The 144,179-nt window shown below is 32.8% G+C and overlaps 8 protein-coding genes and 3 long non-coding RNA genes across 17 annotated transcripts; 5 read left to right on the top strand and 6 right to left on the bottom strand.

Moving 5' to 3' along the window:
* Positions 1 to 1,240: 1,240 nt before the first annotated feature.
* On the bottom strand, positions 1,241 to 7,513 carry LOC146912400 (long chain base biosynthesis protein 1-like). Of its 5 annotated transcripts, none has more exons than XM_085720476.1 (11): positions 7,167 to 7,501; positions 5,630 to 5,757; positions 5,380 to 5,534; positions 5,097 to 5,195; positions 4,492 to 4,687; positions 3,883 to 4,024; positions 3,747 to 3,802; positions 3,531 to 3,656; positions 2,245 to 2,429; positions 1,824 to 2,163; positions 1,241 to 1,489 (listed from the first exon to the last, which is right to left on the bottom strand). In XM_085720476.1, exons 2-5 carry the CDS (start codon positions 5,637 to 5,639, stop codon positions 4,631 to 4,633), a joined length of 321 nt encoding a protein of 106 aa, XP_085576602.1. In that variant the 5' UTR covers positions 5,640 to 5,757; positions 7,167 to 7,501; the 3' UTR covers positions 1,241 to 1,489; positions 1,824 to 2,163; positions 2,245 to 2,429; positions 3,531 to 3,656; positions 3,747 to 3,802; positions 3,883 to 4,024; positions 4,492 to 4,630. The 5 variants fall into 5 exon arrangements, with proteins under 5 accessions (XP_085576602.1, XP_085576599.1, XP_085576598.1 ...); XM_085720473.1 differs by having other exon boundaries at positions 1,824 to 2,106; positions 5,621 to 5,757; positions 7,167 to 7,500; XM_085720472.1 differs by having other exon boundaries at positions 5,621 to 5,757; positions 7,167 to 7,500.
* Positions 7,514 to 9,457: 1,944 nt separating this feature from the next.
* LOC146912401 (plant cysteine oxidase 2-like) lies at positions 9,458 to 14,213 on the top strand. Of its 2 annotated transcripts, none has more exons than XM_085720484.1 (6): positions 9,458 to 9,577; positions 9,817 to 10,229; positions 11,840 to 11,958; positions 12,316 to 12,478; positions 12,934 to 13,146; positions 13,785 to 14,213. In XM_085720484.1, exons 2-6 carry the CDS (start codon positions 10,010 to 10,012, stop codon positions 13,907 to 13,909), a joined length of 840 nt encoding a protein of 279 aa, XP_085576610.1. In that variant the 5' UTR covers positions 9,458 to 9,577; positions 9,817 to 10,009; the 3' UTR covers positions 13,910 to 14,213. The 2 variants fall into 2 exon arrangements, with proteins under 2 accessions (XP_085576610.1, XP_085576609.1); XM_085720483.1 differs by having other exon boundaries at positions 9,971 to 10,229.
* A 9,156-nt stretch (positions 14,214 to 23,369) lies between these two features.
* Positions 23,370 to 24,807, bottom strand: LOC146912402 (uncharacterized). Its single transcript, XR_015014710.1, has 2 exons — positions 24,697 to 24,807; positions 23,370 to 23,992 (listed from the first exon to the last, which is right to left on the bottom strand). It is a non-coding gene; the product is annotated as an uncharacterized LOC146912402 (long non-coding RNA).
* A 4,571-nt stretch (positions 24,808 to 29,378) lies between these two features.
* On the top strand, positions 29,379 to 36,438 carry LOC146912403 (uncharacterized). The gene is made up of 2 exons (XR_015016455.1): positions 29,379 to 29,645; positions 35,930 to 36,438. It is a non-coding gene; the product is annotated as an uncharacterized LOC146912403 (long non-coding RNA).
* Positions 36,439 to 45,513: 9,075 nt separating this feature from the next.
* On the bottom strand, positions 45,514 to 46,587 carry LOC146912404 (uncharacterized). Its single transcript, XM_085720726.1, has one exon. It carries the CDS (start codon positions 46,585 to 46,587, stop codon positions 45,514 to 45,516), a length of 1,074 nt encoding a protein of 357 aa, XP_085576852.1.
* Positions 46,588 to 49,152: 2,565 nt separating this feature from the next.
* Positions 49,153 to 50,713, top strand: LOC146912405 (uncharacterized). The gene is made up of 2 exons (XR_015015539.1): positions 49,153 to 49,324; positions 50,491 to 50,713. It is a non-coding gene; the product is annotated as an uncharacterized LOC146912405 (long non-coding RNA).
* A 7,418-nt stretch (positions 50,714 to 58,131) lies between these two features.
* LOC146912406 (uncharacterized) lies at positions 58,132 to 63,780 on the top strand. Its single transcript, XM_085720478.1, has 5 exons — positions 58,132 to 58,590; positions 58,740 to 58,789; positions 61,194 to 61,317; positions 62,007 to 62,114; positions 62,992 to 63,780. The coding sequence occupies exons 1-5, from the start codon at positions 58,401 to 58,403 to the stop codon at positions 63,645 to 63,647; spliced, it is 1,128 nt and encodes a 375-aa protein (XP_085576604.1). The 5' UTR covers positions 58,132 to 58,400; the 3' UTR covers positions 63,648 to 63,780.
* A 4,456-nt stretch (positions 63,781 to 68,236) lies between these two features.
* On the top strand, positions 68,237 to 74,665 carry LOC146912407 (uncharacterized). Of its 2 annotated transcripts, XM_085720480.1 has the most exons (6): positions 68,237 to 68,377; positions 68,480 to 68,670; positions 70,188 to 70,237; positions 72,052 to 72,175; positions 72,367 to 72,474; positions 73,843 to 74,665. In XM_085720480.1, exons 2-6 carry the CDS (start codon positions 68,484 to 68,486, stop codon positions 74,496 to 74,498), a joined length of 1,125 nt encoding a protein of 374 aa, XP_085576606.1. In that variant the 5' UTR covers positions 68,237 to 68,377; positions 68,480 to 68,483; the 3' UTR covers positions 74,499 to 74,665. The 2 variants fall into 2 exon arrangements, with proteins under 2 accessions (XP_085576606.1, XP_085576605.1); XM_085720479.1 differs by having other exon boundaries at positions 68,261 to 68,670.
* Positions 74,666 to 77,249: 2,584 nt separating this feature from the next.
* On the bottom strand, positions 77,250 to 81,730 carry LOC146912408 (receptor-like cytoplasmic kinase 176). Its single transcript, XM_085720481.1, has 6 exons — positions 81,664 to 81,730; positions 79,883 to 80,175; positions 79,296 to 79,431; positions 78,773 to 78,912; positions 78,569 to 78,692; positions 77,250 to 77,803 (listed from the first exon to the last, which is right to left on the bottom strand). The coding sequence occupies exons 1-6, from the start codon at positions 81,728 to 81,730 to the stop codon at positions 77,250 to 77,252; spliced, it is 1,314 nt and encodes a 437-aa protein (XP_085576607.1).
* Positions 81,731 to 101,271: 19,541 nt separating this feature from the next.
* On the bottom strand, positions 101,272 to 104,751 carry LOC146912409 (homeobox-leucine zipper protein HAT7-like). The gene is made up of 3 exons (XM_085720485.1): positions 104,226 to 104,751; positions 103,486 to 103,910; positions 101,272 to 102,036 (listed from the first exon to the last, which is right to left on the bottom strand). The coding sequence occupies exons 1-3, from the start codon at positions 104,353 to 104,355 to the stop codon at positions 101,755 to 101,757; spliced, it is 837 nt and encodes a 278-aa protein (XP_085576611.1). The 5' UTR covers positions 104,356 to 104,751; the 3' UTR covers positions 101,272 to 101,754.
* A 27,099-nt stretch (positions 104,752 to 131,850) lies between these two features.
* On the bottom strand, positions 131,851 to 133,422 carry LOC146912410 (uncharacterized). The gene has a single exon (XM_085720727.1). The coding sequence runs from the start codon at positions 133,420 to 133,422 to the stop codon at positions 131,851 to 131,853; it is 1,572 nt and encodes a 523-aa protein (XP_085576853.1).
* Between the last annotated feature and the right edge of the window lie 10,757 nt (positions 133,423 to 144,179).

A 144,179-nucleotide genomic window follows, 5' to 3' on the forward strand; every position in this document is an offset into this window, starting at 1 on the left:
CTTTTTTTGTAGAGAGAGATACAAAGCAAGTTGCAGCGAAGACAACAATTGAGAAGACTAAACGTGCATTGGAAAAGTAGCATGGGTTGAATAACGTATCTTGTAAAAAAATTGTTCCAAAGGAAAAATGAGCAACTTAAGGAATAATGCACAAACATTAGAAATATTTACCAAAGCCTCACCAAGTCTTGATTCATGAAATAGTTAAAAACTTGTGCTTCATACCGGTTAAATATCACGTTTTTGAAAGATTTTGTTATACATGAAAATTGAGCAAATTAAGGGAAATAGCGCATTTTTTAAAGAAATAGCTGCCCTTTTTACATTTTAGCAAATTAAAGGAAAGAGCATAATAGAAGTATTGCACACGGATGATTGAATATCGCGTTTTTTAAATTCTTTGTTGTATGTTTGAATGAGTTATATTTAAAAAAAATTGTTTATTGCTAAAACTTATCAGTATCTTCTTTCCTCGGATAAAGTCAAGAACCTTATAAGAAGAGAGCCTCTTGACTTCAGAGAACTCGTTTCATTGAAGTTGTCATCAGGAGTCTCTACTACTAAGTGGATATAAATGAGGAAGCTTATACGTGAATTTTTACACGGTCAAATTTTTCCTTCTAAATTTTCTTCCACAATACAAAACAAATAAGAGTATTGTGAATATGTACTTTTTTACACGGTCAATACATATCCATTAAAACAGTGAATAAATTTACAAAAAAAAAAAAGTTTGGAACGAAACAGTGACAAAGACCAACCCTTCAATGGTTCAAAACATATCTTTGTTTTTTTAAAGGTTTATCATAGTAAAGCCATACCAACAATTGCAAGCCATAGGCAAAACTTAGTTTACCAATCTAAAATAGCACAAGTACACAGCTGAATCTCATTACCATTCATATCATTCAGTTCCAATAGCCATTATTCATTCATATCATATAAATATTAGAAGTGCATCAAACCCTTATGAAGATTAGCAAACTTGTTATATAACTTAGACAATCTCCCTAGGGATAAACATTAGAAGTGCACCAAATGAAATGATCAATTCATACAAAAAAAATTGAACACTTACAATTTAAAACTAATTGACCTTAGAAATTTGATTGTTTCAGCATCGTCAGATGTGAATGTTTTATGCGTTGATATATGCTGGTAAAATGTGAATGTGTTCATATGCTCAACATCTTGGGATGAAATTTCTCCAAAAGAAAGATAATTGAAAAAAATGAAGCAATTATGTTGCTATAACACATCATTTCATTTCCAGAATATTGTTTCAAGCTTTGTTGATATTGGCAGCTTCAACCATTACACTTATGGTTTTACTGTCTAGTCTATATAATGATGTGACAACTATAAAAATGAGGAAGCTTATACATGAATTTTTGATTTCACTACAACAATTGCTAGGAAAAAATATCTAACCAATCAAATGTAAAGAATACAATAACAAATGGTTATTGCTGAGAGCCCCACATAAAACCTACAATTCATACAAATTTGGTCAAAGGCATTTCCCTTTCCGAGTTATATAATAACAACTGTTGTAAATCTTCAATGTGACTTTCACCAAGGAAATGTTAAGTATAAATGGAAAATCGGTCATGCGCATGTTTGTTCAGTACAGGATAAAGAATTTCTTAAGAGCATTGTTGTGATCAGAAAGTTATAATCAGAAATTTGGACAATTGAGAACAAAAATATTGAGCATTTTAGCTGTAGAAGAGGGTTGGCTTTAAAAAATTCAGCAAAATTAAAATACAACAATTTAGTCAGATTCTACACACCAAAAAGGTAAGACGTGTAAGAAATATTACCTGTAGAAGATGAGGACATTAACCAAGAATTTTAGTTGGATTAGTATTGAGTCTAAATTTTGAGAACAGCCGGAACCGGAATTTCTTATTAGATAAAGCTCTTGTCTTTCTTGATAGCGTTATGCCAAAGATGGAAAACCTTAACCTGGTTGACCCAATCTTTTGTTTCTTTGTTATTCACTTTTGTCTGACTTGAAATTTCTTTGGAGTTCCTATTGAATGAACTCAGACCAAATGATTTTTCTATATGCAAGAATCCATGGCAACCTTGAATTTCCTCACTCTGAAAATATGTCCCAGTGAAGGTTTGTTTGTTGCTTCCAAGCCAAGAAACCAAAATCTTCGCAATTAGATTTGAATTATTAAAAAGGCGGGGGGTAGATAAATTTTATTCAATATTCAGTAATAAACTTTAGCTAACCTCTTGCAGTGCTGTTTCCATTGGTGCAATTTCATTAAAACACTAAGTAGCTTCTGCTTGTTTATCTGCTGACAGGAAGGACACAAAACTTCCTCCAGCAACATTATAGGAACACTACATATGAATTGCCACACAAGTGAGGCTTGCTCTTTAGTAGACAATTTTTGGATCAGAAGAGGAAAAACCTGCGGCAGTGGATAAATTTGATAGTAAGTATGATAATCAAAACTCAAGTATCTACAAATACATGCTTATGCAAAAATTTACATTATTGAAGAATTTCAAAATTAAAGATGCAGGTCAAGTCATTTCTAAATATTTCTTGTTTTACCCCCTTCATACATTTCATTGTCGCGGAATCAACTTCATGGTTCAGACCACTTTGACGTATATAGCTGGCCTTAGCAACGTGGACGCCAGAGCAATTAATTGCATGAAAACTGAACTTTAAGCCCACACGTAAGAGAAAGGTATGCCAAGCCTGACCGTTAGCCATGACTCATAATTGACACCGGCATGGTCATTCTCACAAGTCAAATTAATGTCTGTTGGACATGGTTTTTACTTGCATTCAGAGAACAAAGAATGGATTTTTTTTTTGTCCCTTTCAAAAATTGAGGTACATCTTATATAATTCAATCACTCTAAGTTTAAGAGGTATATTGCATTTTATCCATTAGTCAAAATGCCCAATGAGTGTGCCCTGAGAGAAGGATTTCTTTTTTTGTACACCTAGGAAAAGATTGAGGGGTTTGACCTCCTCAGGGCAAATAGTAAATGAGCCAAAGTTGAAAAGGGGAAGGGGGGGATGGGTTTACATTTTACCCTATACTTCTAGGTTGTTTTATTTAAGCTACAGTTATAAAGGTAGTTATTATCTGTTAATTAGTTAATCCCTTACATGCTAAACTAACAGGACATCAACATTATTAAATTTCAAGCCTTTGCATTAATGCAGCTAAGTGTTGAGTTGGGAATTTATTTTTGAACGATGTAAAAGAGCTTGACACGCACATTCCGTACAGGAAAATCAGTGCCTAACTTCCTATTACAATTGCATTCAGTACCATGATCTATATCCTTTAAGAAAAAGTAGCCATCAAAATCGAATAAACTAAATTATATGAAACACAACACAAAATTCTCATCTGCAATGTTCAAGTGAACATAAAGATTAATGAGTTTAAGTTGCGTTTAGTGAAACATGTATTTATCTCTACAGGTTCAAATAAATGGGAACTAATCCAACAAAAGCATAGTCACAAAGACAAAATAACCACATCTACCTTTCATGAACGTAATAATAGGAAATATTTACATGCTCTTCTTCTTTCAGCATATGTTGGTAGACTGAGGTTTGCAAGATATCAATGCAGTACACAAGTTCTCAGAACAGCTTGGAAATATTCTCGCTACAGCTCAATGAATCAAACAAACCACCTATCATATAAAGAGAATGAATCAAAAAAACCTAAAGTTAGGGACTTTTCATGAGAATATACCTCCTGGCAGGAATTTGGTCTTGTGGCCCATCAACTCAAAATGGCAAAGAGTAAGTCTGTACAAAATATTTCAGCTAACAATTAGCACATGCAATACAGTTCCATTCATGACAGTAGCAGTGAGATCAAACCCTACCTTTCCATAACATATCAATGTTGTTCTTCAACATTGTTAATAGATTGGGATTTTCCTCAAGGACATCAATAGTTGTAATGGCAGCACTTGCAAGATATGGAGACAAAGAAGCAGAGAAGACATAGCCAGAGCTACTCAATCCCTGCCAAGGTTGAAAACATAGAGATATCAGGCACCATCAACCAATCACTTAGTTATGCACATCGCTCTATCATGCAAATTTTATAGTTCAGACCTGCAAATTCAGGGATTAATGAAGAAAAAGTGGGGAAAAAAGAAAGAAATTCTGTGTAAAACACCATCCGGACTCAAATATAAGTAAAATTAACTAAATACATACTAATTAAAAATATTAGTTAACCTTGCTTATTTTTCTTGGTGCAATAAGAAAATTGCATTCTCCGAACTATCATTCTCTTCACTAAATATCCTTTGAAACTTGTTTCATGAGAACATTGATGAGTGGTGTTTGTTTCATGAGAACACTAATTGAAATATAACAGTAATCCAGTAAAATTAATTAGAATTTGCTTATATATTATGGACCACCAAACATCACTATTTTTTTTTTACTTAAATTTAAGTGCGTAGGAAGTAAATTCTTAATACCTGATTCAACATAACCATCAACAGAGGATTGGAAATTTGAAGCATCCTTGAGGCGACTATCAGTTTCTTCAAGGGATGTTAGGACGGGCTGGTCCCACCTCTTCCTGGAACAACCTCGGATATTTTCTCGTGCAGCATTCTATACAAAGTGACCTTTCAGATTCTCAAGGCACTGCAACACAGGCACCATGGATCCCTGCAAAATTTTATAATTAGTACAGATTAACATAGTGCAGTAGAAAAAAGGAAATTACAGTGTCATGTTTGGACAGAGCCATTCAATTTATTTTATTATTCAACATTATGCACGGCCTATGCTCGTATAAAGCTGGGTACTATTTTCACAATCCACAAAAGAAATCCAACTGAAGCAAATATTAAGCTCACAACCATAAAATACTAAACATCTTAATCAAATTATACAGTGGTTCTCCTTCATTGTATGACAAAGGGTGAAACTAAGCATCCATTGCCAATGTACAGACAAATGGGGTATTTATCAAGCCAGCCCTTGAATCAAGGACATCCAATTGCCAAATATAGCAAACATCATGACTCAGCATTTTTTTTTTCAAATTGCATCGTGCATAAGGAACTTCTTATACCTGCTCCAGGTCTGACAATTCAAATCCCGATAATCCCAGTTCATCCAAGGCCACCAGAAACCTTTCGACACTCATCAGCTCATTCGAAGAACCACTTCCCTGAAGTAAAAAATGCATTCTTTAGAAGAAAGAGGACATAAACAATATAATGAAAACAACTCTAACTTGATTTCAGCTCAATTAATAAACAATGGATGTTAATGTATACATAATTGCTAGGGGAAAAGAAAAAGCATAGTGTGTGAACTTGAGCATATAACACAATAAAAGATATTCCTACTACCTCCAGCGAACCAGGAACCAGTTTGTCCAAAATGGTACATAATACGGATCCATCCCTCAAGCATGCCCTTAATTCTTCCTCAGAAATTTCTAAGGGCAGATTAAAGTTAGGAAGCACAACATTTATCCATGTTATCAGAGGTGCAAGCGGGATACCTAAAACCATATAAAAATCCAGTCAGTGTCGTAGATATGGAATGCAAAATTGTGAATAAACTATCCTCAGAGACAGAAGCTCCAACTTGACCGACGAGTTGTCATTTCCAAGCATAGGCAACAACGGCACTATCTGGACAAACCAACGGCATATGCAATCCCCAAAAATCCTTTCCCCAAAAATCTGATTCACTGAGAACTCCAGCTTCTTCAAGCTCCTTTCCTATCAAATCGAAAAAATATATATTCAGAAATTATGTAGATGTGATATAACCTTAAAAAAAATCACATATTCCATATTAGCTAGATGTGATATAACCTTAATCAAAAAATAAGTTTGCATCAACCCAAATTCTAAATTTCACTCGTTATCACAAAAACCCAATCAAACAAAACTCACCATACTGCTCACAAAGCTGCAGTCAAATGCATAATAATTCGCCTATAATTGAAGTTGTGGTCTCAAAGAGACATCAAAAACCTTGACACCATAAATCGCAACCATAATTACAATTGCAAATGAATATCGCACATTAAGGGAAACATGAAAAACCCAAAACCAAAATCCAATTGTCACAATACATTGTTTATATATTTTTTTCATCAACACACCACATCATATAAAACTCATGCACATATCAGAAATAACCAATATATAAGCCTCAATTTGCAATTAGTTTTCCTGATAATAAGACACCCAAGTTCTCTATCACAATAAGCCAAGCCAGGACAAAATATTCCCTATAATATTTTAGGTTGAATGCACAACTTTGAATGAGCAAATGAACAAACCTCATGGAATACTAAAACCTCAGTCACAATTATGCAACTCACCGTATTATATGAATCAAGTGAAACAATGTATTGTTTTCAAATTCATCACATTGGATTCTTTGAAATAATTTTTCTGATTCACTTCTCTGATAAAGAATCCCAAATTCATTCTCATCTTTCAATATTTGTTTTAGTAGTCTTTCATTTGAGTCACTGCAACCATAGTGGAAATGTATATTTCAAAACAGGACAGACAGTGAAGGAAATGGAACTGTTTGATTGAGGAAATACGGTTCTAAGGTGAAAATTTCTATTATGGAACATTGCTATGATCCAAAAAGCTTCTATATCATGAAAAACACTAAAATCTCACCAACAAACACATAAAATTTATCATCTGTTCAACCCACAAAGAAATTTTTTTCCCTATCATAAATTTTTTCTCTCTCACACCAAACCCATTATTTATTCTCTCTCAAATTTTTAAGGATAAAACTTGAGATCAAAACTAACAAAATCATCCATTTTCTTATTGAGACATTTTCTCAAACACTTTTTTTGTGAGTGCTCAATTTCACATAGAAAAATCAAATACAAAATCATGTCAAAATAAAACAAATTGAATAAAACATAAATACAACAAAAATAAGATAAATTAAAAACCAGAAACTTCAATGTTACAAACATGCAACAAATAAATTAAAAGGCACATAACAAACTTGACATATAAGCACACAACCTTAAAACTACCTAAAAAACCATCTAAATTCAATTTAACAATAAAACATTCTTCACTAATCATGCAATAATCAACAATTAAAACATCAAGAACATAAATTCAATAAAAAAAAAACTAACCTGAAAAGCATGACTTTAGATTGCAAACAGCTCTTAACCCTTGTTCCTCATTACCATATTGAACAAAAATCAACACCAGAAACCAACATGCATGAGATTCTAGATCCAATTTCTGAAATAAACCCCAAGAGCAGAATAGAGAAAAGCTGCGCCCTAGAGGGAAGAAATGAGGAAAATGGAGCTTGCTGGAAGTATGAGATAACAATTAAGTCATGACTGTAGCCTTGCATGTTGGTAATTTTGAGTGAAAAGGGAGAAAAATTTGGAGAAGATGGTGAATAGTGAGGGGGACGATGGGTTTTTAGAAAGAGAAGGGGAAAAAAATTCTGAAGTTTAGAGAGAGAATGGAAAAAATTTCTGTATATATAACATAACACCCTCCAATTACCAATTTACTAAAATACCCCTCCAAGGGCAAAATGGTAAAAAATACAGACATTGATTTTCCTATCTAGGTTAGTAGACTTTCTAGCAGAGTTTCTTGAAGAAAACTTTCTAGCAGCGTTAATTTTGTTCGAAACTTAATACATATATGCTAAAATCAATTTTGTTTTTACAACATACTCCCTCCCTCCGATCACATTTATAAACAAAAAACAACTTTTTAGATTTATTGAATAACTAATGTATCTAATCTATTAATTATTCAATGAACCTCAAAAGTTGTTTTTTGCTTATAAATGTGACCGGAGGCACTATATGCTAAAATATATTAGATTATAATAGTATCGTATTCAATATAAATAATTCAAAAGCTTTTTCTTAATTAACAAAAAAATTCCGAAACTTGTTACAAAGTTTTAAAGTTGCTGAAAATGATGAAATAAGAATAACAATTTTTTTTTTTACAAAAATATTGTTATTCTCACGATACTTTTGTAAAAAAATAACAATAATTCTTATTATCATTAAAGTACATTATTCAACATAACTAAAAACGTAAATGATGAATTTTTGAATAAACTCAACGTTCAAGTTAATAGCATACAACGACAAAATGCCTATAAATAATATGATAAAATGAAACTCATCGAAATACATATACCTTCATATTTACAACATTGACGTCCAAGTCATTGATTGAACGACTGATATTTCAATAATAACAAAATGAACATCGCAATAAGACAGGGAAGTCGACCAACACCATTGAAGACGACGAACATCACAACACCGCACTCTGGGTCGGGTTATAAGATTTTTGGTGCCATGTACGAAATAATAAAATTGTGTCATTTTAATTATTCCAATATTTTTCTTCTTGCATTTTTTGTTGCACAAGATTAATTTATAATCAAAGTTTTCTAAAAATATATCTTCAATATAATTAATCAAAACAAATTAAAGAGAAATATATCCATATAGTACTAACTATTAAGTAAAAATAATAATTTTGGTGCCCCTAAAAAAAATGATATCCTGGGCTGCCGCAGTCCCGCCCACCCTCAGGGCCACCCCAACTGAATTCAAACGACGAAATCACGAAGAAAAAAACTAAATCTATATAAAAATTATTTATTTAAATTAAAATAGATACAAAGTGATAAAGAGAAGTGATCTTGAGTCAAAAATTAACTCAAAACCACCTTCCCAGTAAAGTAAAGAAAATAGAAGAGAAAATCTATAAAGACAAAACTAGAATCGACTTTATACTATTGATGAATCCTTTATTTGGATTCTTGGATTTTACAATGCCTTTTGTGTTACTTCTTACCAAATAATTATTTACACAAACAATAGATTAGTGATTAAGATATTTGTAAGACTTAATTCAATTGGCAATATCGACATTGTTAAGCTGAATATTTTTTTAGGATTCGAACCTAGAACATCGCAGTTGTTTATGTAAAATTTAAATGGTGCTTGCAATTTCTTCTAGATATTCAGATAAAGTAATTAGTGATTAATATGTTCATAAAACATAGTTTAATTGACAATATCGATATTGTTAAACCGAGTAAGTTTATTAGGATTCGAATCCAAAACTTCCAAGTTGTTTATGCGAAATTTAATTGGTGCTTGCAACTTCTAGAGATCCAAATAAAGTAATTAGTGATTAAGATTAATTAACAATGACATAAAATGAGATCAATATGAAATATATTATATTATATAGTAAGCTATTTATTTATAAACCCGCTGTTGAAACAGCCCATTGGAATATCAAAACTTGGCCCCTGGTTTTCTGACTTCTCTTTGCATAATCCAACTGTTTTCTCTCTCTCAACTAACCCCTTCTTCTTTGCTACTTCTTCCTCTTTTATATCAAATGTCAATCCTCAATCTTCACCAACCTTCACTATTTCTCTTTCCAAATTTTACAACATTTTTCATCCTTAACCTCATCAAAAAACATCCTCAACAACAACTTGTGCAACCAAAAAAAACATCCTAGTGACCAAAAAAACAATGTAAACAAAAAAACACTTACCTCATTCTTATTATTTATATTTATATTTACATTTTTGATTATTATTTATATTTTTAACTTATTTTTTAATCCAATTCCCCTGTTTCCTCTGTTTTCCTCTGTTTTTATTACTACTCCTCTGTTTTTGAATTTTTTATGGGGTGTTTTGATTTTCAAATTTGAATTGTTTTTTGGATACCCTTTTAGCATAAATTAAGTTTATTGCATTGAATTTTTCAGTTGGTGAAAAAAGTTGAGAGATTTTATCATTTAATCCAATTCCCCTGTTTCCTCTGTTTTGATAATTTTTATGAGGTGTGTTAATTTTGAAATTTGTATTGTTTTTTGAATACCCTTTGAGCTGAAATTAAGTTTGATGCATTGAATTTTTCAGTTGGTGAACAAAGTTGAAAGATTTTTGGTTTTGGTTTGAATGGGGATAGAGAGAACCTTAGCTGATAGAAAAGGAAGAGATTTTTGTGAATTGCCAAAGGAAACAATTACTAACAGCAGGTCAAGGAGGAACCGGCGGCGTCAGAAGAAGATGCCGCCGGTTCAGAGACTTTTTGAGACTTGTAAGGAAGTCTTTGCTTCTAGTGGGACAGGAATTGTCCCACCAGCTCAGGACATTGATAAGTTGCGGTCTGTTTTAGGTACGAGGTTCTTGTTCCTTTTTTGCTTAATTTGTTTCTCATTGTTTTTATGTTGATAATTGGTTATGGGATGTGTGTTTTTATTTTTTTATCATGTATTAATGATATTTCATATTGAAGACGTGTCAGATATGATGTTTCTTAGCCACTGACACGACACCGTGACACATTGATTATATTCAATCACTTTTATTTTCTCAATTATTTTGGTATCCACATGTCGGTGTCGTGTTGATTTTCATGGTGTTATTGTTATTAATTGTTTTCAGGGTGCAATTTTTTACTAATCAGCACGATATTTCATATTGAAAGCGTGTTTGATATTTTATGTGTCAATGGATACCGACATGACAGGGACACATACTATTATATTCAATCATTTGTATTTTCTCAAATTATTGCGGGTGTATATGCGTCAGTATCCTTATTGGTGTCCCTGTTTGGTGTCCGTGTCTTGTGTTTGATGAGTGCTTCATAAGTTTTTGTGTCAACATATTTATGTGTAAATGAAGATTTTTTGTGACAACTCATAAGGCTTTGTTCATAGTATATCACATGTTTCATGTTTTGTTTTTAACTGTCTAACTTTTTTCAAAAAAAAATTGTTACTTTTTTCAAAATTGCACCAATTTTTGATGTTATCATTTTACCATGAATATTATTGGATGAGTTGTGTGGGGGGTTTTGTGCTCTTTTATATACACACTTGCTATTGTTTTCTCTCCTTAGTGTGAGATGTGATGTGTCTTAACATGATTTGCATGCATGTGTTTTATTTATGTATTTGTATATTTATATATTATATATTCCGAGGTTCTTTGATTTGCCTATCAAATAAAATAAAAATTTGCATGTTGTCATATGCTATTTAATCCCAATATATATTTTACATTGAAAAAAAAATTCAGTTTACAATGTGATGTCAAGTCCATGGTCTAATGTGAATGAGACATCAAGCATATTGATATTAAATCTCTCTCTCTCTCTCTCTCTCATGTCTCTCTTCTCTCCTTTTTTTTTTGTTTCATATCCATTCATTTATTTGACTTCTAATGTGGATTATTTGGATTTACTTTGTGGTTAATTAGGACTAATTAAGTGATAATGAGCTAGATTATAGGTTAGTAATGAAGGTTTAAATTCCTATTATTAGGTATAGAACTTTCAAATGTCAATAAATAACAATGGACTTTATAGCAAGCTAAAAATGTTCTTGACATTTTTGTTTTTTGTATGGTGATTATTAGTACATTATTCTCAATAAAGGGGAAGCATTGTTGGTGGCTTAAAGCCTATAAGTCTATGAATACAAAAACTCATTATCTAGCAAGAGTTGTTAATGATATAAAGTCTATGTCAATAAAACTCCAAAGGTTAATTACAATAGTTATATTCTATGAAACACTGACACATCAGATGGAAAGCGTGTCGGTGTCGATACATTTGATTGTATTTAATGACTTTTATTTTTTCCGATTTTTACCAGTGTTTGTGTCGCGTTTGTGTACGTGGTTCATAGGTTATAGGTTATATATGAGTAAATTGTTGAAAATTTTCATGAGTTTTAAGTGCCATGCAAAGTATACAACTCTAGCTTCTCTTTTGTGCAGATGGAATAAAACCAGAAGATGTTGACTTGGATCCTAATATGCCATATTTCAGGGCTAATGCATCTCACAGAAGGCCAAAAATTACATACTTGCACATTTATGAGTGTGAGAAATTCTCGGTAAGTAACTAAGCCAGTCTAATATGATGTTTATAAGAAAACGGATCCCATTCACTTGGGATATCTCTACATTACACAGTCAATATATTGGTGGCCATTGGTTTCAGATCGAACTGTTCACAAAATATTGATCCAACTGTTACCAATGTATTGACTGCGTGAATTCATAATATCTCGAATGCAGGGAATCTTGATCTGATCAAACAGTTTGCAAAATATGCGGATTTTTTATTTATTTTTAAATACAGTTAGATTCAGATCAGACAGTTTACAAAATGCAGTTTTATTTTCTCTTTTTTTTGAAGAGTTCTGTTTTATTGATGGTGACCTTATACACATTTTTAATGTGTTGTACAGATGGGAATATTTTGTTTGCCACCTTCTGGTGTTATTCCTCTACATAATCACCCTGGAATGACAGTTTTTAGTAAGCTACTTTTTGGAACTATGCACATCAAATCATATGATTGGGTGGTTGATTTGCCTCCTGAATCTCCTACCATTTTCAAACCCTCAGAAAGTGAGTAGTACTTATATTATTCACTGTTTCTTATTTATGATGATGCTTTTGTACTCTTATTCTTTTTTCAATTGTAGAACCTAAGTTAGACATATTAAATACAATAGAATAGTCCTAAAATAGAAAAAATTGCTATTTAATTAACATTTGATACCTTTGTATATTTTATGATTTTGTATGTAATCTAGAAGTAATATGTCCATATCCAAACCACCGCAGTTGTAGTTGCGGTTACCGTTACATTGCAACCGTTAACTTCAGGTGAAAGTGCAGACAAATGCGGCTGTAACTTAGTCACGGTCATAGTAACGCTGCAATATTTAATGTTAAGGGAAAGTACGGACAAATGTGGTTGCAATTGCAGTTTCAAGCCCTAATTTAAAACTATAGTTCATATTATTGTTTTTCTATTGTCCTAGCTGAAAATAATTAGCATTTATATTCTAATGTTGCAGGTCCTGAGTTGAGGTTAGCAAAAGTGAAGGTTGATGATGATTTCACTGCTCCTTGCAACCCTTCTATCTTATATCCTGAGGATGGTGGCAACTTGCATTGTTTCACAGCAGTGACAGCATGTGCAGTTCTTGATGTTCTTGGTCCTCCATATTCTGATCTTGATGGCAGACACTGCACATACTACACTAATTATCCGTTTTCCAACTTTCCAGGTAAAATTTTCTCTAAAATCTAAGTACTTTTCGACTTTATACCTTAAAATAGTTATGCCTTTCTTCACTAATACACTTCATTTTATGATCACATCACACTATTTCTATATCTCTTGACATATCCTCGGATTCTCCGCAGTAAAAGAAAACACACAATCATGTAGTTAAGTGATCTTTGTTGTTGGATAAAGATCGAATAGCCTGATTCAAACTTTAGAAAATTAGGTTTAAAATACAATTAATAATGTAAGTCATTTGATCTTATCCAATTGTCAAGATTCATGATTGCGTGACGAGATGGAATTCATTGCAACATAACGGATTTAGATTTCTTGTAGCCGTGAATTCCAAAGTCACGCAATGTATATTTTACGATCACGATCACATGGCTTAGAAGTAACACCTTAGATTTCGGATCGAGATTTGTTGTACTAAACAAAAGACGCAATTACGCGCAGTTTTTGTTCTTCGTTCCAAGTCATTTGATCTTGATTGAATGATTCCGATTTGTCTCATTGTGTGCTTTTGTGCCTGTACGCAATCTAGGTCCCACATGTCACTATCGATATTTCTATTTGTGCCGGACCCCACATAAACTTTAATCATATCTATTAAACTACATTCTCATGAAATTTCAGTTGAAGGACTATCCATACCAGAAGAGGAAAGGAATGTTTATGAATGGCTACAAGAAAAGGACCAACTTGAAGATTTAAAAGTTGAAGGAAGAATGTACAGTGGTCCAACTATTGTGGAGAGTTAGCAAATCATATTCTGTCTCAAACATACAACATCTTTCAGTTTCTTGTAATCATTTTCTATTTTCAAATATCCCTACAGAAAAAAAAAAGACAAAATCATTTTTTTTTTATCAATCTTGTAGATTTTATGCTGGTTTTCTTTAGTATTGTACTTTTTTTGGTGTTTTTTTTCTTCTCCTTTTCTTTATGGAACAACAGAAAAAAGGAGAAATGTTGCTAATAGAAGCACCATGTTTAATTTTAGCCATCAATATAGAAGTTTGTTATTGAAATTAAAAATGTGTTATATACATTTTGTTGTTGAAATTGTAGTTTATTTTTAGTTCATTATATTTGAGATGTAAGGAAATAGGTGATTTAATCAATAACTATTAGCAAAGTTAGAATAAAATTTTGTTGTCAACATATTATGTTTTATTACATTACTCTTAATTTTTCTTTAAGAGCACAGTAATAATCACCACTAGTATATTTTGAAATAGTTTTTAATTTTTCAAACAAAAAGAGTATGATTTATTTCTTTGTTTGAATGTCAAATTTATGCTAGCGTAGTTTTTCTAGTAATAATAGACCTCGTCGTTAGATTGTAAAATAGAGATTAGTCATTAACAAAGTTGGTGGATGCTTCAATTAGCTATATAACAATAAAAACTTTTATTATGTTTTGTCACACTAAGAGTCTCATTTAACTTGGTTGTTGAGCAAACTGGACGTGAAAACTTTACCATCTAGCCCCTTCGGGTTCGATCTTTGGGGGTTTGACTCATTTAAGACGTGTAATCGGTAAAGTGTCTGAATCAAGTGTATGTGTGTGTGTGACAGACAATATGTGTGTGCGCGTGCGAATGTGTGCATGATAAATGTTGTATGTTGTATAAGGTCAAACATTCCGATCGACCACATTGATATGATTTGAGTTTGAATTTAGAATGATTTATTTTCATTGAGGTCAGTTCTTCTTCTGGATCTGCATGAAATATACCATGCACTCATATAATTAAATTTTCCATTCTATTATAGAAACATAAAACGCTAGATTTTTCAGTTTTTACATATATTTTATTCATAGAATGATGTATATATGAAGTAAAACAAGTTTTGTGTTTAGATGACACTTTTTTTCATCTGTCTACAGTGAGAGCATAGTTGCATGCATGCACTATTATTATACATGATGGTGACTCCTTAATTTTCATGTGAGGTGAAATTAGTTACCACACAGATATTGCAATAGCCAACCGTACATATGCTGGAAAATGTTGGTCATGCTTTAGTTACTTTTCTAACTAGTTTATAGATTCTTGACCTTAGAGGGACATGAAAAGGTGGAAGAGAAGAATAGGTAAGTACATGTGATGGAAACATGTGATAGAGACTAGCTTGGAAAATTAAGCACATTGTATTGAAGCTAGCTGGAGCTGTCTAAAGTAAATTAATTAAGGTGACTCTTGCAACAACAATGACTCAATGAGGTTGATCTGGCTTTATTTACACAATACTTAAATAGTAAAATATTTTTGAGTTCTGCTCTTTACCCAAACGGTTCTGCTCATTCCTAAAGTAAAAGTCCAAAATGCCCCTACGCAACTTAACATGCGGTGCGTGAGTTAACATGCGCTAGTTAGAAAATAAACGCAACTTAAGTCACGTTGCGTGACTTAAGTCACGTTGCGTGCTGTTATTAGCCCAGGCAAAACCTCATTCTGCCTCATTTTCTAACACAACACACTCAAATCTCAATTCTCTCTCAAATTACCCAACTCCTAAATTCCTTCAACTTCAAATCAAACAACACTACAACAACAAGAACAAGTAAGCTTTCACTTAAATTATGTTGGTATGATAGATTTTTTTTGTTAATCTAGAATTTGTTAGGTTTATTGTTTTGTTAAAATTTTAATTTTTTTTGCAAGAAATGATAGAATGCTACATGTAAATGACTTATAGTGCTTAATTGTTATGATGTTTAGATGTTTGCATGATTATGTTAGATTTTTTTACGCTTAGATTAGATTTTTTTTAGATTTAGGGTTTGTTTAATTTTTTTTTTGTTGCAATATATGATACAATGTTACATGCAAATGAGTAATATTGCCTAATTATTTAGATATTTGCATGTTTATGTTGTAATTATCATTTGTAGGGTTTATGCATAATTTGCACTCCAAGTGTTTGATGAAATGTCTGAATGAGTTTTTCATTGATTGTGTTTAATTTCTAATTGTGTAGATTTGAAGCAATGGCCGGGTGGATCGACGTTCATGCAGAATTCAACGGCGGAGAACCTCAGAGGTTGAAGGTTCGGTGCCTTCATGTAACGTTAAGAGGTCTCAAGGATCAACTGAATGAATTCAACCAAGCACTCAACCCCAGAGACACAAGGAGGGTGCAAAATGTTCGGTATAAACGTCCAAAGCTCGACGAGGGGAGAGTATCATTCACTTGGGTGGAGTTAAAGAACGACGAAAACGTGATGAGCATGTTTTGGGAGCACACCAAGTTCCAGTGGATCGATATGCGGGTGACGTTGCTGAGATCAACTGAAGATATCATCAACAACTTGATTCCGCCAGAAGATCGTCATTAGTTAGGGTAAGGTGCATTCCAACTACAACATTTGTCTTACCTCTGAAATGGTGTAATTCAAATTTGTCAAACGGCGAGGACTCAAGCATTTCGCTCGGCATTCATGTTTTTCCTTTGAAAATATTAAATTCTTGTTAGGGTGGTTTAGATGAAGGTATTAGGTGTCAAGGAATGGACCTCATTTCGGTGGCACTTGAATACCTTAATCTAAATCAAGCCTAACAAAAATTTATTCTTTTCAAAGGAAAGCATGAATGTCGAGCGAAATGCTTGAGTCCTGTTGTTTGGCAATTTTGAATTTACCCCATTTCAGAGGTAAGACAATTGTTGTAGTTGGAATGCACATTCCAACTACAACAATTGTCTTCCTCTGGATGGGGTAATTCAAACTAGTTAAATGGCAGGACACCGGCATTCGCCCGGGAGTGTTTTTGTTCCATTCTAAATGTTAATTTCTTGTTGGCTTCGTTTAAATGATTGTATCGAAGTGTCAAGGTCTGGACCTCATTCCGTTGGCACTTAAATACTATCATTTAAAACCAAGACCAACAAGAATTTAACATTTGGAATGGAACAATAACACTTCTGGACGAATGTCGGAGTCCTGCTTTTTAGCTAGTTTGAATTGACCCCATTCAGAGGTAAGATAATTGTTGTAGCTGGAAGGTACATTTCCGAATGTAATGTAATGATAGTTGACGTACATGTCTTTTACGTAATGTAATGTAATGAACCACAATGTATTGTAACGTAGATGAAATTATATCTAAATAAAATTGTCTAAGAATCAATTTTGTGTACTTATCGAATTTATTTATTCAATACGCCATTTTTATTTGAATTAATGTTGTATACTTATTATAATTTACTTATTCGATACGCAATATTTATTCGAATTCACGCTATCGTAATATTTATTTGAATTCACGCTATCGCAATATTTATTTGAATTCACGCTATCATACTTTTTATTCGAATTCACGTTATCGTACTTTTTATTCGAATTCACGCTATCGCACTTTTTATTCGAATTCACGCTATCCCACTTTTTATTCAAATTCACGCTATCCTACTTTTTATTCGAATTCACGCTATCATACTTTTTATTCGAATTCACGCTGGAGTTATTCTAATTCATTTATTTAGTCTTATTTGAATTTATTATCTTATTAGAATTTATTAATTCAATACGCAATTGTAAAATAAATGCAACAATTAAAAAAAAATAAAGAAACAAAAATAATGGATATAAAATATCATTTTATTAATATAATTCTTATTACATTTACAATGGGGTAAAACTAAATCTGCGAAAAAATAAAAACCACCAGAAAACCTATCTTTCTGGGGTAAAACTAAAAATAAACCACAAGAAAACCAACCTTCCTGGGGTAAAACTAAAAGTAAACCACAAGAAAACCAACCTTCCTGGGGTAAAACTAAATCTGCACATTTAGTTTTACCCAATGTGTTTTTTTGCCCAAGAAAGCTGCTCACTACTTATATTTTCTCCAGCATTCCCACTACTTATCATTCTTTCTCTTTTTACACCAAAATAAAGAAGGAAAAAAAGAAGGAAAGGAAGAAGATTCATAGGGGGAGAGAGTGAGAATGGGAGATGGTGTGAGGAAATGGGGAAGTTTAGAGGTGTATTTATAGGGGGAGATTGTAACATAAGTTATATATACCATAAATAGGGTCAAAAAACGTGTAAAAACTTAACAAAAACGTGTAAAATCAAATAAAATGCATTGAACAAAGTCAAAAAAAGTGTTCTTGAGTCCAGGATTAACACTAGCGTGAGTTAACTCACGCCCAAGATTAACACTAGCGTGAGTTAACTCACGCACAAGTTAACACTAGAGTGAGTTAACTCACGCCCAGTAATAACACTAACATGAGTTAACTCATGCTAGTTAGGCCGGTGGTCACAACTCAAGAACATGTTTGTTGGACTTTGGTCGGTTATTCAACCATGATTTTATTGTGTTTTACACGTTTTTTTTACTGTTTTTTTTTACTTAATTTAGTGCATATAAAACCTATGTACTAAATAATTTTCAATTAGGCCTTTATTTTTTTTGTTACATTTAAGGCCTATATTCTAAATTATTTTGGTTACATTAATCTAAATTATTTTCTTAACTTTATTCTAAATTATTTTATTAACATTATTCTGAAATTATTTTGTTAACATTATTCTAAATTATTGATTCGATATTATTCTTTAAATAAATACAAATATAAATAAAAGTAAATGGACTAAATTAATAAAAGCAAATGGACTAAATATAAATAAAAGCAAATGAACTAAATATAAATAAAGGTAAATATAACAATATCTCATTTCATTGATAATTCATACATTACAATTATTCATACAATAATTTTGAACTAATTCACTAAATCTACTTATTTTATCCTTTTTGGGGTAAAAAGTAATCAATCTTCGTGGGGTAAAATAGTGAGCAGCCTTCTTGGGGAAAATACATCATCAACCCTTGGGCTAAATTTAAATCTGGTTTTTTTTTACCACAAGAAGTTCTTTTTACCCACTGTAAAAAGTTTCTGCGGTTAAAAAAGCAGATTTAAAATTATCCCAAGGGTCGATCACTTCCCCAAGTCGACTACTCACTATTTTACCGCGACGAATTTTGATCACTTTTTACCCCCAAAGAGAATATTGAAAAAAAAAACAAAGAAAGAAGAGAATTAGAGGGAGAGAGTGGGAGGAGATAATGTGAGGAATATAAGAAGTATGTGAGGGTATTTATAGGTAGAAATGGGAACCTAGGTTGTATCTAACTTAAATGTGGTAAAAAAAACGTGTGAAAGTGGTAAAAAACGTGTTTCTTTAATGTTGAAAAGCTGACCAAAGTTGGAAAAACGTTTGTTCTTCACCGGCCAACTAACGTGAGTTGACTTGCGCTAGTGCTAAGTGGTGCGTGACTTAAGTCACGTTCATATTACACTAGCATATGTTAAGTCACGTAGCGTGACTTAACATACGCTCATAATACACTAACGCATGTTAAGTTGCGTAGGGGCATTTTAGACTTTTACTTTGAGAGTGAGCAAAACCATTTGGGTAAAGAGCAGAATTCAATCATTTTTACTATGAAACATGAATATCCAAATCTTTATTTACACAATGATTCTTGACCTTAGAACTAACTTCAAATTTTTTTGTCAATCTTTTTCCAAACAAAATTTTCTTGAGTCGTAAAATCTTTTTTTTTTTTTTTAAAAATTTTGAATTCAAAAAATGAAACATGAATATCAAAATCAGAATTTAGATAAGTTTAGATAACATAGATATTTTACGATTGAAATAAATAAATAAAATTAAATCGATTTAATAGAAAAATCAATTTTAGAGAGGGTAGAAATCCGTCACTAAACTACCATAATTCCCTCACAAACTAATTTAGTGATGGATTTAGTGACGACCGGTAATCCCTTAAGAATATTGGCCTTGCTAAATATTGGTGAGGGATTTTGGTTTCCGTCCCTAATTGACACGGATACAATCCCTCACTAATTATATAAATCCGTCACTAAATATGAACCAGAAATGTGCTAAAACTTGGACAAATCCGTCAGTAATGAGTGAGGATTCTTGTTACCTCTCTAATAGCGAGGGACTATTCCATCATTTTTTACCATTATTTCCGTCACTAATTAATGAGGGATTGGTTTTCCCTTTCAAATTTTGAAGTCATAAATTGTGATGAAATTTAATTCCCTCACTAATTCTGTTACGAATTCGATGAGAAAACACACCAATAACAAACTTGATGTGTGGAGCAAGGGATAATTAAGCAACCAATATCAAAGTGAATTGCAATTAAACACGCAAAAGTAGAAAAACAGCGAGAGAAAAGAAGAGAGAACACAAAAGAATCTGTCTACCCAGTTCGATCCAAATTGACCTAGTCTGGGGGAGAGAGCAGCCTTCCGTTTCACTATATGATGAGTAACGTTACAAAAGAGATATCAATGGGTTACAAGAATAAGTCTCCCGCCTAATTCTACCCAAATCCCAGCCTCTTCCCGTAACCAAGAGACTCAATCCTAATAGTGTTTCCCAAGGTTAATCAACCTTCAAACCCTAGTTTGTTGCCAAGAGACAAACTCTATACAAACCATAGTTTGATTTCTAAACCCTTGTTTCAGCCCCCTCTATGTCCAAGGTTTACACTGATACAATGTATATATTTATAGTAGAAGAATCCTCAATAAAACTGGAACAAATCTAGGCCCGAAAATACGTTTCTGTTTTATTTTCTGCTTTCAAAATCGGCCATCGTGCTCACCAAATCGGCCATCGATTTTTACAGAACCAACAGACAAAAAAACAGAGTCCAAAATCGGCCACCGTGCTCTGAAAATCGGACACCGATTTTCTGCTACCAGAATTCCAATTTCTTCAATTTTGAGGCACTTTCACAACAATCTCCACCTTGACTCTAAATTAGTGATGATCCCATATCATCAACCACCTTGCTGCTCTTTCCCTTGTTCCCACTACACCAAGTAGCTCCACAAGTTTACACCCTAACCTCTTCAACCATCGGAATGCCTTCCACCCCTTTGAAGATCCATGTGTCCAAACTACTCAAGGAATTTTAGGTAGTTCTACAAGTATACACCTTAACCTCTTCAGCCATCGGAATGTCTTCCGCTTTCTTGAAGATCCTTGTATCCAAACTACACTAGGAATTTCAGGTAGTTCTACAAGACTACACCATACCTCTTCAATACGAGACATCTCCCGCTTCCTTGAAGATCACCTTGCATCCAATCACCCTTGGACTTTTAGGGTAATTCCACAAGTCGTGCTATACATTCTTCAACCTCTGGAGTGCCTTCCGTCTTCATGAAGAAATCCCTTGCTCACCACTAGAGCATAGCACCCAAGGTCCTCCATAGTCGTACCACTCCTGGTGTGTTCAACTCCACTTAAAGCTGAGCTTTTAACCTCTCAACTAGCAAATGAGTACATCCCACTATGTCTTCCACCTTGAAACTCCACCTCAACAGGTAGGTCATGAGTATTCTTACCACCGCCTCTCCAGGCTGATCATGAGTATTCTTACCACCGCCTCTCCAGGCTGATGTTAAGTGTTTAACGTCTCTCCAGACGATCACCGCTCCACTAGGCATCACCCTCAAGGTGAGACACATCACCTTCTTCATCCTCCAAACAACAAACCATCAAAGCACCTGCATCCTCATAACCCTCAGAGACAGTTTGTGCGGAATTACCATTAATCTCCGGACAATCCTTCTTGAAGTGACCCATCTTGTTACACTTAAAGCACTTAAACTTTGGCTTGTTACTACTCTTTCCCCGGTTACCTCTACCTCCACCATTCCCTCTTAAAACACTTAGGCCTTCCCCGTTTTCATCAACTCTCAAGTCCTTTGACTTAGTCAACTCCTTGGTTCTCAAAGCCGCTTGAACTTCTTCCAAGGTAACAGTGCCTTCTTTTCCATAGAGCATGGTATCTTTAAACGATTCAAAAGATCTAGGTAGAGCACACAACAAGAGTATAGCTTTATCTTCATTATCAAGATTCACCTCAATATTCTCCAAGTCATCAAGGATTTTGTTGAACTCCGTAAGTTGCTCCATGATGGCCTTTGACTCCACCATCTTGAATGAGTAGATTTGTTGCTTTAGGAATTGCCGATGAGCCAAAGACTTTGTCATATACAAAGATTCCAACTTTGCCCACATCGATGCCGCGGTTGGTTCCTTTGCTACTTTTCTCAAAACTTTATCTCTGAGGCACAAGACAATGGCACTCCTGGCCTTGTCCACCATCTCGGTCTTCTCCGCTCGTGACATGGTGACCGGTAACGAACCTTCACCCTTCAAAGCTTTCTCTCACTTTTGTTGTATTAACACCGCTTCCATCTTTACCTTCCATAACCCAAAATTGTTATTGCCGGTAAACTTCTCAATATCCCACTTCGAACCCATGATACTTGATTATCCTTTTACCTTTGCCCCACGGTGGGCGCCAATTGTTGCGATTTCGATGAGAAAACACACCAATAACAAACTTGATGTGTGAAGCAAGGGATAATTAAGCAACCAATATCAAAGTGAATTGCAATTAAACACGCAAAAGTAGAAAAACATCGAGAGAAAAGAAGAGAGAACACAAAAGAATCTGTCTACCCAGTTCGATCCAAATTGACCTAGTCTGTGGGAGAGAGCAGCCCTCCGTTTCACTATATGATGAGTAACGTTACAAAAGAGATATCAATGGGTTACAAGAATAAGTCTTCAGCCTAATTCTACCCAAATCCCAGCCTCTTCCCGTAACCAAGAGACTCAATCCTAATAGTGTTTCCCAAGGTGAATCAACCTTCAAACCCTAGTTTGTTGCCAAGAGACAAACTCTATACAAACCCTAGTTTGATTTCTAAACCCTTGTTTCAGCCCCCTCTATGTCCAAGGTTTACACTGATACAATGTATATATTTATAGTAAAAGAATCCTCAATAAAACTGGAACAAATCTAGGCCCGAAAATACGTTTCTGTTTTATTTTCTGCTGTCAAAATCGGCCACCGTGCTCACCAAATCGGCCACCGATTTTTACAGAACCAACATACAAAAAAACAGAGTCCAAAATCGGCCATCGTGCTCTGAAAATCGGCCACCGATTTTCTGCTACCAGAATTCTAATTTCTTCAATTTTGAGGCACTTTCACAACAAATTCAAACAAAAATTTGCTTCAGAAGATTAATGTTCAATTTCAAACCAAATTTCATTAATTAATTATATTAATAATGTAAATGTACTTACTATATTAAACCATATTGAACTTGTTGGAAATTATAAATATTCAATAAAAAACACTTGATAAATTGTCTTCATACCCATCACATACATTCATCACCATAAAAGTCATAAGGAAACTCTCAATAAGTTTACAACCATTGTTCAACACTCAAAATACATAAAGAGTCATAAGGAAACTCTCAGAATAAGTTTCATAAGAAACGCTTAAACATTTTTAATGGTACTAGAAGTAGCACATTAACTAAGTATGAAACCAAGCTATCAAAATAACCATATATTATACATATTATATATCTATATATCAAGTAGATGGAGGTGGAGGTGGATGTAGATGACCTTGAGAAACCATTTACATCAATTTAGTGATTTTCTCCCTAAGAAAACGTGAATCTTCCTGTGATGCACGAATCAACTCCTCACGAGCCTTCAATTTCTCTTTAAGAGATGCATTTTCAGCCCTCATTTGTTCAAATTCAGATTGTAAGATGCCGTCAGATCTGGAAGATCTAGACGGCTTATATTTCCCTGCTTCCGAGCCCAAACCATATATACGACCCTTCTTACTTACTCTTCCAACAACATCTAAGAGGATAATGTTGTCACTTTCATGTCTAGAAACATCATCCCCTAGTGCCTCCTCATGTGAATCCCTCTCAATAATCCTTTTTTCAAACTCATCCTACAAAATAATTATATTTTACTAACAAGTAATAATTTCATCCTTCATTCAGTCAACAGAAACAACTTTTTTAAAAAAAAATTCAATACATGAATAATTCGAAATAAGTATATGAAATATTTTGATAACTATTCTCCCCTGGTCTTAAACAGAGTACTTTGTCACTTGATATCCATATGAAATGTTGGCCTAAAACCTTATCTAAAAACATTGTTGATTTTTACCCGGTATGCTGTCCTAAAAACTTATATTGCGTTCACTGCTTGCCTATATTAGTTTCCCAGAAGCATCAAACAAACTAACATTCTGATATATCTTCCTGTCAAGACAATTCATTATTTTTCTCAATCTGCTTCTAAAATATAGACATAGTTTCGTATGGAGTTCTTTATGTCAAAAAATCAAGTGGAGTTAGGATTGGTATGGAAGAAAAAAAGAGAATTGAAATGGTAGTGCTCAGTCTAAGTCATAGGTACATTTATTTTATTTCTTAATATGTGCTTAACAATTAGCATCAGTGCATAACCTCCATAAAAATAGCATCAGCGAACAATTATTTCAGTGCAGAACTATTAAAACAATTAAAAATAGCATCAGTTCTTAACAATTAGCATCAGTGCAGAACCTCCATATCATAGTTCAACTAATTTAAAAATAGACTAAATATTCATCAGGTTCAATAAGGTCATGAAGTAATAACTTACAACAATATCCTTTGATTTTGAGGAAACCCACTTGCTTGGATCACCTTTCAATTTATGTGTGTATTCAAATATTTCCCAACATGTTGGAGTCACTTCTGGAGATGTTTTCTAAAACCAAAACGGATCAATCAATGTTAATCGAAACATAGGTCATTTTACTTCAAATATACTAGTAACCAAATCAAATTTACAAGCCATATTTAAACCATATTCATAAAGGAAATCATAAGCAAAAATCAGTATGATAAATTAGAAAAATACATCTAAAATAGATCTAACCTGGTTGAGTGTGGCTCGGAAAGCGATATACAAAAGGAATGGTTCAAGAACTGCGAGTGAGACAACATCCATTCAATCAAAATCAAAATTAATAATCAAATATAACATAAAGTCGATATACAAATGGATAAAATAGCACAGCAACAGAGCATGTAAACAAGAGTAAGAAAAAACTAACATCCTAGTTCAGTGACCTATTCAAGTATCCAAAAAGATATGCCCCTGATGTGAGTGTGAGGCTCCCTGTCAATTATGCTAAACTATAATTGAAGAGTGAGTCATCTCAGGTGACACCATTATTTTTTGAAACTCTAAAGTGTAACTAGCAGCACCATTCATGAAATCAATTTTAAAGAAATCAAATTTGTTTCTAGATCTACTGTGAGAGGAAAGAAGGTTCAACTCTAAAGTGTGCTCTTTTGTAAAAACATTTCTTAGACAAATAGTGTGACTAGTTCAGTTCTTAAGTGTGTCTCAAGTTATCTTGTACTCATGTGACTTATCAATAAAATTACTCATGCGCTTATTTCTTAATATGTAAAATTTGAATGATAAATAACAGGTTTGAAACTGCTGCTATTCAAACACCTCAATGGCCTAATAACAGCACAAAAACACACAACACACACAGTCCAACACACAGTCCACTAGGCTTAAAAAACAGTCATGGAAAACAGGCCCCAAATGTTGTCAGCACCTCCCTGCACAGAGAAAACACTCACACCAGCAGCAGAAAAAACACAGCAGCCTCGTTTCATCGAAAGATGATTAAGAGGGGTCAATTCATTTTCTCAATATGGTAAAAAGCATTTATTCAAGTGTAATACATGCAATTTTCCCACTTCATAACAGCCCTATGAAATTTATCACTTCAAAACATTACCTTAATTGCAAAGTCATGCTAATATGTGACGTGAGGATAGATTTCAAGAGCATTATCTTCAAATGACTTAGGCATTAAAAGCAAAGTACATAACTCCAAATATTGGCCATGTAAAACAATAAAAACAAACATCACAAGTAAAACAATCATACAACATTATCCAAGAAAGGTCATAAAAAAATCCTATTGACCTCAAATGTTCTGAATTTATATAACACAATCTAAAACCTACAAACCCTATAACTCTAAATGTTTTCAACACCATATCACATAACAGAAAAATTCAAACCCAAAATCCAAATGTAAGATTCCATTCCCTTTGTTTCAACAAGCTTCACTTCCATATGGCCATGATGAAAATAACAGTTAATATGTAAATTAAAACAACATCAGAAAAATAAGTATCACAAACAATAACTTCACTGAAGAGAAAAAAATAAAAAAATAATAAATAAATAAATAAATTCTGAGATTGATAGAGGTTACCGTGATGATTTTGGGAGTCAGATTTAGTGAAGATCTACAAATTCAGCGTCAAATTCAGTATGAGGGGAATGTTTTAGTATGAGAGGAGGGAAACCAAAACGTGAAAATAAACGAGGGGAAAATAATTCAGTTTTGGCTAATGAATTTAGTGAGGCTTTTAGTGAGGGATACATTAGATAGAGATATGTAATTGATGTTAGTGAGGGTTTTAGTGAGGGATGCATTAGTGAGGGATAAAGTCCATGTCAAATTTCGTAACAAACATGCAACTAATGACTTTAGTGAGGGATTTAGTCACGGATTTTTTGTGACGGATATTTAGACAATTCTGTTACTAATGTTTGGCAACTCAACTTTTGTGGGAAATTCAAAAATCCGTCCCTAAATCCGTCACAATTAGTGAGTGATTATTTTCCCTCCCTAAAATCCGTCTCTAAATCGCGTTTTTTTTAGTAGTGAAACAGAAAATACAAATAAACAGACACAACAATGTTTGTTTTCCCTCTACTATATATAATAAAACAAAGAAACATTTTTATTTGGATGAGACATAATTTGTGAGGTCTAAAGCAAGGAATCGAGCAGTCTCACCATTGGGGTTGTGACTTGTAATTGGATATGATATGGGATTTAATGTCAGAAACACATTATCTTGGATTGCCCTACGCTCACCTCACTCCTAAAATTGTTCTTTTAACATTCTAAGATTATCTATTAGACTCTATGATAGTTAATTGCCGTTTGCCCCTCAATGGTAGTTAATTTTTGTTGTATCAGGGACAATTAATTATCAATGCGCTTTGGTAATAGAGACAGAACAACACCTTAATAGAATTGCTGTTTTTTCTTTTTTATCATGAACACTTTCATTGAATCATTCACACATTCATTCAATCATTCTTAAATGCATTCTAAAACTAATATTTCATTCTTTAACAAAAAAAACAATCCATTCAATTTAATGATAATGTCATTAATTTACATAGGAACGATAATGTCAGAAAAATATGCAAATAAAACCAAAATCTACTTTATATCTAATCCTAAGGTACATTTGTTAACCCTAATCCTAATTCACTTTGGCGCCTAATTATCTGGCTTAATGACCTAGGATGTTTAAAACTCATGGACACGGTTTGTTATGAGAATTAATTGCAAAGTTTCAAATTCAAATTTACCCTCAAAAACTATTTCACTAACCATGCTGATATGAGGCCTTTGAAGTTCCACCAGTAGCATTTAATGACATTAATTTAGTTGTTTCTTTTTCCCATAAGCATGCATATTCATTTAATGATTTCTTTTTCCCGTACGCATGCATATCTAAGTCTCCATGTACATATTGAAATGCCATATACAATGCAAGTTTACATATCTTATATACTACTACATGGTAGTAAAATTGTACCTTGAAGGTTGGAGTCACATTTCTTGCAAATCTCTTCATTTCAGAATCTCTTTGTACCATTAAATGAACCGTTTGATAGATAAGGCCAGGGCCGGCCCTAGGCATAGGACAGGAGTGCGACGGCCTAGGGCCCATGCCCGCATGGGGCCCTAAATTTTTTTATAGACGGGGTGTATATTGCAAAACTAAGTAAAAAGGTAGAGTGCAAATAGAAATTCGTATCAGTAGGGCCAAGTCAGAATCCTTTTCTCAGCCCAGCATGTAAAAAACAGGGAAAAAAACGTGGAAAGGCCCAAATAAAGAGAAAAAATGAAATTGCTCTTTAGGCCCCCCAATATACAAAAACAAAAACTTTTTTTGTGCAATTAGAAAGACAGATGAAAAAAGAAACCTAAAACAAACCAAAAACTTCTAAAACCAGTTATTCTTTCTTAAGGTAAATTGTTTTAGGTTTATGTTTTTTTTCTTTCTTTCTAATTTCAATTCTCTTTGATAATGATTGTTTCAATTGTCTAATTGTTTCAGCTTCAGATGTTTAATTCTAAATTTCTAATTGAATGATTTATGCTTTTTCCAATTAAATTCTTGATTTTTTCATATAACATGATTTATGATTCAACTTCAAGTAGTGTACATAGATATTCTTCAAGATTCCGTGAATATCAAATTATCAGTTCAATTCAATTTTTTTATTTTTGTTTTTCCAATTCAAGTACACGTGAATATCATTATATCAATCCAATTTAATTTTTTGATTTTTTTTCCAATTCAATTTTTTATTTTTGTTTGATTAAGTGTTTAGATTTTTTTTTTCTTGCGCTTTTATTTTTCAGGTGTTAAAACTCCGGTCTACTTTTAAGGTGCTATTGTTCTCTACTTCACTATTTTTATGGTTTTTTGTTTGTTTGTTTATATATTTCTATTGAGTATTTGATTTATTTTAAGATGTTGCCTAAAAAACATTTATCTGGTAGTGAAAAACGAAAAAGAAAAAAAAACGAAATGAAGAGCTAATAAAATCTTGGTGATGAGTGTGAACAAGAAATTCTTCATTTTGATATTTATGATACAAGAAATTGAGAGAATCTTGATAACGCCTCAAAGGATATTCTAGTTGAAAAGGGGCCTATTAGAGAAATGAATCTTAGTTTTCCCAATGACAAATATTTTAGGCATTTCTTATATGCGAATTATTCAAGAAAATTAAGTAATGGTGAGATTAGTTTATTGTAAACATGTCGACAAAGTATATTGTTTTTGTTGTAAATTGTTTAAATCTTATATAATGTGAATTATTCATTTATCAGAAGAATTTTTTTTTTATTACTCCCTCCGTCCCTTAATGTAACCACCCATTTGATTTTATTTTTGTCCCTAAATGTAACCCCCTTTTCAAATTACTAGATACATTTATTACTTTTTTCCTAAACATACCCCTAATTAATACTACTAACTTATCTTGAAATATGAAAAGTCAAATTCAATACACATACAAACAAAGGACAATTTGGTAATATTAATACACAAAACAGACACATTAATTACACTGACAACTTTTCTTAAGAAATATGAAAAATGCAAAGGGGGGTTACATTAAGGGACGGAGGGAGTATATAATACAAAGGGCCCTTTTTTCATACAATGCCTAAGACCCGTAAAACTCTAGGAACAGCCCTGGATAAGGCATGCGAGTTTGAAAATATCTTCTATTCATAGTTTTGTAACTACACACAACAAGCAAGAGGTTGCATGTTCTTTGCTAAGCTTGAAAGGTTGTTTAATTATTGTTTTCATTTTCCTTTCTTGATCTTCTTCACAGTTATTTGATCCGGCTACGAGACCAGATATGATGCGTATGCACTTTTTATTATAGAGTTCGATAATTTCAACAATGTAAGTGATATTGCTCTAATTTAAAACATGTTTTATTTTTTATGAACGTCTTTTGCTTAGAATTCGTCTATTTTTTATAATGTTTTTTTTGTTCATATATCTTTTTTGGTAGCATGTAATTTATTTTGTTGTAAGTTTAAGTATGACTAATTTCAAGCCATATCATTTTTTTTTTTGAACTGCTGCAAATTGTGTGACTGAGAATTGATAAAATTTATTTATGTTGGAACACTAGTTAATTCTAGTGAAGAAAATTGGAAAGAAAAACACTATGAAAAAAACTAGTGTGTGGGTGTGACTTAAAAATGTCCCACATTGAACGGTCACCCCAACTAGTAAGTGTTTATATACGGGAAAAGTGACCTCCAAGGGTGTGCCCTTGGGGTACCCAATTTTGTGAACGGGTGAACGCTTAAAAAAAAAAAAATTGATATAAATTTTTTTTGTCACTTAAAAATGTTAAATTAATTAATTAATTAATTTAATCATTATCCGTAAGCGCTACGCGTAACAAATAAATTTGTTACGATCCGACCCGATCCAAAAGCATATCCAGAAACTTCCGGATATATCCAATTAAGAAACAAAACGCGTTTGCTTAAGGATTAAGCAGACTTAATCCCCAAGTCACTCGTTTTTTGTTACAAACTCTCCCTATAAAAGGAGAGCTCGCCCCATTTGATTCTTTACACCAAAAAATTCACAGTCGATGCTTCCTGTGTTTTTTCCTCTCTTCTCCCTCCGACTTGTTTTTAACAAGTTTCTTCTGCTTCTACTCCTTTCTGTCCCTTCGGTATTAAGAGTGTTCTTAAGACCATAGTCCCTTGGTCTTAAGTTCATAGTCCCTTCGATAATATATGATTCTTCGGAATATAGAGTACTATTAAGATCATATTAAAGAATGATCTTAACAGTATATATATATTATTTTAAAGAGAAATGGTGGTATCACCATATTTGAGTGGTCGTAGTGCCATATTCATGTTTTGGAGAAGTTAGAATGGTGGTAACACCATATTTGAGTGGTCTCAGCACCATAATAGAATGGTAATAATACCATATTAATTTGAAGGTTTCGAATAGAGCGGTTACGTACCGTATCGAGTGGCTTCGATCAAACGATTGAGCCATATTTTGAGGGTGTAATTCTCGAACGATTTTTCTACTGTGCAGTAGTTAATCGAACAGTTGTAGCTGGGCTTGTTTTATCCTGGAGGCGGCGTGGTTGATAGTCTACCTTGCACAAATTTGGGTAGTGCCACGAAACGTCTTAAAGAGAGCGACCTGGTCGTGACTCAACCTAGTAACAACTTCGGTAGATGATAGAAATTTGGAAATTCAAATTTAACAGTTTGGAAATCCAAAAACCAACAATTTTAAGACGTTTCTATATGCTATGTCTACCGAAGAAGTTACATATTGAGGTTAAGTTGTCCCTAAATACATTAAGGATAAATCAAGCTATAGATTTACATCTTTCGAATGAAACGATGAAGTGATTGTTGTCTCAATCAACAACACTAAAAATTTATTTGATGAAAACAATAATTTGTTACAAAACAAATTATTTGTTACAGAACCAAACAAGTTTAGTTTGTTACAAAACATAAAAAATTGTTTGGAGCGGAAAATAAAATAATGCAAGGCTGTTATTTTGTTATGGTGAATTCTAAAAGTGTTTTGTTTTTTTTTTAAAACATTGATATCACGTACTGGTTTTCAAATCTTTAACAAGAATTGATAAACATATGCATCAATCGCTTTACATAATCCAAACTTGTAAATATGCAATAAGGAAAATAAATGGAATTGTGAAATTCTATTTATGTTTAAGAAAGAATCTGAATTTCAGATTTCTATTAAATAAGACTGAGTTGACTCAGACTTAAAGAGAGACTTGTGTACCATGCACTCTTGTGGAAAAAGATTGCACTTTGATGGTATGTTAAAAAATTAAATTCTCCTTCTATGTTATTAGTTGTGTGATTTTAATATTTGACATATCAAAATTGATCACGAACAAGTGTTTAATTTTAAACTTGAGTAACTTGGACTTAATTCCAAAGTTATATAATTAAACAATTTTATTTATTGCAGTCAAGATATATGAATCAAAAGTTCATATAAATTAGAATTTAGATGATATGAATCTCTAAACATAATGATATGTGTTAATGACACATAAATTAGAAATGATAAAATGATATTTTTATCATATTTATTGATGACTGTGAACTTTGGAAAAATAAAATTGATATGCTTGAATGTTCAATTTTTTATAACGAAAATTGAAATTTATAGAGTACCCAAGTCTAAGAACAAAAATTCTAATTAAGAAATTTTTGAAGAAAAGACAATCCAACTTGTCTTATTTTTGAACTTGGGATTGTCTGGACTATATTTAGATCCTGGACCCCAAGAGAGTTGAACTCACTAGTAGAGCCTATGAATATGTATTCATCGGGTATGCGATAAATAACGAAACATATAGGTTTTATGACCTAAATGTTAAAGTGATCATAGAATTTAAAAGATGTCGAATTCTATTTACCCCTTTAACTAAAGAATAGTGGGGGCACTAGTGGGGGCTCTAATGGGAGCACGACATTAGTGGGGGCAAATTAAATTCCCCTTTAAAAATTAAGAACTAGTGGGGGCACTATATCTAATCACATTCATGTAATTAGAAATAGTTATGAAAACATCATACAAGATGTTATAGAACCTCAAGGAGGTAAGAAAGCTAAAATTGCTAAAGAGTATGAACTTGGTTTATACATTGGAAGAAGATTCATTAAGCCTTAAAGAAGTTATATCCTCATTGGATGCTGAATTATGGCAAAAGCAATAAACGATGAAATGAATTTTCTAGAGTCTAACAAAACATGAAACTTGGTTGACTTGTCTCATAGTTGCAAAACCAATCGGTTGTACTTGGATTTTTGAAAAAAGAACTAAAACCTGATGGTACGGTTGATGAATACAAGGCTTTCCTTGTAGTCAAAGGTTTTAGACAAAGAGAAAAATATAGACTTCTTCGACATTCATTCACCAGTCACTAAAATCATATCCATAAGAGTACTAGTCCCTTTAGCCGCCGTTTATAACTCGATAGTACTCCAAAAGGATGTGAAAGTTGCCTTTTTATGGTGAACTAGAAGAACAAGTCTATATGAAACAACCTGAAATTTTTTGCAATTCATGGACAAGAAAACAAGGTCTGTAAGTTAGATAATTATTTGAATGGTCTAAAATAAACTCCTGAGGAATGACATGAAAAATTTGACATTCTAATGTTATCGAATGAGTATAAAGTGAATGAAAGTGACAAATAATATTTGCACGATCATATGTCTCTATGAAGACGACTTGCTCATATTTGATTTAAAGATTCATGTTATGAATTATGTGAAATCATTGTTTATCAACAACATTGATAAGAAAGACCTAAACAAAAATTGAAGTAATTCTTGGTTTCAAGATTACTAGATCAGAAAAGATAACTTTTTTGATAATTCTCACAAAGTTGAGAAGATCTTAAAGAAATGTACTTATTTCACCGTAAACTTGCAATCACATATTATGATCCAAGTGTAAGAACACTTGAGATGGAATTAGAAAAACATAATATACGAGCATCATTGGCAGCACTTAGGTATGCCACTGAATGTATTAGATCCGACATTGTTGATGTCGTAAAACTCTTGTGCAAGTTTACTAGTAGACGGATGAGAAGCATTGCCATGCTATAGAAAGAGTCATGAGGTGCCTTAAGAAGACTATGACTCTAAGATTACTTCATTAGGAGTAACATATTGTACTTAAATGGTACAAGATATAAAATAGAACATCTTTCAGATGAATATTTAGCGAATAGTGTTTGCACATTGAGCATCACTAGAGGAGTTGTTTGTTAAAACAAATGATATTGACTCAGTCCACTATGGAATGAATCTGAGATGAGAACACTAGAGAAAACTAGTGAAGAAGCAAGTTGGCTAAGATCCTTGCTAGCTGAAATCCCTTTATGGGAGAAACCGTTACCGGCTATGCTAATTCATTGCGATAGTACCGCGGCTATTGCAAAGATTAAGAATCGTTATTACAATGGTAAGAGACGACAGATAAGGCGAAAACATAGCACGATTAGAGAGTGTATCTCTAAATGGAGCGGTTAGAGTTGATTTTGTACGTACGAATGAAAACTTAGCTGATCCTTTGACGAAAGGACTTAATAGAGAGAAAGTCCAAGAAACATCCAGTAGGATGGGACTAATGCCTATAGCCCACAAGTGATGGTAACCCGACCTACATGACTGGAGATCCCAAGAAATAGGTTCAATGGGTAAAAACAAGTCATGAAGTGGTAGAACATGCTACGAGAGAAAGAATATAGAAAGCATGATCCTGCAGCGAAAGAAGGATGAGGTAATAGTAACTCTTAATGAGATCTATACTATATGTTGAGTGGGGTACACAGCTACAGGAGTACCCTTGATAGACTCACCTATACGAATGTGGAACTTAGGCCAGTCCTATGGAATTTCGAGGCAGAATTCCTAGAGCATTCGTTAAAACCGGGATACACGTGCAGGGCCTTAAAACGCACGGGCTTTTAGAATACACCTATGAAAAGGTTTGTGTGTGGATTCTATGTCTGAGATAGAGTTCAATGCTGTAAGCAACTCTTGTTAAATCAGAATATCTTCCACTATGCTAAGGTTCAAGTTGTTGGCGACACCTTTGTATATTAGCAAATCTTATGGAAACGTTTTACGTTATTTCTCGAAACCATTTTGAAGTCAAGTGGGGGATTGTTGGAACACTAGTTAATTCTAGTGAAGAAAATTGGAAAGAAAAACACTATGAAAAAAACTAGTGTGTGGGTGTGACTTAAAAATGTCCCACATTGAACGGTCACCCCAACTAGTAAGTGTTTATATACGGGAAAAGTGACCTCCAAGGGTGTGCCCTTGGGGTACCCAATTTTGTGAACGGGTGAACGCTTAAAAAAAAAAAAATTGATATAAATTTTTTTTGTCACTTAAAAATGTTAAATTAATTAATTAATTAATTTAATCATTATCCGTAAGCGCTACGCGTAACAAATAAATTTGTTACGATCCGACCCGATCCAAAAGCATATCCAGAAACTTCCGGATATATCCAATTAAGAAACAAAACGCGTTTGCTTAAGGATTAAGCAGACTTAATCCCCAAGTCACTCGTTTTTTGTTACAAACTCTCCCTATAAAAGGAGAGCTCGCCCCATTTGATTCTTTACACCAAAAAATTCACAGTCGATGCTTCCTGTGTTTTTTCCTCTCTTCTCCCTCCGACTTGTTTTTAACAAGTTTCTTCTGCTTCTACTCCTTTCTGTCCCTTCGGTATTAAGAGTGTTCTTAAGACCATAGTCCCTTGGTCTTAAGTTCATAGTCCCTTCGATAATATATGATTCTTCGGAATATAGAGTACTATTAAGATCATATTAAAGAATGATCTTAACAGTATATATATATTATTTTAAAGAGAAATGGTGGTATCACCATATTTGAGTGGTCGTAGTGCCATATTCATGTTTTGGAGAAGTTAGAATGGTGGTAACACCATATTTGAGTGGTCTCAGCACCATAATAGAATGGTAATAATACCATATTAATTTGAAGGTTTCGAATAGAGCGGTTACGTACCGTATCGAGTGGCTTCGATCAAACGATTGAGCCATATTTTGAGGGTGTAATTCTCGAACGATTTTTCTACTGTGCAGTAGTTAATCGAACAGTTGTAGCTGGGCTTGTTTTATCCTGGAGGCGGCGTGGTTGATAGTCTACCTTGCACAAATTTGGGTAGTGCCACGAAACGTCTTAAAGAGAGCGACCTGGTCGTGACTCAACCTAGTAACAACTTCGGTAGATGATAGAAATTTGGAAATTCAAATTTAACAGTTTGGAAATCCAAAAACCAACAATTTATGTTGCTTCTTTTCTAAAATCAATTATTGTTTGTAAACACCTATGCTACTGCATATGGTTTTTAGAATTTGATGTTTAACCTATAAACAAAAAAAAAAAAATTGTTTGCATGCTTTACAAAGAGAGTTTGAATTGCAATTTGATACATTTAAGATGATCCTTATGTTTTCTGGCCCTGTTATAATTTCCACATGCTTAAGTTAAGACCTTTAATACCTCTTATGTTACTTCTGGCATGTTGGTATGTAGTGTATTTCATTTTTTTATTGTAGTTTATATTATTGATACATATGTATTAATTTATTTTTCCAGTGTGAAAACAGATGTTGTCTCAGGCTGTATTTTGTCAAATTGCTTTGCCTACTACAAATTCTGAGATAAATAATGTTGATTTCTTGGGACTTGGTTGGAAATGTCTTAAATATATTTTGCTCAGGACAAGAACATTGTCATGAACAATTTTCTGGTGAATGGTGAAAGCTCTACAAACACACATGGTGTAACTATCAAACTCGGTGTTAGTATGGCGACCACTACAACCTAGCATTGAGCACACAAATATTGCATTGAGCCCATGGTTTAATTTAATGCAATGTTGTAGTTAATTTTGCCCATGCAATGGTCAAGGTTTAATTTTATGATACCTTTAATTAAGTTTCCTTCCACTAGCGATATATAAATACAGCTCCACTACTTGGTTGTGATTCCAATAATAGTATTACATATCCTACTTTTTTGTCTTGCAAAAATGGCTACCAAGCGTCATCCTTCTCACAATCATGTATTTTATAATTATAATTGCTTGATTCTCTATTTTTCAACATTGGGGTTCAAAAAATGTAATGGTCACGGGTCAAAAGTCTAGAAAAAAGGGAGGCATTTTTTTGTCAAAATAGAGTACGTAATTTTATTGTAATTTATATATATATATATATCCCCATTTAAATTGTTTGTTTTCTTTATGATCAACCTAATTAAATATCGTATAGTGTCTGTAATCGGCTGTAATCTTATAAAATTGTATATCAACAACTATTTCACGGAATGGTCTGAATATTTTGCTAATAGATGAAGATGATCTTTGCATTGATAGTACTTTGAATGTAGTGTTTAAAGAAATATTCCGTAATTTTTGTAGACATGAGAAACTTTGATTATATTTGTACTCAAAATTATGACATTAAAATTATAAGTTGTAATTGTGCTATTAAATTTGACTTTTGTCTACTACATTTACAATCTATATGACCCGTGCGACAGCATGGGTGGAAAGTCTAGTTATTTGATTAATTACAACCATAATACAAAAAATACATAAACCTAAAACTAATGCCTCATGAGCGGTTGCATATTCCTTTAAGCTATGTGAAACGTGGTGACCGGTCACATCTCATCTTGCATCCTCCTCAATAGATCTTGGAAGTATTCCACAGAGTCACCATCACGCATCCCCTCCTCCTCCATGCCGTTGACATTCTGTATGATTTGCAGTGTGTTAGGACGATCTCTGGGCGGCCGGGTCTAGGCGAGGGCGGGTTTTGTTGCCATGTCTAACCTCGATACATGCTGCCACTGATCCGTTACCATCGGACCCTGCTGAACCAGTGGTATGACATGAATCATGAAGTCTTGGAAGACCTGCAATGTCTGGGCTAAACCAAGAGGAGACACAAATGAAGGATGTCGAGGAATGTTTTGGATATGGCCATAGTGCCTCTTCACCAGCTTCAACAAGTGTCGTTACTTCATCAATTTGTCGGCCATAATCCAATCGAGATACCATAATATATCCTCAAGGGGCACCACCTGCTGTTGACCATCGTAAGGGCTGAATATGATGTCCTCAACCTCCAAACCATCAAGGATGTCTCGGTAGTGAGTCGGTGAAATGTGGACATTCAGAAGAAAACCCATAGCACATGGTAAGCATGCGGTATACCGTGGATTAAGGTCCCCGTGTAAGTAAAAATCTGAAATGCTCCATGCCCATGCCTAAAAATGCAAGCAAACACATTCATAAAAGATGCTTATGGGTTGATATCGAACTTTGAAATGGTAGTGGATTCACCTTTGTATCGAGTTACTAATTGATCTCTTTCCAACTAAAATTAATTTAATCTGCAAAGAGATGCAATATTTAGCATCACCTTTGTGTGTCGAAGGATGTAATTTAAATGAAACATCCAAACATTTGTATTTTGATTGTCCTAGTACTGGAAAATTGTGGTGTCAGATTTTCTTAGTTAGGAATCAATTGTGCTTTGACAAATGTCATCATCTGTCATATGTTGCAATTTATAATTATGGGTAGGAATGTCTTCATTCGATTTGGTTAGCATGTGTTTGGTTAAACTGAAAGCATCACATTATTGTGATTTTCGATAATCATGATTCTCTATCAAAATCACTTTTTAAAATAGTTAAACTATTAGTATGGTCACAAATTAAGTCAAAAATTAAGGGTTTTTCTTATGATAATTACTACCAATAGAGCATTCAACCTATCGAATGTTTACGAGGGGTTTTACCTGCTAGTTAATTACTCCCTCCGTCTCTAAATTATAGTCGTTTAAGGTTTGTGCACGGTTATTAAGAAAATGATTAGTTGGGTTGATTTTGATAGTAAAATTAGTGTCATTTACTAAAACACCCTTATTAATTGTAGTTAGTGGAGTAGTTAAGTTGGATGAAATTCAATAAATAAGGGTATATTAATGGAAGAAAATAATAAATGCTGCATTGGTATTCTAAAGTGACAATTATTTTGAGAAAAAGAAAATGTGGTAAAGTGACAATTATTATGAGACGGAGGGAGTATTGTTTTCTTTTTATTAGGTGGCACTAATTGTTTTGTTGCCTATTTTTTAATCCCTGATCATTGTATTTTAAATGTTAGCACTTTTTTTTTTTGAGAGGTTCAATGTTAGCACTTGATGTGTTGAAATTGATGTTTTTATAACCTGCTAGTTAATTAGGCTTATTACATGCGTTATCCTCCATGACCAATACTCCATTTCATCCTTATTATGAGGAATTTTTTGAATTTTTTTTCTTTTTATAAGAAATAAGAATTAGTGGGTGTATTTAACATTTCACAACTTTTCATGAGGGCATATCTATAAAAAAAAATTAAAAATCAACAACAATCAATAATTGTATTGATTTTGATGTTTTTTTTTCCCTCTCTCTCATAATAAGGACCGAAGAGAGTAAATTGTTTCGTTGGAAATACAAAAAGGTAAATTGGATGACCAATATTTTAGAGAAACTATCATCATATATGAGAGAACTAGCAAACTTTTTGTTTATAATTCAGCACATCGACTTGAAGCACATTGTATCGAAGCTGACTAAACAAAAGTAAATAATTGGCCTAAACTGTCCGACCCACTTGACCTGTTAAGCATGAGTCGGCTTAATTAGATGAAGGGCGAGTAAACAAATATGAATTTGGTTGGATAAATGAGGTCGGTTTTGGAAGGGCCGATCCATACCAATGAAAATCAAACACGGCTGGTATATGCATGCAGGCTACTACTATTACTACCAACCGCCAACCGTATGGGGTCGAATGTTATTGGTCCAAAATGAATGGACGAACCTGATAACCCAGATTCAATTCTTAACATTTGATAAAAGAGAGGAAAACCCTTGACGCAACGAATTTGTGTTTTGTTTCATTCTCTCTAATCACATGTCTCTTTAATTGAGATTCAGTGAAATTCATACTCGTCACCATCATTAAACCCTTAGCTTTGGTTCTGATTTCAAAAACTCTTCATCCATAAGCTTCAACGCTCTAACAAAAACTCATATATGGGAATATATGGGAAACCATATTCGAATAATTATTATGAGTTTTGTTCGAACTTTGGAGGTTAAGGATAAAAATTTATGGAAAATGGAACTAAGGTTAAGGATTCAACGATGGTGCAGAGTATGAATTTCACCAAGACCGAGAGAAATAGACAAATGACGAGAGAGATTGAAACAAACACAAATGAATGAAATTTAGATTTTTCATCTCTTTTCTTAACCGTTAAGAGTTGGAACTTAGTCATTTGGTTGGGTCTTTCGTTTTGGACCAATAACATACAACTTTTGATAGGGGATGGTAGTAATAGTAGTAGCCTACATGCATACACTAGCCATGTTCAATTTTGATGGGTTTTGTTGGACCATCCAAGATCGGCCACCTAAATTCAATCAAATTCTTTTTTGTCCATCCGCCCAAACCAGTTCATCGAGGTAACCCAACCGCTGCTTAAAAGGCCAAGTAAGTCAGATAGTTTGGTCCTATTTTTGAATTTGTCCAACCCTAATTCTAATAATAAGAAATAAAGTGAGCTCATGGCTCAAAATAAAGAATTTGGTTGGGTTCACAACACCATACTTATGCCATATAGAAACAATTAGATGCAAATCAAACAAATAAAAAATCTAGAATCTTTTGTTAAAAAAACCTAGAATTTTCTAATGGTTAACAACAAAAATTTAAAAAGGAAAAGAAGGTAGGGAGAGAGAGAGAGAAGACCACTGATGTTGGTAGAACAATAAAGCAGATGTGTACGTACGCACAGTGGCGCTCCAACCGAATCTTTTGCTACTAGCTCACAATGCGATGGAAAATTCAAAGCTATGCAATTTTTGGGTAGAAAATAATTATATGTTGATTTGTTTTAAAGAAAATATTTTTGTTGCGATGATTTTGATAGAAGATTAATTGACAAAAAAATAGTGTTGATATGATGAACCAAAAAGATACTACGTGTCTGATGAGAATTTGATTATATAAGTTTGTATGATCGTTGGTTGATTTGTTTTGAGTATTATTTATTTGTCATTAACGTGAGTCTTAGAACAATCAAGTTGTAGAACTTGTATCTTAACTAGAATTTTTTTATAAAAACGATCTATTAAAAAACCCTCTAAAATGATTTATTTTGATTAGTTTGTTTAAAAATGAGTTTTAGAATATCAAGTGGTCGCAACTTTTGTCCTAAAAACACAATGATTAAAAGGAGATCACATGCAATTATCTTTTTTGAAACATTCTTCACTTGATGGATTTTTTTTTCCTTCTTCTAAGAGATGAGTTTTAGAATTATGCTGTCAAAACGTGCATTCTAAGACTCAAAGATTATAGGGATGTCGCATCCAATTAACCTTTTCCAAACATTACTCATTTACTATAAAAAACGAGTTTTAGAACTAGCAAATTGTCACAACTCAAGGATTAAAAAGATGACATATCTCGTTAATCCATTTTCAAAAATGATTAAGTTACTTATAATAAATAAAACTACGAATTCGAAATGTGCATTTTTAACAAAAAGTAATAATGTAAAAATGTCCAGATATATCATACGCTTCTAGAAGAAGAAGAATCCTAATAATATGAAAGAAGTGGGTTCAATATATAAAGAAACTGGAACGGTGCACACCACTATACATACTTATGGCAAACAAAAAAAATTAGATATATCGAATCGAACAAACAAAAAGAACCTAGAATCTTTTGAAGAAAAAAAAAAGCTAGAATTTTCTAGGGAAAGAGAGAGCTCTTTCTTCATATTCGTTTTGTTTTTTTCTAGGGTATTTTGTTGAGATGAATTTCAGTAGATTTATAATAGGGTTTGGTTTACTATTTGAAGAAGGAGAGCTTGTATGAGATTAGATGATGGGGTTTATGGTGATGTGTAGAGGATGATGAAGATGGAGGTGAGAATGAGTTTTGTTTCTATGCTTCTCTACATTTCCTTTTCTCTTATTTCTCTCTAGTTTTTTTGTTACTATTTATATTGAAAATTAGGTTAAAGCATTAGGAAGATGCCAATTTAAAAGGTTGGAGGTGGTTGAAAAAACGTAGAGATTCAAAGCAGTGCCTTCCTTGAGAGAGCGCTCAAAATGGTAAAAATAAAAAAATAACGAGAAAGATAAAATGGGAGGATGTTAAAAATGTATAGTGAGGAGTTGTTACAAAACTGCAATTTGTAGTTCAGAAAATCAAGTCATGTGTGAGCTCAAAATAGATAGAAGTAAAACCAAATGGTAAATTGAATTTTGAATGATGTTGAAAATAGAATTGTTGGAGTGTGTTTACTGTGAGTGATGATGCTCTCAAGAGGCTACAACCACTTTGTAATTCTATTATGTTTTGTTTTTGTCATTTTTGTTATGAATATAAGTAAATAGAGACAGAAGTAGAGAGAAGGAGAAGAAGAGAGAATAAGGAGAAGTATTCTTATTCACTGATGTGTTTATGAATGTTACAATGAGCTCTATTTATAGGGAAATAGAGTAGCATATGAACTAAGCCCAATAACCTAGTGGAATGGCCCATTAACCAATTTGCTATTTGGACATCCACTATTAATATTTATAACACTCCCCCTTGGATGTCCATTGAGGATATGCCTCATTAAAACCTTACTAAAATAAAAACCCAGTGGGAAAAAATTTAGTGAAGGAAAAAGAGTACAATATCCTTTTGAGTGTGAGCTGCCTCATTAAAAACCTTACCAGGAAAACCCAATGGGATAAAGCCTAGGTGAAGGGAAAAAGAGTGCAGAACACATTTATTTCTCCCCCTCATGAAGACAAATATCTCTTAGACGACAAAGACCAATTTTTAGTACAAGTTTCTCAAAAACTTTACATGGGAGTGACTTTGTAAAAACATCTGCAAGATTATCACACGACCGAATTTGTTGAATGCTGATATCACCATTCTTCTGAAGATCATGAGTGAAAAAGAATTTTGGAGAAATATGTTTTGTTCGGTCTCCTTTAATGTATCCTTCTTTCAACTGAGCGATGCATGCCGTGTTATCTTCGTAAATAATTGTTGCATCCATTTTTCCGGAGGATAAACCACAATTCTTTTGTATGTGCTCAATCATGGATCGTAACCAAACACATTCTCTACTTGCCTCATGTAATGCTAAAAGGATCTTTCTCCACATCTAGTGATCTAACAACCATTGGAGTAGGCAATGGATGAGATTTGTCCATGTAGAAACGTTTTAACACTTTTGCTATGTAAGTTTCTTGATGCACAAAAATTCCATTATTTAAATGTTCGATTTGTAATCCGAGACAAAACTTTGTCTTTCCCAAGTCTTTCATTTCGAATTCTTTCTTCAGGCAATCTATGGCTTTTGGAAGCTCTTCGGGAGTCCCAATAATGTTTATGTCATCAACATAGACAGCAATTATGGCAAATTCATTTTCAGATCTTTTCATAAAAATACATGGACAAACAGAGTCATTTTTGTATCCCTCCTTTAGCAAATATTCACTGAGGCGATTATACCACATGCGTCCAGATTGTTTTAGCCCATAGAGAGACTTATTTAATTTTATGGAGTAGTCTTCCCTAGATCCTGAACTATTTGCATCAGGCAAGTTAAATCCTTCAGGGATCTTCATGTAGATGTCACTATCAAGTGAGCCATACAAGTAGGCAATGACCACATCCATCATGTGCAAATTTAGCCCTTCATGAGCTATAAGACTAATTAAATATCTAAAAGTAGTTGCATCAACTACAGGTGAATATGTCTCATTAAAGTCAATCCCAGATCTTTGCGAAAATCCTTGAGCAACGAGTCTTGCTTTATATCTTGCAATTTCACCATTCTCGTTACGTTTTCGCACAAACACCCATTTATACCCAACTGGTTTCACTCCTTTAGGTGTTCAGACGACAGGTCCAAAGACTTTTCTCTTGTTGAGCGAGTTTAATTCTGCTTCAATTGCATCTTTCCATTTTGGCCAATTCTCGCTTTGTCTACAATCTTTAATAAACCTAGGTTCATGATCCTCGTTATCATTTATCATATTTAGTGCTATATTATATGCAAAAATATCGTCAACGTTGACTTCATGTCGATTCCATTGTATTCCATTAGTGACATAATTTATTGAGATCTCTTGATTTTCATGTATTTCAGGTACCTGATCAGCTTCTTCTGGAACTGAAATATTGATTATGTCAGAAGGCTCTTTTAAAGTTTCTATATCCTCATTTGGACCATCTTTTCTTTTAGCTCCTTTTCTTGCTTGAGGATTTTTATCTTTGGAACCGACTGGTCTACCACGCTTCATGCGTCGTTGAGACTCGTTTGCAATATGAGATAGTCCAACAGGAACATCCATTTTTATTGGAGCATTAGCAGCTGGTATGTATGATTTAGTCACACCTTTTGGATCAGTGAATGCATTTGGCAATTGGTTTGCTAAGCTTTGCAAATGAATTATCTTTTGAACTTCTAGTTCACATTGTTTAGTTCGAGGATCAAGATGAGACAATGAAAGTTCATTCCAACTGATCTCCTTTTTCAGCTGCATTTTCTCTCCCCCTAATGTTGGGAAATTTGATTCATCAAAGTGACAATCAGCAAATCTAGCTGTAAATAAATCTCCTGTTGTGGGCTCGAGATACTTTATAATTGATGGAGATTCATATCCAACGTATATTCCCAACCTTCTTTGAGGACCCATCTTAGTGCGTTGTGGTGGAGAAATTGGAACATACACCGCACATCCAAAAATTCGTAGATGGGAAATATTAGGTTCTTGACCAAAAACCAATTTCAAAGGGGAAGAGTCATGATAACTGGTTGGCCTGATGCGAATCAATGTTGCAGCATGCAGAATTGCATGTCCCCAAGTGGAAATTGGGAGTTTACATCTCATCAGAAGTTGTCTTACAATTAACTTTAAGCGCTTAATAAATGATTCTGCAAGTCCATTTTGTGTATGAACATGTGCTACATGATGTTCAATGTCAATTCCAATGGACATGCAATACTCATTGAATGCTTGAGATGAAAACTCGGAAGCATTATCAAGACGTATTTTCTTTACAGGATAATCAGGGAAGTGAGCTCTTATTCGAATTAATTGAGCTAGCAATCTCGCAAACGCCTGGTTGCGTGTTGACAATAAACAAACATGTGACCATCTAGTTGATGCATCGATTAAAACCATAAAATATCTAAATGGTCCACACGGTGGGTGTATTGGCCCACAAATATCACCATGTATACGTTCTAAAAAATTTAGAGATTCATTTCCAATTTTTGTTGGTGATGGTCGAGTTATTAACTTCCCTTGTGAACAAGAAGTGCATGAAAATTTATTAGATTGAAGAATCTCCCGGCTCTTCAATTGGTGACCACATGAATTTTCAATTATTTTTCGCATCATTATAGATCCGGGATGGCCCAACCGTTCATGTCAAACCACAAAGTTATCATGATTTGTAAACTTCTGGTTTACAATTACATTTGCTTCAATTGTACTAATGTAAGTGTAGTACAATCCAGAGGAAAAAGCAGGTAGTTTTTCCAATACACATGTTTTATCTAAGTCATGTTTTGTAATGCAAAGATATTCAACACTTTCTTCGTTTCTTGTTTCGAGATGGTATCCATTTAGGCGAATATCTTTGAAACTTAATAAATTTCTATGGGACTTAGGTGAGTACAACGCATTCTTAATATATAATTTTGTCCCTCCACATAATGATATATTAGCTCTTCCGGAGCCTTCAATTATCTTAGTAGTACCAGATATGGTATTAACGTTCGATTCTCCTTTTAATAGGTAAGAAAAATATTTTTTATCTTTGAGAATTGTGTGGGTAGTTGCACTATCAGCGAGACACATTTCTCCATAGCTACTCATTCTATAAAAAATAGAAACAAAATAAAAAAAAATACATAAACAAGAAGAATAAGAATGATAAGTAATTATTTAAACGACGAGGAAATAACTTTTATTATCATAAAATGACATTGTCAATAACATTGAGAAATTCAAAAACACACTTAACATGGAGAAATTCAAAACACACTAAAACATAAGACTTTATTACTATCATAAAAAAACTACTTCTTCACGGTTCCATCTCCAATAAGGTGATCAATTTTTCCATTTGGATCTTCAAAGAAATCACCAATATCCAAAGGAGTAGTATCCATGTCACCATAAATATCATAATCAGCATCATCACCATCATTATAAGCATAATGAGTTTCAACCTTTTTTCCTTTGTTTTTCAGTGATTGCTGATAAAGGTCAACCAAATGCTTTGGAGTACGACATGTACGAGACCAATGACCTTTGCCCCCACATCGATAGCAGAGATTTTCATTTGTTTTGCTACTTTGTCCACCTTTTTCCTTTTCATTCTTTTCATTATTTTTCCACTTCTGGTGGAAAAATGGGTTTTTGAAATTTCCATTAGGATTGTGGGCATGACCACGACCGCGACCATGGACATTGCCACGACCTCGACCGCGACCACGAACACGACCGCGTCCACGACCACGAGCTTTTCCAAAGTGATTGTGTTGTGATGCATTCACTTCAGGGAATGGAGCTACACCAGCAGGGCGAGCTTCATGATTTTTCATTAATAGCTCATTATTCTGTTCAGCAACCAGAAGACAAGAAATTAATTCAGAGTATTTTTGAAACCCCTTTTCACGGTATTGCTGCTGCAGGAGCATATTGGATGCATGAAAGGTTGAAAATGTTTTCTCTAACAGATCCGCATATGTTACCTTTTCACCACACAATTCTAATTGAGAAGTAATTTTGTATACTTCAGAATTATAGGCAGTTACAGATTTAAAGTCCTGTAAGCGCAAGTGCATCCAATCATACCTAGCTTTTGGGAGGATAATGGCTTTCAAGTGCTCGTATCTTTCTTTTAGTTTATTCCAGAGCACAAGTGGATCTTTCACAGTGAGGTATTCATTCTTAAGTGCTTCATTAATATGATGACGAAGGAATATCAATGCTTTTGCTTTTTGTTGCTCGGATGCCATATTTTCTTCTTTTATGGCATCTCCATTTCCTTCAGCAGCTAAGAACATTTCAGCATCTACGGCCCAAGTCAAATAGTTGTCTCCAGAAATGTTAAGGGCCTCAAAGTGGAGTTTTGAGAGATTTGACATTCTTACTACTATCATCAAATTATAAGATTAATCAAGTTAGTTTAAATATAATGAGTACAACATTAACAGGAAAGAAAATTAAGTACATTTATCATGCTTATTTAAAATTAATATAGCAAATCGAACTATTTGTAGTTGAACTATTGGCAAGATTGTATCAAAGTAAATAAAAGGTTGGCAAGATCGACACGCCGTGAAATGAAAGAGAATGCTAATCTGTGTTATATAACCATGCAAAATTTTGTGTTAGATATACAGCCATCGGTTTGCAAAAAGGATGCTGATTTTTCCTAAATATGTGTTGTATTAGGTGTCTCTCCTGTATGCTAATTACGTGTAATAGTATGTTAATTTGTTCCATAAAAAAAAACTGTTTGTTGTTTTGTTCCTATCATTACTATTGAGAAACACTTCATGAGTTAATATTAATTAATTTATAATATAATTACTAAAAAAATAAGTGATGCAAGAATATGAGATAAACACTTCTTACGTGATAAATGCAGGAATGACTACGTGTCCTTTTTTTTTTTTAAAAAAATTGAGAAGTATAATTCTCATAATTAGTTGAGAAAATGATACACGCGTTAACTTTATTGTCTCATGCTTATCAAAGAAAAATTTCAATCTGTTACTCATACTATCATACGAGAATTCAATTACTCATGCAACCGGCATACTATAATAACCATTAGATTTTACAATGGCAGTTATCTATGCATATTCAAAATTCATCACAAAATAAATGATCAAATATAATATCAAGGACAATTGTACGATGATAATAATAATGAAAATGGTAGTACTTTTGCAATCCTTCAGGGATGTATATTTATTAAATATTTGAGTTCTATAAGAACTATATACTAAGTTTGATAAATCATTTGCCCAATCCTTCAGGGATTGATCAACGTTGAATTCATCGGGAATTCATTAATAAAAAATGATTTTTAAGTGATCCTTCAAGGATGCACTAGTATTGAATTCTTCATGAATTCATTAAAAATAAATTTGTATGTGCAATCCTTCAAGGATACAATAGTATAGTGTTGAATTCTCCAGGAATTCATTAAAAAAAATTGTATGTGCAATCCTTCAGGGATGTATTAGTATAGTGTTGAATTCTTCAGGAATTCATTAAGAAAATTTTGTATGTGCAATCCTTCATTAGTATAGTGTTGAATTCTTCAGGAATTCATTAAGAAAATTTTGTATGTGCAATCCTTCAGGGATGCATTCATACTACTGTTGAATTCTTCAGGAATTCATTAAGAAAATTTTGCATTAGTACTACTGTTGAATTCTTCATGAATTCATTAAGAAAATTATGCATATGCAATCCTTCCGGGATGCATTAGTATTGAATTCTTCAAGAATTCATTAGAGTTTCTTTATTTATTTTTAAGCGGTCCTTCAAGGATGCATGAATTTTGAATTAAAATAAATAAACACTATAATTTGCATAACAAAAATTGTGTGTATCTATAAGGTACTGATTCCATTTGATGGAATTATAATAGTCACCTATAATCATCGATACAAGAGTATAATTATCACAACAATTAAATAATCACATAGATATCATGGTTATACACTTGTCGACAACCAAAAGAAAAAAAATCAAATTCTAATGATCCTATTCACGTATATACACAACTACATGATATCCAAGAAGAAAAAAAACTATTAATTAGTGAAATATATTATATGAATACCTTTTCAGTGATTAGAGCATGCTGATAACGTGTTATGAATATAAGTAAATAGAGACAGAAGTAGAGAGAAGGAGAAGAAGAGAGAATAAGGAGAAGTATTCTTATTCACTGATGTGTTTATGAATGTTACAATGAGCTCTATTTATAGGAAAATAGAGTAGCATATGAACTAAACCCAATAACCTAGTGGAATGGCCCATTAACCAATTTGCTATTTGGACATCCACTATTAATATTTATAACAATTTTGTACTTTTTTTGTTTTTGAAAGACTCATTTTGTACTTTTTGTTAACTAAAGATTAATAACCGACTAAAAAAAATACTTTTGGATTTCAGATTTTAGGATTAAATAAGTTTTCAGTTCGTGTAAATATTATGAATTTTGTTTTTAGTCCTTGTAAATAAGTGATAGATTTTGATCTTTATAAAAAATTTCAGCATGTAGTTTTGGTTGTTGTTAAATTAAAATTTGTTTAATTATGTTTAAAATTTTAAATTTTTAAATAATTTTTTACGGACATGTTAAGAACATTATAAGAAACTCTTTTATCAAAAATTAGAATTTCTTAACACGTAATGAATTAAATATGAATATTTTTAAACGTCAAATGTAACATCCCCAAATTTAATGACCACATATTTATTATTATTATTATTATTATTATTATTATTATTATTATTATTATTATTATTATTATTATTATTATTATTATTATTATTATAGTTATTAATATTATTATTCCTACTTGTTATCATCCTTCAATGTATGACTAATAATATTGTCAATAAAATCATATATGATTTGATTATGAGTGAGTTTTGAAAAATTAGACCAAGTCAAATTTTAGAGTGAGAAGAAGAGGAAGAGGGAGGAGGCTGAGATAAAGAGAAAGACAGAGACAAAGAGGGCTGTGTAACGAGAGGAGAAGATTGGAGGTCTTGAAGATTAAAGAGATTAGGGTTCATCTTGTAAATCAATTTGGGATTTTCTCCATAACCTACTCTCAAGGGACCAATGAGGTAACATAGTCTTAAATCCAAACTCTAAAACCTCTCTAGGGTGTACATAGGTTGTTGAAAATGATTTATGAATGTTTTTTCTCTATCGTTGTTTGAATGCTAGAAAATTAGTGTTCTAATTATTGATTTTTTTGACAAATTGTGTTTTGGATAGATTTAGAAGTGACATTAAGATTATTATAACTATTATTATATATCTCATGATAAACAATTTATATTTGTTGTGTAAGAGGAGAATTATTTGTTATTAGATAAATCATATACGATTTAGCCGTTGCGAGCGAAATAAATACGATTATTTTATGCATAAAAACATTATGATGTAGCTGAGTAAAATTGGCTATAGATTGAGCGATTGGAATCAATTTTGAGTAAAACCGAATAGATTGGAAAGCTGACTTTACCTAAGTCTTATATTTTTATATTGGTTATGTGATTTATAGTGATTTTATGAATTGAGATGTTCGATTTTACAAATTATGTTGCGTCAGTCAGCTTAGAAAGTTAATATCTTAAGCTTGGACACTTCTTTTTGAGTGGGACCAGTTGCGTTTGAAAGAGGACATACAGTAGTTTCTTAATGTTTAATTTCATAATTTTACAATTTGCCTAAATGTCTCGGTTACTATTAAACACAGCTGTTCTGTCACAGAATTTTAAGGTACATGGTTGACTTTAGATAATCCAAAACTTGAGTTACATGAATCAGCTTGGTGTGAAACTAAATTATAACACTGCAGGGCAAACCTGGGTAAAAATGGATCCCCAGTAGAAAGGCAAATCCTGAGTGTTCAGTTAAAGTATAATACTACAGGGCAAAGCTGGGAAACGATGGAAATCCAGTAGAAAGGCAAATTCTGAGTATTCAGTTAAATTATAACACTGCAGGGCAAACCTGGGTAACAATGGATCCCCAGTACAGAAAGGAAAATCCTGAGTGTCCAGCCAAGTGATTAACAACTGCGTTTAATTTAATTATAAAGACACATATGTATAGATGTCATCACTTACTTTATATAAGTTTAGTAGGTATAAGAGGTTTATGATGAGAGGATTTTCTCCATGTCTAGTGCACCAGACATGGCTGAGAACATCAAAATACATTTTTTTTTTATAATCTATGTTACTGAGTCTTTGTGCTCACTGTGTTTGGGTGATGTTTTCAGGTTTATCTTAACATTGAAAGGTTGAATAGTATGTCCGGACTACTCGTCAGCAATTCAATGTAGAGCTTCTTTGTCACCGGATCACAATTAGAGTCATAGACTAGAATGTAGTTTTTTTTTTCATCTTATTATTTGATTATATTTTATGAAGTTGTTGTGTTAAAGGTCCGAAAAGGATTCAACTTTTATCAGATTCATTTTATTTCCATTTCATTTGCATTTATCTCAGTCTCTAGTATCAAACATCTTCTTAGATGTTACATCAAATTTTCGACCTAAAAATCAAATATTGAGGTTTTTTTTTTTGTTTTGTTGTATCATGTTACCAAGAAAAATCTAAGTATTAAAACCAGCTAGCAGACACACTTAGAAACACAAAAAATGAGACTCTAGCTAAATATTAACACCCAAACAAACAAGGGGATTAAGCCACCACTTGTGGCAATTAAAAGCAAAATTAGGATGATTCACCTTCTACCACCATAAGGATTAAAGCTTACTTTTATCTATACGCTGATTAATAGAATTTTCCTTTTGAAAAACTCTAGTATTTGCGTAATGCCAAATAGTCCAATCACAAGAAAGCCATATCAAGTAGAAAGCAGAAGAAATGGTTTTCGAGAAGCCATCCAACGATCAGAATTGAAGAATGTGATCATGTACATGAGTTGGCTTGGTTGAAACCAACCCGAGCCAATTATAAATATCGTACCAAAAGAACGTATTCTGTTGAAGCACCCTTCTTCTGATTAAGTTGTCGATTGTTGGAAGACGGTAATGTAATAGATACCAAACAAAAATGTTGACTTTTAATGGAACCCTGATTCAGCCAGGAGTTGGACACATTAACACCAACAAGCATGCTTTTATGAAAATTGACCTTAAGACATGAAGTCACCCCAAAGCCTTTAAAATCTAATATTTGTCCAGCTTTTATTTCCTACTAATAGTGTATCATCCACGAATTACAAGTGACAAATACAAAGAGTGTCAAATCAACCCACGTTGTAACCTGAGAAAATATCAGCACATACTAGATCATTTGCCATGGCATTAATGTCTTCATCTGCAATTAAGAAGAGAAAGGGGGTCACCTTAGCAAAGTCCTTGTTCAAATTTGAATTCATATATTGGGCATCCATTTACTAGTACATATGCGGATGTTGTAGTCACACATTTCATGATCCATTTACGCCATAAAGCAGGAATATTCATTTTGGTCATAACGGTAACGACGTTAAGGTATTTCCAGTCAACAAAATCAAAAGCTTTTTCAAATTTTACTTTAAAAAGTAACAACTCTTTTTTCAAACGTCGAGCTTCGTCAACCATCTCGTTAGCAATTAAAATACCATCTAAAATTTTTCTAGCATGACCAAAGGCAGGTTGGGACTCTGAGATGACGCTTCTAATGACGCAACATAATCTATTAGATAAAACCTTAGCCAACACTTTATAAAAACTACCAATCAAAGAGATATGCCTAAATTTTGACAATCGTTCAGGGATTTTGATAGACTTTTAGCAAGTGTACTAAAAATGCATCGAAGTAATAAAATTTATAAGTTCGTATCCACAGGGACTGTTTCAATTTCTACTCGGCAAAATCGTTAAAATAAAGGATTTAAAAAATAGCGAGTATGTAGAGCATATATTTGATTGAGTTCAATAGGAAATAAAAAATCAAAATAAATGGTTTTGGAAATTATAGAGATAAAAAGTGATCAGGTCTTTCGAATCAATTAATTATCGTTGTTTGGTAAATTGCACCTAGTCTCTACAATTATTCTCCTAGACTCACGACAAATTAACAAAATAGTTTTGATCAATCCCTTGACTCAGAACACACTTCTAAAGCTACAACACCCTAATCCCTTAGGTGAGTTTGTAACCGTTGAAGGCTTTATGAACGTTAATTTTTATGTCATAACCTAACAATCATCTATCCCTAGACTGACCCGTTAGATTAACCAGAATTATTAGATCCAATTCAATAGCTAGGGTCAGTAGTCAATTGATATTTGAATTCAGTTTATATATGATCAGTATACAAAAAGCATTAAGAGCAAACAATTCTGAATAAAACTAGGATTATAATTGTATTGAAAAGAGTTCATACAATCACATGGTTCAAACAGCTCCAATTAAAATCATCTCAGACCTAATCAAAGAAATTAGCTAGACATAGCAAATGAATAAAAAACACGAATAAAAGAAATTACAAACATAGATGTTTTGCTTTTCTTCGATCCCGGTGCCTTCTATTTCTTTGTGTATGCGCAGCTTCTGTCCTCCCACAATTATTCACTTCCGTTTCTTCCTTCTCCAGAACCGTGATGTGGGTTTCTATTCCATAACGTGAATGTGCTCCTTTTCTGTACTGTGCGCAGCCTTTATAACAATTGCCAATCCTTCTTTTTATTCTCGGGTCAACCAAGGCAGATTTGGGTCAAAGGCCCATTCCATTATTTTCTCCTTTCTCACTTATGCATCACGTTGCTTGAATATATATGTAAGGAGACATGCTAGTTTTTGTCTATTTCAAAGCCAATGAAACACATTTTCTTTTCTTCAATGGTCTGCCACGTTGTGGCTCTTTTTGTTGGTCATTTAGCCACCATTAGTGCTAATAGATGATAATAATATACTCTTTGATTCAATAAATTAAAAACAACTATTTATTTAAAATGACCTTAACTTAAATACTAAACTAATAATAATAGACTAAAAACTTAATTAAAAAGACTCTAAAAATAGTGAATGACTGACTGTCATCACAACCCCAAACTTGAACTGTTACTTGTCCTCAAGGAACAAACTTGTTAAATTGACAATCGACAGTAAAATAACAATTACCTGATCAAGCGATAGTACCCAAAAGTTCAACACCTTACTAGCTAAAAATGAGCCAGTTTGACTTGCACACATCCACCACTTCACAACTCCACGCAACAAATTGAAAAGGGTTCACACATAGTCGACATGCAATTTACATATTACCATACGCTTGAAAAGTTTCTAAACATCAATCAATATCTATGTCAATGCACACTTTGAGGTCTTTAAGGGTTATAACGGGGCTTAGGTGAAGGTGGGATAATATTTGGATAAGTAGGCTACACAAAATTTGAGTTAGGCATTCCTACGGAAGTTAAGCACAAAATTCAATCCAACATTCATTCACCTTATAGAACAACAATTACAAAGGTACTAGAGAATATATATATATATATATATATATATATATATATATAACAGTTGGGACAATCGAGTTTGAAGTTACTCGGATTTTCAATGTTTTGTCCCTTTTTCATCATTCATTTTCATTCTTTTTTTTTTTTGATACACCATTTTTTTTGTGTGTATTTTTCATGATAAAGTTCATTCTTTGTTCTCTTATTCTCTAGTACCCCCACCCCAAACTTAGTTGGTTGCAAATTCCAATAGCAACCCCAAACTTAATCTTTAGCAACATTCTACAATGTCTAACTCAGAAAAACAATAAGGGACAAGTCCTAAAAGTCTCTAAGCTTGTAATGTAGTTTGTCACCGAACAAAAAGTTCTAATCCTACCGGCTCCAAGTGGCTAAGAAAAGGATAAAATATAACAATTATAATCAGGGTAGGCTTCAAAAGGCTCACATGACCAAGCACTTTTGCCTCAGTGTGCTAATGACAAAGATTCAACAGTAGAGAAAAATCGCAAGTTCTAGAAATGTAAATGCATGGAACACTCTATATAAGTAAATTGGAAAAATAAAATTTGGCCATGAACCTTACAGTGTTAGATTTCTGGGAGTTGTGACTACCTATCTATAACTGCCGTACACTTCGCCTTTGAAATACCAAGTCACTCCTCCTTATGAACTTTTGGAATACCACTTGAACAAACAATTGTTACTAAACTGGAAAAAGTCAATAAACAAGAAAATTCATTAATAATAAACAAGCAAACAATTAAAGTTACTGAAAAAGGGAATCAAACTGACATCTGACAAGTTATTGAAAAAGAAATTGATGTGGACTTTGATTCTTTTTTCTCTTTTTTTTTCTTGTCCATCTTTTCACATTTTTTTTCTTCATTTTTTTTTTGTTTTTTTACTGAATAGAAATACCTTCAAAATAAAAAACATTAAAAAAAAAAAAGGATGGGTTGCCTCCCACCAAGCGCTTTCTTTTACGTCATTGAGCTTGACGCTTCAACCCTTGTTAGGGTGGCAAAAATGATATAAAAAATATATCATCCTTCTTCTTCCTCTTGTTTGGCAGGAATTCCATGAACTTGGCATAAAGAATCAGATACTCCCATGCACTCACTGTTAATCCTTTGGAATTTGAACTCTCCCACCTTAGAGAAGGACATGCACCCATCTGCACACGAGTGATTTCCTTAACCCCCGTTGGTCCAGACTTCGGGAAAATATCAACACTCCTTACTTTGGGATTTTCTTCCACCACAACCTCGTGACACTCAATCTCCATCTGAACCAACTTCCTCTGAGACTCATGTGATTTCTCAACAAGATCACCACACTGAAGATCAAACTTCTCAAATGAAACTTGATTTGACACCAAGAAATCATCTAAAATATTTTGAAGTTTAGTATTGTAATCGATGTTGATCACCTCTTTCTTCCCGTCACAATTACTACCTGGTTGATTTGCCTCATAACGACCACATCTCTCATTTAATAGCGAGATTATACTGTCCAAATATTTTATCTTCAAAGATAGCATATATTTTTCATACTGCAACGTAACAATCTCTTCAGTGTCATAGAGGCGTAATCTGTCTGCTAACCTGTCTATCATAGCTGCACAACTTGGATAAACTTTTTAGTAGCACAGTAAAATGAGAAGAAAACGAAGAGCATAAATCACAATTAATTTTTTTTTCCAGTTTTTTTTTATATACAAAAATATAAATGACAGAAATCCTAAATAATAAAGAAATTACCAAGTTGAAATGATTCAACAGTCCCCGGCAACGGCGTCAAAAACTTGATAGACTTTTAGCAAGTGTACTAAAAATGCATCGAAGTAATAAAATTTATAAGTTCGTATCCACAGGGACTGTTTCAATTTCTACTCGGCAAAATCGTTAAAATAAAGGATTTAAAAAATAGCGAGTATGTAGAGCATATATTTGATTGAGTTCAATAGGAAATAAAAAATCAAAATAAATGGTTTTGGAAATTATAGAGATAAAAAGTGATCAGGTCTTTCGAATCAATTAATTATCGTTGTTTGGTAAATTGCACCTAGTCTCTACAATTATTCTCCTAGACTCACGACAAATTAACAAAATAGTTTTGATCAATCCCTTGACTCAGAACACACTTCTAAAGCTACAACACCCTAATCCCTTAGGTGAGTTTGTAACCGTTGAAGGCTTTATGAACGTTAATTTTTATGTCATAACCTAACAATCATCTATCCCTAGACTGACCCGTTAGATTAACCAGAATTATTAGATCCAATTCAATAGCTAGGGTCAGTAGTCAATTGATATTTGAATTCAGTTTATATATGATCAGTATACAAAAAGCATTAAGAGCAAACAATTCTGAATAAAACTAGGATTATAATTGTATTGAAAAGAGTTCATACAATCACATGGTTCAAACAGCTCCAATTAAAATCATCTCAGACCTAATCAAAGAAATTAGCTAGACATAGCAAATGAATAAAAAACACGAATAAAAGAAATTACAAACATAGATGTTTTGCTTTTCTTCGATCCTGGTGCCTTCTATTTCTTTGTGTATGCGCAGCTTCTGTCCTCCCACAATTATTCACTTCCGTTTCTTCCTTCTCCAGAACCGTGATGTGGGTTTCTATTCCATAACGTGAATGTGCTCCTTTTCTGTACTGTGCGCAGCCTTTATAACAATTGCCAATCCTTCTTTTTATTCTCGGGTCAACCAAGGCAGATTTGGGTCAAAGGCCCATTCCATTATTTTCTCCTTTCTCACTTATGCATCACGTTGCTTGAATATATATGTAAGGAGACATGCTAGTTTTTGTCTATTTCAAAGCCAATGAAACACATTTTCTTTTCTTCAATGGTCTGCCACGTTGTGGCTCTTTTTGTTGGTCATTTAGCCACCATTAGTGCTAATAGATGATAATAATATACTCTTTGATTCAATAAATTAAAAACAACTATTTATTTAAAATGACCTTAACTTAAATACTAAACTAATAATAATAGACTAAAAACTTAATTAAAAAGACTCTAAAAATAGTGAATGACTGACTGTCATCAGATTTCTACCTTAGGAATAAGAGCGATGATAATATTGTTAATGCCTTTTGATTACTTCCCATTTCGATGAAATTCAAAGATAAAAAACATAAAACCATCTTTGAGCTCCCCCTAGTAATCCTTTATAAAACCACAATTATTACCATCAGGCCCCAAACTTTTGTAACTGTCACATCCCACACCACCTTCTTCACTTCTTCAAGGCAAAAAGGTTTTGTTAAACCTCCACCTTTCTCCCAAGTGAGTGTATTGAAAGAAAGGTTCTCCACACAAGGCCTCTCCAAATTAGAAGAAGACAAAACTATGCTCAGATTCTTTGAAGTGGACAACTATAGAAGACGACAAAGCTGACTTGGAGTCTGGGTCCCTCAGGTGCTTATGAAGTCTGAAGGTCTTCTAAGTCTGATGGGGTCCTACTAGAACTTTTGAGTCTGGTGATCTCAATAGAATCTGATGATCTATTCAGCTTCTGGAGAAGCGTCATTTTCTTCTGATCCAATGTGTTGACTTCCGGTTGATCTTTCTTCAGATCTTATACCAAAGTTTTTGAGCTTCTCTTGTGCTTCTGATGCTTTCATACTTGATCAATACTTGATGGATATATTAGTATGTCAAATTGTTCTTCAGTACTTTGTTATCATCAAAACCTTAGAGGAATTGTACAAGACCCTTCTTGTTCCAACACTCAATCTGTTTCACAATAGCATACATTATTGAGTTCTTTATAAACAACCACTATTAAAGTAAAAACTATTTAGATCAATTATGAATGATTAAATCCTACATGACAATTTAGCCCCACAAAAATAACTTAGTTCACCCACTTTAGTAATATATATGAAAAATTTGGATATAGTGCATGATGCGTCACATTTTTTTATACACAGGTTAAAATATCATATTGGATGAAAGAGTTGAGATTGAAGAAGATATAATTGAGATGACTGATAAAACCATTGCTTAAAGGTTTTAGGTGAAGATGTGGTATCCAATCTCGCTTGTTTTGTTGCTCTGAGCCCAATGTATTAAGCCAATGTAATGATCATCCCTGTCATAGTCCAGCTATGGTATAAGAATCCGATTCGTCTTGACGGGGAGAAGAAGAGAAATTCCTTGTGTTGAATCACAAACATATGTCAAAAATAAACAACATATAAAGTGAGAGACCTATGAATTCAATGTCTTAAAAGTTTTAGATAAAGATATCCAATATCATTACCCATCGGTTTTTAATCTCTACGGTCGGATTATTAATAATAATTTTGTCTTCTCAAGTAAAAAAATGTGACCCCTTCCATCAATATTGTTAGTAATAATAATTTTATCTTCTCCATTTATTTATTTTAAAGAAACGTAAGAGGATTCCATCCATGTATGTCTTTATCAAAGAAAATAAGTTTCAAATTCAATGATTGACTTGGAAGCACACGAGGGTGACAACTAAGAACTTCATTAGCACAACTTGACACTATGGAGTATTAGGACTAATCATTAAGAGATCCACATTCCCTAGTGATCAATATAGAAACCATAAGCAGCCACATTGACTTTCCTTTCTTTTTTCCCCTCGAAGTTGAAACTTCTCTTTCTATATCCTTCTATTTATAAAATCCATTAAGAACCACTCATAATTTGTAGGAAAATGATGACCAAGATATTTGTGCTACTATGTCTTCTCTTCTTAGCTGTTTCTGGATTTGTCAATGGCTCAATCCATAAGAAGGAGAAGAATGATGATATTAAATTGTTTGAGCTCAAGAAAGGTGATCTTACTTTGAAGGTCACTAACTGGGGTGCTACACTTGTATCATTAGTCCTACCTGACAAGAATGGTAAATACATAGATTCATTGTTTGATTAGTATTCTTGTTTAAAACCATCTTCCATTAATTGTTGCTTTATTGATTTGAATGTTATTAAAATTGAATCAAACTAGAATGTTCAACTGGTTAAATTTGTTGCTTCTATGAATTTGTTTCAGGAAAGTTGGGTGATATTGTTCTTGGATATGATACTCCCGAAGCATATACTGTAAGTCATGTTCTAAATAATTTCCTGAAATATGTATTACATTTTAATTCTATTTTATTTTCTTGACAATTCAGCATGTATATAAAGCATAATACTTCCAAGTCTTTCTTCAATTCTTTGATTAATATCCACACATCTTTTCTTCTATGAAGGCAATAATGTTTTGATTGTGACAAATATGTTAGCTTTGATTTGTATTTTACTATCAGAATATAAATTTTTGTCGTTATTTTATTATCACAAAATATAATAAAAAAATCTCATTGTACTTGCCTCTATTTCTTATCTCCTCCTTTGGAATGATCCGTGACGATATCTAGTCATCTTGTTATATTTGTTTTATTGATATAGATTTTTTTATTGATACTATGCACTTGTGAAGCCACCATACTTCAAAATGGATGACATATCGTATCCTCTGCGTATTCTGCACCGATACCTGCCTGATACTTTCCGATACGTATCAGATGAGTATCCGAAGATTAAATTTTATTTTTTTAAAAAATAATTATCCGATACTTCCCGATACGTATCAGGAGAGTATCCAATAATTATCCTGCACCGATACCTGCTCCGATATTTCCCAATTAATGTTAACTAAAATAACTTAACTCTTGAGTACTGATGTGTTCTGTTTTGGATATAGTACTTCTTTTTTGGATCGATATAGTATAGCACTAACAATGTTCCTTTTTGATATAGTATAGCACTGATGGTGCTCTTTTTGGGATATGTTGTGTATGTAATTGACTAATCAGCACTCTCTTAATCGTCAATATTATTTATATTTATGTTGATGTGCTACGAGCTTATGACTGGTTTCTTTTGTTTGTTAATATATTTGCATATTAAAAAAATGGTTATAATTATACTGTATATTTAATTATATAATTTTTTATTAACGTATCCCAGCCGTATCGTATCTTGATTTTTAAAATTTTTCCGTATCAGTGTATCAGCGCAGTATCGTATCTCGTATCCGGGCTTCACATATGCACCACAAAATATCCAACTTTGGGGTGCACATTTTATATTTTGTCATTTTGTTATATTTGTTGGAAGACCAAGCACGTTAGCATGACCCTACAACAAATATCTAAATTTGGTGTTCCCTAAAAAAAGGTTTATTCGTTTGTTAAATAATTTAGTAGCTCAGCTGTTGGTTTCGTAAATAATGTTTTTTTAGAGGGGATCCCTAAATAATTTAGTAACTTAATTTGAGATGATAAGTTGTAGGTTCCATAAATGTAGTATCAAAGACATAAGAAACTAATGTCATAAACTTAATTTTAAGAAAACAATGTGTGCTGAGAATGAACTTCTTCTTTATAGGATTTCAACTAGAATGAACTTCTTGAGATGCGATGTGCTGAGAGACTGAGAGACTTCTATGTGTGCTTTATGTAATGCAGATGCGGAGATTGTTAGTCACCTGGGGTTTCGTCGAGGTTTGGTACATGATTTTTGGATGGCTTGGTTGGGAGTTGGTCCTTGCTATTGATTTGTTGGGTCTTTCTGAGGGGTGTTGTGTGTTTCCTAGCAGAGAGTATTAGGTGTAGATTTGTGTTGATCTGACTCTCTGTGGTGTGGTCTATCTGGTCTGCTCGTAATGATCTGGTGTTCTCTGCTATGACGCTGGATGTAGAACAATTGGTCGATACAATTCAGTTTATCTCCTGGCACTAGTTTTTTAGGAATCACTCTGGCCATCCTTGTTTCCATTATGAGTGGGTGGTGGAACCATCAATCTGCTGGGACCAATAGATTACGGGGGAGGAGTTTTGCTTGGGTGCCTTTAAGCATGGATTCCAGTTTTTTTTTTTTTTTTTTTGTATATGCTCTTGAGGTAGTAGGCTTATTTCATCTCCCGAGAGGTGGGCTTTGTTTTTGGGTGGAGGGTCCCTTGCTTGCCTTTTAGCGGGTGTGGGGTGTTTCTATCTCGTCTTTGGATGGGGGTGTTTTCTCTTTTCATTGGTGTTAGTTGGGTGTTGTCTTATCTATTTTTGATTTTGATATGCGGTTATTCTGCGAATCTTATTCGTTTGTATTATTGACATGAGTTAGTTATTTATATATTTTCATTTTGCCATTATAAAAAAGAACAACAATATCAATGATATTTTCCTTAAAAAAAATGTCAATGATATTTGAACACCTTTAAATCTCCAACACTTATTCAACACATCTTTTTGTTTCCATCACATCTATCACACGACTCACTACTTCTTTATCTCTCTTAAGATGTTTGATTAGTGTATAGACATGCACAAAACATTTTCCTTTTTAGAATTGCCATTGAAGCTTGCTTACTCTCATATAAATTAATGCAATGAAAGTAATAATTATACTTTTTTGTTTGTTTTAGTAAAGTGGTAATTATACTTGCAATGCTAAAAATTTGCAGAATGATTCATCATACTTTGGAGCAACCGTTGGTAGGGTTGCTAACAGAATTGGAGGAGCTCAGTTTACTCTAAATGGAATCCATTACAAATTAATTGCTAATGAAGGAAACAACACTCTTCATGGTACACAAGTTTTATTTACTCCCTTCCTCTGTTTCTAAATACATATCGCAACCAGTCATTTCATTCATGTTAATACATGTTTGAATAATCATATAGATCAGTAAATGCATGATTGGTTTTTCCAAATTTTACTATGATTATAATGTGTGGTACACAAATAATAATTGGACTAGTGTCAACCTCAATACTCTGCATTAACCAACAATATTAATAATAATTCAAATAATTTAACCACAAAAAATATTGCTTTATATATATATATATATATATATATATATATATATATATATATATATATATATATATATGGGGTTTGCTAGAACACACCCACTAGTTTTCATGTGGGAGTGTTTTAGCAAAGCTACACCTTAGGGTGTAATTAACCACTTTTTAGTTATTTACTTGCTAAAACACTCCCACATAAAAACGAGTGGGTGTGTTCTAGCAAATGCCTATAGGATTTGCTAGAACACACCCACTTGTTTTTGTTAAAAGGTGTGTTATAGCAACATACACCTTAGGGTGTATTTAACCACTTTTTAGTTATTTGCTTGCTAAAACACTCCCACATGAAAACTAGTGGGTGTGTTCTAGCAAACCCCTATATATATATATATATATATATATTAAGTTAGTATACTACATTTCACCATATAGAAACATGGCTCTTAATATTTTACTTTACTTAGGTGGACCTAGAGGATTCAGTGATGTTCTTTGGAAAGTGGAAAAGTATGTAAGAGAAGGTGATCAACCCCTGATCAAATTCAGTTACCATAGTTTTGATGGTGAAGAAGGTATGCACTAATCAATATCATTAGATATGTGTTCATTAATCCTTCAATGTCTATTAGAAACAAAAGAATTAACAACAAACTTAGAGATAGAAAAATTGAAATTAGTCTCTAATTAGATTCAACTAAGTTGTTCAACAATACTACGATATAATTGGAATTAAACCAACTGAAGGAGTGGTCTCTTTCTAGTTCAACTAGTTGAATCGGCCAGTTCGGACCAATTTTCATAATACTGATGTATCAAGTATGCTTGTGTATATTTCTTCCTTTTATATAGAATGGGATACTTCTAAAACAAAGTGGAAAATATTATTAATTAAAGCGACCTTAATAATCATTTTACAACTTTTTGAGATTACAAAGTCAAACTCTTAGCAATGAGCGACACCTCTTTATAAATATGTTTGGATTGGCGGTTAGGTCGACAAAGTCAAAATGACACCATGATTTTTTGAAGATCCCAAACGTAACTTTTCCTAAAATCATGGTGGTTAGCTGTGACTCTGTCAATCTCACCGTCAAATCAAACATGTAGTGATGTAGTGCACACATGGAGATACTCCTTTACATCCCTTTCTATGTATCATTTCATATTAGAGATAGTAGTTGGTATATTGATCGAGTAACATGGCTGTCCTTGATGTCTATGTAGGATGTGATTACCTCATATAAGGGTACCTTTCATCATTATCTAAAAGTTTAAATTAATATAAACTACCCTTATATAAGGTGATTACATCTTATATACAGACATCAAAGACTAACAAGCTATTGCTTAATAAAAGCTACTAAGATTTTTAATATTTCAAACTTAAAAATAAAAAATGTGCATGCTTGTAATTTAAATTATAACATGTAGTATTTATTTGCATTACAGGATTTCCTGGTGACCTCAAAGTAACAGTGAGCTACATTCTAGGAAAAAATTCCCTAACCATAATTATGCAAGCAAAAGCCCTAAACAAACCTACACCAGTAAACTTAGTTAACCATGCTTATTGGAACCTAGGAAACCACAACAGTGGCAACATTTTAGATGAAGTTGTTCAAATTTTTGGATCAAAATTCACACCTTTTGACAATAACCTTATTCCAACCGGAAAAATTTTATCAGTCAAAGGAACACCAAATGATTTCCTAAAGCCACAAATTGTTGGTGCAAGAATTAATCAATTACCAAAAACTAATGGTTATAACGTTAATTATGTGCTTAATAAAGGAAAATTAGATAACAAAGAAGGATTAAAAGTTGCAGCTATAGTCATGGATAAGAAATCAGGGAGAGTTATGAAGCTTAGTACTAATGCTCCTGGATTGCAATTTTATAGTGCTAATTTTGTGAAGAATGATAAGGGAAAAGGAGGGTTTGTTTATCAACCACGTTCAGCACTTTGTTTGGAGAGTCAAGCTTTTCCTGATTCTGTTAATCATCCAAATTTTCCTTCTACTATTGTTACAAAAGAAAAGCCTTATAAGCATGTTATGTTGTTGAAGTTTTCCACCAAAGTTCCACATGCTTTTTCACAATTCTAATTACTCTTTGTTCTCTTTTATTAGTGTGTTGATTCTTGTGCTATTCTATTTTGTAATAATACGTTATACTACCTAAATTACTATTAGTATGTTTGGACACAGTATATAAGTAATATTTGTTGTGTTTGTGTTAGTTTTAGGTGAGACTTTGAAAGCTCGTTGAGTTCACATCCTACGAAGTATAAACATAGACGTGTATACCGGCCATGATATATACACAGACACCGACCATGATATAGACAATGACATAATTCAACGTATTCACATGATTGATTTAGGTTCCACTGGTGATTGATTTAGTGGACAATATTAAGATTTGTACTCTTGGTGGTTTATGAATCCTCTTTTTTGTCTTCTCTCCTTGGCATTTTTGGTTGTTTTGATGGATTTAGTACCCCTCGTACAAATAATAAAAACCTAGAATCTTATGTAACAAAAAAAAATTCTAGACAAACAACATAAATATAAAAAGGAAACTGCAGGTATGGGAGGGAGGGACGGGGAAGAGATAGAGAGAGAGAGAGGACCACGATGTTGGTATTTGGTTGAGATGACTTTGAGTTTATTTAGTAGGGTTTGGTTTACTATACGAAGAAGAGTTTTATAAAATGTGGGGGGTTTATGGTGATGTGTAGAGGATGGTGAAGATATATATATGTGGCAATGTGTTTGGTTTCTCTACTCTAAATATTTTCTCTTTTCTTATTTCCTCTCTCTTCTTTCGGACTCTCCTCCATTTTTACTTTTTTCTTACAACCGTGTCAAACATGATTTTCCACCTTCCTTTTCATAATATAAACCCAAATCCAAATTGATTTGAACAAAAAACAAACTACACCTACCCGTGTTTCTAAGATCACTCGAAAGGTTTGTTTTCTTTAATTTTGTTACGCATCTCATTGATAAGGTTTACGTCTCTATTTGTGTTTCTCTAATCATTTTATGTTTATGTAAGGTTTTTGGCTTTTGCTTTCTCCACGATCATATGTCTTCAATATGAAGGCATATGTTAGTGGTAAAAACAAAAATATAACACCTAAAATAAGAACAAAATGATTAAAGAAACGCAAGTAGAGAAACACAAACCCTTACAAGAGTTGAGAAACATGAGTAGATCAAGTCTACCTTTTTTGCGATCTAAGAAACACGGGTAAATGTAGCTTGATTTTATATTCAAATGCATTGGGATTTGGGTTTAGGTTCCGAAAAGGAAAGGAAGGTGTAAAATCATGTTTGCCATTGTTGTTATGAGTTTTATTTGAACTTTGAAGGTTAGGGATGACGATTTCTTGAATAGTGACTGGGGTTAAAGGTTTAACAATGGTAGAAAGTATGAAGTTCACAAAGACTAATAAAAAGACACAAACGATGAGGTAAGCGGAGAAAGAGAGGACCAATGGTGTTGGTATGACCGTGAAGCAGGTATGTACGCACAATGGTGCTTTGACCGGATCTTTTGCTCCTACATTTCTTTCGGTGCAATGGAAAACTCAAAGAGACATATATAGTTTTAAGGTAAAAAAATATTTTGTTCCATGATTTTGATAAAAGATTAATTTGCCAAAAAGATAGTATTAATTTGATGAACAAAAATGATATTAAATGTGATGAGAATTCAATTATGATAAGTTATGATTGTTTGGTGAATTGCAGTGAGTATTTATTTTTCAAGTGAAGTGAGTTTTATAACTTTTTTTTTTGGTAAAAAAAAAATATTTTTTTTTTTTTTGAAAGAGAGTGAGTTTTAGAAATGTGAAGTTGTACAATTTATGTCCCAACAAGTCAAAAAGTAAATAAATAAATCATATCTAATTAATCGTCTCAAAATGATCTATCTATTAAAAAAAATCCTCTTAAAATAATTTATTAATTCAATTCGTTTTGTATGTTTAAATTTTTTTTAGAACTATTAAGTTGTCTCAACTTTTATCCTAAAAACTCAATGATTAAAAGGATATCACATCCAATTAGTTTTTTTTTTTAAACATTCTCCACTTGATTGATTTTTTCCTTTCTAAGCAATGAGTTTTAAACTAAGAAAATGTCACAATATGTATCCTAAAACTCAAAAATTAAAGGGATGCCACATAAAATTAAACTTTTCGAAACATTTTTCATTTATTGTAAAAATTGAATTTTAGAACTAGTGATCTGTCGCACAACTTATATCCTAAAACTCAAAGATTAAAAAGGTGCAATTTTGATAAAAAAAAGTAGTAATAATGTAAAAATGTTGAGATATATCATACGCTAGAAGAAGAATAATCCTAATAATATGAAAGAAAGTGGGTTCATGGCTCCAAAATAAAGAAACTGGAACAGTCCACACCGTTATACATACTTATGGCAAACAAAAATATTTGATGCATCAAAGAAAACAAATAAAAAACCAACAATCTTTTGTAACAGAAAAAATAGAGCATATATTTGTTTTTCATCTTCATTTGTTTTTTTTTTATGTTTTTCTTTATGTTTTTTTATGGGTATTTTGTTGAGATGAATTTGAAAAGATAGAGTATATATTTTGTATCATGTTGGATTGGTCAGAACCACAGTGATCCAGCTTGATACAAATCATACACTTAATAGGGTTTGATTTACTATTTGAAGAAGAAGGAGATTTTGTAGATTAGTTATCGGAGTTTTATAAAATGTGGGGGGTTTATGGTGATGTGTAGAGGATGGTGAAGATATATGTGGCAATGTGTTTGGTTTCACTACTCTCTATATTTTCTCTTCTTTTATTTCCTCTTCTCCAATGTGTTTGGTTACTATTTATACTAGAAATTAGGTTAAAGCATTAGGAAGATGCCAATTTGAAAGGGTGGAGAGGTGGTTACAAAAAGTCAGAGATTTAGAGCAAAGCCTCTATTGAAAGCTCAAAATGGTAAAAGGAAAAAAGCAATGAGAAAGAAAAGAAATGGGAGGATGATCAAAATGTTTTGTGAGGAGATGCTTGCGACAAAATTGCATGTGAAAAATACGGCAAAAAAAATTTTGCATGTGAAAATCATAGCAGTGTGAAATAAAAATGGAGAAAAGGAAAAGTAAATGGTAAAGAGAATTTGGAATGATGCTAGAAATATAAGAATCCTTTGGAGTAATGCTCCAAAAAGGCTACACCACTTTGCTACTCTAATTTGTTTTGTTTTTATCATTTTGTACTTTTGTTTTATAATTACTAAATAAGGTCCTTAAATAAAATTTCCATTCAACTACTAACAAATGGAAACGGAAAAAGGAAAATAGAGAAAAAATCATGTTATGCAAATCAAAGAGAAAATTTCTAAGAAGATATGAATCTTGAGGTTGTGTCGCGCCTCCTCTTATATCTCAACCTCCTGATGGGGATCATATGTTGTCTCAAGTTTAGGCTTTGTCGTCCTTTGTTATAAGCTCTTTCCTAGACAAGGCTTTCACTGAAAGAAATCAAAATGCAAAAACACATCAATATATTGAATAAAATTTTGAGACAAGTCAAAATTCATCATAACTAAACTTGTCTCGGATTTTATAAACCAATGAATGTTTGAGCAAATGAGATCTAACATTTTGTTTAGTGGTGGGAAATGTGTCAAAAACAATAGTTTCGAGTAACTGGACTTTAAAAATGACATATTGTAGCAAGATTCATATATCGGGGGGTTTGAGAGTTTTTTAGGGCAAATATCGTAACTGTTGAAATAAGGGAAGGAAGTTGAGCATGACTTATATATTAACATGGTTCAAATACTATAAAATGAAGTGTGTTCTTTATTTTATTTCTGATTATAGAATCAAAACAAGAGTAATTAAATAAGAATATGGAGGGCGCGTGAGAGGTACGGGTAGTGAAAAAAGAAGCTTCCTTAAAAATATTATGGACTAAAATTACTATTACGGGATTTAACAGTGTCACGTCATTAAATTTGTCTAAAGCCTATCTAACACAATATGATAGTTAGATCACAAAAAGAACAACTAGATAGGATTTGCCAGAATTTCCTCATTCCATTCATTATTTTTTATTGGCCACAAATTCAAGGTGTGACAAATTTACGTAGATAAAAAGCTATACATATATGTAAAATACATCTTTACATGCGGATAACTATAAAACCATCTTTACATTCAAGTTGTGAACTTTGTGATGTGCGATTGATGACTTATTGATTTTACACCAAAAGATGAGACCTATAACGATACTCTCTTAGATCTTATAATAAAAAAGTCCGTAAACTTCTACTTCTAAAGATCCATGTTAGTTATCGTTATAATTTTAAATGGTTTTCAAGTATTGATCTATCGTACTCAATCATCGATGGCTAGAAACTATAAGACAAATCATAAGTTAAAGTGTGCTATAGTTTTTTCATATGGTTAACCAATTATAATATTTGTTAAACGAACACCGATCAAGTCATCCTTTCAACCATAAAGACGAGGAGAATCACGAGTTCATACATGCAAAGAGCCGTATCATAGAGTTTCAAATAAGTTTTAAATATTATTCCATCGTAGACCAATGTAACATTGGATAGAAATAGCTGTAAATAAAAGTTGCTATATTTTGTATTTATTCTTGGATTTGAGTGTCAAATTCATTAATTGACCTAGGAGAACATGAAGGTCACAACTAAGAACTTAATTAACACAACTTGACACTATATATTAGGACTAATCAGTAAGAGATCCACATCCCCCGGTGACCAATATAGAAACCATAAGCAGCCACATTGACTTTTCTCAAAGTTGAAACTTCTTTTCCTTTATCCTTCTATATATATAAACCCACTAAGCACCACTCTTAATATCTTTGCATGATTCTCATAATTTCTTATATTAATTTGTAGGAAAATGACCAAGATATTTGTGATACTATGTCTTCTCTTCTTAGCTGCTTCTGGATTTGTCAATGGCTCAATCAATAAGAAGGAGAAAAATCATGATATTAAGTTGTTTGAGCTCAAGAAAGGTGATCTTACTTTGAAGGTCACTAACTGGGGTGCTACACTTGTATCGTTAGTCCTACCTGACAAGAATGGTAAATACATGTTTATGCAATATTGATTAGTAGTGTTGAAAACTAATTTCCATTAATTGTTGCTTCATTTATTGTTGTTTTTTGGATTTCCAAACTGTTAAATTTGAATTTCCAAATTCTATCATCTACCGAAGTTGTTACTAGGTTGAGTCACGACCAGGTCGCTCTCTTTAAGACGTTTCGTGGCACTACCCAAAATTGTGCAAGGTAGACTATCAACCACGCCGCCTCCAGGATAAAACAAGCCCAGCTACAACTGTTCGATTAACTACTGCACTGTAGAAAAATCGTTCGAGAATTACACCCTCAAAATATGGCTCAATCGTTTGATCGAAGCCACTCGATACGGTACGTAACCGCTCTATTCGAAACCGTTCAAATTAATATGGTATTATTACCATTCTATTATGGTGCTGAGACCACTCAAATATGGTGTTACCACCATTCTAACTTCTCCAAAACATGAATATGGCACTACGACCACTCAAATATGGTGATACCACCATTTCTCTTTAAAATAATATATATATATACTGTTAAGATCATATATTATCGAAGGGAATATGAACCTAAGACCAAGGGACTATGGTCTTAAGAACACTCTTAATACCGAAGGGACAGAAAGGAGTAGAAGAAGAAGAACGATTTGTTAAAATCGAAAGGGAGAAGAGAGAAAACCGCACAGGAAGCATCAACTGTGAGATTTTGGTGTGAAGAATGAGTGGGGGGAGCTCTCCTTTTATAGGCAGAGTTCGCGAGAATTACTTGGGGATTAAGTTTGCTTAATCCTTAAGCAAACGCGTTTTACGCGTGACTTGGGGATTAAGTTTGCTTAATCCTTAAGCAAAGCAAACGCGTTTTCTTAATTGGAAATATCCGGAAGTTTCTGGATACTGGTTTGGATCGGGTCGAAATGTAACACATCAATTTGTTACGCGAACGCTTTCGTATAATGAAAAATTAATTAATTAATTTAACATTTTCAAGTGACAAAAAAATATATATCAATTTTCCGACCCACGACCCAAGCCCAAGCCCGGCCGGGCCGGTCGGACGGCGGCGTCGCACGTGTGATATATGTATTTTGTAAGCGTTCACCCGTTCACAAAAATGGGTACCCCAAGGGCACACCCTTGGAGGTCACCCCACCCTTATATAAACACTTACTAGTTGGGGTGACTCTCCAATGTGGGACATTTTTAAGTCGCATACCCACACACTAGTTTCTCATAGTGTTTTTCTTTCTTTCCAATTTTCTCACTAGACTTTAACTAGTGTTCCAACATTTATGTAAATGTTTTAAAAATTGAACTAGTTCTACAATCTTGGTTTGAACAATTTAAATCAGTTGAATCATGACTAAGAGGTCTCTTCGATATAATGATCGATTTGTTTTTTTTTTTTTTTTGCTAATAGTTGATTCGGTTTTTAAAACATTACTTTATATGTGTTATATATTTTCTTCAATACATTTTGTATTAAATCTTTAATTAACTATATGGTTTAATTTGTTTCAGGAAAGTTAGGTGATATTGTTCTTGGATATGATACTCCCAAGGCATATACTGTAAGTCTTGTTCTAAAACATTGCCTTTGAATATGTTTACATTTTGAATGTTGAGTTCTGTTTTATTTTCTTGACATTTAGTTAGATAAAAGGATAAAACTTCCAATTCTTTGATTAGTATTTTCTTCTTAGACGGCAAAATTTGTATGTGACACATTTTGATTTGGACTTTAAGTACCAAAATTGTCTTTTATTTTAGATTTTTATCTTCGCTCTATTCAAACTGGCCTACAAAACCAGCTTACATAATAAGAGATGTCTCGTCGCGTATGTACAACCGATGCAGGGATATTCAACATTTTGAGTTGTGAGTTCGAACTCATAATTCTTTACTCATCTTCATTTAAAGTATGTTTAGTATCATTGTAGATATGCTAGAATCACGGTAACCTACCATAATTTTCTAAAAATAACATTTGTATTTATGCAAAATCACGATGGATCGTCGCGATTCTGACATGGTCAGTTAGTCATGTCATGCCAAACATATGCTTAAATAATTTGTGATTCCTGCTATTAGGTTATTTATCGAACATAAACAAATAAGAGATGTTTCTCAATCAGTCAAAAAAAAAACAATAATAAAGTAAGACTCTCAATACTTTTTCTTACCTTCTCCTTTGGTGTGAACCTTGAGAATATCCATCCAGTCATGGTCACCACTTGTGTATGCTATTCTTATACATCGAATATTTTTTTGGGTTTGGTATTATGTATCGAATATTTTATGTTTGCTTTGGTCTGCACGTTTATTTCTTTGTCTGTCCTTTAGTTTTACTTGTTTGAAGACCAGGTAAACTGTGTAAGTTTTTAGATCAACTTAATTATTTTTTCCTCATTGGATCAACTTGAGATGACAAATTGAGTTCCACAAATTTTTTATAGGTACCTTGAACAATTGTTTGGCAACTGATTTTTCAAATTAATGTAACAAAAGTAGTTATAATATTTTACTTTGGTGAACATAATTATACTTGTTTAATAAGGTAATTGTTGTTTATGCCTTCAAATTTTGAAGTTGGAGAAACTTGCAATCGTGACACGATTTAGCAAGCGTGTCACGATTTTCCTGTGCCGTGAGCATGTTTTGCAGGGTGTCCAATCGTGACACGATTTTGGGAAAACGTGACACGATTTTCGGCTTGCTGGGCAAGTTTTGAGGATAAGGTTGGTCGTACCTTGGGTCGTACGCACCAAACGTGTCACGATTTGGGAAAACGTGACACGATTTTGACGGTTGCAGAGTACTATTTAAGTGTTCTTTGCAGATTTTGAAGGAGAGCTTGAAGAGAGAGAAACTTGGGACTGCAAAGGAGGGAACTTTAGGGTTGAGTGTCTTTGTAGTGAGGTTCTCTTGGGTTGGGAAACATTGTAAACACCTTGGGTGAGTGAAAATCATTGAGTGTCTTGTTCATTGGTGAGATTGGGAAAATGGGTAGAAATTAGGGTTGTTCTTTGTGAGCTTGTTGAAGCTAATTTCTTGTAACCCATTTGTATCTCTTTGTAAGAGCTCATTGATAGTGGATTGGAGAGATCAATCTCTCCCCCAGAGTAGGTCAAGTTGGACCGAACTGGGTGAACATTTCTTGGTGTGTTTTGTTTCTCTTCTCCCTTTATCTTTTGCTTGTGGTTTTGTGCTTTTCACTTTGATTCCTAGATTAGATCTAGGTGCTGTTATTGTTGTTATTGCTTGTGTTTACTTTGATATTGGTTACTACTTTCCTTTGCTCCACACATCATAGTTTGTATTGGTGTGATTTTGAGTCCGAATTCACAACAGTAATAATTATACTTGCAATACTCTAAATTTGCAGAATGATACATCATACTTTGGAGCAACCGTTGGTAGGGTTGCTAATAGAATTGGAGGAGCTAAGTTTACTCTAAATGGAATCCATTACAAATTAATTGCTAATGAAGGAAACAACACTCTCCATGGTACTCATGACATAAAATTATAATTGGAATTGTGTCAACTTCAATTACTATGCAAGAACCCACAATAACTACAATAATTCAGCTATATTGCAACCACACAAACAATTTAAAAATTGGTTCATAGATTAATTTGGTTTACCACATCTCATCATATATAGTAACATTATGTCTCTTAATTTTTTTATAATTAGGTGGAACTAGAGGATTCAGTGATGTTCTTTGGAAAGTGGAAAAGTATGTAAGAGAAGGTGACACACCCCTAATCAAATTCAGTTACCACAGTTTTGATGGTGAAGAAGGTAAGCAGTAATCAATGAAACTTATATATGTTCATTCCTTCAATATTGCAGTACTATAATTTGGAGAATGCGTTATTATAATTTGAAATAATTCTCCTTCACCCAGGACAGATGTTAGACACAATGTTTGGGACAACGTGTATAACGTATTGATAACAAAATAACAAAAAAAGTAAATAAACGTAAAGCAATAAAAGAGAACACAGAGAATTGGTAACCCGGTTCGGTGCAACGTCACCTACTCTGAAGGTCTTTCACTCAAGAAATGAAATCCACTCTCAATAGTATTGGTTCCTAGTCTTATATGAATCAACCTTGTTCAATGCCTCTTCACCTAATATGACCCGTGTATTTCTATCTAGGACTCCCCCTAAATATGAGAAACCTCTCTCATTTTCTCTCAATCACTCAACATAGTGATTGACTTAAACACAATTACAAATAGAGATGAATTACAACTCAAACAGTGGCGATTCTAAGGCCCGGCGAGCCCGGACACTTGCCCGGGCTCCGGCCCAATTTTTTTGCAATTTCTTATGTAAATCCCCCTGAATTTCTTAAATAAACCCCTATAAATTGGACAATTTCTTTAGATTTTGTATTATTTGCTTGCAATTTCTTATGTAAAATAAATGTGTTGCAATTTTTATTTTTTTTGCCCAGGCTTTATAATAATTTTGGCTCCACCACTGAACTCAACTAACACAAACCAACTCTAAGCCTCTTGATAATCAATGGTGGCGCTAGTGTGGTATACAACACAAAGACTCAAAAACACGAAACCCTAAAAACTCTGATCTTCAATATTGATTTTGATATCTTGTTATTAGCGCTGAGTCTCCTTATACAGCCATTCATCCACATGGGCTTTTTCTTCAATGGGCTAAAAACATAAGTTGTCCATAAAATATATTTGAAACAAATCTTCCTGGAAATACCTTGAAGCATACTATATACATAAATTGACAACAAACAATCTTCTAGAAGCCCACATCAACTTGTAGCACACGCGAACAAGACTTGTAGAAACACACGGAAAATGTCGCAACATCTTGAGTCTAGATGATGCACATATATTAGAGCATCTTGTCTCGCATCTTGCCAATACACATTGTTTTAACTAAATGCAGCCAACCAACATTCAAAAGAACAACATAATTAATTAAAGTGACAATAAAGTTCATTTGCAACTTTCTCAAAAGAAATTTGAATACGATCTTTTGAAGTTTCAGAGTCAAACTCTTACCGCTAACATAGATTAGGAGACTCCTTTACCTCTTTTTCTATATATTTTCTCCTTTGATATTGATAAAGTAGAAAATTAATATGTATACTTGTGATTTGAAATAGTATATGTTTCCATTACAGGATTTCCTGGTGACCTCAAACTAACAGTGAGCTACATTCTAGGAAAAAACTCCCTAACCATAATTATGCAAGCAAAAGCCCTAAACAAACCTACACCAGTAAATTTAGTTAACCATGCTTATTGGAACTTAGGAAACCATAACAGTGGCAACATTTTAGATGAAGTTGTTCAAATTTTTGGATCAAAATTCACACCTATTGACAATAACCTTATTCCAACTGGAAAATTTTCATCGGTCGAAGGAACGCCATATGATTTCCTAAAACCACAAATTGTTGGTACAAGAATTAACCAATTACCAAAAACAAATGGTTATGACATTAACTATGTGCTTAATAAAGGAAAATTAGAGAACAAAGAAGGATTAAAGGTTGCAGCTATAGTGATGGATAAGAAATCAGGAAGAGTTATGAAGCTTAGTACTAATGCTCCTGGATTGCAATTTTATAGTGCAAATTTTGTGAAGAATGATAAGGGAAAAGGAGGGTTTGTTTATCAACCACGTTCAGCACTTTGTTTGGAGAGTCAAGCTTTTCCTGATTCTGTTAATCATCCTAATTTTCCTTCAACTATTGTTACAAAAGAAAAGCCTTATAAGCATGTTATGTTGTTGAAGTTTTCCACCAAAGTTCCACATGCTTTTTCACAATTATAATTGCTCTTTCAGTTCAGGCACATTTGTGTTCATGCAAGTAAAATAAGTATTGCTACATTTACAATTTGACATGTATGCTTCATCAATTTTGTAATAATGCCTTATACTACCAACAATACTATTAGTATGTTTGGACGCAATAAGTAATATTTGTTGTGTTTGTGCTAGTTTTAGTTGAGACTTTTAAAGCTTGTTGAGTTCACACTTATAATGCATTGACACTTACATGTACCTGCCACTATACTGACACGGATCACAATCGAAACAATGACAAAATTCAATGTACTCACATGTGTTAGTATCAAACATGGCATGTGTCAGACATTAGATACATATTCGACCAGAAGTGTCAATGCTTCTGAGTTCACAAGAAATAATTACTCCCTCCGTCTCTTATTAAATGACCTAGTTGACTCTGACACACATATCAATGCATATTTTTTTAACTTTAATATATTTAATTATCTATTTAAAAAAATTATGAAAATTTAATATTTTGAAAATATTTATCGAGACGAATCCAACAACATCTTATATGATATTATTTATTTTTGTATATTAGTATAAAAATACGGTCAAAGTATGTCAAGTCAAAAGTGTAAATTGTCAAACAGGTCATTTAATAAGGGACGGAGGGAGTATAATGTTAGACAAAAGTAAATCAAGGACACACTAAAAATATAAAATAGGTGAGCATCCCGGCATTTAGAGTTTGACGGATCAACCTATATGAGATTTTTTTTTTACATATTTACATTCACTCCATCAATTCTCATAACAATTATCTTCTGGAAAAAATTAGATGAAAAACAAATGGATATGGTATCCAAATTTGGTGTCGCTAGCGTGAAAAAATCACCGACAACACGAAGTTACATAAGTTATCATAGTTAAACAAAAAAGGTAAATATAGAATTAATTTTTTGATTATTTTTAAATAACTAAAAGGCATAATTAAGACTTTGTGAGTGTGCCTAAGAAATCTATATTTGCTCTTATGATCATGTAAGATAAACCTATAATTACAAGGATCTCTAATCCTAACAAGTGGAGGGTTTTGACTAGAAAAGATGAGTGTAGTTTTGAAAAGTGAAAGTAGTTGAGGACACTGGTTCGAACGGTGGTAAACTGTTAGGATTTCGCCTCAGAGAGTCTCATCTAAAGAGTGAGACTCAAAAGTCAAAAACCATCTCCTAAATACATTTTGTCATATTTTTTCAATTCTATGCATTAATTTTGTGCGTTGATTCCAAAGACTTATCTCTTAAATATATTTATCTTTGACCAATGGAATGACTTAAAAGCAAGTGTATATTACCAAAAAGCATTAAAATATAATATTTTTTTAAATATTATGCATTAATTGTTTGCGCGGATTTACTAAACTTCTCTTTTAAATGTAGTTTTTCATTTACCAATGCAGTGACATTAATGTATATGTATATTACCAATGCAGTGACAATATGTTGAGTCTTTGGGAATGGGTGCACGCAATTAATGCAAATTGTCGAAAAAATATGTAGTCTTTAAGGTAACCTTGATAATATACGCATTCATTAATGTAATTGCATTGGAAATGAGAAACCACATATAAGAAAGAAGAATAGTTTTATCGATGCACTGTCATTATTTTATGTATCTTACCAAAGTTGATTTCAAATCGATATACTCCATCCATCTCAAATTATTTAAGAAAAAACTCATTTGATTTATCCTAAATTTTAAGAGGAAAAAAAAACCAATATTTATGAAATTAAATGCTAATGTCTATTTGAAATCTATTTTTCCTTTAAATTTTTAAATTTCATATAGTCGTGCATATGTTTTTTGTTTTTGATGGAGTCGTGCATATGTTCCTTCAATGACATTCTTAATTCTTAAACCAATTTGAATAACTGTTTGCTTGAAATTTCAATTTCTAATATCCTATTCTAATTTGATTGGTCAAAGAATAAAAATGCAATGTACTAATTAAAATAGGTAACAACATTCTTAACTTATCTATGAAAAAAAAAATCATAATAACAATATATCAATTAAATTTTGAAAGTAATATTATACTAAAAAATTATATAATTTTATCGCACACATAATTTACCCATGCCTAGACATTTGGTGTCACCTAATAGGCTACTCTTTTTTTAACACTCCAGCAATCATTCACATAACTTTTTTGTTTTCTAATCATCATTGAAGCCAACCAAACACAAGTATTATATGCAAGCCTCCAATTCCCTCTCTTAGCTCAAATGCTAGAGGAAAGTGTCTATGCAAATGAGCCTTCAAATTTGGAAATCAAACATGTTGCAGAATTTTTCATTATTTTCTATACAAATTTTGAAAAATAATAAAAACAATGTGGTATTTTGATAAAATATAGATAAAAACAAAAGATTCATACTTTCTGAAATCAAACAATCACTTGGGTTTTGAATATAATTATTGTAACCACTCAATAACAAGAATTAAGAGATATAACAAGAAAACCAATTAAGAATTTGTTACAATTCATAACATTGAGTCTTAAATTCAAATAGACCAATATGATGAAGCAATCAAACCTCCATCAACCTAAAAATTTGTCCCATGATTCATAATTTACAAAAATGATGACAAAGGCCTACAAAAGCCTATACATTTTGATCAACAAACCATGAAAGATAATAGAAGTTTTGGCTTAAAAAGCCACCCTTAAACTATATACAATCTCAATTGTTTAAGAGAAGATTGAAAAGCATCACATACCGCAGCTCATAGATTTCCACCACGAGGAGGAATCGGTGAAAGTAAAGGAGGAGTAAAGTTCAATGGTGAACCTTGAAATCGAGCTGGAGTTGATGGAGTTGAAGCTGAAGATGATGAACCAATTGTAGGACCGTATTTATTAGCACCGCTGCCGCCACCAACATGTCTAGAGGAATTTGAAGAGGAAGCGCCATCATGCAAGACCTTAAACGATAATGGCGATGGCATTGGTGAGCAAGGAATATCATTGTTGTAATCAATGATAGTTTTGAGCTCCTTGACAACTTCACTCATTAAAGGCCTTGCTCTTTTATCACGGTAAACACATTGCGCAACTATCTTCATTGCTTTGTAGGCTCCCCTTTTTGAATATTGTTCTTGAAATCTCGGATCCATCACTTCACAGAACCCTCCTCCAGGTTTTTTTAAGAAGGGTTTTACCCATTCAATCAAGGTTTGTTCATTCTGCGGCCTTTTCCGATCAATGGCTTTCCTTCCGGTTAACATCTCCAGAAGAACCACGCCAAAGCTATAGACATCACTCTTGGAACTAAGGTGCCCTATAAGAACATTTAACAATATTATGTTAGATAGTTCCATCTTGCATAAGATCTCAAATAATAGAGAATAAACTAGTATCATAAACATTACAACTATGGGTACGCGTGAAAATAGTTTAATGCTTATATGAAAATAATTTATGCAAAAAAAAATACATGTCATATGAAAATAATTTAACCAGGTTTTCTCTTTAATACTGAAATAACTTGTACACTAATAATGAATTGGTTCAAGTGGTAAGAGATTTAAACTCCTTAAACAGGTGGTCATAAGTTCGATCTTTGGCTTGTGTGTGAAGAGAAGGACGAGAAAACTCACTTTATAAAGGTTTTAGAGGTCTATGCAACCGTATCACAACCACAATTGCAGTTGCATCGACATATTTACCTATATTTTGTCGCAATATTAAATTTTGCATCATAACTACAACCGCAATTAGGATCATGGTTAATTTATTGATTAAGGTATTAGTATTTTAGATGTGTGAGAAACAAGTCAGATCAGGATCGGCCCAACGATAAGGCTACCTAAGTCCTTGTTCTAGGTCTACCAACAAAAAAATAATTTTTTGTTAGATTTTGTAAACTAAAAGGTCTCGTATATGCAGACAAAACAAGCCTCATGTATTAAAACTTATTTTAGGCCTCGCTTATTATTCAAAATTATCGAACCGGCCCTTAGTTAGACTCAAGAATCATACCATTAACCCTAGCAACGAATGAAATGGAAGAAATGATGATATATAATTATTTGAATGTACTAACCTGTCATGACATATTCAGGATCAGCATACCCTTGAGTTCCTATTACTTGTGTTGACACATGTGTTTTGTCTCCCGTTGGACCATCCTTAGCAAGTCCAAAGTCAGAAAGTTTTGCATTATATTCCTGAGATAGAAAATAAATTAAGATAGAAGGAATCATAAAATTAGGGTTTTGATAGAAAATGATACATTAATTTCACTTACCGAATCCAATAGGATATTAGAAGTTTTGAAATCTCTATATATGATTGGCTTCTCAGCTTCCTCATGCAGAAATGCAAGACCTTTTGCAGCACCAAGCATAATTTTCAGTCTCTTAGCCCATGTAAGGGGTACAGATCGTCCTGCAAAAATACAACATTATTACTTTAATTTTCTATTATAAAGGGTCTTGAATATAGTTCTAATAGATTATCATGATGAAATTAGGTATAGTAGTTCTCATTATATTCATTTATTTAGGGCACTAAAAATGGAAATCAAACAAAGATCAAGTATAAGACATTTATAATCTTGGTATCTTATTGTATATTTTGAAGTATCTATCACATATTTATATGTTGTTCAAATATCTATCATATATTTTTCCCATAAAAATAAGTATGCACTTTTAAACATTTAACAAAATACTATATCAAGTTCAAATTGTACACTAATTAAGACAATAGATATGTCTTGAAAGGCAATAACACATATATCTTGAAGCAATTAAAATTGAAAAACTTACTCTTAAATAGATGATTTTCCAAACTTCCTTTTGGCATGAACTCATAAACAAGAAGCCTATTTTCATCTTCAATGCAGTAACCAACAAGTCTAACCAGATTTGGATGCTGAAGAGCACCAAGATGATTAATTTCAGCCTGCAACATATATGACACATTCAAAAGATAAAGTTTTCACTCAAATCATAAATCAAATAATGCAAATAAATTATCAACATACCATTATTAGAAAGAAAAAAAATTGAATTACGGATATAATAGTTAGTGGTAAAAAATTATATTAATAGATCTCTAGCCCTCAACGATGACATTAGAGAAGAATTTATTATTTTCATCGCTAATTCTACGTACATTTTTAATATAAAAAACACAATTAGGTTTAACATAATTCTATGAGTTCAATTTTCATGCATTGTTGGTGTAAAATGAATAACACTTTCATCATATCACAATCAATCATATGTGTGACTTTAGACGTAGTTATTCTAAAAGCCAAACATTTATAATTATATGACAATTATGATCGAATGACAATGTAAAAATTATTTATTCCGATGTGTATATGAATTACGTCTAGTAATATACATACCAGCCATTCTTTGTGCCCTTGATTTCCTTCTTTGTTTAAAGTTTTTACAGCAACAGGTACCCCCATTCCAGGTCTTGAAGAAATCCTCCCATTTAGACCTATCCAGCCTTTATACACAGAACCAAATCCACCCTCACCGAGAAAACATTCTGGTGCGAAATGTCCTGTTGCTGACTTAAGTTCTTGGTACGTGAATTGGTTAAGATTGGAATAATAATGTACACCATCGGGAGTTGGTGATCTTGTGTTACTGCTGGTTGAAGAATTTTGAGCACCAACAATGACCTTATCATCTATAAATTTACAAGAAAAAAATATTAGGTCAAACTTAATAAGCAACATATTAATAAAAAAATAAAATTAACAAGCAACATAATAATTTTTTAAAACAAAAGAATTATATCAAAACATAAGTATTAGGAATACCGTTATTAAGAAAAAAAAAAGTATTAGGAATGCCCCCAATCCAATAAAAGAATATCAATCCCGATGAATAAATTAAGAAGTTCTTTTTTTTTTTCCCGCTAAACCAGAAGAAAGGACGGACATCAAAGAGAAGCAAAGACATCCCGATCAGGTTGGCCCCCCTATGATAAACTAAGAAGTTCTTAGATTGCAATGTAGTGTAATATAGTATTTTATATTTTTTACCAAAAGAGGTCGCATATTTTCAATTGCATTCAAAATAAAAGGTGATGTTAGAATCACGTCAAACTAAAATATTTATAATGATGATCAGATGAATCAGACTGTTTGAAAATGAAAATCATGATAAGATTTAAAGAAATAGGGATCTGAGGAGATGTAGCGAAGTGAATATATACTTCTTTGAGTCTTTATTATAAGAAAAAATATATCATTTTTAAGTTCATTATAGACCAGATACATCTGTTACTCGATAAACTTAAAAAGTGATTTTTTTTTTCCTTATGAAAAAGATCAGAGGGGTATTAATTATAATGTAAACACGTAAACTTTTTTTTGAGGGGCAAACACGTAAACTTGTAACCTTAAAAGTGCAAAGTTCAAATCTCCTTAAGTGACATTTTATTTTATTATATTTGTCTCATTCTTCAATTTTTTTAATACTATTAAATAAAAGATTAAATCAAAAGTCTTTTAAAAATATTTGGAAATTAAAGAATTTTGTTCGGTTTCATTGAGAAAGAAAAAAAAATTGTTCAGTCAAAGAAAAAAAGAGTAAAAAGTTTGTGCCATAATATCAGTTACATTGCAATTAAAGTGAAACACAAGAGTCAATCCAAAAATGCATTTTATCACTATATATTTTAATTGTTTTTTATAAAATAATCTTTTTAAAATTAAAAATTGTTTCTCTCTTAATTTACAATTTTAATTTCAACTCTTGGAATATTTTATTATACAAAAATAAAAGTGATGAAGAAGAAAGGTAAAGGTAGACTGAAACCCTTGAATCCCTAATTTTGAAGTCAATCACATTTCTTTATATGTTTTTTCACCATCAAACATCAAAACAACAATTGTAACCCTAGGTTCAAATCATGCTTATATTGTTTTGCCCGATCTCAGTCTCCAATCAATTCTTAAACATTAGATTAATCTAACGCTTGAGATTTTGGTGGAGCCGAATAGATAATCCAATTTTGTGAAATGTATCGAGCAAATCAATTTGAGTTTTATTTTGTGTAAGGTAATTTTTATAAAATTAGTAAAATGACATAAACTCAAACAAGATTGGTGGAACAAGCTACTAGTAGGAAAAAAAAAAAATATTATACCATTTTGTGTGTGCTTGCCACGAGATGAGCTTTTGGACATGCAACTAAATAAAAACTTGACCTTCATCCAAAATCCTGAATTTGCCATGTCTTCACTTCACAAATCTATAAATATTCGACACAAAATTCAAAAACAAGAGATGACATTAGATTGATTACATCAAAATGCATACAAGATATTCAACAAAAATATTTGGTCACGGAAAAAATTGTTATGAACACAAAAGGGTAAACGATAATATTTTTAGAGAGAGAGATAGAGAGATTACAAAAGAGATGCAATTTGCAGAAGGGGGTCTATTGATGTGTGATCACTTGAATGAAGAAGGGGGTCTATTGAAGTGAAAATATATAGCCAATATGAAAGTAACTGATGTGGCTTGAGATGAACAAAAACACGTGACACTCCCTTGTTGAGCCTAATAAGTAAGAAAACAAACGAAAGAAATCAGAAAGATCCGAGAAAAACTGAGTTCGATTCCTGCTCATAAAAAACGGATAAATGTTTACGATATATATTATACTTTAAAAAATACAACAAAAGAAGTGTAAAAAATGAATGTATATTATCATAAGAATGAGAGGAAAGGTATGTAAAACTCCCTTTATCTCTGATGCATTTAAATATTGTTTTTTTTATCTTTTTTTACAAAATATTTGTTTATATCACATTATTTCTTATTTAAAATATCAAATAAGTATTGACTATAATTTTCTACTAATATACTCTTATTTGTTATATCTCAACTTTTTATGGTTGGATTATAAGTTTATATCATATAGATTATATGTGTAATTTTTTAAGTAAACCAAACATTATTCAATAGGTTATTGAGACTTACACAAATAAAGAGTTTAAAAGCTTTTATTGAACGCTATAAATATTTAGAGGTCTCAATAGTATATCAAATGATTATGATTTACGCAAAAGTTTACACACATGATCTATATGATATAAACTTACAATTCAATGGTCAACTTAAAAAAAAATATGTTCCGGATAAAATAATATTGAATGGTGTAACATTGATATAAAATTACATCGGTGTAATTGAAAAGTTGTACAGAGATAAAAAGAAATATATTAAAATAATTGTTTTTCCAAACCATAGCCGTCACCATTTTTCTTCTTCTTGATCTATCGAAGAGGAGTGATTTAGGGTCAATTCTGACCCAAAATCACCCCTCCAAATTGTTTTATCTTCTTTTTTTTGGTTAAATAAATGATTTCGTTGGTTTTTCTGATTTCATTTTCTTTGCACAAATATGTTTGTTTTGATTTCCCGTCTTTTTGTGGTGTGTTTTTTATTTTATGTCTTAGTGCGATGTTTATTTGAATTAGGTTGAAAGATTAGATTTGAGTATGTGCATAACCAATCAATGATTTTGACGTCGTCAACATTGTAGATCCAGAGACATGAGTATTCTAGAGACTTGAATATAATCATATTTTTAGGCATAAGTACTCTCCCGATTTATGCTATTAAGATTGTTGTGAGTTTGTTCGCAGATTTATCTTTTTTGTTTTTAATGACTTTAAATTTGTATTGTATTGATATATTCTATCAATTTTAATGAGTGAATATCGTTTATATTTTTCAAAAACATTACATTGGTGTAATTTAATCTCTCATTATATATATATATATATATATATATATATATATATATATATATATATATATGTGTATATATATATATATATATATGTGTGTGTGTGTGTGTGTGTGTGTATATATATATATATATATATATATATATATATATATTCTATGATAGAAACTTTCATTACAACGATCAAATTTAAAAAGTATGTATCGAATAAAATATTTTAAATAATGAAACATTTTTTTTAAGGCAAATAGTCTAACATTGTTGAATTTTGAATTTTAGTAATTAAATGTGGCAAAAAAAAAGGCAAACAGAAAACTAAAATGTGAGGAACAACATAAATGTTGAGAGAGAAGAAAAAAGTGAGTGTAGAAACAATTTGATAAAGCAAATATGCTATTAACTCACAATAAATTGGTCCAAGTAGTAAGTAATTTGGACTTCTAAAGAAAATACTTTCTCCGTTCCAAATTATATGTCGGTTTGAGAAAAAAAATTGTTCTAAATTATTTGTCGTTTTACAATATCAATGAAATATTAATGTTATTTTTTTCTATTATATCCTTAACTATTTATTACTCTTTTATTTTAATTCTTTAGTTTATCTTTCTCATATCATTTACAACGACAACTTTGTAGAACAACTCATAATATCTCTTTTCCATACAAAAATAATTATATTTCTTAATACGTGTGAAATGACCAAAACGTCATACTCCTTACCTATTTATTGGTTTATCAATAATTATTGGTTTATCAATAATACCCTTACCTATTTATTGAAGAAAGAGAAATAATAGAATGAAATAATGAACGAGTAAGGGTATTATAGAAAAAATACAAAGAATTTCATCAGAAATGACAACATTTATTTGATTCCTTGGTATGTGTAATTTCTTCAAATTGGACAAGTATTGTGAAACGGAGGGAGTATAATTTAGGACAGAGAGAGTAGTTAAAAGTTTGATCAAATGAAAAAAAAACTTGGTTGAGAGTGGTAGAGAGTGGAGAATTTGTATGCACCATATATTCATTTTTTTTGTGTGTCAGGGGTTCGAACCTCGACCTTACATATAATTATGCATTGTCCTTACCAACTAAGTTAAACTCACGAAGACACACCATATATTCTTTGACAAAGCTTAGTTACTACCAGCAACAGTGGAAACTTAACACCTATAAAGAGGTAAAAATAAAGCAAATTTGCTATCAAACCTATACGCGTAAGGATTATTTGTGGTCAAGGTAAGAATATTTAATTTAGTGAGAGGAATACACTTTACCTAGACTTTTTTTCTTTTCAAAAATGAATGAAGAGATATATTATTATTAATGAAAGTGACACTATTTAGTCTCTCTAAGGTTAGCTTAATTGGTAAGGATATTATATATAGTATGCATGTATCGAGGTTATAACTTTGGATATCTCTCCTATTCATCTTTATGAGGAGAATTTATAGTCAATAAACTATTTGAAAAAAAATAAAAATAAAGTGACTTTACTGAATTCACAAAGAAAAAGTGATATTAATTATATATATAGACATCTAAACCCATTTTTATATGTTAATCCTCCGATTACCAGAGAAAAGAGACTATGGTGATCCGAAGTTCGGCAGTGAGGTAAATATAGTTTGTCCAATAATTGTTCCACTTACGAATCGAACTCGGATTATCTGGAACGATTTGTCCTTTGGTAAAACTCATCTAAATACATTTTTTTTTTCAAAAAATTTGGGCATGAAAAAATAATATTAATATAATGGCAACAGTAATAGTCATTTTACAATTGTCTTAGGATTGTCCCCATGAGCTTAAATCAGTTGATAAAGATAATGCATAATATATGCAAGGTCCGGGGTTCGAATCTCGGACACAAAAAAAAAAAAAAAAACAATTGTCTTAGGATTGATTTGAACTTGCGTGAAAGTAAAGGTGAGATATGAACTATATCAAGTGACACCTCTAGGAAATTTGAACACCTTTAATTGATACAATTAATTAATTATGTTATATCTATTCTATACTATATATAAAGAAAATTCATGGTTTTTTCACTTCCAATTATAACCTTAAACAAATTGTTTTAAGAATGTTATATTTTTGGTATCATTTAAAAAGATAAGATTTTATTTGTTGCTATCGTTTAAAAAGATAGTATAGTTTATTACAATATAAAAGAGAAATATCTATACCTTTTCAATCAAAATCAAAATAATTTTATTCAAATCAAAATTGAATAAAGAATATATTTATGCTATATCACAAGAAAAAATTACAAAATTTTTTTTTTATTAAATGTTCAATGTATTTACTTGGTTTTTACCCTTGACAAATTATAAGTTTTAATTGAAAATAAGAAAATGTAATTCAAAAGTTTGTTTTTAATATTTGTATTAGATATATTTTTTATATTACTAGCAACTTATTTATTTGTAATATTAATAATGGTGCCACTATTGACTATTTATAATATTTATTTGTATTAGACTCATCAATTTGGAATATTGACTGGACACAACTCGGTCCCCTTTGTCAATTGGTCCCTTTTGTTAGTGATTCAGTTATGTGTTTGACGGATGTGTGGGAGGATGGTAGGTGGAACTTGCAAGGACTTGTCACTATGATACCTACCGATATTGTTCAATATATTCGTCAGCTTCTAGCTCCCAATAACTTGGATGTACGACTTCTAGATGCGTGGACTTGGAGGCATGCAAAGAAAGGTGTATATACTTGCTCTAGTGGATACTATTTGCTTCTTCAACAAAATAGAGATTGGAATGTGAATTGTAACATGAGTTGGCTTTGGCGCCTTAAAGTACCAGCAAAACTCCAGTACTTTTTATGGCTTTGTTTTCATAATGCTCTCCCTATTAATGCCCGTCGGCATCATTGCAACATGGTAGCTTCTCCAAGCTGCAGCCATTGCTCTTCACCCATAGAGGATATTCTTCATTGTCTATGTGATTGCCCGCACTCTAGAGAGCTTTGGCTCCGCTTGAATATGGAGCACTATAATAATTTTTTCTCTGAATTTGATGTCAAGTTATGGCTTGATGAGATGACAAAGGGTACTTCTGCTATTTTGTTTTGGTGTTGGAGAAACAATACCATTTTTGAGGATCAACATTGGGGTAAATCTAAACCTGGTTCTTTTTATACCCCTAAGAAAATTCTTTTTACCCACGGAAAAAAGTTTTTGGGGAAAAAAGAAGCAAATTTAATTTTCGTATTAAGGTATTGATTGAGAGAGGGCCACATTTTCTTCTTCAATTTTTACTTTTTTTCGTTCTTTCAGAGAAACAACATAGTAGAAAGGTGTGAAGATAAAATTGAAAAATAAAGGGACAAAATCAGGTTTTATTTATCTAACCTTTTCTTATTTAGTTTTAATTATAATCTTTTTATTTGTTTAGTTTAATTGTTTTCTATTTTTGGTGGATCTTATTTGTTTTTATACTTGTGTTTATTTTGAAACGCTCGTTATTTTGTTTTAGAGTAATGTCAACTCAAAAATTTGAATCGAGATGCTCAAAACTAAGAAAAAAGGAAAGTGTTGGTGCTTTAATTGAATCACAAAAGGGAGCTTTTGATAAATTTATCAAGACAAAAAAAAATAGTAAATTTGAAAATTCAGGTGATTGTTCATTGAATGATCAAGTTAACAATGTAGAAACTAACAATAAAGAAATAGAAATAGACGTAAATGATGAAAATAACAATTTATTAGTAGAAGAAATGGATTGGCTTTAATATCAATTGAAATAGAAATATTAAATCGTAGACATTTTTTTAATTACTAATAACTTAAAAAGCGGGTAAAAAAACTTTAAAAAGCCTCATTTTAGAATTCGCCTTAGGCCTTCAAATGTGTTGGACCGGCCCTGGATATGATGCAATTTAAGTGGGTCAGATCCAATTGGAGCGCTAGATAAAATTTTATGATTTTTTAGGCACGTACTTGCATTGCATAGCTAAGAAAATTTTACCATGCACCTTACGATTATACCTTTAACCCTACAAAAGTTCAATTTTAACCCATTTGTCTTTTGACTTCATCTCCACAAAACATTTCAGGCACATAAAATTTTCCGACATTGAATAAAATTTTCCATTAAAGCTTGAAGTTTGTTTTTCCAATAGCCAAAAATATGGACCAGAATAGTTTTGGAAAGATTTCAAGAAGTAGCTATATTGCAGTGTTGGCTATCCATCTCCATCCAACGAACCCCGCCACCACGCATATCCACCACCGTTTTATGTAAAACACAACCACCGTCACCTTTGCCTCTTCCACCACTTCTCCTTCTTCCACTATTTTTCATCCGAATTTAGATCTAAAGTGTCAATTCCAAACCAAAATATGCATGCAAACCAAAATGTTTTTAATGTATCAACCAATCCTTATTTAACTACGATGTTTTTTTAAGATGAACTAAAATGTTCTCTATTGATACAAATTTCTTGAAGTACCACTTGGTTTAATTTTTTCTTAGTCTTTTTTCCTTTTAAATGGACTATATGCATGCAAACCAAACTTGGAATCTTCGACTGCAAACCATGCCACTCGTATTAAACCATAAAACTTACACTGGTGTAATTTTCCTTCTTTATGCATTCCTTGTATCCAGGGGCGGATCTGGGATTGTCTCTTTGGTGTGACTAAATTTTATTCACATCAAAAGTTTTAAATCACTATACTGGACTCAATGATGAAACACATTGTAAAAGTTTAGTATTTGCTTCATCAAATTTTTTATTTAACCCTTTTCAATTCAAATATAGTCGATTAAAGGAAATAAGAAAGTAATTCATAAGTAAGAAATATTTTATCAAATGATTTTATAAAGAAAATTGTTAATTTTTTTTGTTGGTGAAAGAAAGTTGTTAATTTAATATAATTAGAGAATTTTTTTAAATCAATTTAGCATTATTTACTTATTTAATACCGGGCCGTTATGAATAAAAGAGCTCAAACTAATAAATTGGACCAAAGTAGCCAATTATTCTGCTCAACAGTACAGAACCCTAACATTTCATTCAGCTGCTCCCTGCCTCTTACGGCAACAACACTGCTCATCTTCTTCTTCTTTCCACTTTCAGAAAATCCACAAATAGTGGGATTAGGATGTTTGCACAAAATCAGCAACAACATTGCTCTTCTTCTCCTTCTTGTTTACTCTTTTGTAGAGATACACTCAAAAATTTGGAAATTCTAAAATATTAACTATAAGGTATAACATGAAGAAAAAAATGGAGGAAAATCTGGTGTGGCAATAGCCACACTAACATGCATGTTACATAAATCCTTACTAGATAACATTGCAGGGGCGGATCCAGACATTTAGTATACATGGGGCTAAAATTTTGAAGAAACAATAATGGAAATTATATCAAAAATAGGAAGAGTTTTTTCTATCATGTGCAAATTTGCATATTTTAAGAAATTTAAAATGGTAAGTTTGTCTTATAACTTGTGTATTTTATATTAAAGCTATGCTATTTCAAGGGAAATAATTTATCACGAGTGGTTTGTGAATTGCTTTGAACCGTTGGATTTTGCATTTGATGGAATACATGGGGTTTACAAAGTAAAGAGGTGGAGGGAAGATAAGTAACAGGCAAGCATCGTGATTTGTTGGGATAAAAAAATTTGTTGGAAGTAGCAATTCCGTTTATATTAAATATATAACTTTTTAATAAAAAATTGGTGTTTTTTTACTGAAAAGTTACTTTCTTTGCGTATACGGTGCATTTATATCAGACACATCAATATTATGCTTATTGCAAATTTTAATAACTTTAGGTATAAGTTCTTCTCATCTCTCATTCCTCATTTCTTATAATTATTTTTTGGTATCATTAACAAGTGACAAAGCATTCAAAAGATCTTAATTTGAACATGTGTTTTATTTATTAAAAAAAAAAGGAAAATTTCATGTGGAGCTTTAGGGACATTGCTCTCAAATGCATCCGCCCCTGGATAACATCACAACCCACAAAATATACTTAGCATCCTTTTGGATGATTCAACTCCTAACTAACTAACTAAGTTAAAACTCTATCTTGAATTGCCACATGAATAGGTTAAGTACTATTCCCTCCGTTTCTTTTTAATTGTCACTTTTACAGAATTTTTTTGTTCCTATTTAACTGTCACTTTCAAAGTTCAATGTAACATTACATTTTGTTTTATCAATATTACCCTTAGATATTTATTGTGGAGAGAGAAACATATGAAATGAAATATTAAATTAATAAGGCCATTATAATAAATGTAAAAACAATTGTATCAAAAGTAGTAACATTTATTGATTGTCTTGGTTTGTGTAAAATGTCAAAAAGTGACAATTAAAAAGGAACGGAGGTAGTATTTTGTGGGAATGGATTGTCTCCGGTTAAGTATATCTCCAGTTTTCTCCTGTGCAATCTCAGCCTTTCATTTTTTTTAAAGAGAGATCAACGGCTACAATAAAAATAATTAAATGAGATAGATTTTGTCTCTTTCCTTTCACAGATTCCTCACCTATCCCTTCATCACAAACCATTTTTCTGCTCCTTCTCCCATTCCTTTTCCTTCTTCCATCTCTATTTCCCCTTTTCCTTACATCCTTCCTTCTCCCATTCTCTATGTAAATTTTCCGATATTGTTTAAGATGGCTTTCCATTTATTATTATTATTCAAATTAATCAACTGAATTTTAGATATTCAGTAAAGAGAAGCAACAAGAAAGAAATCAATTAATTAGATTAATAAGAAAAGGGAAGCAAACTGAAATTTAACACAGGAGCAATTATACACAGAGAATGGGAGAACGAGGGAAGAGGGACAATAGGCAAGGGTTGCCGCTACTTCAACCACAACATCCCTCTCCCGTCGCGAATCCCGGTTGGCTGGTGTGGTGATCATATTCATGGAGTTTCAAATCGCAGGGATGGATCTTGTGAACAAGTAGGATTGATCGACAAAACTGGGGATAGCCAAATCGAAAAAAACTTTGTCATTTAATTAAAACTGAGTTTATGAGCAAAAAAGAAGAAAAATGGAGACGGCCAAAACGAAATGAAATGGAGTAGGAAAACAGGAATTAGCTAAAACAATATCTCATTATGTGTTTTATTTTTATCCATTGATTTGTCATTTAATTAAATGAAGGGCTGAGATTTATCCACAGGAGAAAACTGCAGAGAAAACACACAGGAGACAATATGTTCCCGTATTTTGTATTTTTCTCACTTTCTTATAATGAAATCCATTTGTTGTTAAAAAAAACGCTATTCCTCCCGAAAAAAATCATCCCGAGGCCATCCCAAAAAGAGCTTAGCCAATCGAATTTAGTTATTTTTGGAAAACATGGGAGGCATGGCATGCAATTAATGAAAGTTATTATCTTATGTTTGTTATACCCTAATTTTGGACCTAAAAATACTTCCTCAAAATGTTTTTCTATCTTTGATATGTGTCTATTACTCTTGAAGGATTGCCAATTTGCTATTATTTTACACTGATATTTTACCCTGCTTTATCTTCCAGTTTTGCCTCAAAAATCATTTTAAACTGTGGATTTGTCTATGTCTTCTTACATTTAAAACCATCCAAATTTTTTTCTTGCATATCAAGTCATTTTGAAGTTGTCTCTGATCAATTGCATGTTTCTCTGCACTTTATTTCAATATTATTTGCAAAATTCATAACAAGGGGGTATTTTAGTCATTTCATGTGTCCAACTTCATTTTAATCCCTGAAAATTGTCCTTGAGTCATTTCAAGTTGTTTGTATAAGTCCTTGATTTAATTCATGTCAAAATCCATTTTAAAAAATTGCATCTGAGACATTTTGAGTCAGTTTAGTCCTAAAGGGCATTTTAGTCATTTCCAGTGTTAAAACTTTGTTTAATCTCTAAAAATTGTCTCTGAGTCTTTTCAATTGGTCTGAATAAACTTTTGTTTCTATTCCATGTTAAAATCCATTTCAAAAATTGCATCTGAGTCATTTTGAGTCAGTTTAGTCCCTAGGGGCATTTTGGTCATTTCACATGAAATTTTGACAGAGAGAGGTTACTTTAAAGTACCTCATTTAGTAGTTGGTTCATTTTAGTCCTTTTTGTGTTTTTTAGTTGTTTCACTTTACGTTTATTTCAAAATTACCAAATTTAACCAAATTTTATTATTTTTATTTTAGCCCCTACTTTCCTTTTATTTTCATTCTAGTCCTTTTGTTATTTTTCTTTTTAGTCCTTCAATTTCTAATAATGGCGCTTTAGTCCTTTTTCCCATTTTTATTTTCCTTTTAAAATCTTTTTCAATTTACACTTCAGTCCTTTAAGTCTTAAAAATTTGCAGTCCAGTCCCTTTTTTAAAATTGCAGGTCAAACCCAAAGTTTCAGAAATTGCAAAAAGGTCCTCAAGCCTAAGAACTCAGCAAGGCCGAATTACCCAAAGTCCAGGGACATGTGTCACAAACTCACTGGTCAGGGCATCACACTTGTCAGCTATAAATACGACACAGTGTCAACAATTCCAATAATTGAGTGCCAAATCATCACAAACACCAAATTGATCCTCTCTCATCTCATCAAAGATCAAAATCATAACTGTTTCCAGATTCATCAAGAACAGTGAAGAATTCAACGAAACCCAAACTTTCCAGAACTAAAATTCAAAGCCAAATTCCACGTATTCGTGGTGATTCTCAGTGATCCATCAAAGAACCATCATCATCGAATCATTACCTTTGCAATTCGAGTGCGAATTCACCATTGTTAACGGCGAATTCAAGCACGATCGGAGAGGATTTGAGGAGAGAAGAAGAGGATCGAAGAAGAATCAAACCAGTGAAGAAGAAGATGATCGAAGAAGAATCAAACCAGTGAAGAAGAAGAGGAGAAGAACACCGATTTATTTTCGGTTCAACTTACCAGAAGCTTTCACGGATCCTTTCGTTCGAATCTCCAAATCAAATTCAGGTAAACACAAGAAACTTCTTCGTTTTTCATCGCGAAAGCTCAACGAAGGTCCACAAACGTAAATAAACGGTGAATCGAAGTAAGTTAACAAGTTCTGAGACTTGTTCGTTTGAAAAAGATTGGAAAAGATCGAAAAAGTTTTGAAGCCGAACCCTAAAATGTAGATCTACGAAGATTCACCGTTTATTCTTCAAATCTAAGCTCGTATTTGAAATCAGCATGAAAAATAGAGTAGTTTAGGGTTTAAATCCATGTAGATCGGAGAAGATTAGGGTTCCGTCACCGGAATCTTCACCGGCGGTGGTCAAATCCGCCGAAGAAGACGACAGAGTTTTAGAGAGAAGGGAGAGAAGTCTGAGACTTAGAGAGAGAAAGAAAAGAGTGAAATGATTTTAGACCGGTCTGTTATGCTTATAAAGGGATGTGAACCGGACCGGTTCATTTGAACCAGTCTGGTTCACCCCTGAACCCAAGCATTTCCACCGTCAGATTTAGGTTAAGTTTGATCTGGATCAATCCAACGCTCCTGATGCGTTTGGATGATCCAGATCCATTCCCCCTTTGGGCCTGGGCTTATGTGTGCTGTGGATTTCGTTTTTGCTTGCATTTTTACTATTTGAATACTGTGTTCTATTTTTTGCACCCCCTGCTTGCCTAAATTTTTTTGTTAAAAGCCCTAGAAAATTTCCTATATGTTTTTAATGTGTTTCTTGATATTTTTGTGAATGTTTTACATATTAAAAATTGATAAAAAATATACTTGATATCACTTGTGATTTGTTTGTTTTTCTTGTGAATTTTTACTATGTTTTGATATGATATTTTGTCAAATTGATATTGACATTTGATGTGCAATCTTGTGATATGTTTGTCTCTAATTTGGGTCCTTTTTTACTGTTTGTGAATGCAATTTGTTGATTTCTTGTGTTGCAAGTTATGTGGATATTGTTTGTGAAAATTAAATGCCAAATATGTCTAAAGTATATCATGATTCTTGGCTTGAATGTGTTCTTATAATTCTCATATTATTGATTGTGATAAAAACCCTTGAAAATTGTCATGATATGGGAATTATAGGTCATATATTTGTCTTGATATTATGATAAATTTTAGGTATATTTTGCTAAGAGTTTTGTCCCCTTTTTTGTGTTAAGTTTTTGCTACTTTTGTTTAATGTTCCTATTGTTTATAATTTCTATTCCATTATGCCATATTATGTCACTAACCCTCTCAACCATAGTTCATTCATAGCATTCTCATCCCATCTCTCTAGATTTAATTTTCTTGCAATTTACATTTCTTGCAAAGGATTAGGATGTAAAGACCTAGGAATTTTGTAATTTTCTTTATGTTTTTTTTTATTTCTTGCAAGACCATAGCATGTAAACTAGGGCATATGTAAAGGACAATGGACTCTAATGATGTACACCGACACAAGCACCGACACATGCACACATATCACATGGTTACTTTAGATGAATGTTTAGGGAATGTATGCTTTAGATGTATGCTTAGGAATCGCTATACTTAGAAAAATTCTCCTTCCCAAAAAAATGTGAAAAACTTCACTCAAATATTTTTCTAAATAAACCTTGGGATCAAAATCCCATTGAATTTTCCTTTTCTTTTTCTTAAACAAAAATCTTAATGAATTTTAATCATACTTGGATTTCTTTTGCAAAATAACTAATTCCACCTCACATTTTTTCCAAATCTTATGCCCTTGAGGCCTCTCTCTCTCTCTCATCCTTCAAAATTCCATTTTCCAAATTAAATTCAACCAACAAAAACAAAAACATTTTTGGAAGAGAACTACGGTGGATTTGATCCCTTAAAAGGGTACGTAGGCAAGGAACCAATATTCCTTCAATTCAAATAAAATAAAAGTTCAAACATCTTCTTCCCCCTCCAATTCTTCACATAGTAAAACCTTAGGTGTAAATAACACTTTCAAATAGCATTTAAAAATAAAGCGCGCGCGTAGAAAGTAAAGACAGTTCCTATAGGATACTATAGTCGTTATGGGTGCCTAATACCTTCACGTAGCGAAAACAACTCCCGGACCTCGATTCTCAAGGGTTTTTCTTATTTTTCCCTTCCCAAGAAAAAATGAGATATCAAAGGTTAAAAAGGTTCAAACGTAATCAATGTTTGACACCCGAAAAACCAAGATAAAACAATGTTAGTTTTCAATCAAATTCATATTTATCATCTATCATCTTATATTACGTTGTTGTTATTAATAAAACTAGCAACAAACCCGTGCTAAGCACGGGCCCGTGCTCCGCACGGGTTAATTCGAAGTGGGGGGTGCATCAAAGCGCATTGCAATACTATATAAATTGAGAAAATAAGAAGAAAAAAAAACTAATGATAAAGCCGACATTAATAATAAAAGGGCAAATTACTTTGATTTCCCTTGAGATTTTCTTAAATAACACAAGCACCCCTTCTAATTTTCAAACACATCAATCTCCCATCATTTTATCCATTTCAATAACTTTGTAAATATACAATTTAATTTCAGACATTTTGGTTTGTTTGTATCTGTTTTCTCCTTTTACAATTAAGTTAAATGAGATTTTTTTCTTGATTTGTTTGTATTTGTTTTCTCTTTTTAAAATTAAGTTAAATGAGGTTTTTTCCCTCGCAATGGAGAAACTGTAACAACATTTGTTTTTACCACCAAATAGAATCAAACATCGGCAATTACATAAGAGATCAAAGGAGAATATAAAAATGAGAAGAATTTGGGTGGATGGACATTGTAGTTGATCAATGAAAAGAAAACAATCTTCGATTTATCTGTTTTATTACATTAGAGTTTAAAAATTAAACCACCTTGCCTGAGGAACAATAAGTTGAGAAAAATCACCAAGTGAAAAATAGAAAGAAAAAATGGTTGAAAATTAAATGAAGAAGTTAATTGCTCAAAATAAATGAAATTAATAAAGTTTAAACCGTATTATATTATAAGAGACATGCTTGTCAAATTGATAAAAAAAGTATAAGGGAGATGATGTTTAGTTAAACAATAGTGCGGGTTTTTTGTGTTGTTTAAGAAGATCTTAAGGAAGTTAGTGTAATATTATGTAGAGATATTTAAAATAGGAAATATTTCATTATTGATAAAGTTGTTTTTATGAGTCCCGTGTATGAATTGTACAACAATATTATTTAGTGACTCATTTATCATGTTTTCATTGTTTTTTATAGTCATCTTTCTAAAAGATATAATAATTAATAATCTACAACAATAAAAATAATATTTTATAATATGACATGGTGGCCTGCCTTCTTTGATTCTATGTGGTTTTCAAATACGTTGAGATATGCAGGTTTCAAAGTGTCTTTTCTGTCTACACGCCGGTTCTTAAAGCTCGAAAGAGTTTTTATGCTTGTTGATTTGTTTAAGGAGTTCTTGGCACTTGAATTTTGATATTGCGCTCACAGTCTCGCAGAGGTCCACTTTTCATTTTTTTAACCTGGTTTTGCGCCCGTGTATAGGTTCGCTTGTTGATTAGTGAATTTTTGTTACGATAGATTTGGGTCGACCCACTTGGTCTGATTTATTATGTGGTATCCCCATTTTTGTTGTACCTGAGTCATGTCTAATGCCCTCAGTCTCTTTATCTATTTCTTTTTATTTAATTTTTTTGACTAAAAAATAGATTAAAAAAAACAAAGGCAAATTATTTTTTGAAAAAAAAAAAAAGAAAACTTGTAAAAGTGTAATTTTTTGAAAAGTAGGTATATGCATTGTAATAAATATTTTGTAATTTTTTTAACGCTTTAGATATTTAAAAGTTGAATTATAGGAAAATTTGTTTTGATTGGGATTAAAATTAAATTTGTTTGTTCTTTAAAAAAAAATATAAAGTTGGTGTGTTTTATTGAGTGAGTTTATTTTAATTTGTTTTTAAGAGAGAAAAATATGGGGAAGTTGAAGCAAAAACACAAAAGTATATAATTTTGATAATGTGTCAAAAAATTAAGAGGGGGTAAGATTGTATTTTTGATAGACATTAATTTAATGATTAAGAATAGATAAAGAATAGAAGATTGTAATTTTTTTAACTCATGATATTTAGAAGTTGAATTATAGAAACATTTATTTTGATTGAGATTAAGATTAAGTTTGTTTGTTCTTTAAAAAAATTTAAGTTGGTGTGTTTTATCGAGTAAGTTTGTTTTAATTTGTTTTTTGAAAAGAAAAAAATAGGGGGAAGTTGGTGCAAAAGACACAAAAGGATATAATTTTGATGACGTGTCAAAAAATTAAGAAGGGGTAAGATTGTATTTTTGGTAGACATTAAGTTTCATATATAGAAGAGAATAGAAATAGATGTGTTGAGTTTTCTTTTTCGGTAAAAAAGCACTAATTATCATTCACCTCAAAACACAAAAATACAATATCATTATAAATGTATGATAAATTCACACAACTTGTGTAAAATCTCCTGCATTTGGATAACTTAACATTCCATCAATTTCAATTTAAGGTTGATGTTACCAATGCCAAACATACTCATACAAAAGATCATCCTATATTGTCGGTGAAGAAATAAAAGATCATTCCCAAAACTGCCCAATTAAGTAGAAGGTTCATTAAATATATAATAGAGTTGACCATTTGCTTAACCATGTGTTATTTGATCTTCACTAAATAAAAAATTATTAAAATTTATAATTGGAATATCTTCTTTGATACTGTCTTGTTTAACACTTGACACATAACGGTAGTCCTTTTATATATTATTTAGATCTAGATTCTACTTTTCTAAAAAAATTATTTATACAAACACAATACATCTGGCTCTCTCATAACATGCCAAGTTGCTTATAGCTAAATAAGTGTTGCACACTACTATGATTTTCATAATTGTACATAATATAAAAGAATTGAATTCTAAACTTATATTAATTTTTTAAGACTTCATTTTTCTTAAATATACTTACTCTTTGTATTTTTAATCCTTAATTTAGATTGGATAAGAAATATCATAGTAATAAAATATTATGCTGCTTTCAACCTCATTAGAAAAAAGGTCTCTCGTTTCTTTAGGTTAAAACTAACAACAAAATTTCTATCTTTATTCCAGAAGATAAGCAACACAATTTCTTTTGTCTGTAATTTTTTTAGCAACCAATTTTATTAGAAAGGAGAAAGTATAAAGAGTACTTAATCCATAATTCGGAAAAAGTATAATGGATATTTGTCCCGCAGAAAAACCAAACTCTAATTTAAATATTTAAACAAAGAAGAGAGTTTGAGTATCATTCATGACACAAATATATGGTCCTATTTCTTAAAAAAAAAAACCACCTCCAAAATTTAAATGAAGTAGTAAATATCATTAGAAGCTCATGGTATTCAAATATTTTTCGAGACCTCTTCACAGTCAACAACTTTACCTTGAGTAGTATTTTTTTTTTTTTGGTAGAAAGAGTAGTATTTTTGTTAGTTATTACATAGTATTCTAAAAATATGAAAATATGTATTTGTTTGGCAAGAATAATTTTGTGATTTAAAGTGATTCAATAAAATAAACGTAGACAAATGATACGACCAAGTTTCTTTGGCTCATCTTGTCAAAAAAAGTTTCTTTGCCTCATAACATCAAAATAAAATCTTCATAAAAAATCATGAAAGGGAAACCAACTATATTGTTTCGTGTTAATTTATCATTTTGATTTCTTAAAAAAAATAAAATGAAATATTTAATACCGAATCACTATACAAAGTCATTTCAATTCTCCCTCCTTGGTAAATACAACAAAAAAAAATCAATAGTATAAAATTACTGTTTTTTTTAATATAAGTATATTGTTTTTGTATAGAAATATAGAATCAACCATGCATGTAAAAAAAAAAACACCATGCATGTAAATAGTTCAAAACAATTGCATGTCTTCACCCTGTGACATTAATAAATGTGACATGATAAGAAACTGAAGCTGTCACAAACATGTTTTCTTGTTTCCCTGAAATGCCAGTACTGCTAACTATACTGACCTAAATTAAGAAAGACAATTTACTAATTACCATTATCTTGTCTATGAATGTATTTTTTATTTTTTACTTTTTTAAATAACCATACATATTACAACGGTTGCACATGTGTTGGCAAATGGTTATATTAGATTAGATAGGTAACATATTATTTGTTGATAAAAAATATATTTTATTTTGGTATTAATTATTCAGTTTCCAGAAGAAGGAGTCCCAGTAATCTGGAATTCGGCCGAAAGTAAGTTAAATTTGAACAAAGATAATCATTCTCACCAGAAATTAAACACGAATTCTCCTAAACGATTTGTTATAAAAAAAAAAAACTTATTAACCACTTGAACACTAATCTACCTTCTTATTATTAGACATGTACCTATTATTTGTAGATAGAGTGTATATAACTGTTTCTTTGATTAGACCTTCTTCCTACAAGAGCAAATCTCTATAAGAGAGGAGCATTTGAGGTAAAGTATTGAGCCATCTTGTGTGTGGTGTCCGTCCGGTTCGGATCAAAAGGAGTCAGAAGAATATTTGTTTGTTAAGTGTCATTTTACTTGGAGAATTTTATGCTTAAAGAAAGTTTTGTTTCTTCAGCTAGAAAGGGAAGTTGCCGAAAGAGTTGTTGTTGATATGGCATATGGTTTAGGGTTTAGTGTTTAGGAAATCATCCACTGCAAGGAGAGGTGGTAAAAGGGATAAAACACATATCTTGAAAAAATTGGGTTATCCTTATTTATTTTATGAATGGTATGCAAATCCCTTAGATTATATTGGGATATAATGAATTTCTAGGATTTTTTTTTTTTGTGTGTGTAAAGTGTGACTTTTAGTTAATCCCTAATATTTTAGGGTATAGTATCACTTGTACTTATATATGATCGTTTTTGTTGAGTATCACTTATGTATAAGACACTGAAAAAAGGCAAGGTGGCGTCTTATATATTGCTTGTAATCTGAATCGCTGTAGTAGTACTATATATATATTGCTTGTAACACTAAAACCCTAATTTTTATTATAGAAATACAAACAGTACTATAAATGTTCTATAATTGCAGAGGTTAGCATCTCCGACTAAAGTGCATTAAAAAATATCAATCGTGTCCATTATTTTTACTTTCGTTTACTTTAATCTCAATAATAGTTAATCTAACACTCTCGAATAAAAGTTAGTTTTAGTGTTAAAAATCACATTTTTTAGTCTCTGTGACATTTTTTTTTTAGTATTTTAGGGACCGAAAATGTTGACGTAAAATTTTTACAAGGATTAAAAATGTTGATGTAAAATTTTACAGGGACTAAAATTGCTGACGAATTTTTTTAGGGACTAAAAAGTGCGATTTTATTTTGTAGAGATTAAAATAAAATTTTAAATATTTATAGGAACCATTTACTTAATTAACCCTATTATTTTTGTGTCATTCCAAATGTCCCGAATCTCTACAAGTAGATCTTTCATTAAAACTATATTAAGATCTCTTATACTTTTTTTTTTACGTTAACCTTCCGATTTTCAGGAGAAATAAGCATTAGTATTTCGAAGTTGGGCCGAAGTAAGAACAGCTAACAAAAAAATGTTCAATCCATAAATTCAACTTACATTTTTTGAAACAATTCGTTCTGATAAAACTCATTAATCACTTGAGCTCAATTGTTTGATTAGATCTCTATATTACTTGTTATTAATGAAAATGAATATCAACTAAAACAAGTAATTCATACAATAAGAACCAATTAATTATAAATTTAAACTTGTTTGGTACAACTACTATTCAGACAATAATAATTTAATACACTCTATGTATTTGCTATAACCATTAATTAATTAGTAAATTTGTAGCAGCACTACTAGGAGATGAGTCTAATCTATTTTAAGCATGGATATCATGCATCAACGTTTTTGGCAGACAAACTTTAGATTGCAAAATGCATAAATAAGAGAGAGAAAGTGAGGTTTTTCCTTTGTCAGTGGAATCACATGGATCTTCTTCAAGATACAGAATCAAGTAGTTTCTGTTGTCAGATTATAATTGGCAAATGTTTCCTTCAATTTCAGCATCTATACTCTTAGGGATTTGGATTTCTTGCAGTAATAATACCACACATTTATATTCAGTAATCAATTAGGTCGATTGATTTGAGATCAGACCGTTCAAATTACAAATTCACTAAGTTAATCGGTCTAGATCATCACGCAATGTGTTTCCATTCTATTATTTGCTTGTGAGATTTATTCCCCACCTTTTATAATTGAATTCGTATTCTTTGCGATCAACGATGTTTTTCATATATGCAATCAAAATATTGATGATTGTTCGATCAATATTAAACAGCCGAGAAAAAAGTAGATTTTAATATTTTTATATTATTAAAAATTTCGAGTTTAAATGTAATTTGTTCGATCATGATCAAACAACTGATAGTCATAACTGCATGAATGTCGGAAATCTTGAGTGTAGTGGAACCTGATCCCTTTAAAATCTTCTCTCTTCTTGGTTTGTGTGCTCAAATCCTACTACCTCTCTAACCCCCACCACTCTCAAGCTAGCTATATTTGGGTAGCACTTGGGTGACATAGAGTTGGGTGACATTGGCCAATCACAGTGTCACAATGCTTGTGAAAGAGAGAGAAACACAAACATTGTAACATTGTGATTGGTCAATGTCACCAATGTCACTCAACTCTATATCACCCAAGTGTTATCCGCTATATTTGGCTCTTTCTTTCTACCTATGAAATGACATGGCTCAAAAGTTAGATGAACTTTCTTCAATTTAACAACTTTTATGCATGGAAATTTTTTCCATGATATGATATGATATGATTCCAAAGCACCAACATGTTATAAAAAAATGTACTTAAAAGAATGAAAACATAGAATCCAATATTTATTATATGGCCCATACTATATGTGACAGAGCTGGAAATCCACTTAGAGGGACATAAATAACTATATGATTTATAATATTTTATTTCAACCAACCAAAATTTAACTTATAATTTTGCAAAAATAAAATAAAGTGTAAGGGAAAAGAAGTTGCACTACTGAAAAGTTCACCACCTCTTCATGACTCAAATAGATTTGTCACAACTTTATACACCAATCTACACAAACATAAATTGAAAGAAAAAAGAAACTGATAGGGAAAAAAGGTTGAGCAAAGTTTAGTGAACTTTCTCTACATTTTAGCCCTAAATTATTCGGAATCCAAATTCCTCTTGTATTCAGACATTTGAAATATCGATGGTGGTTCAATTAAGATCCGATTATCCAAACAAATGCGGAATTTTATTTTATAATTTAAAATATTAGATTTGAATTTGGACCGTCTAATCTTGAACGAATGACCATCAATATCCTGATTGAGTGAGTGAATGCAAGCTATTTCTGACCGCAGGAGAGTCGGATCCGAAATATTCATTGATGTTCACACTAAAATGTAATTCATCCTTTTTAACTTGGTTAAAAAATTTCATTTTAAATCGGTTCCGCGTCTGATCGAAATCCTTTCATCGAGTCTTAACGGAATTGGTGTTGCTGATGATCAGTCCAAGGCCATAAACTCTGCTGCTCATCAATGTTGTTAAACATGTTGCAAAAGCTTTCATCTTGAAGATCTGATCTTGAAGAGCATTGAAGGAGCTGTGTCATACTTGTAGGCTTAAGTGAATTTGGTGTTCTAGAAAGGTCTAGATTCATATCTGAGCTGTTATCACTTCCATTGCTCCAAGAACCTTCATTTTCTTTTTTGAGGCTAATTGTTCCATTTTCAAAACAGTCCCTTTTCTTTAGAGTTTGTAGCTGCAAACACCATATATAGTAAGGTCTTCATGAATGTATGTATCACATTATAAAAAAAAATTATATGATTGTATGTATATGGTTTCAAATCGAGGTCAAAATTGTGGATACGTTGCAAACCTTTATATTACAGGAAAATACAGTCGCAATTGCAGTTGAGATGCCGTTGCGAAAATCTTTAAATCATTTATATTGCGGACGCAATATAAAGATTTTAGAAATCTCTGCAATAGCATCACAACTGTATTTTTTGTCTATGACTATAGTTGCGGGTGCCATATAAATTTTTTAGAGGTCTCTCGTAGCATCACAATTGCGGCTATATTGGTCGCATTTGCCAGCATTTTACCGCAATATAAAAGCTCAGAAAATAATTGCAACTGCGACCGCAACCGCAATTTAAAATCATGGTATGCATAAAGCTTTTGATTCCACCTTCATATGCATCCATGTGGACAACTATGTACTAATCAGATCAAAAGCTACCTTGTCTTTTTCATAGCAACATGAAATAGTTATATAAAACAGTATTGAATAGAAAAACAAACATATCACTATTAAATTTGCAGTTCTGGATTCTGACACACTGGCTAGTCCTATGAATGATCAACTAACAATCAAGGTAGCAGAAAGTTAATAACAAAATCAATTACTTTAAAAAGTCATAAAGACCATGTGGGATCATAACTAAATCAATTAAATTGAGCTTTCTTAGTAAATAGGCTAGAAGAAAAAAAAAATTCCTCTTATAACTAATTCAAATTAAAGAAGTGAAAATAAATAAACAATTTTGCATTAAAAAAAAAAATCAAAATAAAATAAAAGTTTGGTATTTTTTTTCTTCAAATATAAAAATATATATGTTAATTACACATTCATTATTGGAGACAAGGATAAGTATTGAAAAGACTAAATGATTAAAACCTTCAGTGGCAGGAAAACTTGTTCTGCATTGATGTAATCCATTCACAAACACACATCAAATCAAAGTCTATATCAAAGGGGGAAAATATGAAAAACTATGAGGAAAAAAAATTAACAACCAAAGTGAAAGAAAAGTCTTCTTCCTTTATTTCCAAAAAATACAATTTATTAATCATCTTCAAGAATAAAAAATTGGATATTGGAGTCAAGTCACACTCTATTTTTGTTCATGAACATTGAAAAAATTTGAACTATTTTAAGATTATATTTTGAATCAAGATTAAGACATCTCCATTTTATTGAAAATGACTAATGACCCAGTTAATTAATTTACCACCAAGATCCAAATTAATCAAAGTCTTCTTTTGTTCAAAAATAATCACTCAATAGTATAATTAATCAAGAAAGAAATTTTAGAGGTAGAGTGTATATATATATATATATATATATATATATATATATATATATATATATATATATATATATATATATATAGTACTATCATTAATATTAATTAGTAATTACCTCTGCATGTAATTTGTTGTTTTGAGCCTTAAGTGTGTCATTATCAGCCTTAAGAGAATCAAATTGCTTCTTAAGAACTTCATATTCTTTCTCAAGTTGCTTAGTTTTCCACCTTGCTCTTCTATTTTGGAACCATATAGCTACTTGTCTAGGTTGTAACCCCAAAGCTTTAGCCAATTGCATTTTTCTCTCAGGTTCAAGCTTGTTACCAATCTCAAAACTCTTCTCAAGTGCTTTCACTTGTTCTAAACTCAACCTCTTCTTCTTTTCACCCATTTGTGAGTACCCTTCTTCATCTGATAATTGATCTTCATCTCCATGCACTAATTCATCACACTTATTGTTGTTTATATGATTGCTCTCTATGCCTGAAAATGACATGGATCTCTTCATCATGAATGATGCACCACCATTACTTCCACTACCTACAATAACAAACAAAAAACATATGTAAAATTTTTATTGAAAAATAACCACTGACTATAAAGATTTTTCTTTGAAAAAAGTTTATTTTTGGAACATTTTTTCATTAGAAATAGAGAAGAGAGAAGATGTTGTGGTCATGGTTTTAAATTGCAATCTGCAACGATAATATAACGACAAATATTGATGTTTTTGCAACGGTATTACAATCACAATTTTGACCACATCGGTCTAACTTTTTTTCAATATAAAAGTTTGCAACGTAACTTCGGCTACAAATGCAATTTAACACACACAAGAAAAAGTTTGAGTGTGACCTTGAAAGTGTTGATGAGGTGGAAAGGAAGGATAGGAGTTAAGAGAAGTTGAAGATGAAAGTATGTTTTCATGATGATGATGATCATCATGAGTTTGAAAGATGAAAGTATGAGAAGGTGGAAAAGCCATGGTAGAAGTTGAAGAAGAAAAAGAAAAGGATATGGTATATTGAAAGTAGTGATATTAGAATTATTCATGCAAAGGTATAGCTATAAAGCTATAAGGGTCATTTTCTGTTTCTCTTATATCTAGATATGTATATATCTAGTATATAGTATAATATAGAGGAATTGATTTATTCATTGAATGATTTAAGAGAGTTTTTGGATCAGAAGAGTTTGGCTCTCACTCTCATGGTGACAGAGTATTCAGAAAGAGGGATGGCTGGTACTGATATGATGATAGGTACAGACAGCGATTTTTAGGTTGAGAGACAGACAGCAGATAGAGAGAGAGAGAGAATAAGGAGAGGTGGGGGATTGTTATGTAACTGTTCATTACGTGGTAATAATATACAAGAAATAGCATCTTATTTTACAAAATGATCGTTAATTTATAAATTTATGGAGCAAGAATACCGATACTCCTTAATTTATGAGGTGTACCGTAGAATTTCCTAAATACTTATCAGTGCTTTTGAGACATTCTTTGAAAATCTCAAATAATAAATTTATACGAAAATAAAATGTTACAAGTGTTTTAGAGACATTTGTACGAGTGTTTCAGAGACATTTTTATGTAATATTTTTAATTTAAAATCTTTAAAGAATGGTATGAGATTATTCATTAACAGGATCTTAATAATATTAGATTTTGAGCTTGCTTGGACACATCTTCTTCACTCAAATATGATACAAGTAAAATCTCAAAATGATTTGGACATGTACCAACAAATAAATAAAAAAGTCGTATCATTCAACATTCGTATTTATAATTTGATAAGAGAAAAACATTTATTTATTTTTGCTTTTAATTTATTTTCTATGTCCAAACATTTTTATTTAATACAAGAACAAAGTTTTTATTTATGTATTATGAGATAAAAAATAAAAAAATCTATAGTTTAATTTTGATAAAGAATTTTTGTAAACAAACTCATAACAAATTATATGTATGATAATACAATTATTTAAAAATTAAAGTCAAGCTTTTATTTTAATATAAAAGTCAAAAATTTTAATGATCTCACAATTACAATTGATTGTCTAAAATATATTTATATTGGCAATGCATACGGAATAAATCTATATGTATAATTTATACTTGTATATCTTAAAAAATTGTGCTATTTAATTTTATATAAAATTTAATTAATTTTTTATTCATAATTTATCACTATGTGATAATTTTAAAATTATAAAATGGTAAGATAAATAAAAATATTTGTTTAAAAATATTGATAAAATTTCTTAAATTTTTTATTAATTCTTTAGAAGTTTTATACAAATAATTTTTTTTTATACTTCATATTAGAGAGAGAGAGTGGGGGTAGCACATATAGTAGAAAAGTTGGTAGAAAACAAGCTTAGATGGTTTGAACATGTAGAGAGAAGACCCGTATATGCCGTCGTAAGAAGAGTCGATCAAATGGAGGAGAGTTAGCTTAAAAGAGGTAGAGGAAGACCTAGAAAAACTATTAGAGAAACCATTAGAAATGATTTAGAGGTCAATGAGTTGGATCCGAATATGGTTTATGATAGAACATTAAGGTTTGGTTGTTGTTGTTGTCGTTGTTGTTGTTATACTTCATCACAAATTTTTACAGGGATTTGCAAAAACACACCCACTAGTTTTTATGTGGAAATGTTTTAGCAAGCTGCACCTTAGGGTGCATTTAGCATGTGCAACTTTTTAGTTATTCACTTGCTAAAATACTCCTTCTAAAAAAGAAGTGGGTGTATTATAGCAAATGTCTATAGGAGTTGCTAACATACACCCATTTATTTTTTTAGAAGGTGTCTTATAGCAACATACACCTCAAGGTGTATTTATTAACTTTTTTTTTGTCAAGTAGCCTAGTGGCTAGGGCTCACACATTTTAAATGTGGAGAAATGGGGTGTCAGGGGTTCGAACCCCTGCATAAATTATGCAATGTCCCTACCAACTGAGCTAAGCTCACGGGGACAACTTTTTAATTATAACTTACTAAAACATTTTCATGTAAAAACTAGTGGGCGTGTTCTAGCAACTCTCATTTTTATATTATTTATTTATTTTGGAGCAAAAGAAACTTGATCTCGACAAGTTTGTGTAGTTTTTCCGGTAATAGAGATGGGTCATTAGAGAAGGAGACTTATGTTTGATAGACCTGACCTTTCGAATTATGTAATTCTCTCTTTTATTTATGGTGTTGGTGTTGCTAATTAATATCCACTATCCTGGGAGAATGTGTTATTTGGGGCATTTTTTTGTCAACTCATACCAAGGCAGTCCAACATATTTGAAGACCTAAAACAAAATATTAGATGAGATGAAGCAAAATAGGAGAATCATATCATATTCTTATGATTGTCACTCAATATGAAATATGATTAAGCAAAACTTTGTTCATATAAAAATCATAGAAGTCACTTGCTAAAAGTATGAAGATGGAAGTAGGGGTGTACGTTGGTCGGTTTGGGTTGTGTTTGGCCAAACCTAAGATCCAAATCATATAGGATACTCTGATTTGGGTGAGGTAAAATAACCACCCGTTATACTATTGAGCCGGTTTGGGCAAACCCACCAATTTCTAGTTTGGGTTGGGTTGGATAGTGGCTTACCCAATTTTTTTTATGTTTTTTTTTTGTTAATATTAAATGAATAAATAATGAGTCTTCATACTTTTTCATAAAAATTACTCAACTTTTTTATTTTCTAAAAAATATTGTATAACATATTTTCACTATATTTTAGCGTAAACAAATAATAAATGATAAATTAAATAATTAATTTCATCATAAAGTACTTGCAACAAACTAAAGTTGCATGATATAAAATTGCATTAGTATCAAAACAAGCAAAAATTGCAACATTTGAATTTGTAACTCTAACATGTTTTGATTTTCAATATAGAGAATGTCTTTTGTCAATTTTGAAAAGTAGACTTGATTTATGACCAAAATCTTTTGTATTCTTTTTCTTCCCAATGAAAATAAAAAATAATTTTTTTTGCATTATTGGGTAAGTGGGTTTATTGGGTTTGATTTTACCCGAAACCCGTTATTTTTTTGGGTTTTCATTTTTAAAACCATACTCACCCAATTACCCAACCCAACCCACTTTTTTTGATTTTTTTTGGATGGGTTGACCGAGTTTTGTGGGTTGACACAGCCCATGTACACCCCTAAATGGAAGTGTGTGGAGGAGGCTAGGTTCTAGGTCTAAGGAGTGGTGCTAGGGAGAGGTTTTCCCTTATTACAAGTTTGATGGAGTAGATCCATGGTGGTCAGAAAATTTGGACCTTAATCTACTACTCAAATATTCTTCAAGGAATGAAGGAGATTATGAGGTAAGTTTGTTTATAGGTTTGATTTGCTAGGAGATGTTTTACTTCTAATAAAAGAAATAAGTTGGGAATAGAGTTTGGTTTTGTGATATCCAACAAGGTAACTGACGTAGGAGAACTTCTTAGGAGGACAAAGAGGATTTGTATAGGAAATTACAAACTAAGGGATAATCTTCCTCAATTCGATAGGTCTTCATTTTATGTTAATTGCCAGAATGTGCACGATGTAGTTGTGAATCAAATATTAGGTTCTCACAATCTCAATATCCAACACCTAAAGTTTATGGTGCATGGAAATACTTTTTATTAGACCAATCAAGCTAATTAACGGGTTAGTAATAAGGGAAAGGGCCCATATCCTTGGCAAAGACTAATGTTTGTTCATGGGAGTCTTTAGAAATACTTGAGTTTTGGTTTAATAAGTGAATTTTTTTAGAGCTATCTAAGTTTATTGTTGCATGACTTAAAGTTAAATTCAATAGACCATTCTACTTGAAGATTTTCGCTATTTTACAACAATGTCTATGGGTGCCAATCTGGTTTTGATTAGCTCATAAGAGGAAGAGGTTATAAGTTCTTTGGTTGAGTCCTTTAAGGAATAGTGGTCTTTATGTTTCTCAAGTTTTGGTTATTGGTTTCCAAATTGAATCTCTCGAGGGGCTTTATTTCTTATAGTCTCTTTGCCTTCATGGACTGAAGGGACACTCTAATATTGAGAGTTGCTTTGGTAGAGCACTTGTGGTGGATGAGGCTACCAAATCCATATCATTCTTTTCTATGGGACAAGTCTTTGACTCAATTGAAGGTTAGAGTTCCATTGACTCTACTGTTAATGTGCTAGTAATGAAGAAGTTTTTCCAAGTTAAGGTTTTTGGGGAGAAAATTTGGGGATCTTACTTTGGTAGCCATTTTTTCGTTATGAGTTTGTTATGAGGTGAAATATTGCCATTTGTTTCTTCTCACACCAATTGGTTCCAAGAAGTTCCAAGGAAGGTGGGTCTCCACTTATGTGATTTCCATTTATTCTTTCAATGAATGTCGAGATAACACTTGGTTTAAGGTATATCAATGGGCTCAAATGACACATGATATAGGTATGGAAAATTTCAATACTAACCTTACTATAACTACCTTCCCTTGTCAACTTGTTTGCTAGGAAATCTTTTGCTTTCTTGGAGGATGAGGGAGAAGTAAGTGATAATGATAAAAGGAAGATTGTCTCATTGGGTTAATGCAAATATTTCAGGATAAAGATCTCATCCTAAAAAAAAACAATTACAAAAGGTTATCAAGGAAAAAGTCTTTTGCAAGCTCCAAAAAAAGTTTATTTTCACCGGTTCATGTTATTTCTGACTTGAAGGCTTAATCTAGTTATGTGTGTTCAATATAGGTCTTAAAAGATTCTTCCCTCTCTAACAAACATTTCTCTGCCCTCTTTCTAGAATCAACCGACTTTTCTTCCCTCTATCCAAATTCTCTCTGTTCAAGATGTAGATTCCGGCAGTGGTGGTGCGATGAGAATCTTTCTCCACACCACCGTTTCATCCACAACTTCTCTGGTGCTTCTCCTTTCATGTTCGTTCTTGTCGTGGTTGCCGCCGTTTCGGAGGGGGAAGGTTGGTGGTTGCGAGGCCTTGCCTGTGTTTTCTGATTCTATCCACATATCTGTTAAGATTTGCAGTTACCATGGCCTTTGGGTTGCCGCCTCCGCACCAGTGGTTTTGTGGTTGGTTTGGTTCCAGCTTACTCGTTGGATGTGTTTGTGGTCCAGATTTATTATGGTTTTCAGATGTTTTTTATGGTGGTGTTCCATCATGGTAGCTCCGATTTTTTGTCGACTGTTGCAGGTGGTTGTGGCCTATCTTTCCCCCATGATTGATCTTCCTTCAACGCAGCTTTCTTAGTTCGTCGTCGCAAGGATCATGGTGGGTGGTAGTTGTTCGTTCCGGTGGTCGTGGTTTGCGTCGGCTGTCGTGTAGCTGTCATTTTCAGATTCACTTGTGGTAGTTTGCTTGATTTGATAGCAGACTCCCTCCAGGGTCTTTGTGTTTTTGTTTGTTTTTGCGGGATCGCGCGACTGTCGGTTTAGTTTTGGGGGTCTCGGTGTTGGTGGTTTGTTTTGGTTGGGTCGATGGTGGTGTTTGTGGGTGGCTGGTTCGTCGGCGACATGTTTTTTGTTGTTTGGTTTAAGTAAGTCGATATGTGTTTCTTTTGTTCTTTTCAGCAGAGGTTGGCAGTGGTTGAAGATCTAGACTCGTTTTGATGTGGTATTGTTTCAAAAACCCGAAAGGGTGTGGTCTCAAAAACCCGAAAGGGTCCGTGGTTTTGACCCAAAATCACCCCTCTAACTCGTTTTTTTCTTTCCCTTTTATTGTAATAAGTAATTTCATCACATATTTCTTTTATTATTTTGTGATTTCGTTGTCATGGTGTGACGTTGGTTTGTTCGTCGACTTTGTGAGGCGTTATTTGTCTTTCTTGTTTCGCTCAGGTATTTGTTCGGTTCAGATTGTCAGATCAACTACGTTTAATGCAGATCCAATCAATGACTTTGGCGTCGTCCACGTTACAGATCTGGAGACATGGGTATTTCGGAGACTTTAGTATAGTCATATGTGTAGGCTTTTGTACTTTGTCGTTTTATGCTATTAACATGGATGTTATCAGTTTGTGTGCAAATTCATTATTTTTAGTTTTAGCGAATTTGCATTGTATCGATGTACTCTATCAATTTATTTTTTTTTAAAAAAGTCGATGTTGTGAGTTTGTTAGTAAATTCATCCATTCTGTTATTAGCGACTTTAGATTTGTATTGTATCGATGTAATGTCGTTTATTTTATCTAAATAAAAATAATAATATCTAAAATCGGTCACTATTTGTTTAATCAATGAAACCATCGCTACAAATTAAGGATACATATACTACAATAATATGGTAAAAAAATGAAAATAATCATCAGGAACACACTAACACGTATTGTGAGAAATTATTAAAATTATATGCAAATAAATTATTATATGCTATAAACATTGTACGGGAGACAATGAAGATTCAAAAAATCTATTAAATTAATGAGGTCTAAAAATAAACTATGTCAAAATTCAAAAGGGTTGTAACTAGGGGAGGCCCCGAGCTTGCGCGGGAGGGTTGGACCGTTTAGGACATCATTGTTTCAAGGGTATAAAAAAAAAAATTGAGTAGTTATTTTGTTGACAGAAATTTTTATTGAGTTGTTAATATTATATATCATAATTTCTTTTTAACTCGTTTTTTGGTCATATAATATTTTTTTTAACTCGTTTTGATTACTTTTATTCAAAATATTTTTTAAAAAGTCTTATTTATGAATAAATCTTTTGCGGAAACAATGTCAGAAGAAAGTCAATTGAATAATTAAAAGAGGCATGTTTCTGAGATTTTTGTGGCCTATGACAAACATACAATTTAGGCCCCCAGCTAATAAGTAAAAAAAAAAAAATTTGAATTCGTAAATGTTAAAATAATTTGGTGAAGATGATAGTTTTTATAACCTTGAGAAATAATCTAAGAAAAACATCAAACTTCATACAAAAAATATTGAATTTTTATCTAATATCCAAATGTTATACAAAATAATTTCTACGAGCATTTTTTGATGCAAAATCACTAATAATTGCAACACTTTCAATTAAAAAAAAAACATTTGCATCAACATCTGATACCTTCAATTGTAATTTTAGTATTGTTTTTTTGTTTCGGGCTTAATGGATCTCTATATTTTTTTAGGGCCCAAATTGTAGACTTATTTTTTGGTATAGGACGGTCGCCCTCCTCGCCCTATCTCAGATATGGCATAGGACACAACTTTATTGATTCGTCCATGACACCAAAAGTCTTACGGCCAATTGTTTCCATATGTCAGCTTTGTCATGGTGATTGTGAAACAACTTCTCTTGTTTTTTTCACTTGCAGTTCTGCTGACAGGTTTTGGAATTGATTAGGTATTTCCAGATACTCAATCTTTGGTGACTGAAAGTTGGTCTAAACAATGTAAAGATGTGTCTCTTTCGAGCATTATCAATATAGTTGACACTATTTGGCATTGCAGAAATCAAGCTTGGTTTGATGGAAAAAAAACCTAGTATTCAAGTTGTCTTGAATAAAATAGTTGTTAATGTGTCTCTAACTAGTAATCATACATTATCCACTGCTTCCTCTTCTATTCAAGACTTCCAAATTCTCAAGACTTTCATATGATCAAGGTCCACCCTCCTAGGGCTCCAAGAATCAAAGTGGTCCTAACTCCTAACCAAGGTTTTAAAAAACGGGACGTTACCGCAAAAACGGCCGTTACAAATCGGTATCGGCAGCGGCCGTTACCGTTTTTGCCCCTTTTAACGCTGAGAAAGAAATTCACAGCAAAATCGCCGTTACAGCGTTACGGAACGCCGTTACGACCGCGAAACGCCGTTACGGCCGCGAAACGCCGTTACGGATTCCGTTCAGACTTGAAAATTCAGTCAAAACGTTTTTCTCACTTTTCTCTCTATACAAACATTCATTGTGAAATATAAGCTTAGATTCATGATCAGCGTGAAAATCCAATCAAAATGGTATTTTAGTTTGTGAGATTTGGTGAACATTTGAGGTTTTAGAAAATTCAAAAGTGGTGATGTTCTTGTTGTTGTTCTTCACGTGAAGAAAGGAAGAAGAAGGAGTTGACCTCCTTCCTTCCATGTTGACCGCGGGTCCCACCTGCAGTTTTGTCCTATATGCTGTTGCTTTTGCACCCCCTTTTTCATATCTGCACCCTTGGTTTTTTAACTCTATGATTTAGATCTTGTGGCTGTGATGAGCCTATGTAGGAATTAAATTTGAACCCCTTGATGCATCAAGTGGTCCAGATTTATTCCAGCTGAGCCAATTTTGTTTTTATTTATTTCTTCACCATTTTTATTATATTTCTTCACCATTTTTATTATTTTTTACACCATTTTTGGCACTTTAATGCCTCTTTTTTATTCATAAAAATTTATGATGTGAACTAAATGTAGTTAATTGATCATGAACTATGTTTAAAGATATGCTATGAGTAGTTATTTATTAGTTAATTTCTTTTCAATCTGTCAAACATTCTATCTTTACTAAATGTAGTCTATTTTTATTATTATATTCACTTTAAACATGTTATAATTATGGAAAAAAGTATTAATCTAAGTTATTATACATTATATGATAACATAAATAGTTTTAATACGTTTTGTGAAACATTTTGATTTATTCACACCGCGAAGACCGTTATTTGTATCGCAGCGTCCGTTACAGCCGAAATCGCGACAACCTTAACGCGACCGCGATCGCGACCGCGACCGTTTTTTAGAACCTTGCTCCTAACCCTGCTGCATGCTGCGGTATTTATTGCTTAATTTTCATACAGAGGCAAGTGCAAGCCCTAAAAAAAATGAAAAATTAGTTAATGTATAAGCTAGTGGCCAGACAAAATATATTTATATAATATGGATTTTTTTGGCCATTTATTGCTAAGCATATAGCCTTGAAATGAGGGGGATCATGCAAAGTGTTTTTTGGTTTATATATGTCCACATCATAATATCAAGCAAACCCAACAAAGAATAAAGATTGGTTTTTCTAGAGAGATCTAGATGTTACCTGGCTGTGCTTGATGTGTTTATATATTATTTTCTTACACATTATTGAGCTATATGTAATTTATTCAAAACTATTAAACTAATACATAAATTCCAACATATAGTGAAACTACTAAAAAAGTTTCACTATAAAAACATGGTACCAAATTATCAAAGAATTAGAATTTGTTAATAGAAGCAGGCCACTTTTTGTTGAGCTGGAAATTGAAACTGTAAATAAACAAAAGAAAAATGGATCTTTTCTCTTAATAAAAACAAATCATAAGGTAACTCTTAATAGGTCATGCATGTGTGATGTGGAAACTTGGAATTTGGCAACGTGAAAATCCAGAATCCAAGGAAATAAGTATGGCGGTTTCTATATTCTATTATTGGAAATCCATGATCCACAAATACATCCATTTTATTTATTTGTTTAAAAATTATTTGTCCATATATAAGTATAAAATGATTACCAAACAAAACTTATATACAATTACAAATTTCAAAAAGCCGGCCCTAGTTTTCTAGTGAGAGAAACTCCAACTTCTCTCTAAACTTTCTTTCCCCTTCGTTCATCGAGGAGGGGTGGTTTTAGGTCATTTTTTGACCTAGAATCACCCCTCTACATCTTTTTTCTCTTTTCTTTCAATCTAAATAAGTGGTTTTCACATAGATCAAGTTTCTTCTTTTGTGTTTTTTTTTGTGATTTCGTCGTCTAAGTGCGGCGTTGTGTTGTTCGTCGTCTTGTGCGGCGTTTGATTTCGCGTCTTGTCGCGGTGTTCGTTTAATTCCTATTGAAAGATCGACATCAGTCAATTACAAATTCAACAAATGAACAAATGATTTGGGCGTCAACGTTGCAGATCCGGAAGCATGTGAATTTCGGCGACTTAGGTTTTATCATATTTATTGTAGGCATTTTGCCGTTTTATGCTATTAACTTGGGTGCTGTGAGTTTGTTCGCAGATTCACCCTTTACGTTTTTAGCGATGTTTGTATCTGATGTACACTATCAATTTGAATGAATGGATATCGTTTTGTTTTTGTCAAAAAAAAAAGTATAAAGTATTTTTTTTCTATATAATATCCTTAACTATCTTTTTAATAATATAAACAATTTATCTCAATATATCTTTGTTTAATTTTTAACCAAACCAAAAGGGTGTACACACCATGTGTATCTTACAAAGCAGCAAGTTGTTTCTTCATGAAATCACAGTGAACATGTAACTATACATGTAACTATTTTTCTCTACTACAAATAGTTAATGATATTTTTGACAAAATGATAGTTAATACAACATTCTGTCACTATTATAAGCAAAAATCGACATTTTAGATTCATTTATTAAATGATGTATGTGGCCAATAATAAAGACTATAAACATCATTAATTAAATGAATCTAAAATGTAGATTTTTGTTAAAAATAGTGACCGGATGGTTTACTATTTTAAATTTTGAAAAGAATAAAAATCGTCTCGATCAGAATATAATAGCAAGCATATTAGTTCAGGTAGCTTATTTAAATCCCTATATAGTATTCGAATTTTATCGGATGTCCCATGTATAGTGTCTTTCTACTCCAAGGGCCATTAACATTTGTTTTTGCGATCCTCTATACCCGTAAGGAGAGATGGAAAAAATGTGATATCATTTTGCAGACTTCATCATCATACTTCAATTGCGCATAGTTTGGTAGGTTAGGGACCAAACTCGGTATATATTAGATTTTTTTACGAGGGATCATCTAGTTCTATAGGTTGCCAAGTGAATAAAAATATAATGTATCTATAAAATCTTGTCAGAATAAATACACGTTAACACAAAAAATACATTTTTCAAGGACGAGAACAAAAGGGTGATGAATGAAAAAAGAGTTGTATGGGATGTGATAGAATGTGTCTTTTTTCTATTGATGGAGAAATCATTGGGTGCTTTCACTTTTCCAATGCTAAGAATATATAGGCTGAATTGATGAGAAGAATCTAGATAAATAAAAATTATTCTAGCACACATATATAAAACTATAAATCATTTAATTACTTTAAAAATAAATATATTTTTTTCCTACTTTACCTTTTTATGTGTGTCTAAATTTTATTTTCAAATTTTGTGAACATACAAAGACCTCATTAGGGTATCCAATACCTACTCTCTCATTTTGCACATTGATTCATGTGATGAATGGAAAGAAAGGAAGGGTGGGTAGTAATGGGCATCATTGGAGATGGACCCCACAAAAGTTTACTACCTCATTAGCCTTTTTGCTATTTGCAACCATTTATTGCAAGTTTGGAGGCACAAGTCACAAATCCTCTTTGGAATTAATAGAATGAGGCCATGTTATTACTTGTTGCTCTTTTCTCCTATAATTAATTCATCAAAGTGCACTGAATCTTCTTCACATGCTCCCCTGTTCCCATGTGCCTCTCTTCCACTATTTTTTCAGCTCCTTTCTCTTAAAATTTGATTTGAATTTAAAGAAAGAAAAATGCGAATTGAGAATCAATCTGTATATAGTTGATGATTTAATACTTGTTGCTCTTTTGCGAAAAATACTTGGAGTTGGCTTGATTCTACTTTTAGGGTATGGTAATTGGTAACTAAGATAGTAAAAAATAGAAATTGTTTATTGAAAACGACCGTTTTTTGAATTTCAAAAAGTTTAATATACCACTTTTCACTACTTTTCAATATAATATTTCTAAATTAGTTTCATTTATTAACTAGTGCTTTAGGGGCACTCTCTATCGTTTCTCCTACTTTTAACATTAATATTGAAACTTATTTTTTGGAAATCAACCTCTCGTATGGTGATATCCAATACTTAATGTATGAAAACCTCTTTAGGTGGACCTCATTTTTAGTTAGAAAATTGCTCTTTCCAATTTTGAAATTGTTTTTTTCCTCAATTGCCGATGGGCTAGCGGAAGTTGTGAAAAATAACAATTTCAAAAGTGAAAGGAGCAATTTCTTTTAACTATGCATGAATTTATGATTCTTAAGGCCTTGTATGTTTTAGTCCATGCTCTCAATGTTCCTCAAATTAAAGAGGTTATGTGACACCCTCATACTATTTCTTGGATCAAATGCAACATATAGATGACACATCATAAGATTTCCTTGGACCAACTGTTTACATGGATGTATTTTCAGAGATATCAATGATATTGTTATGGGTTGATTTGCTCAAAATTTAAACATATTTAATGCATTTTCATGTAGAGCTCATTGAGGCTATGCATGCAACTGAGATAGCTTCAAATTAAAAAAGATTGAATCTCTTTGGTTGGAAACATATTCCCATTTCGTTACTCTTGCTGTCAAGAGTCATTGTCTTGTTTCTTGGAGGTTAAGAAATAAATGGTTAAGTTGTGTTGAGTTAACTAAGAATGTGTTTAATTATTTCACATATATATCTTCGTAGAAGACAATCGATGTGCAAACAATATTGATTTCACTGGGCTTCAAACAATTATGTAAAAACGCGTATTCGCACAATAATGTGATTTTCTTGAATGAAAGATTTCTAACTTTGCAAAGTTCTGAATGTAGAATGTTTGATAAAGATGAAACAATTCAAATTCTATCCAGCTTGATTGCATGAAATGAAACCAAGATTCTTTTTTTTCATAGATAGTTTTTTATGTTAAGAGTACACCCCTCTTGATAAAATATTAAGATTCGAATTGAGATGATGTTTCCAAATATCAAAAGCCTTCCAAATTAACAAATTATATGTGTCTTTGTCTCCATTACCTTCTTTATATCCTATCATAGTAGGCTTTATAGACTAGCATTTTGTAAAAATATTATAGATACGTACCCCATGGCAAGAAAAATGAAAAGCATACACAACTTCATTTCAGCCCCCCACCAATAGATGCCCTAGGGTGTCTATATAAATACCTACCGGACATTCGAGACAAAACCACTCTAATTTGGAAATAATATATTGGTTGCTTTTAAGACATTTATCTTAGCTAGGTGAGGCACAACATGGCAGTAAAGGATTCAACACATTTGGTTTCGAGGTGTGAAACAAGGGAGATATTTTGCAACATGGTGGTGTGATGTGGTGATAGTGTTGGATGTAAAGTTGTGGACTGTTGACCAAAAATGGCTTCCTAAGAAGGAGTAAGGACAATGGTGGCTTGGATTGAGTCTAAGTAAGCTCTTGATTGTATGCGATCAATCACATTTGAGCTGTCTTATCAAGATCTGATGGTCCATAAGTTTGATATTATAGATTTAAAAAAATTAAAATCTATATGAAATTTGAATTGTGCGATCATGAATGAATAATTCAGATGTAGTGACTTTTTACAATTACACTATACATAGTTCAAATTTGTTGTGATTGTGCATGGAAGGTTGTTGTGCCCATAATCAAGCATTTTGTAACATTTTTTTGTATCAAAATTTTTGTTGTGTGCTTTATAATTGGCCTAATATATATAATAATTTCTCTATTATCTTTTAAAAAAGTTCTTACATCTTTCTGATAAGCTATATTTATATGGGAAATGTTAACGAGTGCCCCCGGAGCACTAGTTAAGACCTTTAAATGACAACTTTTCATAAAAATATGTGTAAAAATCAAAATTTTGCTAGGTAAATTTGTTTACTTTTTTGTTTATGTATGCTCTAGACATGAGAGAAAAAACTTAGGACTAAATACAAATAATTTATTGTCATGTAGTGTTTCAACACTTTGCAAATGATTTAACATGTTTGCTATTTTGGGTTTGGAAAGAAAATTCAGATCCAACAAGGACATATTAGAGACCAAGTTCTACCTAGACTAGTCTCCCTAGTCATGTTACTTAGATAGAAACCAAACCTCCCATCTTTTATGCATTCCCAACTAAGGAACATGGTCATGGAGTGTAATGTACTGGCCAGTGGCCACTACAAAAGAGAAAAACAATGTATTGTTTTCAATGGAGACATACAACATATTATTAATTTAGTTTAATATCTGTATATCAACAGTGTAAAAATATTTTACGCAGACATTCAAGCAAATCTTAACATTTTTTTTTGTCTATAAACGGAGTGAAAAGTATAATTTAAAAACTCACACACATATGGGAGATTACATGTTGAAACCAAGTAACCATATAAAATGTCAAACCAAACAATCTTAACATTGCGAGTTGCGCTAGACTCTATTGAAATAATTTTTTATCATAATGTTTAGATATATCATAATGTTTTTTTCTTAAATAGATTAATTTTGATACAATTATAATTAGAGTAAAACAAAATTCAGAGTCAACAAATGACAATCAATCATATCATATGTGTTATTTTAAAATAAAACTAAGTATAATTAAAGTCAAACATATTTCAAAATTGGACGATTACAAGTAATCTCTTGTGTAAGAATTCAAATATAACAATGTATGTTAAAAATCTAATTAAATACAACATCTTAAAACTTAGGCTTCCTTACTAACGGTGGTTGCTTTAGCAGAATGAGCTACACTTCTGAAACGTGATAAACAAGGTTCTAACTTTGTTTGAGAGTGATATTCATATTTAATGTCTAAAATGCCACAAATAAGATTATTGGAGGGAACTTATTTAAAAAACATAGGTTCCGATTACTTTGCCTAATCAAGTTCTATTTTTATTTTATATAAAATGTGTATTAATTTTACTTGTTAACAATGAGATGATGAACTCATGAATTGACCACCAATTGTGTAACTTTTCTTTAGAAACAATGAAAATATCAAAAGAATTATTTTTATTAAATATTTGTTCTAATAAACTACGGACTACGGGCTTGGTGGGCTAGCCCACTTATTTTTATTATTTTTTGTCAACAAGAATTAGCAGAAAAGAAATTATGGAATGTGAAAACAAATAGTATGAAATTTGTGAATCCTGATCATATTACTTTGTCAAAGTAGAAATAACTGGTTATCACACTTCTCATAGTTGCCTTTGAAGCAAAATAAATTATTAGATACACACTTGGAACCATAATATTAAGATTAAGATATATGTTCCAACCTCCCAGCCTCATTTGTATCGTTCCTGTACAATTGGATCAACCTAAATATGAACATTTTCTTGCCATTGTCAACAATGAAATTCATACCCCTTTTATTACTTAATTTAAGATTTGATTTTATAGATTCCGTAAGTATGCCCATCTTTGGGTCTTAAAGTGTATGCAATTATGAGAGATGGATCTTAAATTGCAAAGTTGGTCATTTACCTTTTATTTATTTGAGTCTTCCTATTGGTGGCAATCCACTGCGCTATTTTTTGGCATCAATTGGTTAATGGTATTCACCAAAGACCATCTAATTGGAAGAGTAAAAATATGTCTTATCTTCTCTCCCGTTGTTGGGTAAGCAATGTTGGAAGTTCTATGTTGACCATGGGGTTATGGTATCAAGTCTTAGTAGCAAAATAGGGTCTATATGGAGGTAGAATAAAAGGGCAGGGGTTTCATAGGCGTTTAGTTGGTGGAAAGAGTTATCTGGTATTAGAGATGGTGATGGTGCTCTTAGGGGCCAGTAGGTTTGAGTTTGGAGTGGGCCGTCGAGTGGATGATGGTGAAGATAACTTGTTTTGGAATGATAATGGGTTGCTAGGAGGTGTGATGCGTGTTAGATTTCGTCATCTTTTTTATCTTTTTGTTGGCAATGACATTTCTGTGGTGGAGATGTGCAGACTAAACTGGGGGAGAGGGTTAAGGGAGATAGGTGGAGATGGAGGAGACAATTGTTTGTGTGGAAGGAGAGATTCTACCAAGTGAGGAAATGTTGGAAATTTTGAAGGGTGGTTATGTGGCAGATCTTAACCAGGATCTAGATGTTAAAACTATCCAGCATGGTTTGATTATGGAAGGGCTGCCATGCGTAAAGGTTACTGGGATGGGAGATAGACAGGTGTTTCTGCAAATGAAGGATGGAGGATTGGAAGCGGCTATAGAGCAACATAAAGAGTGGTGGGGGTGATGTTTAAAAGGGTAAGTATTTGGTCTCCACCTATGGTGGCGGTTGAAGTAGCAATAAACGTCACAAGAAAGGGGGGTTTGAATTGTGACCCTTTTTAAATTTTAATTCTGAAAAGAAAATTAAGTATATGTATGCTCAAGAAAGTTCTTGGTTAGTGTTACATGAGTAATAATAGAATATTATAATATTAGGACCAGAGAACTCTGGATAATAAAATAAGTAAAAGGACCAGAAAGTTCTGGAATAAAAGACTGAAATAAATAAAGCAGTAAAGGACCAGAAAACTCTGGATATATAACTGAAATAAATAAAGCGATAAAGGACCAGAAGGTTCTGGATAATTAATTAAGTAGTAAGTTAATTATTTAATTTTAGTTTAAGGACCAGAACACTCTGGAAAATTAATACGATTAGTTATAGTTATATGTGACGGCCAGAATATAAGAGATAAGAGAAGAGAGAGAACACAAGAGATTTATCCTAGTTCACCCAACGTGGGCTACGTCTAGTCCCCACACTTTTAGTGTGAGATTTTTCCACTATAGTTTCAAGCCACCAAATCGTCCTTAGTAGCACTACAGTTCTTGATCACACCAGATCAGTCTAGTCACAATTCTTGATCACACCAGATCAGTCCTATCTCAAACTATTAAGCCCAATAGACTTGAGATCTAAATACAAATTGTTTATGAGAGGTTTAGGTTGTGGATCCTAATTTCTCAACAATTGTTTGAGATTATGATAAAACAAACTTAAAAGATTATGATCCAAATCTAGTGTAAGAGTAGAAGTTTGTTTGTTGTTGAAGAGCTTGAAGAACTTTGATGAATATTCTTGATTGATATTCACGTGAGAGAGACAATTGATTTTGCTTTGAGAGATTATGTATTCTTGTTTGTAAGCTCTTGAGAAACTAAGTGGAGGCATGCTTGCTTTTATAGAAGCTTTGAGCTTCATGAATTAAAGACAGAACCAGCTGTGTTGTCCTTCCATGAAACATCCCATGTGCGTGTGTTTTCTTCTTTGAAGTGCAAGGATGCAAAAAATAAACTCTTTGTGAGTGGCAGAATGTTCTTGAGAACATTCTTTGAGTTCCAGCTGTTTACAGCAAGCATACACGTGAAAGATCACCAGTTGTGATGTGGTGGCCATGTGAACTTGTCTTTATCTTTGTTGTACTTTCAACAGACCAGGCCAGCTTGAGAACATTCTTTGTTTGTTGTAAGCTTTACCAGAACCTTCTTCTTGTGCAGCTTTGATTCTTTCTTCTTTTCTTTAAGACTCACGTGAGTCTTTGGCCTTTTGTCATTGAATATTCTTTTTGTTTGTCAAGCCTTTCCTTGTCATTAGATTGCTTCCTTAAAGTTATTTATCAAAGGTATCTTTCTATCCTTTTTTAGTGAGACAAAGGGAACAATATTTTCTTGCTTTCAATGATGCAAGTGTTATTGGCAGAAAGTGCACTTGTGTCTTTTTGCTCTTTTGCTTTGATGAGATATAAGCTTAGAATGTTCTTCTCTTTAACAAGAACATTTTTCATGAAACAATTCTCACAAAACATATTAGTAGATATCAAGTAAAAACATATATAATGTTTGTGATCTTTAAAACATCAAATAAGGATTTTGTCCTCAACAATCTCCCCCTTTTTGATGATGACAAACATTTATAATTTGTTTTTGATTTTGATATTTAGAAATTGAGATTTTGATAATAATGTGAAATAATTTTATCAATAGCTCCCCCTCAATTTTAGCATTCAAGATTTTTTAAATAACTTGAGAATATATGCAAATTTTGAACCGAAATAACATTGCATTCATATAATGATGCTGATACATATTTTAAGTCCAACAAGGTTCAAATACATAAGATAGCAAAATAGCATAAAGACAAAATATAACATAGCATAATGCAGAAGTACATGGAATATTAATACAAGGCAGCAACATATTCTAAGAAGCAACTAGCAACCTAAAAAATATGTCCTTGTATATATTAAGTGCGCAGCAATACCATTCCAAATAGCAAAAGTACTTCTTATTTTCTCCCCCTTTGTCACATAAAAAAGGAGGGAATGCATCAGAGAATCAAGATGATGGAGAAGATCCATCTGATGAAGATGATTCTGAAGGGACCGGCATGGGCATGGCAGGTGGTGGAGGAAATGGATTTGCCATTGGTGCATCAACACCCCATCTTGCAGCAAGACTTGTGAACCATTGCCTAATCAAAGTTCTTTCCATGGAATCATATACAATATGATTCATAATACCATGCAGAAATTCAAACAGCTTGAGAATGTCTTTCCTAATCCTTCTAATGTTTTTCTCAGTTTTTGAACGCTTAGGAGGGCGCTCATTTATTGAAGGAGGAAGAGAAGCCCCAGTTAGAACATTAAAGGAAGGAGAGGCAGATTTCATAGGAACAGAAGAGTCATAGAATGGTGGATCAGCAAAGAACTTGTCTATTGATTCAGATCGAAAAAGAGCTGAATAACTGTGCCTTGGTGGAGAGATAAAGATAGGAGCAGCAACAGAAACTTTATTTGCTGGAGCAGCTTCTGCAAAGAAGCTTTTCATTGCATCCAAATTTTGAAATTTAGGAAGAATGGGATGTTTGGCAAAATTGTCTAATAGCCTAGCATGTTCTTGTGAGACAGGAGAACTTTCTCTAGGAGTTGTGATTTCATTTTGGAGACAATTCAAAAGGTGTTCCATAGAGATTGGACTTTTCCTTTTGAGACCATGAGATTGAGACACATTTTCAACAGAAGGAGTTACAGACTCAGGTTTGGTTTTCATTTGGTGAACATTATTAGGTCCAAATGTTGAGATTTTGAAACTGGACATCTTGTTTTATCTTGGTTTTCGGGTGTCAAACATTGATTACGTTTGAACCTTTTTAACTGGTGATATCTTATTTTTTCTTGGGAAGGGAAAAAGTAAGCAAAACCCTTGAGAATCGAGGTCCGGGAGTTGTTTTCGCTACGGGAAGGTGTTAGGCACCCATAACGACTATAGTATCCTATAGGAACCGTCTTTAATTTCTACGCGCGCGCTTTATTTTTAAATGCTATTTTGAAAAGTGATATTAAGCCTAAGAGTTTTCTAAGTGAAGAATTGGAGGGAGAAGAATGTGTTTAGATTTTTATTTTAATTGAATTGAAGGAATATTGTTTCCTTGCCTACGTACCCTTTTAAGGGATCAAATCCACCGTAGTTCTCTTCCAAAAATGTTTTTGTTTTTTGTTGGTTGATTTTAAGTTTGAAAAATGAAGTTTGAAGAATGAGAGATTGAGAGGCCTCAAGGGCATAAGATTGGAAAAATGTGAGGTGAGATTAGTTATTTTGCAAAATGTGGTCTAAGTATTATTAAGATTCATTAAGGTTTTTATTTAAGAAAAGAAAAGGAAAATTCAATGGGATTTTGATCCCAAGGTTTATTAAGAAAAGTATTTGGGTGATGTTGGTTCATATTTTTGGAAAATTGATTTTTTTCTAAGTATAAATCCTAGGCATTCATCTAAACATACAATCCTAAACATACATCTAAACATGCATACTCTAAGCATATATCTAAAGTGATGTGTGTGCATGTGTCGGTGTACATCATTAGAGTCCATTGTCATTTACATCATTGGCCTAGATACATTCTATGGTCTTGTAAGAAATTTAAAGGCATAAAGTAAAATATCACAAAAGCTCCTAAGTCTTTACATTCTAAGCCTTGGTAAAACTTAAAGTGCAAGAAATAAGATGGAGGAGGAGATGAGGTATGGAATGCTTATGAATGAATGAAACATGAGATGAAAGGGGTTAGTAGCACCAAACATAATGAAGAAAACAATAAGGCAAGAGAGTATTGAACAAATGGGGGAAAAAACCAATATAAAGTGTTAAGATATACTAGAAACTAACCACAATACTTCAAGATGCATATGGCTCATAATTTTCACACTATTGCAACTTTAAAAGTGGGTTTCAATGCAGCCAAATGTGAGAATTGGAGGTTCATGCTCAAATTGCAAGATTATGACTCATTCCTAGATGTACTTAACACTTTATTTTCACAAACAAGCATTATTATGCCTTGTAAAACAAGTAACCAACTACACATATTCACATGCAGCAAGAAAGCACACACAAGTAGTAGCTAAAACCTCACAAAATTATATGGTATAGGTCACAAACATTTATCAAGAAATTGGAATTAGAATCAAGCATATTTTCATCAATTTTTAATATAAAAACATCACAAAATAGCAAGAAAATTACCACATTATCTTTCACCAACTTTTAATATGTAAAGTCATTGTAAAAATACCACAAAGTTATCAAGAAATGGGTGTGAAAATTTTTAGAAGTTTTAAGAATTTTTAGACACAAAAAATCATGTAAACTTTCACAAATTTTAACAAAATTAATGAACAATTAGCTAGAAAATACTACATATTTTTTAATCAAGATTTACCACATAACAACATCACAAAAACATCAAGAACATGATTCAAGAACCTATGGAAATTTTTAGGGATTTTACCAAAGATTTTGAAACATGCAGGGGTGTAAACAGCAAGCAAATAACCAAAACACATAGACAGGGAGGGTGTGCATAGCAAAACAGTCAAGCAGGCATGGAATTGGGCTTAGGAGGCGGGTTAGGGTTGGAACCATGGGTTGAACCGGTTCAGTGGCCTATATAAGGCCTTGAACCGGTCCAATGCTCACTTTCCCACTCCCTTTCTCTCACTAAAACGAAACTAGAGAGAGAGAGTCTGCAAATGACTCTCTCTTCTCCGACGAGACCTTCCTTCTCCGACGTGGTGGCCCATGGTGGCGCCGCCGCGTCGGAGTTTCAATCTACTCCGATCTAAAAACCAAACACATCTTCTTAAAGCTCTTTCTCTCCTCTTTATGATTTCGAAAACGTTTTCTTGAAAAGGAGCTTAGATCAGAGTAGATCTACGGTTGAATCGTTCGGTTTTATGTTTCCAAAACTTTTTCGAATCTCATGAAACGAAACCCTAATCTACTTTATCTTCTTCACTGATTATGAAATTGAACTCGTATTTGAAAAGTAAACGGTGAATCTTCGTAATTTTTCAGCTTAGGGTTTTGTTTCGAACTTTCTTTGAATCTCTTCGAAGTTTTTACTTCGATTCACCGTTTATTTTCGATCTTGAGCCTTCGATGATGATTTAAAGTGCAAGGCAAGAAGGTTCTTTGAATATACCTGGATTTTAATGGATGTTCGAACGAAAATCCTTGAGAAAAACTTCTGATTCTTCTTCTTCTCACTCTCCTTGTCTCTGTGATCGCTTGAATTTGTCACCTACGTGGCGAATTGGAGCTCAAATTGCAGAGGAGACGGTTCAAGGATGAAGATTCTGCAAAGAATCACTAAGGACCGTCAAGAATTCTCTTGACCCTAGCTTCGAATACGATCCTGGAAAATTAGGGTTTGCACTTGTCCTTTTCGTTCTTGACGAAATTGATGCTTCTAATGATTTTGTGATGCTTGATTCTGTATGAATTGATGAATTTTGGATGTGGATTCGATGATTTTTGTTGGAATTGTGGATGAAGGAAACGGTTAGGGTTTGAAGATTCGTTGAATCTTCAAACTGTTCTTGAGTTTTTCTGGATTTTGATCTTTTATTTTGGAGAGAGGAATTGAAAATGTGTTTGTGGTGATTTTGCTGAGTTGTTAAAATCTCAATGGAATGGTAATGATTGGGGCCTTTTATAGGCTGCCATATGTAGTTTCTGGACCAATAGCAGCATGCCACGTGATCATGAGTTTGTAACTAACTTTTGGACCATTCTGCAATTTCCAGGACTTAAAGGACTTTCCTGCAAAAAAAAAGTAAGGACCAATCTGCAATTTATTGAAATTAAAGGACTGGACTGTAATTGACTCAAAAGGACTGAACTGCAATTATTAAAAATTGGGGACTAAAATGCAAAATGACACAAAGGACTAAAAAAAATAATTAATAATAAAATTGGTAAAAAACGTAATTTGGAAACAACGTAAAGTGAAACGATTAAAATTGACAAAACGGACTAAAACGAACCAATGGCTTAAATGAGGTACTTTAAAGTAACCTCTCTCTGCCGAAATTTTGTTTGAAATGACCAAAATGCCCCTGGGGCTAAAACGACTAAAAAAGACTCAGATGCAAATTTAAAAATGGATTTTTAACAGAGAATCGAAGCAAGAACTTATATAAGCAAAATTAAAAGACTCAGAGACAATTTCAGGGACTAATCAGAGTTTTAACACTTGAAAAGACTAAAATGCCCCTAGGGGCTAAACTGACCCAAAATGACTTCAAATGCAACTTTTGAAATGGATTTTGACATAGAATTGAAATGGAGACTTATTCAAACTATTTGAAAGGACTCAAACAAACTTTAAAAGACTGAAAGAAATTTTAACATAGGAAATGACTAAAATACCCTTTTTCATGAATTTTGCAAATAATATTGAAATAAAATGCAGAGAAAGATGTAATTGCTCAGAGACAGTTCAAATGACTTGAAATGCAAGAAAAGAAGAATTGAGTTAGTATTTTTAGGTCCAAAATTAGGGTATAACACATCTCATCATGCAAAGGGACTTTGAGTAACCTAAAGATTTTGCATAGGGCCATTCCATATGGGACAGTGCTTGTTTTGTGTGTGGAGTTAGCAGCAAGCATCATATTTTTAAGAATGATATATGGGAGATTAACTTGTTCTCCAGTGAACATGTGATAGATTAACAGAATGTCATTGTGAGAGATGTGATTGAAAGTGCCATTCTTAGGAAGAAGGCTGTTGTGACACATATTTGCAAGGATTTGTGTGGTGTGTAACAGATTTAAATAAGATAAATCAGTTGCATTTGGTTGGTAAATGGTATCAAAAACAGTAGTACGATCTAGATGAAGTACATCATACCAATCATCACCAAACACAGCTGGACCCTCTAGAGGTATGTTGAATAATTTAGCTATTGTTTCTAAGTTGATTTCTATCTTGACCCCCTTAATGTGAGAAATGATCAAATTCTTTTCTGGATAGCATTCAGCCGTATAATAAAAAGCTTGAACAGCTTCTGGGTAATACTTTTCCCTAATTTGTAGGAATGGAACCCAACCTAAAGCATCAGGATATTGTTTGACAAAGATTTCAGCATCTTGAAGTTTTTCAAAATCAAAGTATCTACCTACCCCAATAGGTTTAGATGCCCATTTGTCAAAAAAAATTTTGGTTAACTCAGGATTGATTAGAGGAATGCGACTAGACTTATACACAGATAGATTATGAGATTTACCCTTTTTTGAAACTGACTGCTTGATTGGAGAAGGTTCTGAGTCTTCAGTGAGCTTTCTCTTTCCCTTATTCCTGATTCGAGCGCTTTCCCTACAACATTCTGGAGCAGCTTGAGCTTCTTCTTCTTGTTGCACAGGAGACTTTGGAACTTCCTTTGGAGTTTCGATTGGAGAAGGAGGTTTCTCAGAGGCAACTTCAGCAGAGATTGGTTCTGGTTCAACAAAATCATCCTGATTTTGTTCGTTTTCCTTATTTGTAGGTGGATTAGTCGTTTCAGCAGCTGGAGCGGTTTTCTGAGGAATAGGTTTAGGGTTTGGTTGTTGAGAAATTTCCTCATCTGAGTCACTTATTTCATAAATAGTATTATCTGCTTCTCCCTTTTTCTTCGTTCCTTTTGCAGATAGTAACCTGTTGGATCTTCTTCGTACGAGTGGTGGACGAAGTGATGGAGCTGAGTTTGCCTTCTTTGCCTGAGTTTTAAGATGTGGGGGTGTTTGATTTATGTTTGGAGCTATGGCTTGGAAGAGTGGTGGTAGGAAGAAAGATAAAGGAACAACTTGTTCTGGAGGAGAGGGTTTGGTTGAAGGATTTTGGAGAGAAGGTTCTTTAATGAGGTTAGGGTTTGAAGAAAGTTTGGTTTTTGATTCGTTCTGGGGAGAGGTGTGAGGAGTAGCTTCAGTTGGAGTTTGGTATTCTGAGGATTCTGGTGAGGCCGGTGGAGGATTTGCCGGCGAAGATGGCCGTGAGGGTGGTGAAGGAGAGCGAGGTGGAGAAGGAGATGGTGAAGGAGTTCGAAAGTTTGCATGGTTTCCTTTTGTTCTTGCCATTGTTGTAAGAGTGAAAAGTTTGATTTTTTATGGAAGAGGGTTTGGAGTTTTATAGAAGATGATGGATTTTTGTTTTTGGTAGTTTTGCAGAAGAAGAGAAAGAGTTTCGTTTTAGGGAAGAGAGAAGGAAGTACAACATGATTTGATTGAGAGTGGTTTTGGGAACAATAGAGAGTTCAGGTGGGCCTTACTTAGTGATGTGATTAGCATCAAACTTGCCTTGGGCAGTGTCAAATTTATTTTTAGAGTAAGCTAATGATGATTTAGTTCACTTAACTAGAGAATTATAACTAAACAAGTTTTGAGCGTGAGCCCCACACAAGTACACATATAAAAAATGTTCTAAAGACATTCTAAGAGTTATCATCCTATTTTTTATGAGGATTTTGAATAATATTTAATTTTTTTTAATAAAATTAAATCTATCTTCTACCAGAGGTTTAGTGAATATATCTGCTAATTGATTTTCAGTGTCACAAAGATTAATTCAATTTCTTTTTTATTCACATGATCTCGAATAAAATGATGTTTTATCTCAATATGTTTTGATCTTGAATGTTGAATGGTATTTTTTGATAAATTTATAGCACTAGTATTATCACAAAATACTGGAATATTTGTGTACCTTTCTGAGAAATCTTCGAGTTGATTTCTTATCCATAATACCTGGGAGCAACAATTTGCTGCTGACACGTATTCTGCTTCAGTGGTTGATAAAGCGATTGTGTTTTGTTTTCTACATGACCAACTGATAAGTGCATTTCCAAGAAACTGACATGCACCACTTGTACTTTTTCTTTCGATTTTGTCTCCAGCATAGTCAGCATCACAATACGCTATTAAGTCAAAAGAAGAACCTTTTCTATACCAAAGGCCAAGATCAGTAGTACCAACTAGATATCTAAAAATTCTTTTTACAGCAGTTAAATGAGATTCTTTAGGAGATGTTTGAAAACGTGCACATAGTCCAACTGCAAAGACAATATATGGTCTACTAGCAGTTAAGTACAACAGAGATCCAATCATGCCTCTGTATTCTTTTTCAGAAATAGTTTTTCCGTTTTCATCTTTGTCTAAACTTGAAGACGGATGCATGGGAGTTACCATTATTTTGGCTTCATTCATTTTATATTTTTTGAGAAGATCTTTAATATATTTTTCTTGACAAATAAATATTCCATTTGATTCTTGTTTAATTTGTAAACCGAGAAAAAATCTTAATTCTTCCATCATACTCATTTCAAATTCACTTTGCATGAGACCGGAAAATTCTTCACACATTTTTTCATCTGTTGATCCAAATATAATATCATCAACATATATTTGAACAATAAGAAAATTTGTTTTATCATCTTTTCTAAAAAGTGTTGTGTCAATTTTTCCTCTAGAAAATTTATTTTTGATTAAGAATGTACTTAACCTCTCATACCAAGCTCGAGGAGCTTGCTTTAGACCATATAGTGCCTTTGTTAGTTTAAAGACATAATGAGGTTTATTTGTGCTTTCAAAACCGGGAGGTTGGTGCACATAAACTTCTTCATTTAAGAATCCATTTAAAAATGCACTTTTAACATCCATTTGAAAAAGTTTAATGTTTTTATGAGATGCATATGCAAGAAGAATACGAATTGCTTCTAACCTTTCTACTGGAGCAAAAGTTTCATCATAGTCAATACCTTCTTGTTGATTATATCCTTGTGCAACAAGTCTAGCTTTATTTCTAATGACTTTACCTTCTTCATCTAGTTTGTTTCTGAAGACCCATCTTGTTCCAATTACACTTTGATCTTTAGGTTTAGAAACAAGAGTCCATACCTCATTCTTTTCAAATTGAGTTAGTTCTTCTTTCATGGCATTTATCCATGATTCTTCACATATTGATTCCTTTATATTTTTTGGTTCGATATGTGATATCATTGCCATGTTACCATCATTGTTCATAAAAGATCGTCTTGTTCTTATCCCATCAGATGTATCTCCAATGATTTGCTCAGGAGGATGATCACCAATGGTCTTCCAACTCCTTGGTGGTGCTTGTGGAGACTGTTCTTGATTGTCTTCATTTTCTTTTTGAGAAATTTCTTCTTCATCTTCTTTGTTAATTATTAGATCATCGAATTCATCAAAGACAACATGCATACTAATTTCCATAGTTTGGTTTCTTAGATTAAAAATTCTGTATCCTCTGGAATTTGTTGCATATCCTAGAAATATTCCTTTATCTGATTTTGAATCAAATTTTCCTAGATTTTCTTTATCATTTAAAATATAACAATAACACCCAAAAATGTGAAAATAAGAGATGTTAGGTTTTTTATTTTTCCAAAGTTCATATGGGGTTTTGTTCAAGATTTTTCTAATAGAGACACGATTTATAATATAGCAAGAAGTATTTATGACTTCAGCCCAAAAATATTTTTCTACACTTGATTCACTAATCATTGTTCTTGCCATTTCTTGTAATGTTCTATTTTTTATTTCAACTACTCCATTTTGCTGAGGAGTTCTTGCGCATGAAAAATTGTGTGATATTTCTTGTTCATTAAAAAAGTTTTTAAAATATGCATTTTCAAATTCTCCTCCATGATCACTTTTTACAGAAATGATTTTTAATTCTTTTTCATTTTGAACTGATGTGCAAAAAGTTTTAAATGCTTCAAAGGCTTCATCTTTATGTTTTAAAAATAACACCCATGTATATCTGGAAAAATCATCAACTATAACAAATCCATATTGTTTTCCACTTAGACTAGCAGTTCTAACAGGGCCGAATAAATCTATGTGAAGAAGTTCGAGAGGCCTTTGAGTAGAAATATCATTTATAGGTTTAAAACTGCTTTTAACTTGGTTTCCTCTTGTGCATGCTTCACATATTTTATCTTTTTCAAAATTTATTTTTGGAAGCCCTCTAACTAGATCAAGTTGAGAAATTTTTGAAATAGTTTTCATACTTACATGTCCAGCTCTTTTGTGCCAAATCCATTTGTCTTTTTCAAAACCCATAAAACATGATTCGGCTGGAAGATCATCTAAGTATAAAACATATAAGTTCTTTATTCTAGAACCGGTGAAAAAAGTTTTTCCTGAGGATATTTGTTTTACTTCACATATGTTGGTTTTAAAACTAACTTCAAAACCACTATCACATAATTGACTTATGCTTAGCAGATTGTGTTTTAATCCTTCAACATATTGAACTTTTTCAATTTTTGCAGTATTTTTCTTACCAATAATACCTTTACCTTTAATTTTACCTTTGTCATTATTTCCAAAGGTAACCAGTCCTCCTTCTTTCTTTTCGAAGGAGATGAAACATTGTTTATCCCCTGTCATGTGCCTTGAACAACCACTGTCCAAGTACCATGGCTTTTTCCTAGCATTTTGAGAGGATTCCTGCATTTTGAGTTAGTTGTCCCTTAGGTACCCATGATGAATAGGGTCCTTTGTGGTTAGTTTTCTTAAGCTCAAGATTTTTAATCTTGAGAAAACAATTTATTTCTAAGTGACCTATTCTTTTGCAATATAAACATTCTTTTCTCTTCAATCTAAGAGAATGTTCTTGAGAATGTTCTGGGTTCATTTGATGAGAATGTTCTAGTCTTGTTTCTCTTTTCTTATGAAAGCAAAACCTTTCAAGATGTCCATTTTTGTTACAAAAGGAACATTTCATTTTATCCTTTTCAGGTATAAAGAAATTTTCATACATTTTTTGGTTTTTGGAAATATCAAAACCTAAACCAGCTTTATCAAATATTCCTGCTTGAGAACCCATAATATTTTGAAATGTTTCAGTTGATTTGATAAAATGATTAAGATCATTTCTGAGTTCTTTAATTTCGATCTTTAGCAAATCATTTTCAGTAACTTTAGAAGTTTCTGGAAATTTATTTTTGCTAAGGTTTTTGATTTTTTCAGTTGCTTGAAAATATGAATCTTGCAAGTTTTGAATGATTTTCTTTAGATTATCATTCAAGACTTGAAGTTTTTCTTTTTCTTCTTTTATCTCAAGAACTTCTTTTTGCAGAGAATGACATTTGTTTGTGAAGAAATTTGAGTCGAATAATAGACTATCAATTGTATTCTCTAGATCCTTATTGTTAGTAATAATTTGTTCTTCGTTATCAATAGTAAAATCTAAAAGAGGTTTGTCAAAGAGAAATACCTCGTCATTTTCTGAGTTTGCCATTAGACAAAGATTTGCTTCAATGTCTTCTTCTTTTGGTTCTTCAAGATCATCCCATGTAAACATGGATTTTGAGTAGGGCGGTTTCTTTTGACTCTTCTTGTTTAGTGGGCATTCATTTTTGTAATGTCCTTGTTTGTTGCATCCATAGCAGGTTACTTGACTTTTGTCTGTATCTCCTTTAGAATTTTCGTTTCTATTTGGAAAGTATCTTCTAATCATTCTTTGAATTTTCTTTGTGATGAGTGCTAGTTCATCTTCTGCTTCTTCTTGAATGATTTCTTCTTCTTCGGTTTCTTTGATCTCTTCATTTTGTGTGGGTGAAATTTCTTGATCGTTTTGGGAAGCTTTTAGAGCGATCATTTTGCCTTTTCTCATTGGTTTATCTTCTTGAAGTAATGTCTCATGAGCTTTTAGTGATCCGATGAGATCTTCAAGAGCTAAAGTGTTTAGGTCTTTAGCTTGAGTGATTGCAGTGACCATGGGTCTCCATTGAGTTGGAAGACACCTCAGTATTTTTCTTATTCTGTCGTGGGTAGAATAAGTTTTTCCAAGTGATCTTAGTTCATTGACTATAGATGTGAATCTAGAGTACATTTCATCAATGTTTTCATCTTCAATCATTTCAAAGATTTCAAACTTTCTAACACCAATGTCAATTCTTGTTTCTTTAACATGGCTTGTTCCTTCATGATGAACCTTGAGAGTATCCCACACCTTTTTTGCAGTATCGCATTCATCAACTCTTTCACATTCTTCCATGCTTAGTGCACATGATAGAAAGAGTCGAGCTTTAGAATTTAAGAGTATTTTTTCTTTATCTTCTTTTGTCCATGAAGCCTCTGGTGTAATTACTTTTTTTTTAGTAATATCATCAGTTGTCATAGGTATATGGTTTCCGTCTGTTATTATTTTCCACATATCCACATCTTGAGATCTTAAGAATAGTTCCATTTTTCCTTTCCAATAGTAATAGTTTTTTCCATTGAAGTATGATGGTCTAGTACATGAGAGACCTTCTGGTATGTATTTTTCTTTTGACATTGCTTCTTTCTGAATCTTTTTCCAACACGTGTTAAGTGTTTTTTGTTTGGAACCGGGCTCTGATGCCAATTGAAGTAGCAATAAACGTCACAAGAAAGGGGGGTTTGAATTGTGACCCTTTTTAAATTTTAATTCTGAAAAGAAAATTAAGTATATGTATGCTCAAGAAAGTTCTTGGTTAGTGTTACGTGAGTAATAATAGAATATTATAATATTAGGACCAGAGAACTCTGGATAATAAAATAAGTAAAAGGACCAGAAAGTTCTGGAATAAAAGACTGAAATAAATAAAGCAGTAAAGGACCAGAAAACTCTGGATATATAACTGAAATAAATAAAGCGATAAAGGACCAGAAGGTTCTGGATAATTAATTAAGTAGTAAGTTAATTATTTAATTTTAGTTTAAGGACCAGAACACTTTGGAAAATTAATACGATTAGTTATAGTTATATGTGGCGGCCAGAATATAAGAGATAAGAGAAGAGAGAGAACACAAGAGATTTATCCTAGTTCACCCAACGTGGGCTACGTCTAGTCCCCACACTTTTAGTGTGAGATTTTTCCACTATAGTTTCAAGCCACCAAATCGTCCTTAGTAGCACTACAGTTCTTGATCACACCAGATCAGTCTAGTCACAATTCTTGATCACACCAGATCAGTCCTATCTCAAACTATTAAACCCAATAGACTTGAGATCTAAATACAAATTGTTTATGAGAGGTTTAGGTTGTGGATCCTAAATTCTCAACACTTGTTTGAGATTATGATAAAACAAACTTAAAGGATTATGATCCAAATCTAGTGTAAGAGTAGAAGTTTGTTTGTTGTTGAAGAGCTTGAAGAACTTTGATGAATATTCTTGATTGATATTCACGTGAGAGAGACAATTGATTTTGCTTTGAGAGATTATGTATTCTTGTTTGTAAGCTCTTGAGAAACTAAGTGGAGGCATGCTTGCTTTTATAGAAGCTTTGAGCTTCATGAATTAAAGACAGAACCAGCTGTGTTGTCCTTCCATGAAACATCCCATGTGCGTGTGTTTTCTTTTTTGAAGTGCAAGGATGCAAAAAATGAACTCTTTGTGAGTGGCAGAATGTTCTTGAGAACATTCTTTGAGTTCCAGCTGTTTACAGCAAGCATACACGTGAAAGATCACCAGCTGTGATGTGGTGGCCATGTGAACTTGTCTTTATCTTTGTTGTACTTTCAACAGACCAGCTTGAGAACATTCTTTGTTTGTTGTAAGCTTTACCAGAACCTTCTTCTTGTGCAGCTTTGATTCTTTCTTCTTTTCTTTAAGACGCACGTGAGTCTTTGGCCTTTTGTCATTGAATATTCTTTTTGTTTGTCAAGCCTTTCCTTGTCATTAGATTGCTTCCTTAAAGTTATTTATCAAAGGTATCTTTCTATCCTTTTTTAGTGAGACAAAGGGAACAATATTTTCTTGCTTTCAATGATGCAAGTGTTATTGGCAGAAAGTGCACTTGTGTCTTTTTGCTCTTTTGCTTTGATGAGATATAAGCTTAGAATGTTCTTCTCTTTAACAAGAACATTTTTCATGAAACAATTCTCACAAAACATATTAGTAGATAACAAGTAAAAACATATATAATGTTTGTGATCTTTAAAACATCAAATAAGGATTTTGTCCTCAACAGCGGTGAATAGAGCAGTTTGGCTTAGTGTGTCTGGAATCCCATTACATGTATGGGATGAGCCTTTGTTTAAGAAGATTGGATCCTTATTTGGTGTTTTTGTTGATTTTGATGAGGATACAATAGGAAGGAAGAGATTTGATGTGGCACGTATTAGGATATCTACACCTAGAAAAGCAATCATAGATGAAGTGGTGAAGGTAAGGGTGATGGAGGCGGAGTTCTTGCTGTGGTTGGTGGAAGAGGGTGGAGGACGGTGGTGCCATAGGAAGGAGACATGTTTGGTCTTGGATGATGTCACTTCGGTGGGGTCCCGTGAGGCAGAGCTGTTAGAGGGAGATGGGAGACTATTTGAGGATGAAGACATGGCTAGTTTAAGTTCTCATGACTCTACGAATGTAGGGCTTAAGAAAGCACTTTCTAGGGTGGAATATTTGCATGGATCAGAGGAGATTAAGGAGCTGCAGGATGTGGGGTCTGGGAGAGATCAGTGTCTAGGTTCCTGGATTTTTTTTTTTGAATGAGCAAGTTGGAGGTGGACACTTAGAAGGTGGGCCCCAAGATGTTGACGGGAGAGAGGTTGAAGTAGATAGGTGTATTCGTGAGGAGGGAGGATATGGTGGGACCCTTGGTGATTCTTTGCAGGCTGAGGGGAGTAAGAACCCTTACGCGCCGACAGCGAGTGAGGGTAGTGTGGTTGGTGGGACCTAACGGTGTAGCGCTAATGCTGTCCAACATGTGCTTATCCAGGAACCGGTTGGAGTTGTGGGTCGGGTTGTGGACTCTATTTTGTTGGAGGCCCATGAGCCTGGTGATTTTGATGAATGACCCAGTTTGGCAAAATCAGTGGAAAGCTCTAAAAAGGGAGGTGCAGCAAAGGTTTTTAGTAACTCTGGGCAGGGTGCAGGTTGTAGAACAGGATTGGGAAGGATGAATACTCACATCAGATTCTACACAGAAGAATCAGACTTATCTGATTTTAATGACTCAATTCATATTGATGAAGGGGCTGAGCAGCGATCGCTGAAGCTTAGACAAAGGAACCGGGAGAAGAAAAATTCAGGCTCTCTAGATAAGAAACAATTGATGGCGGATATGGAGGCAAAGTTAGCGGTTGGTCTGAAGTTGGGGAAGAAAGATAAAAAGAGCTATCGGGTAAGCGCTTTACATAGAAGAGCAGTGTCTCAAATAGAAGGGGGTGATGAGGAGTATAGTGAGAAGGATGCATGCGTTGGTAGGTCTTTGGGTGAATATCGTCAGTTGAGTTACTCTGAGGCAAAGGGATCTCAAGGATCAGGTATTGGTTTCTTAAATAGGGGTTATAATGATGATAAAGAGTTGAAAAGGTTAGCGGCAAAGAAGGTGCTTAAAATACAAAAAGGCTCTAGGGTATCTTATTATATGAAGGAGGGCCCTATTATTGAGAAACTGGTAGCCTTGGAAGAAGCATCGGTGAATTATAAGATTAGTAGGGAGGAAGATAGGTGGTGTCCATGATAGTGTCGACTTTTAATGTGAGGGGGCTTGGTGGGAGGGTGAAGAAGAGTAAGATTCGCGATTTAATTAGAAGTAATAAGGTGGATTTTTTGGCGGTGCAAGAAACGAAGTTAGAAGAGATAACACCGAATTTTTGTTATTCTCTATGGGGTGGAGAAGATTGTGATTGGACGTTTAGACCTTCGGAAGGTAATAGTGGCGGAATTCTCTCTATTTGGAGGAAATCAAATGTAAATGTATTGTTTTCCTTTCAAGGGGAAGGATATGTGGGGGTGGGCCTAGAATGGGGGGTGGAGAAAAAGAGATGTATTGTTGTTAATGTTTATTCTAAATGTGATTTGCCGGCTAAGAGGAGGATGTGGGATGCGTTATTAGTGGAGCGTGCGAGTAGAGGTGGAGGGCGTGGTGTATCCTTGGTGATTTTAATGTGGTGTGTAGGAGAGATGAAAGGAGGGGGGTTAATGTTGAGTTGTCGAGTGGCAAATTGTTGGAAATGTACCTTTTTAATAATTTTATTGGTGAGATAGATTTGGAAGATCTTAATGTTCTTGGTCGTCGTTTCAGTTGGTATCACCCGAACGGTAGATCTATGAGTAGAATTGATAGAGTGCTTATCTCTTCGGAGTGGACACATCATTGGGGGGATAACTCGCTTTGTGTGTTACCGAGAGATTTCTCGGATCATTGTCCTTTGTTGTTAAAGAATGGAGCTTGGGATTGGGGTCCAAAACCCATTCGTTTTAATAATTTTTGGATTGATAATAGGAAGTTTAAAGGTGTGGTGGAGGAGGTGTGGAGGAATCAATAAAAGGTGTTAGTGGTTTGATCAGGAGTGCGAGTGAGGCAAATTTATTCCAAGGTTTTGAAGTGGGTGGAAATGGCTTGGTTGTCTCTCATTTGCAATATGCCGACGACACTCTTTGTATTGGGAAACCATCGGTGGAAAATCTTTGGGCTATGAAATCTATTTTTCGTGGTTTTGAAATGGCCTCGGGCTTGAAGATTAATTTTTTAAAGAGCTCTTTGATAGGGGTGAATGTGAGGGAAGATTTCATGGAGATGGCTTGTAATTTCTTGATTTGTAGTTTGGGAATCATTCCGTTTATATACTTGGGGTTGCCGGTTGGAGCTAACGGGAGGAGTATGTCAACTTGGGAATCCTTGGTGGAAATTTTAAATAGAAGATTTAATACGTGGGGGCACTAATATATTAGCTTTGGTGGGAGGATTGTTTTATTGAATTCGGTTCTTAATTTGATTCCAATATTTTACTTGTCTTTTTTAAAGATGCCGGTGACGGTTTGGAAGAGGATTGCTAAAATACAAAGAGAATTTCTTTGGGGAGGTGTAGGCGGGAGGCGAAAGATTAGTTGGGTGAAGTGGGCTACGGTGTGTCATAGTAAGAGGAAAGGTGGTTTGGGAGTTAAGGATATCCGAGTCATGAATTTGAGCCTTTTGGCGAAATGGCGTTGGAGGTTGCTAGATGGGGAGAATTCGTTATGGAAGGAGGTGCTTGGGGAAAAATATGGCCCGTGTGTGGGGAGAGCGTTGGAGGGAAGTAACTATCCTTGGCCCCGGTACTCCTCGTTATGGTGGAAGAAGTTGGTCAAGTTAGGTGATTTTGGGGCTAGTGGGTGGTTTAACGCGGAAGTCAATCGTCAGGTGGGAAATGGTATGAATACTAGTTTTTGGAATGTAAAGTGGAGGGGGGATAGATGCTTTAGGCAAAAATATCATAGGCTCTTTTCGATATTAAACCAAAAGGAGGCTATGGTGGGGGATGTGGGTTTGGATAGGAGGGAAGGGAGGGTGTGGGGGTTTAGGTGGAGAAGAAACCTTTTTATGTGGGAGGAGGAGTTACTTTTAAGTCTTCTTGAAGATTTAGAAGGGATGACTTGGTCCCCGATGGAGGATGAGTGGCGTTGGAGTCTTGAAGAGTCGGGTGTTTTTTCGGTGAAGTCGGCTTATGAGAAGGTCTTGGGTTTGGTTGATCCGGAGGAGGTGTGGGGTGTTGAGGAACAAAGGGTGTTTGAGAATCTTTGGAAGAGTCTGGCTCCGTCGAAGTTGGTGGCTCTAGCTTGGAAGGTGTTACTCGATAGAGTTCCTACTGAATTGAATTTAGCTTCAAGGAATGTCTTAAATCCGGAAGAGTCGACTTTGTGTGCTATGTGTAATGGAGCGGAAGAATCTTCGATCCATCTTTTTTTTGCATTGTGAGGTGGCGAGTTTGGTGTGGTCCAAGGTGATGTCATGGCTTGATTGTCACTTTTTAACTCCTCCAAATCTATTTGTGCATTGGGAGTGTTGGAATAGAAGGGGATCGAATAATAATAGGAAGAGAGGTTGGCGGTTAATTTGGAGCACTACTATTTGGGTGTTATGGAAATCTAGGAATGATAAAAATTTTAACGAGTTTAATTTTGTGGTGAATGACTTGGTGAAGGAAATTAAGGTTCTAACTTGGCGTTGGGTGTTGCATCGTATAAACGTTCCGGTTTGTCTTTTTTACGAATGGTGTTGGGATCCCGCTTCGTGCCTTGATAGGGTCAGGAAGCCTGCCTAGTTGCTGCTGTTTTTTGTTTGGGTGCTGGTTTGCTGTCTAAGTGGGGGCGGCGGGTGTCTTCTGTTGGGCAGTACCCATACTGTGTGTGGTTTTAGTTCAGGAGGTTGGGAGGTTGTTGTTGTTTTGGCGACTGGGTGTGTTGGCTGGGGTCTTGTTGGGTGTGCAGCGGTTGGTGTGTCTGGGGGTTCAGGCAGTTTTTTCGGTCTATGTTGGGGGTTGTTTTCTGCTGTGCAACGGTTAGTGTTTTGGTTTCTAGATAGTGAGGCTTTGGTATGCATGTGGCCTTGTAGCATGTATAGCTCAGCATCACCATTTGGTGTGTTGGTTTGATTTTCAAGGGTAGTTTTGAGGGGTTTTTGTTCGAGCCAGTAGTTTTGTGGCAACTGATTTCCCCTTGTACTTTTTTTCCCACCCGAGCTTATTAGTGCACCTTGCACGGGCTTGTTGGTTAATAATATTTTGTCGATTCAAGAAAAAAAAGTTGCAGAGTGTTTCACTTTGTTATATAATATTGTTTTGCAAGATACTACTGATGATACTTGGTATTGGAAACATGACCAAGGTTTAGGATATATTGTAAAGGGAGGGTACCTTATGTTAACTCATGATGATCAACATGATCAAGATCCTTTTCTAGATATCATTTTGAATAAAGCAGTGTCTCTCACAATTTCTCTTTTTATGTGGGAGACTTCCGAATAAAAGAATTCTAACAAAGGATGACTTGGCTAGACGTGGGCTCTTCATTCAGGGACGTTATTTCTTTAGCCGGATGTGAAAAGGAGGAACTAAAGAAAGTAGAAAGAGTCATAGCCCACATGCCCTCGTGTGTATCGCAAAGTGACTATTACTTTTTCCACCCTACCCATTTCTCGCGTGTCCTTTTTTTCCTTTATTTTGCGGGTGGAAAAATGAGTTTTTCACCAATTCAGATTTTATAATCAAAACACCCCAAAAAAAAGGACGCGTTCCTTGTTTTTTTCCTCTTCGGATTATAGAATCTAAACACACCCTAAACACCCTTATTCAGGAGAAAAACTATTCATAATATTTTAGAGAGATTCTGATTACTGCTTATGTATAGGCATATTCCAGATTATATAATTCGAACACATCCAAAATATGTTTGGATCATATAATACGAAACCCCACATGTATTTTTGTCAAAAAAAATAAAAAAATTAGGTGCATAAAAAGGTAACAGTGGAAAAAGTAGTAGTCATGCGAAGTATAAGCAATAATGAAGTGGCCCAATAGCAAAGTATATGAAATAATGAAGTGGCCCAATAGCATCCCGTGAGTCCACACTACAAAATCTCATATTTTCATTATTTAATGACGAAATTGGTTAAATCTAGCAAGGTAGGAGTTGTTAGTGTGTAATTCAGATTTAGGTAATTGGTTGTAATTAGTTTGATAGTTATTTGTGGTAGTTAAGGGCAGTTAGAAAAGTTACTTAAGTGTGAATTAACTAGTGTAATTAGTCCTATAATTTTTTTTGAAAGGTAGTTAGTCCTATAAATAGATGCAACACAAGTTGTAATTATATCATAAAACCATCAATAATACAAAGTTTATTCTAATTGTTCCCTCTCCCTTTCCCTATGAATGATTATCTTAGTTTATGGAAGTCCTCTAAATAAATCTAAGTTTGTGTAATTATCAATTGAGTTCCAACGTGATTATTATATTCATCATAACATATGCCAGTTAATGATTACTTCGTTCATTTTATATGTACTAGGAAGTTTCATACAAAAATTCTCTGTCCAATTGTCCTCACATATAAAGAAACACATGTTGCAAGTTAACAAAATTAGGATTAATTATGTACTTAATCTCTCTCTTTTTGACTGAAAAGGGAAAGAAGACCGTGCGTATGCGTAACAACTATCATAACTTTCACAAACGTCGTGTAACATAAATGGTAGATACTTGAGTCCCTTAACTATTTGGTCAAAAGATCAGTTATTGATCATGTGTATGAAAAAATATTTGTTGAAAAAAATAGGATCGACTACATGAACCTTTGTTTTAGAAAATTCTACAAAAGAGTTGAAAACGAAAAACTTCTACGATTTGAAATAATGCTTTGAATTCAACTCTAAGGTTTCCTTGGAAGTAACAAGGTTAATTGTCCATTGAGTAACACATAGGTGCATCAAAAATTTGAATAACACATAGGAGGCCCCATGAAACATTCCATTCATAAACTGAGTTTGGGAGCATAAATATATGATGTAACTTTAAAAAAAAATGTCTTTAGTAAAAAAAAATTGAAAAAATCTCCTCTCTTATTACAAAGATTAAGGATAATACACCCCTAAAAAAAAAAATTAAGGACAATATATATCAAGTATCAGTCCACCGAGACTTTGTGCATTCTGCAAAAAATAATGTGATTTTCAATATATTTTTGTTTGTTTGAAATTTGCTAGTAATAAGTGAGACAATTCTAATTGTGTAGGTTTCTCTTTGGAGCTTTCATAGTGGGCCTTGAACCTTATTATTCTTGACTTTTTACTCCTCTTGAGTATGCTTTGAAGTTTATGTAAGGCTTGTATGTAGTATAAAATGCGAGAAATTCAACATTTTCTTGAAGTGGGAGCTAGTGTTTTCTCAAAGACTATACGTCTTACTCCTGGCGTGGTTCCTCATGAAATCTTATCATTTTTTATGAATATGGAAAACGTTCTTAACATTTCTGATCTAATTGTACTTTCTAATAATTAAAGTATGCAAATCTTTTAGGAAAAAAAAAAGTTATTACTTCATAATAAGAAAGATTTTCTTGTAATTTCCAGCTCTAAACTATCTCAAACTACTTAAGATTTAACAAAAACACATAACAATGACTAAAATAACATCATAAGACAAGTGTCATCATAGAAGAAGATAAAATTGTAGTTATTAAAGTATTTTACGATATTGTACAAAAAATGGACACTTATCACAAAAGTGTCTGATTATTTCATAATAATATTGCTAGAATTAGGGCTACATCCAAAGTTATGAGTTTTGTTGCACATCACATGTGGGTTGGACCGGAGAAGTTGTCTTGTTGGGATGAGATCCGCTATATGTAGAGAGATTGAGATTTCATCGTCCACCGCAAGCCGCCTTGCATCCTTCTCCACTGAAAGGAGGTAGTGTACTTGTACATGCTCCAACGCCACGTCAGTGAGGGGTTCAAGAGAAAAGGTGACTAATAATAGGGTAAGAGTGTTACCTGCTCCAATGATAAGCATATATAATAGATAAGGAGGGTTTTGACTGTCAAGCCTTCACATGGACATTTTTTCCTGAGAGCATTTGTTGTTGAATGCCTGTACGTTTTTTGGTTTTTTTTTTCAATTAATTCAGTTTTTTCCTTTTCAAATTTTTGTTACAATTATCTGAGTGTTTCTACATGTGTGACCATCATGGTTGTTCTCTAGCATTGGATCCAGATTGGACGGTCATGACCTGTTGGTTCGGACCATTATCTAGTGAGATTTATGGTGTGTTCATCGTATGGTGTCGTCTGCTCTCGGATCCTAGATCGGACCTGATTCGAGTCGAAATGGGCCTTAGCCTAGTCAGAAACAAGTAGATTTAAAGTAGTGAAGAAAATGCAAATTTTTTGGTTGATATGTGTCCAACATCATTGTTCATAAAGGATAGAAGATGGTACTTTCTACTTGTATTGGTGGCTATTAAACTAGCAGATAATACACAAATTCCTTAGTTGTTGTTCAATTTCACCAATTTAGCTAATATGAGAAGTATGATCAAGGTAAAAGTTAGTGGGAAAGAAGGCAATAACGACGAACGTCCAATCTCACCGATGTTTACGCTATTAGATAATCTCAAATAATTTTGTGACTATTTGATACTGCAAGCATCACTGAAATGTGACGTATATCATTATTGCATCTCTGTCACCCACTTTTGTCATTAGCATATTTCTCCTATCACCTATATCGGAGAGGTAGAACAATCTACCATTTGCATATTCACTACTAGATGAGTGGAGAAAAATTATTTCACAAATTAATATTGGGATAAAATAAACTTTAAGTTCAATCCTTTTGAATAATAATTTAAATTTAATTTTGATAGATAGAAGGAATAATAATAATCACATATGGTGGAGGATACCATGTTCAAAGTCATGTCAAGGCGTCCAACATAACAATGTCGGCATTTGTAAGCTACTATAGTGTAGAACTTGTTGATTCCTTTGAATATTTTAAATGAAAAAAAAAATATTGAACAGAACATTGTCATTTGTTTGTTTCTAGTTCGTGCAATATATTATCATATTATGTACCAATTTGGTTCATAATATTTGTTTGTCGCTCTAACTTTTTTTTAGGGGTTGTCTCTATAATATTTGTTTATCTTAAAATTAATATATATATATATATATATATATATATATATATCGTATTGATTTTAGTCCTTATATCATCTATATTTCAAGAACTAAAATCAATTTAGTCCATGTGTATTGTATAACTAGAACTAATTTGAACAAAACAAGAAAAGATATATTTGCAAAAACTTAAAATGAATTTACAATGACTAATTAAACAAGAAAGTGATATATCTAGAAACAAACATTGATACTTTTATTCGGTGCACCAGAGTTTTGAAACTAGACCACTAAGATTGAATGGTAAATTTTTCAACAAACTAATACTGGGATAACTGACAAACAAAACATTGATATTAATACCTTAAAATGCGAATATCTCATCTTATGGAAAAGAGGTA

The sequence above is a fragment of the Medicago sativa genome, chromosome 6, assembly GCF_051527215.1.
Source record: "Medicago sativa cultivar Bolivia chromosome 6, Bolivia_mono, whole genome shotgun sequence".
Lineage (NCBI taxonomy): Eukaryota > Viridiplantae > Streptophyta > Magnoliopsida > Fabales > Fabaceae > Medicago > Medicago sativa.

Bases quoted from the DNA above. Each gene is read 5' to 3' on its own strand.
- LOC146912400 (XM_085720474.1), bottom strand. The intron at 5,196-5,379 runs GTAGTAGGAATA...TTTTTACTTCAG, and splicing joins TGGTTCCTGGTTCGCTGGAG to GGAAGTGGTTCTTCGAATGA. The intron at 4,688-5,096 runs GTATAAGAAGTT...AAAATTTTGCAG, and splicing joins AATTGTCAGACCTGGAGCAG to GGATCCATGGTGCCTGTGTT.
- LOC146912401 (XM_085720484.1), top strand. From the start codon at position 10,010: ATGGGGATAGAGAGAACCTTAGCTGATAGAAAAGGAAGAGATTTTTGT. The intron at 12,479-12,933 runs GTGAGTAGTACT...CTAATGTTGCAG, and splicing joins CATTTTCAAACCCTCAGAAA to GTCCTGAGTTGAGGTTAGCA. The intron at 13,147-13,784 runs GTAAAATTTTCT...ATGAAATTTCAG, and splicing joins TCCGTTTTCCAACTTTCCAG to TTGAAGGACTATCCATACCA.
- LOC146912404 (XM_085720726.1), bottom strand. From the start codon at position 46,587: ATGTCAAATCTCTCAAAACTCCACTTTGAGGCCCTTAACATTTCTGGA.
- LOC146912406 (XM_085720478.1), top strand. From the start codon at position 58,401: ATGATGACCAAGATATTTGTGCTACTATGTCTTCTCTTCTTAGCTGTT. The intron at 61,318-62,006 runs GTACACAAGTTT...TACTTTACTTAG, and splicing joins AGGAAACAACACTCTTCATG to GTGGACCTAGAGGATTCAGT. The intron at 62,115-62,991 runs GTATGCACTAAT...TTTGCATTACAG, and splicing joins TAGTTTTGATGGTGAAGAAG to GATTTCCTGGTGACCTCAAA.
- LOC146912407 (XM_085720480.1), top strand. From the start codon at position 68,484: ATGACCAAGATATTTGTGATACTATGTCTTCTCTTCTTAGCTGCTTCT. The intron at 70,238-72,051 runs GTAAGTCTTGTT...CTAAATTTGCAG, and splicing joins ATACTCCCAAGGCATATACT to AATGATACATCATACTTTGG. The intron at 72,475-73,842 runs GTAAGCAGTAAT...TTTCCATTACAG, and splicing joins CAGTTTTGATGGTGAAGAAG to GATTTCCTGGTGACCTCAAA.
- LOC146912408 (XM_085720481.1), bottom strand. From the start codon at position 81,730: ATGGCAAATTCAGGATTTTGGATGAAGGTCAAGTTTTTATTTAGTTGC. The intron at 80,176-81,663 runs GTGGCAAGCACA...GTAAATTTATAG, and splicing joins CATGTCCAAAAGCTCATCTC to ATGATAAGGTCATTGTTGGT. The intron at 77,804-78,568 runs GTTAGTACATTC...ATGTTCTTATAG, and splicing joins TCCTGAATATGTCATGACAG to GGCACCTTAGTTCCAAGAGT.
- LOC146912409 (XM_085720485.1), bottom strand. From the start codon at position 104,355: ATGGCTTTTCCACCTTCTCATACTTTCATCTTTCAAACTCATGATGAT. The intron at 103,911-104,225 runs GTCACACTCAAA...TTGTTATTGTAG, and splicing joins ACCTCATCAACACTTTCAAG to GTAGTGGAAGTAATGGTGGT. The intron at 102,037-103,485 runs GTAATTACTAAT...TGGTGTTTGCAG, and splicing joins ACAACAAATTACATGCAGAG to CTACAAACTCTAAAGAAAAG.
- LOC146912410 (XM_085720727.1), bottom strand. From the start codon at position 133,422: ATGGAAGAATGTGAAAGAGTTGATGAATGCGATACTGCAAAAAAGGTG.